This window comes from Delphinapterus leucas, chromosome 18, assembly GCF_059928025.1.
Source record: "Delphinapterus leucas isolate spDelLeu-1000000601 "Yukka" chromosome 18, BTC_Dleu_Yukka2, whole genome shotgun sequence".
Taxonomy (NCBI): Eukaryota; Metazoa; Chordata; class Mammalia; order Artiodactyla; family Monodontidae; genus Delphinapterus; species Delphinapterus leucas.
This window is the reverse complement of record NC_143146.1, coordinates 900,164-1,020,679: the sequence shown is the minus strand read 5'-3', so window position 1 is coordinate 1,020,679 and position 120,516 is coordinate 900,164. Positions and strand designations below refer to the sequence as shown.

Here is a 120,516-nt window from a genome sequence, read left to right as displayed (position 1 = left end):
GATCGCAGATGTAAATTATGGGTTGCAGTAATACTAACTAAAACACATTAAGGTGAAGTAAATTGTATCTAGTCTGAAGTAAATCAATGGAGAAATGATGTAAACGTGCTTATTTTTAGAAACTAGCATTGGTTTTATTCATTTTTAAATCATTCCACATGGTGCCATTCCCTCCGGATCCTTGGGCGGAGTGGGAGGTGTTAGCTGAGGCACCAAGGCCCTCCTGCCTTGCCTGTAACCCTGCACCGTGTCTGTCCGTGTGCCTCTCCCTCCGGCGTTGTTCTGTTTTCTCTTGTATCTCCAGCACCCACAGCAGAGCTGGGACCTCTTAAATTTTGTTGAATGAAACCTATCTGATGTGCTGACATAAAGTTTTCCCTGAAATGTGGAACTAATATCACTCTGTGAGACTGAAGTAATTAATAAAGATGCACACTTCGTGACAAGAGGAAATGCTGTTAGAAAAGCCCTGCTCCTTGGAGAGGTCTAGACTATCAGGACTCCCCAAAGCCATGGGGGCTTACCCCACCAGGCCCACTCTGCTCCAGCCCCGGGATTGGCCTCGTCACCTTTTACTCACCGGTGTCTTCACCCTCACCTCTCTTTGTCCTTATCATCTGTAAACTTGCTCCAGTCTGCCCCCATGGTGAACTCACAGAGCCCTCTCTCAACCCCTGTCCTCTCTCTCCCCTCACCGTGCAGGCTCGCAGAAGGCTCAGAGCCCTTCTAACCCCTGCACCTGGGGCTGCAGACCACCTGCCTCCCAGATACCAGCATTGACCCATCACCATTTCCTCTGGGCCTGTGTGTGGCCCAGCAGAAACTCTTCAGGCCAGAAGGAAGTGGCATGATATATTTAAAGTGATGAAAGGAAAAAACGTACAACTCAGAATACTCTACTTAGTAAGGCTGTTATTCAGATTTGAAGGAGAAATGAAGTTTTGCAGATAATCAAGACATTCTCCAATTTAGATCACATGCTAGGCCACAAAACAAGTCTGCCAAAATTTAAGAAAATTGAAATCATATCAAGCATCTTTTCCAACCACAACAGTATGCGACTAGAAAGCAACCATGAGAATAAAAACTGCAAAAACACAAACACATGGATGCTAAACAACGTGCTACTAAAAAACCAGTGGGTCACTGGAGAAATCAAAAAGGAAATTAAAAAAAAATACCTGAAGACAAATGAAAGTGGAAACACAATGATCCAAAAATCTATGAGATGCCGCAAATGCAGTTCTAAGAGGGAAGTTTAAAGTGATACAAGCCCACCTCTGGAAACAAGAACAATCTCAAATAAACAATCTAACCTTACACCTAAAGGAAGTAGAAAAAAGAGCAAACAAACCCCAGAGCTAGTAGAAGGAAAGAAAAAGAGCAGAAAGAGAGAAGAAAAGATGAAGAAAAGAGAGGAGGCCCAAATAAAATCAGAAATGGAAAAGGAGAAGTTACAACCAACACCACAGAAATACAAAAGATTGTAAGAGATGACTATAAATGATGATACACCAATAAAAAGGACAACCTAGAAGAAATGGATAGATTCCTAGAAATGTACACTCTCCCAAGACTGAATCAGGAAGAAATAGAAAATATGAAAAGACAGATGACCAGTAATGAAATTGAATCAGTAATCAGAAAGCCCACAGGAAACAAAATCCAGGACCAGATGATCTCATGGGTGAATTCTAACAAACATTTAAAGAAGAACACATATTCTTCTGAAACTATTCCAAAATATTGGAGAGAGAGGAACACTTCCAAACTTATTCTGTGAGGCCAGCATCACCCTGATACCAAAACCAGACAATATTCCAAAAAAAGAAAATTACAGGCCAATATCACAGATGAGCATAGATGCAAAATCCTGTACAAAATATTTGCAAATGAATTTGCAAAATCCTGGACAAAATATTTGCAAATGAATTCAACAGCACATTAAGAGGATCATACACCATGATCAAGTGGGGTTTATCCCAGGGGTGCAAGGATGGTTCAATATCTAAATCAATTAATGTGATATACCACATTAACAAATTGAAGAATAAAAAAACCACAAAACATGATCATCTCAATAGATGTAGAAGAAGCTTTCGACAAAATTCAATATCCATTTATGATAAAAACTCTCAACGAAGCGGGTATAGATTGAGCATACCTCAACAGAACAAACACCATATATGACAAGCCCATAGCTAATATTATACTCAACGGTGAAAGCTGGAAGCATTTCTACTAAGATCAGGAACAAGATGCCCACTTTTGTCATTTTTATTCAATGTATTATTGGAAGTACTAGCCACAGCAATCAGACAAGGAAAAGAAATAAAAGGCATCCGAATTGGAAAGGAAGAAGGAAAGCTCTCACTGTTTGCAAATGACATGATACTATATGTAGAAAATCCTAAAGATTCCACCAAAAACCTATTGGAACTAATACACAAATTCACTAAAATGGAAAGATACAAAATTAATATACAGAAATCTGTTGCATTTCTGTACATTAACAGTGAACTACCAGAAAGAGAAATTAAGAAAACAATCCTATTTACAATTACATCAAAAAAAGAATAACATACCTAGGAATTAATCTCACTAAGGAAATAAAAGACCTGTACTTGAAAAACTATAAGACATTGATGAAAGAAATTGAAGACAACACACAAATAGATATTCCATGCTCATAGATTGGAAGAATTAATATTAAAGTAATCATTCTACCCAAGTTAATCTACAGATTAAATGCAATCCCTATCAAAATACCAATGGCATTTTTTTTTTTTTTACAGAACTAGAACAAATGATTCTAAAACTTGTGGAAACATAAAGACTCCAAATAGCCAAAGCAATCTTGAAAAGGAAGAACGAAGCTGAAGGTGTCATGCTCCCTGATTTCAAACTATACTACAAAGCTGCAATAAACAGTATGGTACTGGCACAAAAACAGACACATAGATCAGTGGAACAGCATAGAACCCAGAAATAAACCCATACTTACTTGGTCAATTCATCTGTGACAAAGGAGGAAAGAATATATTATGCAAAGGGGAAAAGACAGCCCCTTCAATAAGTGGTTTTTGGGAAAATTGGAGAGCTACATGCAAAAGAATGAAATTAGAACATTTTCTTACACCATATACAAAAGTAAGCTCAAAATGGACTAAAGACTTAAATGTAAGACCTGAAACCATAAAACTCCCAGAAGAAAACATAAGCAGTACACTCTGCCATTGGTCTCAGCAATAATTTTTTGATCTGTCTCAATGCAAAGGAAACAAAAGAAAAATAAACAAATGGGATTACATGAAAGTTAAGAAAACTATCAACAAAATGAAAAGGTAACCTACTGAATGGGAGAAGACATTTGCAAACAATGTATCCAATAAAGGGTTAATTCCAAAATATACAAAGAACTCATACAACTCAACATCAAAAAAAAAAAAAAAAGAATAAAACAGATTTAAAAATGGGCAGAGTATCTGCATAGACATTTTTCCCAGGAAGACATACAGATGGCCAGCAGGCACTGCTGGTCAACATCACTAACCATCAGGGAAATGCAAATCAAAACCACAAATGAGGTAGCATCTCACACCTGTCAGAATGGCTGTTGTGAAAAAGACTACAAATAACAAACGTTGGTGAGGATGTGGAGAAAAGGGAAGCCTTGTGCACTGTTGGTGGGAGTGTAAATTGGTGTAGCCATTATGGAAAAGAGTATGGAGATTCCTCAAAAAATTAAAAAGGGAACTACCATATGACCCAGCAATTCTACTCTTGGTATGTAACCAAAGAAAACAAAACACTAATTCAAAAAAATACATGCACCCATATGTTCATTGCAGCATTATTTACAGTAGTCAAGATGTGGAAGCACCCTAAGTGCCCATCAATAGATGAATGGATAAAGAAGATGTGTTGTTTTTATATACAATGGAATATTACTCAGCCATAAAAAGAATGAAATCTTGGCCATTAGTGAGAACACAGATGGAACTAGAGGGTATGCTGAGTGAAATATGTCAGAGAAAGACAAATACTGTATGGTCTTACTTATATGTGGACTTTAAAAATGAACAGACATGACAAAACTGAAACAGAGTCATAAATACAGGGAACAAACAGGTTGCCAGAGGGAAGGAGCGTGAGGGAATGAGCGAAATAGGTGATGGAAATTAAGAGGAGCAAACTTCCCATTATAAAGTAAGTGAGTCATGGGGATGAAATGTACAGTGTGGGGAATATAGTCCATAACTATGTAATACCTTTGGTGACAGGTTGTAACTAGACTTATAGTGGTGATCAATTCATAATGCATACAAATACCAAGTCACTATGTTGTGCACCTGGAACTAACATCGTGGCGTTCAATAAGACAACAACCACAACCACAGAACAAAGACTAGCTGCGGCAGGATCCCCAGGAGTGATGAGCACTTAGATCAGAGGGGAAGGTGTGACCATGTAGCATCATACCAGCCCTTAGCAGTCTGGCCAGACTCCCACATGGAAGAGAGAAGCTTTTACCTTGTTGAGGGCACTGATATGCCATCAGCTTTAACATAACCATCTGGGATAGTCTGCATGGATATGTAGGCAAACAGCTAAGGCACGACCTGAGAACGCCTCTACACGCCATGGACCTCAGTAGAGAAAGCACAGACTGGAGTCCAGTGTACAGGTCAGAGCATGCAAGTACCTAACAGATATACTTGTGTGTGTGTATATATTGTTCTATTAATGTGATACATTACATCGATTGATTTTCTTATGTTGAACTATCTTTGCATTCCTGGAGTAAATTCCCCTTGGTCATGGTGTATAAGTTGATGAAAAATATGAATCTACAAATCCAGGAAGCTCAATGAACTCAAAGTAGGGTAAAGTCAAAGAGATCCACACTGAAACACATTATAATCAAACTCAAAAGACAAAGACTGAGAATCTTGAAAGCAATGAGATGTGACTTATCACTTACAAGGGATTCTCAGTAAGATTAATAGCCAGTTTCTCATTAGAAGCCATGGAAGTCAGAAGGCAGTAGAATAACGTATTTGAAGTACTGAAAGAAAAAAAAAAATAACCTGCCAATCAAGAATTCTATATCCAGCAAAACTGTGCTTCAAAAATAAGGGAGAAAGTAAGCTATTCCCAGGTAGACAAAAGCAGTGGGAGTTCATTTCCACTAGACCCATTCTACAAAAGACGCTATAGGGAGTCTTTCAGGTTGAAATGTAAGGACACTAGACAATAACCAGAGGCCATAGGAAGAAGTAAAGACCTACGTGAAGGGTAAATACACAGGCTAATATAAAAGCCAATATTGTTGTATTTTTGATTCTCAACTCCACTTTTTATTTTTCCTACATGACTTAAATGGCAAATGCATAAATATAATTATAAATGTTATTGAAAAAATAATGTATAAATATGTATTAATATGAATTAAATTCCCATATCACAATACATAGATTGGCAGATGGATAAAAAGTAGAATACAACTATATGCTGTCTACAAAAGACTGACTCTCAACCTAAGGACACACAGGTTGAAAGTGAAAGGATGGAAGATTTTACCTGCAATTTGTAACCAAAAGAGAGAAGGGGTAGCTGTACTAATATCACACAAAATAGATTTTAAGTAAAAAATTGTTACAAGAGACGAAGAACATTATATGATTATAATAATGATAATATAATGTCTCTTGTCACTTGTCACAATGATAAAAGGGTAAATTCGCCAAGAAGATATAACAGTTATAAATGTACATATGCTAAACATCAGAGCTTCTAAATATATGAAGCAAACACTGACAGAATTGGAGGAATAGGCAGCATACCATAATACAGGAGATTTTAACACCCCACTTTCGATAGTGGATAGAACACCCAGAAAGAAGGTCAGCACGGAAGCAGCGGACTAGCACGGCGCTATAGAGCACTGCGACCCGACTGACATACGTAGAACACCCCCCCAACAAGAGCAGAATACACATTTTTCTCAAGTGCACGTGGAACATTCACCAGAGTGGGGGCCTTGGAGACGTCGCCTCCACTTTGTGAGATAGCAGTGCGTTAAAGAATACGTCGTACTCGGAGTCTGTTTACTGAGGCGCCCCTAGTTTCTCACCAGCTCAGAAGCGGGGGCAGTCCACTGAAGAATTTTAAGCAGGAAGTGTCATGATCTACTTTCCGTTGTCTGTAGTGAGGGGCGAGGGCAGGTGCACAGAGGTGTGGGTGGTGGTACTGACTGCAGTAGGAGGTGGTGGGTACCTGGAGGTTACTCACCCAGCCTGGGACCGTGGAAGAGGCACAGCTGAGGGGCCCTGCAGGAGCCATGGACAGAGGGGGTTGCAGCCACCAGCCAGTGTGGCCAGGGAGGAAGAGGGTCCAGTGACCGCAGGGCGACAGGTCGGGGTGGGGGAGGGGTGGGAAGAGCCCTCCAGGGACCAGGTGGGGATGGGGCAGGACCAGCCGGTCTTCTTTCCTGGGAGTGCGTCCTCTGTCTTCCTCTGGGGACTGAGCTCCCAGAGCACCCCAGCCCCTGCACGCCGCCCACGGCGCGGGCACGTTTTCAACCCGAGCGTGTCCGGGTGCTGGTCTTGTGCCCTGAACGTCTGTCCGTGTCTCACTGTCATGTTCCTCTGCAACTCGACCGTCAGGAATGCTTGCCCCGACCTCCCTGACCCATCCCGTCTGTCCAGCTGCCCAGCCTGCCCACATCCGCCTTCCCGGTCCTCGCCTGGCGCCTGTGAATTTGGGCCGGGGGCTGCCCCTACCCCTTCCCTCAGCATCCACCGGTACAGCTCTTGGTAGCAAACACTTGCGTTTTGGAGGCTGTTGGTGTCTGAAGCAACTCCCTATAGTGAGGAAATGTGCCCTCATTAACATTGGCAGGAGGCGGGTGCCACGTCCCACCCTGGGAGCCCGAGGGGCACTGCCACCAGGAGCTGGAGAGTAGAGGAGGCACCTGTGCACAGTTCTGACTCTGGATCAGGAGCTCTGGCTGGGTGCCTCCAAAGCCCTTCCAGCCTCCACGGCCCCATCTGTGCACCGGTGCTGCTGGGTGGGCGTCCGTGGGCGCCCAGCTTCCTCGGCCCTTCCTGTTGTTTCTGAGTCCAGACCTCAAGTGACCCCTGACTCTGTGGCCCTTCTCGGTCAGTCCCCAGAGCTGTGCTCTGCAACCTCTCCTCTGCCCACCACGTGCCTTACTTCTCTGAAACACAAATCTCTCTTCATCGTTCAGAACAAACTGATAATTGTCTCCTAACGCCCACTCTGCCCCCTTTTTTTATAGAGCTTGGAATGCTTGGCAGGTAAAGGACCCAGAATGATGACTGCATTTCTAGCATCACTTACAGCCAGGTGTGGCCCCAGCTACGCCAGTAGGACTGATATGGTCTGAATGTTTGCAGCCCCAGTGAGGTGTGAAAGGTGACAGGACATGCCACTCCTTCGGGAGAAGCTCTGGGAACAGGGCAGAGGCTTACCCTTTCACCTGGGAAAGCTACATGCGTAAAGGAACTCTGTCTGTCCCAGGAGGACGTGGGTGAGGAAGTCAGGAGAAATGCGTGTCAGTGAAGGGGACTGGGGTGTAACCTGCACAGGCACCTTACTTGTCTTCTGTGTTTCCCTGTCACCTCCCGCGCACCCTTCTTTCTTTTGTCTTTAGCTGGACGTGGTCTTTAAGCCTGAGTTCTAAGCCACTCTGGGAGTTACTCATCTTCCGCTAGGTGCTCCCCTGTACACACGAGGTACACACGTTCACCTTCGGCTTTTCTCTTGTTGGTCTGTCTAAGGGCCACAGCCTAGAACTTAGCATAGAGGGGAACTTATTTTTCTTCTGCTACAGGCGGTGTTTGGAGGTGGGGGTCTTTAGGGGGTAAGTAGGTCATGGGGCAGAGCCGTACAAATGGGATTAGTGCCCGTGTTAGAAGAGGCCAGGGAGCCAGCTCACCTTGTCTGCCCTGTGAGGGTAAAACGAGGCAGCCGTCTGTGAGCCAGAAAGAGGGTCCCACCAGAACGGCACAGGCTGGCACCCTGATTCTGGACTTCCGGCCTCCGTAACCATGAGAAGTAATTTCTGTTGTTTATAAGCCACCAGTCTGTCGTGTTTGGTTGTAGCTGCCCTGCCTGAGACACAGATGTAAGCAGCTACAGGCATTTTCCAAGATGTGTCCTTTTCTGCATGTGCAGGAACACACACATACTCACACGTGTGCACACGCACGCTCGCACACACACACCTCAGCTGGTCATAGCCCGTCTCAGTGTCACCTTTGCTGTGAAGCACTCGCTGACTGCTGCAGGGGACATAATCGTTCCTCGCTCTGTGCTTCCACAATTCCAGTTTCCAATCATGAAGAGAGCCTTGCCCCCGAACGTTGTATTTGATTTGTGGCAGTCTGTCTCTCCCGTTTGACTCTCAGCAATCCTGTATCTTCTTTCTTTCTTTTTTGGCCGTGCCATGCAGCTTGAGAGATCTTAGTTCCCCAACCAGCGATTGAACTCTTCCCCGCCCCCCGCCCGCAATGGAAGCACGGAATCCTCATCACTGGACCGCCAGGGAATTTCTAATCGTGTCTTATTAATCTGTGCAGTGTCAGCACTCAGATACTACCTAGCACGTGTTCAGGCCTCAGAACTGTTAGGTGGGTGAGGAATGTAGGACAGGTAAAGCTTTTGAAATTGTGGCTTGTCTTCTTATCAGAGAACTATATTTTTATCTACTTATTTCTCAGCTAAAGGAATCTCAGCATTGGAGAGGCTGAGATTACTTGTCCAGGGTCATTTGACTTCCCTTCATCTCAGCTCCATCGTAGCAGGTTGGGCTGTAGGGCCCTTCTCTGAATAAGCAAGCTAAGTGGACAGCAGTGGGGAAATGACCAAAGGCTTTTGGTTCTACACAAAGTGAAGTTTCCTAAAATTGTGCTGTGGGCTCTGGTGCTTTTCCTCCTGGCTGATGGTAATGGATTCTGTCGAGGAAGGAAATGACATAGGAGAGGTGGGCCTCCAAACTTACATTGTCGGATTCCATGGAAAACAACCTGGATGTCATCTTAGACGGAGCAACACCGAGTCACCCAGAAGGAGCACTGGGGTGAATTGCGGAATCAATGGGCAAAGGAATGAAAGGGGCTTGAGTAAATTTGAGTCAAATTGGATGCCGTGATCTTCTAAAATTTGTCAGATCCAAGGGGAGCTCTTCGAAGGACCATGGCTTCAGCCTGTAAGTGGTTGTGCAGGTGTTTAAGGTGCTAAGGACATAGTAATGCCAGAAGGCCGAGGACTGACCCTTCTTCCCAGAGGGGGACTGGGCTTTGACCAGAAATTTTCAAAAGGAGTCGTGATGTAAGGAAGGGAGAAACACAGACGTCTTCATGTGTCTGGGCGGTGGGTGGGGCTCAGAAGTGGTGACCTCCGTGGGGAGAGGACCAGGGGATTTTTCCTGAGGTTTGCAAACAAGTCACCCAATTCACTTACATTTCATGTTACACACAAATAAGTAGAAAAAAATTTTCTAAAGATGCCGTTATTGATATTTGGCCAAAGAAAATGTCACTTGTCCATATGCAGAACCCCGCCCGTAAGTCCCACGAGCCCCTGCCCCCCTCCCTGTCTTCTCACCTCTTGATGTCACCATTGCCATGGTTACCCAAGAAGGTGGAAAACAGAAAACTGCTGGAGAAAAGGCCAGTCACTGAGAAGGGAACCGAAGACAAACTGGATATCCAACAAACAGATTTAGAATTCAGATTTTCAAGGGATTAGAAAACTTTCTCTCTCTTTAAAGGAGAGTTTAATGGGGGTGGGGGAAGGCTTTATATCACACTCCGAGACTCAGCAGAGCAGGTGCCCAAAGAAAGAGGAAGCTTGTGAGAGGTGAGCCGTTTTCCTGGGAAGGACTGGTCACTTCCTTCTAATAAAACACAGAACAGCACCATTTTCCTGTGGTGTCCTGGACGACACAGCAGTGATACAGCCCCTGGGAGGAGGAGCGAATCAGCACTGAACGGAAGCGGCACTACGGGCTGTGCTTCTGTACACCCCCCGACGCAGACTGGACGTGGAGCGATCAGATGAACACGGGCGTGCGGCTCATCACACACCAAGGTTACTGTTCTGCCAGCCTAGGGGTTTTAAGGTGAGGCAGTGGCAAAAAGCCTTTGGATGCTCAACCCCAAATTGTATTCTGTTACCTTTTAACACAGGCACAGGGGCTCTGTGGGGCACCTGACTACAGAGGCAGGGAGGTTCCACGCAAACCAGCCTCGGCAGCCTCAGTGCTGCGGTAGCTCCTGCGAGTTCAGAATGTTTCACTAGTGACTTCCGCGCAGAAATTATGTTGAATATGAGAGCTAGTTATCTGTGTCAATGTGGTTGAATTACTGGAATCTTGACTCTGTAGGGAGAGGTCTAAGAGTCGTACTCTGGTCCAGCGTTTCTTTCTCACTCTGAGCCCCCAGCCCTCACCAAGAGGCTTGCTGCCTGTGCACTTGGGTCCAAGGGCTGGGAGTGGGCTTCCACCTGCTATCTGTGGGTGAAGATTCCAATATAGTAAACAAGAAAGAATTCCTGGGAAAGAACTGTGGGGCTAGTAACACATGACCACTTGAGGAACAGAACGGAGGGCTGTAGGTCCCGACACCATGGGGCCCTGCTGACCATTGGGGAACTGTGTACATTTCACCACAGGGAAGCGAGGTGCTCTGCCTGCAGGAAAGCAGGACTGTCCCTCTGAAGCCTTTTATTCCCCCCTTCTCCTCTCCATCCCTGTTTCTCTAAGAGCAGTGCACTAATCATAAAGAATGGGAAGATTTCTGCTCTTCAAGAAACCAGCGCTAACTAGGGCATTAACAGTTCAAGACTGGAGCGGTGGGACTTCCCTGGTGGCACAGGGGATAGGACTCCGTGCTCCCAATGCGGGGGGCCGGGGTTCGATCCCTGGTCAGGGAACTAGATCCCACACACATGCCGCAGCTGAGTTCACGTGCCCCAACTAAGGAGCCCAGCCGCAACCAAGACCCCGTGCCATCATATAGATTAAAAAAAAAAAAGATTGGAGTGGCTTTGCCAGCTGGTGTGGGCATAATCAGCATAACAGTGGTTAATCGTGAAACGCTACCAGTCCTGGGTGGGGGCAGCGACACCCTAGGTGCAGGGAAGGGGCCTTCTATCCACCCTCCAGTCCTCTGACGAGGCGCTGACATTTGCACTGGCTCCCAGGCCCCGCCCACCCTCTGCTGGGTCTCCGGCAGCCGGCCCCATGCCCTGGCCCTGCCGGTGGTGGGCTACAGGAGGGACAAGTGTCCAGGGCTCAGTATCCGCTAGGTCCAGTCCACCCGGCGATAAGGAGCAAACCCGCACCCTTCTGCCCGGAGGACACGGAATCTGGCCAGAGGCTGGGCGTGGGCGTGGAGGCCACCGGCAGGGCAGGAGCAGGAGAGCACCCTGTGGACAGGGCCCTCCACGCAGCACGCGCACACACCCAGTCTTCTCCGTGCACCTGCACAGGCACACGCCTGGCCTCCTCTCCTTCCTGTGCACGTACACATGCACCCGCCCATACACAACCACGGGCACAAACCCAGCCTGCTTTTCTCCTCTGCGAGCACACATACACGCTGCACACACACTGGAACCCCGCTCCTCCAAGTCAGCACATCTGCACGTGCACGCACACACACACTCGACCCCTGTCCTCCGTGTTCGCATGTATACCTTGCCCCTGGCTGTGCACACACGCACGTGCACACCCATCGCTTGGCCCCCGTGTGCATACACACTGACCTGCACACCTTGCCCCTGTTCCCCGTGTGCCTACACATGCATACACACCCCCAACCCCTGTCCCCCGGGTGCACACACATCCACACACACCAGGCCCCTGTCCCCCGAGTGCACACACACGCACTTGCACCCTGGTCCCTGTCCCCCATGTGCGCACACACGCCCGTGCACCCCCTGCTCCGATCCCCCGGATGCGCACACATGTGCACACATCCCAGCTCCTGTCCCCCGGGTGCGTACACTCGCCCGTGCACCCCCGGCTCCCATCCCCCGTGTGCGCACACGTGCACACATCCCCGGCCCAGCTCCCCCGCGCGCGCACCGCCGCGTCCTGGGCCAGGCCCTCCTCTCCATCCCCGGTCAGCGCGCGCGCACACACGCGGGCACGCGCAGGCGCAGCCCATCCTCTCGGAGCTCGAGCGCGGGCCTCCGGGCGGGAGGGGGAGGGGAGGAGGGGGAGGGGAGGGGGGAGGGGGGAGGAGGAGGAGGAGGGAGCCGAAGGCGCGAAAAGGCGCGCAGGCGCGCTGCGGGAGCCGGGCCGCCGCCCACGTCACCGCGCCGCGCACGTCACGCCGCCCGACGCTCGCAGGGTGAGCCCCGCGCCCCGGCGCCTCGGCAGGGCAGGGACCCCGGCCGAGCGCCGCCGGGACCGCCGCCCTCAGCCCGCCCGCCCGCGTGTGCGCGCCCGGTGTCCGCGCGCCGACCGCCCGCCAGGTGCGGCGGGCCGGGGTCCCGGAGGGGTGCGCGCGCTGAGCGCCCGCGGACCCCGCCGCCCCCCGCCCCCGCGCCGCGTGCGCCGACCCGGTCCCCGCGCGCCGAGGGCCGCCGCGTGGGCGCCCAGGTGACCGGCCCAGCGGGGTCGCGGGCCGGGGTCCCGGGCGGGGCCTGCGGGCGGCCTCCAGGCGGAGCGGCGCGCGCGTCCGCGTCCGCACCCGGCGGGGGTCGGAGCGGGGCGGGTCCGAGCGCGCGGGGTCTGGGGCGCGGGGTCCGGGCGGCGCCGGGCCCACCTGCCCGCCGACTGGCGGTTCCGGCGCGCGGGGGGCGCTCGCGGGTGGCGGCCGCGGCCTAGTGACAGGCCGGAGGCCGGGACCCCGGAAGCCCACCTGTCAGAGTTACCGGTCGGCCGGTGGTCGCGGGTGGGCCGGGAGCGCCCGTGGGGGGCGCGTGTGCGCGGGGCCGCGGTGCCAGGCTTATCCGCGCGGGGTCTTTGTGCGCGTCAGGGAGGCTGGGCGGGCATCCTGGTGGCTGACGGGCTTCCCTGCCTGGGATGACTTTAAAGTCACCAAGGTAGGGGGCATTTCTGGGCTGCGCGCGCTCTGGGGATGGGGTGTGGGGGTTTGGAAAGGAAGGCACCTGCTACCCGGAGGGGCAGTGGGGACAGCGGTGGTGCTGGGGGAACGTTGGTGTTACTTCTTGTTTCATCCTTACTCATTCCTCGTTTTTCCTTCTTCTTACCAGAAAAACCATTTTTCTTCTCTGGAGGGTGAACATTTATAGCATCGATTTCACGGATCTGGTAACATGGCAAAAGATGTAAGTATGTTTGCTTCCTGCTGGACAGACGTTTGCCTAGTGCTATGTTCTTGATAGGTTCCCACTTTGTTTCAGAATGACCACGCATAAGCCACAGAAGAGTTGATTTTCAGGCTTTTAAAGCACATGAAACAAGGTAAAGGTGAAAAGAATAGGAGAAACCCACAGCTTGTGTGGAGCCGTGCGCTGGCCTCTGCCTGGGCTTTGCAGGCCTGAGCACCGGGCGGTATGCTCCGTTAGGAGGCTCAGTCGCAGCCCAATTTCTGGGTCTTTGCCGACGGTTAACTTGTAAATCAATCATGCCTCCGTGGGAGGACACCCTGAGTGCATGAGGGCTGGGCCCGGCCCTGGGCTGCGCCCTGAGCACCTGCTTTGTGTACCTCGTGGGAAGTTAGTTCAGCTTCGACCCATAAAGCGCTAAGCACTGGTTTTGGCAACTCTTTTTCTCAGAAAGAGTGAAATTCGGTGATGAACAAAATGTGGTAAAAAATTCTACTTCAGCTTTGTATTTGTTATGAACCTGCAGGACGTAGTGAATAACTTTTCTTCACATTTTGCAAGAAATAGGCTTTTAGGCCCCCAAATATATTTTATGGGCCGTGTAGCCCTGTACTACCCTTGGTAATAGTTAACTGAAACCCCAGCTCTGTTCTTCAGTGTTTCTCAGAATGTGCTGTTCTGTGAACGTTAGGGAAAAGAGGCCGTGGACTTATTCACTCATTAATTGCACGGAAGTACAGCCCGAGACACAGCTGGAGGCGTAAAATGTGTCTGTATCTGTGGGACCACATAACAGGTGTGAAGTCCTCCCGCCAGCGTGTGTGGACTCGGGTGCCCCTGTGTGGTGTCTGTGGGTATGAGTTTATCATCTCTGTCGGTCGAAGGCCGTGCCTGCTTCTCTGCTACGTTCGCCCCAAGGACGCGGGCCGGGCAGCAGGCGCGCAGTAAGGGCGCTGCGGTGCCAGGGCTGGTGTTTGGGGGCCGAGTTTCTTGCCCTCCTGTGTTAACCCCCGGAGGAGAGCCGTCTTCCTCCTCCGGGGCGTCTGGGGGAAGTAAAGACGGACGGTCACGGCCCCGGGCCCGGCTGCAGGAGGAGGACTGCTTAGCGGCCTCTCCCGATGGTCCCTTCTGGAGACATAGCCCCGCAAAGCGCGGGCAGCCCGGCGGCTGGGTGGAGTGATGCAGAACCATCCGTTGCCACGTGAGTAGGTGACACCGGCCGTGGAGGTCGGTGCCATGGTGATACCGGCCTGAGGAGATGCAGGTGAAGTGGCCTTGCCTGTGCTGAGCTGGGGGCCGTCAAGTGTGCTGGAACCAGGTCTCGCTGGGGCTGGGGGTCGGCGGGCTGGAGGCCACGGCCGGGTCAGGGCTTGGCCCGTGTCCCGCTGCCTGAGTCTTAAGGAGGGTGTGACGTTTGAGCCTGGGAAGCCGACCCTGGCAGCCAGCGGTAACTTAAGCAGTGGGGCCTCAGTGTGGTCTCTCGTGTAAGGTCAAAGCCCCTTGAGTTGAAGGGGGTGGTGGGCTGGGACTCCAACTCGACAGAGCTCTGGGGGCTCCGTGGGGGACTGTTGGGGCTGGAGGGGGCTGGGACGGGGCAGTGTGGGCTGTCCCCCTGCGGGTGGGCCAGTCTCCTGGGCACACCTGGAGCTTCTCTCCACCCCGTCGTAGGTGCGTCGGGCCCAGGGTCCTGCCCCACTGGGCCGAGGACCCCTGCGCGCTGCCGGCCTCGCTCGGGGTTTGGGGTTTGCCAGAGCCGTGACGGTGACGCCGGCGGTGAGGGTGGGGCAGAGTCGGGAGCAAGCGGTGCGTTCCCCCTGAACCCCGGAGGGTGGGGGTGGGGAGGGTGAGGGCACAGGCCAGTGGCGCCTGAGGCCGAGCTGCCTGCCCGCCGTGGGGCGTCTGTGCCTAGTGCACGAAGAGGTGAAGTCTTCGTGTGTTTTTCTAAAAGGCGTCTGGACAAAACACTGTCGTTCCCGCGTTTGACCATTTTCCGGCAATACGTGGAAAGAAGCCTGGTGGCTCGGTGGTTCACCACCACCGTTCCCTTTGGAAAGTGGGTCTCCGCGCCGTCCTTAACTTCCCTGGCCCCTTCTTTGCTCCCGGGACCCTCGGCCCTCGAGTGTGGGACTCACACCAGAGCTCAGGGACTGTCCTTAATGTGCACGTGGCGGTGTTGCCACGATTTCCTGTGACGAGGCCCGTGGGTCAGAGGCGCGCGGGTCGAAGGTGGTGGCGACGCTGTTGGCGGCGCCGTCCTGGGGCTGCCTGTTCCCTCCCCCATGGGGACTTGTCACCCTGGTGAGTGGAAATGCAGTTCATTGGCTATTGATTTATGAAGCTGAGTATCTGTGGGTTTTATTTTGTGCCTCTGGTCCCATGACAGATCCTGATGGGAGGGTTTCCAGTGCCCAGGACGCTCCTGCGGTGAATGTAGGCGTGGAAGGAAATGTGAAAACTGTCACCATCAGAGATGTCTCATTGTACTAAAAATTGCAGTTGTGTGAAGTAGAGTGGATGGCGTCTGACGTTGTGCATGTGTGCCTGTGTGTGTTTCCTGAGCATGTGTGTTTCCTGAGCGTGTGTGTGTAGGGGGCCGAGCGTGTGCATGTGTGCGCGTCTGCATGTGTGTGTGTGCTGAGCGTGTGCGCGTGCTAAATGTGTGGTGCACGCGTGTCCCTGCCTGGGCTGCCTCCCCTTCAGGTCTGTGGCCCTGATGAGTGCTTTGGTGCCATTGGCCTTTGGAAGACTGTGGGTTTAAGATAAAGGGCCTGTGTAGTGGCTGTAGTTGTTCTAGAACTGGACTGGAGGGGCCGCAGGGAGAGAGCCCGTGACTAGCCCCCGCCCCAGCCGTCGGAGTGACCCTCGGAAGGAGGACACGGGGCTGGCGTCCCCACTGGGAGGACCAGTCCTCCTCCAGCGTCACAAAGGTTTGAAAAGAGCAGGTGGGGGGTAGTCAATTCATGAAATCTCAGGCCTGCGCTTTGCGGAGATGTTCCTGGGACCCTCCCCTCCCTGCTTCAGGTTGGGGGCAGAGGGCAGGTGAGCCGCGGTTCGGCCCCAGCAGTCCCGGGAGGGCCTGTGAGTTGCCGTCAGGGCTCGGGGGCCTCACCGTGGAGCTGCTCTGTGGTTGTACTTTGCGTTCCGTGAGTTTATGGAAAAACCCCTGGATTGTGTTATTGAGGGCAGGAGACCGAAGAAACACGCGTGGAATCTAAGCTTGTGAGGGATGCGTAACAAGGCCTGGTTTAATGAGCTTGTCTACAAACACACATCCTGAATGCTGTTTCCCAGGCCTGGGCCTCGGTGATGAGATTCGGGCCGCGGAAGGGGACCTGGGCTGGCGGGACCGGCCGTGTCTCTCAGGCCGTGAGGTGAGGGCCCGCCGGGCGCTGACGGCGCTTCTCTTCCCGCTTGAGACACGAGCGAGAGAGCTCAGCCCGCTCCGGCGAAAGCGGTGAAGCCAACACTGCTGTGCTTGTTTGTCGACGGGCTTTTCCGGTTTCGGAATCACCTTTTTTCTCCCCGGAATGAAGTTGGAGAAACTCTGAGGCCGTGTGAAGAGCAGGGCGCTGTGGCAGGACCAGCAGTGCCGCCCTGGACCCCGCGGCTGCGTCGCACCTGGTGGAAAATGCTGTCTGCCTCCTGGTACAGCCAGGATGCTTTCTCAGCCCTGCTCCTCGGTGAGCGAGTCACCCCGGGGTGCGCTGTGGACCTGGGGCTTGGCACCCAGCCTGACGTGCATTGTGACCCCTCGGGACGTTTTCCGCACACAGTCCCTTGCTGGAAGCCCTTCTCTCTGGTGTTGAGCAAGCCTCGTTTTTCTTCAGCGTAGAACAGGGTGGTTCTTGCTCGGACGCCAGCCCTGGCTTCTCCTCCTGTGGCTCTGTGCTGTTTGTTGAGGGGGTCTAGGCCTCGGGGGGAGCGGGGATGGGCCACAGCCCTGGGTCACTCGTGGCATGAGGGCCAGACCTCTGCAGTGTGGCATCGCGTTGGCCCAAGTGGAGGTGGGACTCAACCCGGCCCCTCTGCTCAGACGGGCACGGCCGGTACGGAGTCTGTCTATGCTGCGCGGGCCTGGACGGGAGCCGGCGGTGGTGGCTCAAGAGTCGTGGCACTATCTGGGCCCGGAGCAGATGTGCTGCACGGATTTCAAGGGTCCAGGGTGAAGTTGGACTTATTTCTCTCAGCCTCTGTTGTTTTTTGTTTGTTTGTTTTGTTTCTGTTTTTGTTTTTTGCAGTACGCGGGCCTCTCACTGTTGTGGCCTCTCCCATTGTGGAGCACAAGCTCCAGACGCACAGGCTCAGTGGCCATGGCTCACGGGCCCAGCCGCTCCGCGGCATGTGGGATCCTCTCGGACCAGGGCACGAACCCGTGTCCCCTGCATCGGCAGGCGGACTCTCAACCACTGCGCTACCAGGGAAGCCCAGCCTCTGTTGTTTGAGCTCAGGACTCTGTCCATCAAGGTCCTGTTTTCACAGGATCCAGATTTTAAGGGGATTCTGGTTTGACAGAGTGAAACCCCTGGGCCTCCCTTGGGCCCTGAAACGCAGCACCTCCTGACACCTGTACCCCGGTGTCCCAACAGATGACTTCGTGTCACCGAGGGCCCAGAGGGACACGGAGCGCTTGCTGGATGATACCCAGGGTGGGATTCTGCCTGTGGACCAGGCCGCGGGCCATGCCGCTCTGCCTCCCTGCCCAGTCACAGGTGACAGACTTACCGGCCCTTCCTGGTCCATCCCACAGAGGACTCGCCACCCCAGGGGTTCTCTGTGGCAGCCGTGAGTTTGTCTTTGCTGGTTGACGTCGCACCAGCAGGCTTTTTGGTCACAAACCTTGGGTTTTCCTTTTAGCAGAAGTTCCGCAAGGAACAAGTGTGAATTACTGAAAAAGTTCAAGGAATGTTTCTCGTGATCGTAAATGCATTGTTAGTTGTGCCAGAGTTGGAAAAGCTCCAGGAAAACGAAAACAAGAGAAAGAAGCCATCTGCCAGCCGGCATCTGAGGGGGATTGTTGGGGGTTTGTAGGTTCTTCCTGTTGGATCTTCACTTAGTTGTACATAACAAAGGTTTTACCCATGTGTGAACGTTCTGTGCGTCCCACGTCTACCCCGTCCACGTCCGTGTGCTGTCGCCGTTTCCCCCAGTCAGGCTTTCTCTTCTCCTGTGTCATCTTTAGCAGCTGTGCGTTTATTTGACACGTTGGGGAATCGTAGGTGGTCACTTACTGAAAAAGTGACCTAAAATGGGAAATAATAAAAAATGATACATTCCTAAACTCATCTTGTAAAATTCAAACACATATCCTTGCCCTCCCGGCCCCCTGGCTGTAGAGCGAAGGCCCTTTCTTGGCGAATGGGTCCAACGATTCACGTTTCTTGCATAAACCATAGCCCGTAAGGCCCAGCTTTGATTTCTGCAGGATGGAGGGAGGACGTAGAGGACGTTTAAAGGTGCTGAATGCGACCTAGATTGTTTGCAGTTTTTTCCACGCGTTTAATAACAAATATAAGCGGCACAAGTGGGCGTTTAGAAGCGAACACAGCCGAGTGGTGGCCTGACACGCGGGTCTTCGGAGGGTCCTGAAGGGGTGGGGCTGGGTTAACTCGGCAGAGCCCCTCTGTTGTGTCCCCCGTGCCCAGGCCCCAGCCGTGGGGATTCTGGTGGCTTCCAGTTCAGTCTTCTCACGTTTGCACAAATCCACAATGATAACCCAGGACGGGTTCCTGGCAGTGTAATTGCGGGTGGACGCTCACACACGTGTGCGCCGTGCCTGAGGCGTCCTCAGATGACTTCCTGGGGCGGGCGTGCTGAGTCGCATCTACTCCCATCAGGTTGTCGGAGCCCATTTTAACCGCCCGTTTTTAGCACCAAGTTTGCTAATTTAAAAACCCACAAACTCTCTCCATTTGATGGGTGAGGTTTTAAATTCATTGTTTTAGTTTGCATTTTTTGATTCAGAGATTGAATATGTTCCTTTTAAGACATCACATTTCTTTGTGAATCGAACGCGTCCCGTGCTGCATCCTCCATTCGGGTGTCGATTTCCTGTTGATTTGCATCCACTCCAGAAACTAAGGATGTTCGTGAAACCATTGTTGTCATTTCACAGCAAAACGTTAAGATTTGGTTCTTCTGTCGTCAGCACGAGTGGCAGATATACCATCATTTCAGGCTACACCATGGAGAACACACCAGAGTTCACACCTGGAAGTTTCATGTTAAGAACAGTAGTTTCCAGGTGTCTGAACGTTCTTCCTTCCCTGTCGTCCCGGTGCAGTGTGACCGAGGCCGGCACGGGTCTGTGTTCCTGCCCCTCTGGGGCCGTGGTCTCGGCCTCAGCTGTTACACGATGGCTTGTCCTCTGCTTCCTGGTCTTGGGGACTTGAGTACCTGGCGTGGGTCTCATCTTTATGTTGTTTCATTTGCATTTCAGAAAAATCAGGGTTTGAGTGAAAATGTCTCATGCTGAATCGATGGCATCTAGATCTGATCAGAGCTCTGGGGGTGAACACCCACTCGTGCAGCCGAGGGCCCCAGGCCACCAGCATCGGGGTGCAGGGAGGACCCTGGCTGCAGTGTGGACGTGCCCGTGGGGTGTGGGCAGCAGGGACTTGTTGGGGGGAAGGGCCTGCTGCACTGGGTCGGGGTTCCCCTTGAGGGGCCGCGGCCGGGCACAGTGGGTAGGAGGGCGGACGAGGGGCAAACCCAGAACAGGCCTTGGGGGCTTTGGGGAAGGGGAGAAGCCCGCCCAGTGGGTCAGCCTTTCTGGTCCTAAAGAACCTGAAATCATGTTCGCCTGGGGGCGACTTGCAGATGGGCGGGGTCCTAGTCTCCGTTGCCTGGCAGAGGCTATAGCCCCTGCAGATCTGCCGCAGAAAGGCCAGAAAGCAGGACGGAAGCAGGTATGTAGAAGCTGTCTCGGAGCCGTGTCACGTTTTCTTAGGGCAGTCTTGCGTTTGCACCTGTTGTGGAGTGAATTCGCTGTTTTTCTGTCCATGATGAGTGAGGCTGGTCAGATTGTGGGTTAGAGGCCGCGTCCTTCTAGGGAGGGTGAGGCCGGGTCTGACGGGAGCCCCAGGACCTGGTGTTGGGGGCTGGGAGTGGGGCGGCACCTGCTCTCTGGTGGGTGGAAGGTGATGGTTTAGACGATCTGCGTGGCGCTGGGAGCAGGTTGGGGGGCGGAGTGGGGGGAAGCGCTCCTTCACACGTGGGTCTCTGGGGGTGCGGGGGGCTCTGATGCCCTACAGGAGGCCCTGAAGCCCTGGCATTTCCGAGCAGGGCGTCAGGGCCCCTAAGGAGGAAGCAGAAGACGCGGGCTGTGCTGTGCCCTGCCTCCCGGTCGTGTGCCCCTCGGGGACAGCAGCCAGCATCCCGGCAGGGGGTCAGGATCTCACTTGAACTCTGCAGCCTCACCCTGGTTCCTGGGCCCGCCTGCGCCCCCCGATCCCTGGAGCCCGCTGGGCCCTGTGAGTGTGACCCCCACTGGTGGCAAGCCCTGGGCCTGGTGCAGGAAGCGTTGGTGCTCGCCGGCCGTCTCCTCTCCAGACCTGTGGCCGATGCTTCCCTGCCTGTGGCTCAGGCCACTCGCTGTGGCCGTGGCTGTGGCTGCCGTGGCTCTGGCCGCCACCTGGTTTCCTCTCCGTGGATACCGGGGGGGTCCCGGGGCGGGGGTCCCGGCCTCAGAGCCGCGGCTTGCAGCCCCCCAACCTCGTGCTTCCTGGATCTTGGGATCCTGGGGCCTCTGGATCCTCTGTTGAGGAAGTGGCGGGAACCTTATGTTTTGCCCAGTTACGGAAGTAGAGGGTTTATTTAAAAATCCACGTAAGAGTCGGAAAGAAAGTTAAGAGTCATCTGAAATCCCAGTCCAGGGTGGCCTTGCTGTTAGATTTTGGGGATTGTTTTGGGAATAACTTACACGTCCATTACACGGCTTTGCGTAAGTGCTCTCAGACGGTCTTTTCCTGCTGTTTTTCTCCACGGGTTTGTCCCGGACGTTTTCTTGTTGGTAAATATGAACGTGGATGATTAGAGGCGGCTTTGTGGGCCACCTCAAATGTGTGCAGGGGTGGAGGGGCCCGCATCCCTGTCACGTCCCGAGTGACTCGGTTCAGGGCTGTCCCGCCGTCCTGCCTCCCCCGGGACTGGTTACACTGCTACTGTCGTGGCATCAGATGTTCCAGGCCGTGTCCCTCGAAGGTGAGAACCCTTTACACCTGAAACTTGTATGATGCTGCACATCAGCTGTACCTCAAAAATAATGCAAATAAGTAAAGAAGAGAAATGCCCCGAATGCTGCACGTTGATTCCCGAGTGTCTCCCCGCTGGTCCTGGACCCGGAGGGGCTCTGCCACTGGGGCCCCGTGGGGTGTTTCACGTGGACGTGGCCCTGGGTCCTCACCCGTTCAGGCAGCCTCCCCTGCACCGCCTTGCGAGCGCCAGGGGCCGGTTTCACCTGTTCTGTGGTGTTTGTGGCAGGAGCTGGACCTGAGGTTCCAGGCACAGCCTCCCGAGCTGTGCTCTCCACCTGGAGTCTTTCTTCACGTGATGGACCTCAGCCCTCGCCCTGGCGCTCCGGCCTCGTTGGTTCATAGTGTCTCCGTGGTGGCCCTTCCGTCCGTGGCAGGTGGCCTCGGTCAGCTCCGTAGCAGGTCACCCAGAGTCTAGGGACCTGGAGAGCAGTGTTGTCACCCGTGGCGTCTGCGGCAGGAGCACGGGACCCAAAGGTGTCCTCGATGGTCCCCGAGGCCCCTGGGGGCCGCTTGTCGCCCTCACATCATGAGAGCGAGTGAGGGGGCCGAGGAGACAGAGGGAGACAGAGACAGAGAGATGGGGAGAGACAGAGACGGACACAAGATGCAGGTGGGAGGGGCGGTGAGCCAGCGGGCAGGCGACTTGGTCCCTTGTGAGCTGCCCTGGCCTTTGCAGGTTTGGCCACCAGGTCAGGCCGTGCTCGGGGGAGGGGACTGGGCAGGCGTGAAGTCCCGCTGGCGGGGGGCCTGGCTCACTCACTGGGTGCGTGTCCCCCGCCGAGGGGGGCAGTGTTCGGGGTCTATGTCCTTTTACGTTAGGGCTGCTCCTGTGACTGCTGTGCTGAAAGGACCTCATATTTCTCTTGTATGCGCGTCGGTGCTGATGTTAAGGAATGCTGTGGACTAGGTTTTCTCATGATTTCCACGAGGGCCAGCGATGATGGATTTTGTCTTTTTCTCGTCACCATGACAGCACTGATGCGCTGGGTGTGCCCGTGTGGCTCGGGAAGTGCCACAGCCTTTCAGGATGAGTCAGGAGGAGGTTACTGAGGTGAAGGTGCGTGCGTGCAAACTGGCTCCCTCAGCGCCCCTCCCTGGTGGGCGGGCCCTGGCCTGTGCGGAATCCTCGAGGTCCAGCGAAGGAGGCCGGGAGGTGAGGCAGAGGCAGACTGGGGGGGAGATGCGGCAGGGCTCAGCCAGGTCACGCCTCCTGGTGGCAGGTGATGAGCTGGGGCCCCACTTTGCATTTCTCAAGCCTGGAGCGTGGTAGTGTCGGCAGTAGGAAGGTTTGCTAGTTTAAGTAAAGTAGTTGTCAGCTTTTCATCTTTCGTTCTTAATTGTTCAGCTCTTTCTAGCAGCATTGTGTGTTTTGGGAACACGTGTTTTACCGTCATTGCTACCGTGAATGGGATAGCTGTGCCTACTGTAATTGAGTAACCGACTTTTTCCGTTAACTACAAACACAAAAGGCTGAATATGGTTTTTCTAAGGAAAATTAAGGTTAGTTATGGCAAACGAGTGCCTTTGTTGTTGGTTTGCATGTAATGGATTTAGCAGCATGGTATTTCCCTAGAGGAAGCCAGGTTTGCACCTTAAATACAAAGATTTTGTCAGAAAGCAAGTCCAGAGCGCTGATGTTCCAATTCATTGCAATTTCAGAAATACGTCTCGAAGGTCAAGCGCCACCTGTGTTTTGATGCTTGTTGTCAGGGCCCCGAGCTCGTAGCCTCTGGGCTGCAAGGCGCGGGGAGAGGCCCTGAGGCCTGCTCCTGAAGCGGGCGTTTTAGAAAAGGCTGCAGCCGAGACTGGGGTGGAGGGTGGCTTGTGGGTGACAATGCCCGCGACCCCTCCACGCGTACCTGGGGTGGACCGGCTCCTCTCCCGAGGTCTGCGCTGTCCGTGGTCTGTCCTGCTCCGGTGCGGTGTCCTGCAGGGCAAGGGCGGTGCAGAGATGCTGTCCCCACACGGAGCCTGGGGCGGGCTAGGGTGTCGGCCTGAGTCGTCTTCAGGCCCGCAGACGACTCTGTCACCTTCCTACAGAGCCGGGCGAGAGGGGCCTTGGGTTCAGGGGTGATGGCGACGTCTGTGTGCAGCGTCTCTGGTAAGTTTAGAAGGTGAGGCGGAGCCGTCTCGGCAGCAGGGTGACCTCGAGGGTCTGCCCTGCTCCAATGCTGTTGCTCTGACGTCTCGAGCTGCTTGACTGTGGCTGCCGCCCGCCCACCCGAGGCCAGTGCCGCTCGCTTAGTCCCTCAGAAAGGACTCCTCTGGGGTCGGGCAACCTGAGAAATTGCTGGGCTGTGACTGCGTGTCGTTGATGGTTTGCGGTCGCGTCACATCCAGGGGTCACGGCCGCGGCTGCCCACGGCCGTGAGGTTTGCCCCCAAAGTGGCGGCCGGATGGTGAACAGCAGTGCTTTGTTATGTTCTGAGGAAACCTGTAACCGGCATCATCTCTGGGTGGGAACAGTGATCCCAAAATTCAGTGGCCGAAAGTAACAACACACATGTATTCTCCCAGCAGCTGGGGAGGGTCGGGTGCGGGTGGCCTTGCCGAGAGGTCTGTCCCTGGGTCTGGCGGCGTCCGAGGGGTGAGGCGGCCACCCCGGGGGGGCCTTGGTGTCCTCGCGGCACCCCGAGCGAGTGGCACAGGAGGAGGGGCGACCCCGCTGTGGGGCCCAGCCGCGGTCCCCACTGGTCCCCGGTGAGGGCGGGAGTCCCCTGAGGCCGGTGCTCGGCTCTGAGGCCCCAGGTCCAGGCTGCTCCTCCAGGCTCAGTGAGGAGGTCCCCGCGGCGCTGGTGCGACATTTGCACATTGCGGTGCTTCAGGTTGTCTGAAGGGAGGATTTCTCAGGTATTTGTTTCCTTCACGTGCAGGTGAGCTTGTGTCTCCTCTGTGATTCTGACACGTTGTGTAGGGAAGTAGAGGGAGTTTGTGCACCTGGGAGCCTGACTGGGTGCAGGCCGCCGTCCACGCAGCCGTCCGTGTGAGGGGACGGGCCCCTCCGGGCCGTTGGGCCTCGGTCGGGTGTTGGGTGTCACAGGCTTCTCGCCCCTGCTGGGAGATCAGGGCTGAGTACCCGGCAGCTCTGGGGGGGTCTCTCTGGAGGCGGCGAAGCCCGATCCATGGCTCTGGGTGGCGTCACCACGGGGGGTCAGCTGGCACCGGTGGGGGGCCCTGCGGCGGCCCAGACGTCCACGAGGGGACCGCTGAGAGCCCAGCGGGAGACGCAGGCGCTGTCGTGGGTTCCGGCCCCGTCTCCGCGTTGGCTCCCCGCTGGAGTGTGGGAGGCTCTGGAGCACCACGCGGTGGGTGCAGGCGGCGTGGCGTCCAGGGTCATGAGGCCGCTTCTGTGCAGTGTCGCCGCGGAGCCGGCTCTGCCCCAGAGCTCATGAGCCGTTTGCCTCGTTTCTCCTACGTTTCCTGGTCCAAGTTCCCCTGGCTTAGGTGGGAGGCTGGGGCTGGCAGAGAAGGGTAGCCCTTTGCCCCACCCTCAGCAGTTTGCAGGATGGGCCGTGCCCGTCGGCTCTGGCCGGGCATCCATTGCAGAGAGCCTGCGGCCGAGGAACGGAGGGCGGGCCCTGCGTCCGGGGTGGGGGGCGAGCGCCCCAACGCAGGGCTTCCTGGGCGTGAGCTGCCGAGCTATCGTGGGTCACGTTGCTGTGGGCCAAGCGTGAGAACCGAGCAGGCCGGGGGCTTCGGGGCCCTGGCCGACGGGGGCAGCGGCATTGTTCGGCGCAGGGGATGCTGGTCCCCAGGGCGGGCCGCCCCTGCGCCCTGCAGGCACTGGCCTCGTCATGGGGGCGGGCAGACCTCCTTGACCGCCAGCTGGCATGTCTGCATCGGGTCTCTGCTCTGCGGCTGCAGCGTCCACGCGGAGTCAGCTCTGGGGGAACAGGACGGGGAACATGGAAGCCGGAGGGAAGGGCGGGGAGCCTGGGGCCCCCTGCCCGGTGCTGCCGTCCAGGTGAGGGGGACCAGCCTCTCTCCTCGCCTCTTTCAGGTGCGTGTCCTTATACGGCCCTTCCTGGCCGTGGCGGGTCTTCGCTCTGGGGCTCTGGGGCTCCAAGCCTGCGTTACTGGGGCGTTTCTGGGACCCGTGAGATGCGGGCTCCCCAGCCGTGATCCGCGGTGGTCCTTGTGGTCAGGCACTTGGTCCTCCCTCTCGTTTTCTTGGGGGGTCAGGAAACGGCCACAGGGCGTTGCTGGGCTCAGCTTGTGGGTGGCCCCTCCCCCGTGGGGCCTGCCTTTGTCTGGGGCCTCAGCAGGTCGGGGGGCTCCCCCGCCTACCTGTGGGGGATGTGCATGCGTTTGAGCGCCTCACGGACGTGCCCGCCCAGCCCCACCTCGGTGCAGGGCTGAGGTGGGCTTCTCCATGGCCGGTCTCGGGGGGCGCTGGGCAGGGTCTCCATTAGCTTTTGTTTTCACACCTGATTGTTGCGGGCACGTGCGAGGTGTGCGTTGCTGTGTATATGGACGTGTGAGCGTGTGGTGTGCATTGGTGCGCGTGTGTGTGCGTCTGTATGTGCACACGCACGCATATCCGTGTCTGGCGGCCAGGTCCGGTCGGGAGAGCTGGATTTCGGGCCCCGCTCTGAGCAGAGCCGCTGGGTCCAGGGTGTGGCTGCAGATACCCCTCCTGACGCTTGGCGGAGCAGAGAAACGCTGGCGGTTCTCAGACGTTGGGAAGCTGCTGCCGCACAGGCCTGGCGCGGGCGGGCAGGGTGGTGCCGTGGCTGGTCTGTGGAGGTCCGGGTCCCCAGCGTGTCTCACCCGAGGCCGTCACTGTGACAGTTCGGGTGGTGCTCCGAGCCCTCCGTGGTCGCACGTGTCGGACACACGTTTCTTTCGTTCAGCGGCCCATCGTCCTGGTGCCCCAAACGCGCTTGACCGTGAGGTGCCGCCCTGTGCCCCTCTGGTCGCCCTGGGACAAGGGGGGCGCTGGGGGGTGTTGGGTGCATCCCGTGGCCGTGAAGGGCAGGGACGGATGCGCCCCAGGCCCACGCCCCCCACGCAGAGATGGTCTGTCCTGATGCTGGGAGCGCGGTGTCCGGCGCTCTGACAGAACCAAAGGTGCTGTTCTCAGGCCAGAGCACCAGTTTGCTTTCCCGGTGGCCCACCCGTGGTTACGCATCGCTGATCCCAAATGTGAAATGCCATGTGACTTAGTTGATAACTAAGGGAAGTGTTGCATGGTGTCCCGAAGGCTGAGCTTCAGAGGCTGACAGGATCATTTTCCCGCTGCTGAGAGCCGATCACGGTGGGTGAGCCAGCACGTGCCCCCGGGCCTCGTGGCTGCGTGGGGACGGCGAGGTCCCTTGAGGTGTGTCGCGAGGTGTGCGAGCGGCGGGTTGCTGGGTGGACTGCCGCTCTCCCCACGCCCGCTCACTGTGTTGTCGTTGCCCCCACAGGCCGGTCTAATTGAAGCCAACGGGGAACTCAAGGTCTTCATCGACCAGAACCTTAGTCCTGGAAAAGGTAAGGGTGCCTGTCTCGGGAAGGCACGTCTCTGGATAAGTGTGTTCAGTGTGGGGTGGGTGTGAGCCCCCTGACATGAAGACCCCTGTCAGCGGTGGGAGCCCCACTTGGGGAGCTGCCTGCCTGGAGCCCCCGAAGGACCGGGGCCAGCGCCCCAGTTTACTTTGGGTAGTAAGTTGCGCGCTATATGCAGAGATTCGGGAAGGGCGTGAGGAAGAGAACACAGCACAGGGCACGGTACTCCTTCCGCCTCAGGGCAGCCACGCTGATGCCCATGAAGCCCACGTCAAACCTGCGGGTGCGTGGCGCCCCCGTGAGAGAGCGGCGTCTCCTCGTCTGCGCTGTGTCCTGAATGAGCCTCAACGTCTGTCTGCACCCTTGGGATTGAGGGGAGGGGGTGGGGCGGGGCGTTGCGGCCCCTCTTCCCAGGGGCCCCAAGCTTTGCAGTTTCCTTCCTGTAGGGACACGGGATGGACGCCTGCTAGTGGGTGTGTTTGAGCCGGTCTCCCAGCTGTGGATTTGCTGGGTCAGAAGGACGCCCACCTCGAGGTGCTGGCCTGTGATGCCTGGTGGACCAGGCCGTGCCGTGCAGGGCCGCAGCTGCAGGGCCTTCCTTCCTCTGATCTGTGTCTGCCTTCGGCGTGCTTGCTGTTGCCTTTCAAATGGGAAAGTTTTCATCAAACAGATAATACGTGTTCACTGAAAAAAAGCGCTGATCGTACCCAAGGGTGCAGTTGAAGACGTAAATGTGTGTTTAAGTGCACGTTTCCTCGGGAGCATCTGACACCTGGTGTCCATGCACGTGGTGTCCTGGGACCTGCGTTGTCCTCTCCCGGCAACATCTGGTGCCACCTTTTGTGGCCCGATGGCAGCTCTGGGCACCTGAGTACCGGCTGCGCGTAGGCCACCATCTTCCACTCCCGGGAGGTGCTGTTTCCCAGGGCGGGTCCCCATCTCACTGGTGAGGGGCGTCCTCTGGGGACGCGGGTCCCTCCGGTTCACGCTGTCCCTCAGCCTGAGGATGGGCTTCTCGGGCAGCAGAGGTGAGACCTTAGTAGTGACGTGCGGCTGGAGGCTTGGTGTCGCTTTACGATTCTTGAGACTCGGAACCTACCCTCCAGACACACACCCGCAGGGTGGACTCAGCTTCCGGTATTGCTGGGAAGCCTGTTGTAGGAGGACGAGGTGCCCCTCCCCACTGTGGCCCCCTGGGGCAGGGCGGGGGCTCAGAGGACGTTCCAGATGGGGACGGTTCTCGGGGAGGTGGAAGGCTGCTCCCCAGGACGTGGTGGGGCGTCGCCCAGGAGTGGCCGGGGTCAGGGCGCCAAGACGGCCAGAGGGTGCCCCAGGCCCGTGGATGCTGCATCTTGACCTATGCGGGAGCTCCCACAGGGCCTGCCCATGAGTGGTGTGTCCACGTGGGCAGGTGTGGCCGCTGTAATGGCCCAGGAGGGCAGCTCCCGCTGATGCCTGAGAACCAAGGAAGCCGCCGGGCTCTTCCAGTGCGAGTGGCCGCCTTGCCCTGACCCTTTTGGCCACGTTAGCCCACAGAGTATTTGTAGCATGGCAGGCAAATAGTAACTCTTCAAACATTAGGTTCTGGAAATTTTTAAACGTTTACTTAAAATTATTCTCAAGAAAACACTAAACCTCACGTTTTCATACTTTAAGGTATCTTAAAACCTATGGATATTAATGATATGGTTACTAATGATAAACCTATGTAATAATTTTAGAATCCTTTTTCTGTTAATGGTTATAACAGATCAGACAGTATATATTCTTAACTCGTTTTTTTTGAAAGGAATTCTCCAGTTCATAATGTTATATTTGAAAATACTTTGGTAGTTCCTTTAAGAAAGGCTTTGTAGTACATTTTATGGCTAAAGCAGTGTTATTTCTAGGGAGCAGATTCCTAGCTTGTGTTATAATTTAACCCTCCCTGTGGCTGAGATGTTTTGCCCCCGCCCCCATAAATGGGTTGTGTGTGGCACCTTTATTAGGAAAATGTGTAAAGCATTCTGATTTCTCTGGCCAGATTAAACCAAAAGGGGAATACCATTCCATGCCCGATGTTGACCAAAAGTAGCAAATCTCAACTGAGTCAACAGTTGTCAGAAACCTGGGAGAGGGTGCTGGGGTGTGTGCGTGCACGTACTCGTGCCACAGAACAGCCGCAGGCCAGCGCTGGGCTGAATCCCGTGACGCAGAAGGTCACCTGGGACCCAGGTTCCCTTGGAGAAGGGGCACCAGGAACACGTAGATATTACATTGTATGTTTGTATAGTTACACATGTTATATGATATTAAAATGGAATCGGCCCAGCCTTAGAGGAAGTCGGCTAGATCTCTCTGTGGGTCAGTTTCAAAAACATCAGAATCAGAGTTGCAGAATGTGTACAGTATGCACTACCTTCTAGATTTAAAGGCCCGCAAACAGCACTCACGTTGTTCGTGGATGCGTGGGCGTGCGTGGGAAGCGTGGAAGACGGAGTGAACGCTCTGAGCGCGGTAGCTGCTGGCCGGGCGGAGTGGGGAGCTTTTCGGCAGAGACAGTGAAATGGCGCTCATGATTCTGTGCGTGCTGTGCACTGGCGTTAAGGCTGCCTGCAAAGTTATTACTTGTATTTGCAGCATACACGCAAGGGGAAGATCCCCGGGGTGGGACAGGCGGCGTGGGTGCGGGTGAGGAGGGGCTGGCCTGGTCCACCCCCGAGTTCTCCCCCCGCCGGGCTGGGCAAAGGCGGGAGCCCGGGTAGCGGCTGGGTGTCGCAGCCGGACCTGCAGACCGGCGGCGAGGTGGCCGCGCAGCCCTCCGTGGATGTGGCCTCCACATAACGACGGACAAATGGGCTTTAAAGGCCAGCGCCGGGAGCCCTGCCGGGCAGCTGCTGTGGGCTTTGACCCGGTAAGCTTCCGCGCTCACGGGTGGTTGAAAACGGAATCATTTGCAAATTGAAAAAGAAGTTATTCTTTTTAGTGAAAGTAACCAATTCCGTATTTTTAAACTTACTAGTCACTCATATGTACGTAAATCTGAACGTGGTATGTTTAATTGCCGAAGTGTACTTTAAATCTCTCAGTGCAAAACAGAATAATTTTGTGTCTTTTAAAAAATGTTTCTCATATCCAAAACAATTTTTTAAATATTTGTTTTTGTTAAGATACAGATCTCTATTTTTAGAGGAATATAAAAAACTCAAAGCAGATAAACCTATTTTGCTTACAGCCAATAGTTTAAATTTTTTTGGTGTTGATTGGTAAAAATATTAATATTCAGTTGAAGGATACATATCTATCTTCGTCAACTTAGGTTAATGGAAATTATTCATTGTTCGTACGTAGCATCAAAATTCATTGTTTACTGCAATTTGAAGAAATTTATTTAAAATGCATGGATTGTGAAGAGTTCAAAAATGAGACCTCGGACCAGACCAGACGGAAGGCCATGTCTCTCCCTCTTGCTGAACCTGGTGGAAGTGAAGGAAAACGCCCTCCGGTGGCAGCCTGGTGCAAGGCTCCCCGCCCGTAGAACCCTAGCCACCCACCCTGCGGGGACCGGAGCCCGTGCGCTTTAGGGGAACCGGGGGGTCCTGTCCACACGGGGCTTTCTCCCTCCCTCAAGTGGGGCTGGAAATCCATGTCTTCTCACCTGAGACCGTCCCGGCCCTTCCAGGACGCTTGTGCACCCAGGCCCGCCTGCCGGTTTCCCCCGAGCACACGAGCCCTCTGGTGTCGGCGGGGCAAGGGGTTCACCGTTGTATCCCTGGGGCCGAGGCTGGTGCTGGGCACACAGCGCTCTCAGCAGGCCCGTGTTGGGGGAGGAAAGTTTCCGTCCTCGCTGAGGTGTTTCCCCAGCTCTGTGTTAGGTTATCTGACTGTTTAAAGAGGTGGCAGCTCCTCACAAGTCACTCTTCCTGGAAACAGAAACGGATTCTACTTCTCGAGGAAGAGCAGATCGTTGGATTTCTACGCCAGGTTGCCAACACACAGAGAAGTGTTGGAATACAAGTTAATTCCAACTGTGAAGTTCTGTAATTGTCTTAGAATTGCAGACTTGAAGAGCCGTTTAGCTTCGGGGCCTGTGGTCCCAGCAGAACATTCTGTCGGTGGCCAGACAGCCCACAGGGGTTGGGTAGGTTGGTGACGGCCTGGGTGCCCTGGAGCCACCGATCCCTGGACGCGAGGGCACAGGGGCGGGTAGGGGTCGTCGTAGGGAGAGTGGCAGCGTGGGTGCAGCCCCCTCAGATTTGGGCATCGGGCTTCGTAGCGTTGCTCGCAGCGGACCGCGGGTCTAACACGGTCGGGGGCAGTCAGGCTGTCTCCCAAGGAGCAGCTTCACCCTGACACTGGTACGTGGAGCCTCAGTTCAGGAAGGGCGTGACCTCTGGTCTCCTTGCGTTGCAGGTGTGGTGTCCTTAGTGGCCGTTCATCCCTCCACAGTAAACACGCTTGGGAAGCAGCTCTTGCCAAAAACGTTTGGACAGTCCAATGTCAACATCGCTCAGCAAGTGGTAAGGCCGGGAGGGTGGTGCACGGTTGGCCCTGTGGCTTCCCTTCCTGGGCCCGCAGGTTTCAGGAGCACGTGGCCAGTGCCATTTGCCCTCCCCCGGCTTGGGCCTTCCTGTGTGTGCCGCTGGACGGCGGGACCCGGCCAGGCCAGGGCAGCTTCCCCGCCGGCCGCGCTGGTCCCGCGTCTGCCCTGATGGTGTTTCCTGGGGTGACGCGTGCTCTTGGGCCCGAGCTGGTGCGGGCTGGCCGCTCCCGGGCCTGGGCCCTCCTCAGGGCGGGCCGATTGCCGGCCCGGGACACGAGACTGGTGTCCGTGCGGGCCTCACGGCGGGCTCAGGGCTCTGCCGGCCGTCAGGTGCTGCAGGGCGCGGGCTTCCCTGCCCATCCTGGCCGATGGGAGGGGGTCAGAGGCGGGCCTGCGCTCCTGGGACTGTGCCAGTCGCCCCTCCTCCAAGTACTCCCACCGGCCCGTCAGCTTCCACCTGTGAGGTTTGGCGGCTCCCTTCCTGAAGGGACTCACAGGCTCCACGGGGCCGTGCGAGGAGGGGAGTTCACTGCCCACTGCCCCGCCAGGCGGTGCCCCGGGCAGCTGTGTGGCCTCTCCCCGTCAGTGAGCTGGGACCACGTTTGCTCAGCAGCATCGCTGTGATTTTTCAAATCCGTGGTGTGTGGGAGTCCTAGGCCTCACTGGGCACGTCACAGATATTCAATAAATGTCCTTTTGATAGAAGTTATAATTCACATCATTTTATTTTATAGGTACTGTGCGTTACGTTATAGCAGAGTCACGCCTGAGAATAGCTTGGTGATTATAGCAACAGTTCTGTTGTTAGTACCAGTTTAAATAGTTGGGAGGAAGCTAACGTGAAGAGTTTTCTGGTGGTGCCTTTCCGACCTGCAGCTTATCCACCTGAAGTTCCACTGCTGACTTGTCCCAAGCCGTCTCGGAGCCCAGCTAGTTGTGGAAATGTGTTCTTCCCAGAATGCCCGTTCTCAGAGTTAAAGCTGGCCTGCCACAGATGCCTGTCCATCTCTACAGACACAGGGCTAAAAGCAGAAGAGCTGGCAGGTTCCCACAGGAGGGAAGTCCATGGAAAATAGTGAAAATAGGGGAGCGAGGGGACAAAACCTGTGGTGTCCTCCGTGGGGCTGTGGGCAGTGGCCCGCCGGCCCAGGGTGTGCTCCCCGCTCACCTGTCCTGTTGTCGAAGGAGGCTGCCCTTGCAGTGAGCACCTGTTGGGCGCCTGCTGTGTGCCTGGTGCTCTGTTCTCCTTGCAGAACAGTGGAACCCACGGGAGGTGTCCTTAGGGGTGGACGGTGGAGTGGGCACTTGTGTACAGTGGGGCAGTGACACCGAGGCTGGGCACCCCTCTTGGGGGCAGCGGCAGCAGCCTGGCCTCTGCCGGCCACGCAGGGCTGGGCCGGCGTCCCGAGCCTGCTCTCCTGAGGACGTAGCGGGCTGAGTGCTGAGAGGTTTCCGAGCCAGAGACCACGGGTTTCGGCTGCACGCGCCTCCCACCGAGACCCGGGGTCCTGTCAGCGCACACCCATGAGACCCTCACCTCTGGGGATTCATCCTCTTTTCCATCCTGTTTCACTTTCCAGAACACTTGCTATTTGATTGCATGTCTTTGGGATGAGAGTGACCTACAGTTTGAAAAACACGGTGACGATGCTTCAGTCACTGGGAACGTGAATTAAAAGAATGAAATTCAGCTGAGCTGTTTTTCTTTCTGTGGTTTTTGCGGATCATTAACATTGACAGGTGACCTGGGCTTAGGGATAATTTGCAACGTGCCAGGTCAGCTGTCCCAGGGCCACGGCAGGTAACCCTTATCCCACTAAGCAGCGGACTAGCGGGAGTGTCCAGCTTAAAATAGCCCGGACACAGCCTGCTCTCCACGCGCCCGGTGCTGGGGACCCAGTGCTGACACGTTCGGCGACATCACCGTGCAGTCACCAGGAAACGGTGCTTCTGAGTGGTTTCCTGGGTCTGGCATGAGATCTTTGGGAAGCTAGGATTTTACGTGGCTGGATGAGGCAGTATCCTTGTGTCCCCGTTAATGTGTGACTGTCGATGGATGGGACCAGAGTTCTGAGCGCTTGGTGTCAGAAGACAGGCCTCCTGTGCAGGGACGGGTGTCTGGATGTCGGGGGTGGCCCCGGTGCCATTGCCTCTCCTCCGCCCTGTGCTGTCTGGGGTGCCCGGGGCTCCCCGCTTGGCTGGGTGGCCTGGCGGGGCACTGCAGCAAGCCTCGCTAGCCCTGCGTTCCTTTTTTCTTCATTTTGGGGCCTCATTTTAGCACCGCTGAAGCATAGCGTTTTATCCTGTCTTGTGTCACTGAAAGGAAAGGAAGTAAAAGAGGAACGTGGGAGTCCCGCTCGGAGTCGTCTCCAGGCCCGGCCAGGCCGCCGGGCGTCCCCGTTGGGTGCCCACGTGACTCTTCTCTGACCTTTGTGGTTAGTAGAGCTCGGCGGCGGCTGTAGGTGGCGAGAAGCGATGAAGCGGCAGCACCGTGTGGAGGAGATTCTGACTGTTGCGAATTGTCTTTTCTGACTGTAGGTAATCGGAACGCCTCAGAGACCTGCAGCGCCCGACACTGTCGTGGTAGGAAGCCCACACACCCCTAACACCCACTTTGTCTCCCAGAACCAGTCTTCAGACCCCTCACCTTGGTCTGCCGGGTGAGCACTTGCCTAGAATTTACCCCCCAGCCTCTGGCTACGTGGCCGACCAGCACGCCAGAGGATCGGGCCCTGGCCAGCGCGTGCCCGGAGTAGACGCGTGGACCGCGCCGCCCTGTGGTTTTGGGGGTGGTGACTCCACTGCGGTTTTGGGGGTGGGCTCTGGCTTCTCAACGCAGCGGTAACTTTCACACTTTGCGCTGTCTGTACCAGAAAGTACCGTTTCTCGAACCCCAAAAAACGTGGCGGGTTTCGCAGCAGCTTCTCCTAAACAGCTAAATGTGGCCGTGGGGACAGCCCTGTGTGACGGCCACACCACCCTGTTCCTTTCCTCCAAAAGCAAAGCGATGTGAAAGCGACTTTACTCAGAGGTCAGCTGTGCAACTTTCCCTAAGAGCAAACAAAAGCAAAGATGTAGAATCGTGTCTGTATTTTTGGTTCTAAAGCAAAAATCATCAGCTCCCACAATTCGTCAGTTGGAAACTTGGGGCGACCGTTTCCTCGCTGTGGTGACTCAGGAAGGTCGGACGCTGGGGCTCCCCGCCGAGGGGAAGCGCTCCAGCCTCAGTGCTGGGCGCCAGCGGCCACGTGGCCATCAGGGTGTCTGCACTGGCTCACGTTTGCCCCCAGATTCCTGTACGTGCTACAGAACTTCCATAACCCCCGATGTCGGTCGACATCTTTTTAAGAAGCAGCGTTGTCTGGCGCCCCGACACACATCGGACGTGTCCTGGGGTCTGCCCTTCGGGTCACGCGCCCCACTTTTCCCGAGAGCTGAAGGTACACGTGTAAGGTCCGGCCACTTAAGTTTGTTCTCCAGCCTTTAAAGGAGGAAGGGGGTCCCTGGACGGGGAGACGGAGCCAGGCTCCCGTCCCTGCTCGGCTGAGCGCAGCCCGCGGGACCCCCTCGAGGCGCCCGCCAGTCCTAGGAGGCGGGTCTGGATCCTGGGCTGGCGCTGTGTGCTGAGGCCACTGCTCTCCTGTTGTGTCTTTGAAGGAAGCGTAGCAGGAAAGGGGAGAAGAACGGCAAGGGGCTGAGGCATTTCTCCATGAAGGTCTGCGAGAAGGTGCAGCGGAAGGGGACCACGTCCTACAACGAGGTGGCGGACGAGCTGGTGGCAGAGTTCAGTGCCGCGGACAACCACATCTTACCGAACGAGTCGGTGAGGGTGTGCGCGGCGGGGCCGGCGGGGCTGGTGTGCGCGGCGGGGCCGGCAGGGCCGTGAGGCTGGCGGGGCGGGACACCCCGGCCCTCTGTCTGTGTCTCAGACGGCCTCAGACATGCAGAGAAGCTCTGAAAGCACTTCCAAAGGTCTCCCGGCCCGCTTGTGTGGTGATGCCCCCGCGTCCCTGGCGCTTCCACAGCGCGCACCGGCTCCGGCCTCGTGTGTCGGCCACCTCCCCGTGGCGACGCCCCCTGCCTGGGCTGGCGGGCCGAGCGGGGCCGTGCGGGGGGCTGCCTCTCGGGGACTGCGGACGGTGCACAGCCTCGAGTGTGTTCGGGTTTGGGGCTGTCTGGAGATCTCCCTCTGTCTCCGCCAGGCTTACGACCAGAAGAACATCAGACGGCGAGTCTACGACGCCCTGAACGTGCTGATGGCCATGAACATCATCTCCAAGGAGAAGAAGGAGATCAAGTGGATCGGTCTGCCCACCAACTCCGCCCAGGAGTGTCAGAACCTAGAGGTATCTCCAGCCCTGCGTCCGCCGCGTGTTCCTAGCAGGCGTCGGTCGTCTGCACCACTGGCGCCTGCTGAGTGTCTTGGGCGGCGGTGGGGGGCAGGTCTCCCCGCGTCCTGAAGCCCCTGATCACGTCCGTGCTTTCCCACTTGACGGTGACCCTCCGGCCGTCTGGGGCCGCGGACACTGGTGGCAGGGCCGTCAGCCCGGTCCGGGGGGGTTGCCGCCAGTGTGGGTGAACTCTGCATCCCAGTTTGTGGGGTTTTCAAAAAGATACCATAGCCGTGTCCAGAAGACGAGGAGATGGAAGAAGCTTGTGTAGTTTTGAGATTTAAGAGAAACTGGCCTGTGCCCGCAGCGTCTGCCACGTTCTAGGTTCTTCTGTTGCCCCACCGTCAGGCCCAGGGCACACGTCTTCGGCGAGGACCTTTCCTTGGTGACCCTGTGTTGCCTTGGATTTTAAAATATGCTGTGAAACCAGTTGTGATGATGCCTTATGTCGATGGCTTGTCTTTGAAGGTGGAGAGACAGAGAAGGCTGGAAAGAATAAAGCAGAAACAGTCGCAACTCCAAGAGCTTATCCTGCAGGTAACGCAGTGCCTGCCGCGGAGGCAGCCTGATTGCTGTTTGGTGGCGTCGGCCCCCCTCCGGGTGTTTGCGTTTTGGACACGTGTTCTCCGCTGGGTGGCTGCCTGGGGCTTGCGTCCCCCGGCTGCTCTGGTCTCTAAGCGGGTGCCGGGCAGGGCCGCTGAGGACGCCCAGGGAGGGTTAGGTGGCCGGTGGCAGCAGGTGTGGGTGCGCGTCAATCGTGCATCTTTTTAGCAAATCGCCTTTAAGAACCTGGTGCAGAGGAACCGCCAGGCGGAGCAGCAGGCCAGCCGGCCGCCCCCCGCCAACTCCGTCATCCACCTGCCTTTCATCATTGTGAACACCAGCAAGAAGACGGTCATCGACTGCAGCATTTCCAACGACAAGTAGGTCATGGTGGGAAGGGCCTTGGCCTCGTGAAGATGCCTGGTCGGGGGGCGGGGGCAGAGAGAAGGTGGCCCGTCTGGTTGATTTGCTGCGGGTCTAGCTTATAGCCACCAAGTACGATCTTTTCAGCGTAATTACCTTGCAGGTGTCCTCCTCCCTTCCCTGAGTGTGCGGCTCCTTGGGAAGGAGGAGTGTTGTCAGGACAGCAGGCGGTGCTCAGGGCCCAGCCTGGGGCGTCCTGGGGCGGCCGGCAGCCCCGGGCTGCGTAGGTGCCGCCCGCGCTCCCTGGTTGCTGGTGCTGAGTTGGTGGGTTGTGTGGCTGAGGGAGGTTTGGGGTGAGTGGGGTGTCCCGCTCGGGGCCCCCGAGCCAGGGGTCCAACTCTGTCGTGGAGACGGCGCTCTTCTGACGGTGACTTTCTCCTCTAGGTTTGAGTACCTGTTTAATTTCGACAACACATTTGAAATCCACGATGACATCGAGGTGCTGAAGCGCATGGGGATGGCCTGTGGGCTGGAGTCCGGGAGTTGCTCCGCCGACGACCTGAAGGTGGCGAGAAGTTTGGTGCCGAAGGCGCTGGAACCCTACGTGACAGGTCCGCTCCGTCCTGGACGGAACGCCCGCCCCCTCTGCTGGGGTTGGCTTGCGCCCGGTGCCCAGAGCAGAGACAAGTGGGACGTGGGACGTGGGACAGTGGCGGGCTGTGGGGTGCCGGTGCGGCAGCAGCAGGACGCCATCTGGCGGGGCCGTGGCCCCTCGGGACGGGGGGGCGGGGGATGGCGACAAGGCCGAGCCGTGTGGTTCATACGGTGCAGGTGTTACGTCAGGATCTCACCTTCCAGGTAGGGCCCCAGGTCTGTGAGGAGCGTGGCAGGCGTGGACCCGACCCCAGGGAGTGGCTTAGTCACTGCAGCAACCCTGGGCCTGCCCCCGATGGCAGGTGTGGGGAGCCTCCTGGGTCCCCGGCGTCCGTTCTTCCGGCTCCTTGGCTGAGCTGGGGGGCTCCCAGCCACCGAGGGGAAGGGCTTTGTGGTGAGAGAGGAGAAGCTGCCCCTGCGCCTCTGGTGTGGATTTACTCCCTGAGCGCTCCCAAGTGGCTCAGAATAAGTGGGCGTCTGGCCTCAGACGTGGCGCCTCCCACCCCCTCTCGATGCAGCAGCTGCCCTGTGGGACCTCCGCTGCCCTCCCCACGGCCCCCGTTCTTGGCGATACAGCTGTGTCCAGGACGGGGATCGACATAGGTCCTTCCTCCCCTTGGGTCCCGCCTCTGTGCTATGGTGACGGTTGCCCTTCCGTGGCTCAGTGGTGGCGTCGTCGGTGGCTGCACTGATTCAAAGAAGTAAAGGGAGGACTTCCGTGCTGTCTTTGCGAGGCTTGGTCCGGTGGCCGGGCCCAGCGAGCGGGCTGCCTTCTGGCTGGTAGCGGGCATGGCGCTGGGCGGCCCGAGGGGCCTCGCCTGGAGAGCCGTCCCGTCTCGGCTCGTGGGCCTGTTTCCTGCGGTCTCTGCTTTGTGAAATTTGCTTTCTTTTCTTTCTCTTTCCAGAAATGGCTCAGGGATCGCTCGGCGGTGTCTTTGTCACGTCGGCAGTTCCAACTGCCAACGGCACGAGGCTCTCTGCCAGGTAACTGCCGTCCCCGGCGGGGCCTGGGGGTGGTGGGGCCACTGTCACCGGCTGCGGGACGCCTGGAGTCGGGGCGCCCAGAGCAGGGCAGACCTCCCCCCACTCCGGATGCCCCCCGAGAGTCACTCAGAGCTCGTCCTTTGTGCAAAGGAGATTTGTTTTTTCTGATTGGTTTCTTTCCTCTAAAGGTTAAAAGTAGTACACAGCTTTTATTTTTTTGAAAAGTACTTCAGTGAAGTGCGGGCAAAGTCCCCTGAACCCCACGGCCGCAGCCTGAGTGACAGAGGCCATTTCTCCATCTCTTCTTTTTCTTTTTAATACACTTGAAGTCACAATACGCATATAAGGTTCCTTTTTTTCAGGTCACCGTGTATTGAGTGTATTTGATATTATCGAAGGAGCTTTATCATTTAAATCAATGTGTATTTGACTTTTGACCTAGCAGTCCCACAGAGCAGAAGTGTCAGACCTCAGGGTTTGTCTTAGTTTTTTGAAGATAAATGTAAAGTAATACCAACGTTAGGTATTGACAAAACGGTGGTTTTATTTTTTATGTAGTATTACGTGTCATACATATTTATATCAATTCTAAATATCAATAAATGTTCCTAAAGTGTAAGTGAAATCAGCAGAGTGTAGGTCCAACAAAATGGAATTGACTAATAAGTCACGTGTGCACACCTTCGAGGGGGCTCTGTGGGCACCATGTCCCCCGGTCCCCGTGCAGCGCTGGCCCGGCAACAGTGCAGCCCTGAGGGAGGGGCGGGGTCGCCCCGTGAGGGCCCCAATGCCCGTGGGGTCTGTGTCGACCTCCGGGGCTGAGGGAGGCCCCAGGGTGTCTGCACCTGTTTGGATTTGGACTGAGGTTGGTTCCGTTTTTAACTTTGAATCTGCCGCTGTGTGTGTAGCCCAGTCTGTAAAATCTGAACGCTGGTTATACCAAGAGGTGGAATTTGGGTATTTCCTAAACGTTCTTCTTTAAGAAATTCTTTTTATTGATTAAATTTCAGAGGCTCACGTCAGGTTTTCTAAAGAGGGAAGCAAAGCCATTACCATCTCAGAAGAGAAACTGACCTTAGTGGTGGATACGCTGTTTTTACAAAGGCCCTTTTTGTTCAGTGAGCTGCCTTCTGGTTGAACGTTTAGGTGGTTCCCAGTTACAAGAAAAGCTGCAACGAGCCGCCTGATGGCTCAGTTTTCCACTCTTCCTGGCTTGGTCTCCAGGCTGGCTTTCCCAGATGTGGGATTACTTTGTCCAAGAGCAGCATCAGTAAATACCAGTGAAAGGTATCAAGATACATGCGTGTGGTTTTCTGATAACGGGAAAACACCTTTATCGTTAGGAATCTGTGCAGCTCTGCCCTGTGGGATTTCTGTGGTGCCACAGGCCTCTCAGGGTCCTGACCTGCGTGGCGGGACAAGAACCCTTTTACTCAGTCATCACCCTCCCCAGCCCCGTGCCGTCTGATTCAAGTGTATCACGGCCGCGTTTCCAGGGTGGTTCTGACCCTTTCATGTCCTGTTATCTTTAAACAGACTCACGGTTTACCAAGTAAGCTCCTCCGTTTTGTGGAGAGCAGTTGAAGGCCGCAGGTTGGGCGCAGAGAGGATGCTGTGAGGCCCCCCCGGGGGTGCCGCTGTGCCTCCGCATGGAGACAGGCCTCCTCCGAGTCTGGAGCCTGGATGACCTGTGTCAAGTTGTAGCCCTAGGTCGGGGTCCCTTCGGGGCCTTCCCTTGCTGTTCAGCTCAGACATGAAGACACTGAATGACTTGTGACGGTGCCTGAGCAAGTTGTAGCTCAGAAGAAACGTCGCCTTCCCTCCCCTCGTGGTGGGCGTGGCCATCTCCCGTTGGTGCCCTGGGACCGTAACTGACCACAGCTGACCCTTCGCGTCTCGTGTGCGCTGTGCTGGGACGCGGGCGGTGGCTGAAGCCGCCGGGGTTCTTTGCCCAGGATTCTGGCTCCTGAAGCCCCTCCATTCTAGGCCAGGGTCTCGCCCGCGGGCCTGTTGATGTTTTGGGCCGGACCACCCTTTGCTGTGGGTGCTGCCTGTGCCTTGTGGGGCACTGGGTTGTGCCCTCGGCCTCAGATGCTAGCCCCGCCCCCCCCCCCCCGCCCCAGTTGTGGCAACCAGAGGTGGTCATGTGTTTCCGGATGAGGCTCCCAGGAGCGTGATGCAAACGCAGGTGGGTTCCAGCGACCCATTTGAAGACGAGGGCGCGGGGCTGGGCAGCCCTGGCTGCTCTAGAGCCCAGCCCCGCAGCTCTGCCCCCTGGGTCCGTGGTCCCCGCCTGGGCCCACCCCAGGGGCCATCGTCAGGCGGCATTCCAAAGAATAAAACCTGCAAGAGCCGTGGGTCCTCGGGGCCGTCCTGGAGGCGCAGGCTGCAGTAAGACGCGCCCGTCACCCCCAGCTTCCTGGCCGGCATGGATGCCAGAGGAGCTGAGGGTGGGGCCTGGGGTGGCATTTCCACAAGCGGGCACACGCACACGCCAGCACACGCTCACTGGGTGCCCCTTTACTCCCCGGCTCCCAGCCTTCAGGGAGGTCAGGGAAGTCACAGGCGGAGGCCTGGGAGGAGAGTCTCGGGGGTTTTCCGGTTGGTGTGCCCGAGTCTCGCTTCCGACATGATGATAAATGGGGAGGACTCGGTGTCGGGGCCCTGCCGGAGGCCCTCGTCCAGTGGTGATGTGTGAAGGGGGCGTGACGGGTGGCGTCAGCCTCGGGGGCGCTGGGCTCTGTGCTGCACGTGGGTGAGGCTTGCCGTTTCGGTTCGTGTAGTTGAGAACACCCGGACCTCCCGGGGATGCCGGCCCGTCTCTGGCGCCGCAGACGCCGCCACTGACACCTCCTGTCCTTGCAGTGACCTGGCCAACGGCGCGGACGGGGCGCTGGCCACGAGCTCCAGCGGGTCGCAGTACAGCGGGTCCCGGGTGGAGACCCCCGTGTCGTACGCTGGGGAGGACGACGACGAGGACGAGGACCTCAACGAGAATGAGGGGGAGGACTGAGCCCTGCCGGCTCCGGGGACACGCCTGGGGAGGAGAACTGCTGTGAACGTGGGTCTTTCTGTTTCTTTTGCCCTCCTCCCAAGAAGAGCTCGCTGAGCCGCTGGGCTCGGCACGCGCCACCGATGAGCAACGCGCCGTTCTCTGCGGGGTCCTGACGAGCTGCGCCGTCTGATGCCGACGCACGGCCTCTCTTGACTCTTCTGGATTTTGTGTTTTCGTTTGCTGTTTTTTAAATTCAGAGTTCATTTCGCCCCTTCACAGTTCTTGCCGAGTTTGCTGGAGACGTTGCGCTCCGTCCGCGCCGAGGGAGATACAGGCCCTGCTGCCCGGCGGGCCCGAGGCAGCCGCCGAGGGGGAGGCACCGCGGAACCGGCAGATGGCGAGGCTCTGCCTCTCGACGTCTTATTACGACCTTACTTCCCTTAAATTATACTGACTGCGTGACTCCATCGGGTTTCTACTTGGGTTTTGCTCTGTGTTGCAGCTAATGAATTGCGAAGCTCTGTTTTCGTTCCTGTGTGTTTGGTTTGGTAGGAGTTTACTGCCACGCGGGTGCAGCTATGGAGACTGTCTGAGAGCTCGGAGTGGTTTATTGCTTATGGTAAAATGTGCCTGATTTCTTACAGGCAGCGTTTGGGAGCTTTTATTATATAGTTGTTTACATACTTCTAAGTCTGTCATTTAAAGACACGTACTGAAACAAATGTTGTATTTGTTTCGTAAGCATCTTCCTGTAATCTATTATAAAGTTGAAATTAAATATAGAGAATGTTTTAACAGTTTTTTAACTCAAAATTTGTCAATCATTTTTAATAGTTCTTTTTTTATAAAAAGAAAAAGGAATTTCAGGACAGGCAGTAGTCTCTTTTAAAACTTATTCACCAAGAACCATTAACTGCACAGTTGCTGTTAGCTGCCTGTTCTAAAATACTTGTCTTTCTATTGGAACACAAACAGACTTTTCTGTAATATTTTGTGGAATAAAGAGACTTTAATTGTTTGACTTGTTTAACTTGGCACTGTTAGTTTTTATTAATAAAGTGCGCATGGGCATTTTAAACAAGTCGTGTGTCCCTCTGATTCGGGATTGCTGTCTGGAGCTCGTTTTCTCCCGTCAGCTGGGCCCTTCTCTGGAGGGAGGAGAGGGTCCAGGCCCAGCAGTGCACACAGGACCCGCCGAGGCCCCCAGCCTGTCCTGCCGCTGCCCGGCGGCGGGGCCGAGGAAGGAGGTCCCGGGGACGCGGCCAGTGGTGGGGAGAGAGTTTGTGCTTTGCCTGGCTTTTAGAAGAAACGTACCCACGGCCTTTAACGTGCGAGTCCTTACAAAACGTGAACTTTGCAAACACACACATCCCCGAAAGGTCACGAAGCGCCCCAGGGAAGCAGGGGGCGGAGGGACTCAGGCTGGATGCCCTCGTGGACACGCCCATGGTGAGAGAGCCAGGCCGAGGGCGTTCCCTGCCTTTCTCCCGGCTCCTTGAAGCAGAGACAGATTTTATGGATTAGACTTTCGGAAAAAGAGTCAGATTGTAAGGTAAGATGGGGCAGCTCAGTGTTTTATTCACGTTGGTCTAAGGCATCCGTGAGTGTTGCGGTGCAAGGTTGCGGCCTTGGGCAGAGTCGTGTCTCCTGAGGGCTGTGGCAGTTCCTCCTTTCTTCCTGACTGTGGCTGACTGAAGTGTCCTGAGGGCTGTGGCTGGAGAGACAGGGGCAGTGTCTCCGGCCGAGTCCCCTGCAGCTGCGCCCCTGCTGCCTCTCCTCCTCCAGGGCACCCGGGCGGGTCTGGCCAAGCTGGGCACCCGGGCGTGGGCATGAGACCCCCGACACCGACCTTCCACCGGTGGTGACGCAGGTGACCGAGCGTCTGCTGGTTCCGTTGCCGCGGGAGCGCCTTGGGCAGGGGACGAGGTTCTGGCACCGTCGCCTCTCCTGCTCTTCCTGGTAGGTGCTCAGCTGCGGCCCAGTCATCCTGGAGCATCACCCGTCAGGGGGTCCAGCCTGCGTCCTTCCACGCCCGCTTCCCTGCGGTGTGGTCTGTGACCTCTAGGGGAGGTGTTCGATTCCAAAGTTCACGTCTTACAAGCTGGTGAGTAGTGGGGTTCTGCAAACCAGGAGGCCTGTGGCTACTTGGGCCGAGTACTGACCCTGGGCGTTGGCTCAGCAGTGGTCCGCGGGGCGTGTAAGCGAGCTCCCGAGAGAGGAACGTCCGAAATCGAACCTAGGCCTCTGACCTCTGACCCCAGAGCCTGTGCCACCCCTCCCCCAAGCGCTGGTTGTTCCGTGTATTCGACAGCAACTTGACAGAAGGTTCTAGCACTTCTTTCCAAGGGGCGCTTTGTGGTCGGCAGGTGGCCAGCTCTGAGGTTCCCTGTCCCCTGCACCCCCCGCGGGGGGGCAGCCCCTCCAGCTGCTGCACCTCAGTTTCCTTCCCTGTGAAATGGGATCAGCAGCCTCGGCCTCCCAGGGCAGCCGAAGGAGGGACCCCGAGGCAGGCAGCCTGCTGTGCTCGGACCCCGTGACGTGCGCCCCACTCCCCACCCCCATCGAGGCCTCGGTGTCTCTTCTGGGGTGGCTGGACCTCTGACCTCCAATGTGTCGTGACATCCCTCAGGTGGCCTGATCTCTGGCCTGACGTGGCACTTCCCAGGTGGCTCAGGGTTTTTGCCGGTGGGGTCGGCAACGCGGAGCAGAGACACCCGTACCCTGGGCCCTGGTGGCCTTCGGGGCTGGGCGGCGGGTCCCCTGTCCCCTGAGCCTCTGCGGGGCTTCTTCCGTGGGGTTAGGACTCTGGGCTGCCAGCTCCGGGTGGGGTGAAAAGTGGGCGATAGGTGAGAGCAGGTTTGTCCTTGGGACAGAATGGGTTTTCTGAATGGCCTGGGGCTGCAGACCGCCCGCCGCCCCCCCCCCCCCGCCCCCGCCGCCCTGGAGGGGAGACTGTGCTCCTAGGAAGGTCACCTCTGGGGTTTGGGCTCCGCTGCGTGGGGACACCCTTACGTCCCAGAACTGTGCGCTCTCGGGGCAGCCCCTCCCACTCCGGTTTGTAATGTCCCCGACTTGCAACTGAAAGTGTTAAAGGGAGAGGTTTTTCAGTTCATTAATTTTAGTTAATTCTTTTTAGTTAATTTAGTTAACTGAATTTGTTAGTCTGAGTTTTTAGTTAATTTTTCCCCCTCATCAGGAGAGACACGACTCTTTTACATAGATTAAGCGTGAATTTAATAAACTTGATTTTTACAGTTTAGGAATTGTGTTTTTTAAAGCCGGCAACCAGAATGCATGAAATCCTAAGTCACGTTTCATATCAACGCACTCCCGGTCTTCATATTAACGTATAGAAAAAATAAATTACAGCAGGAAAGGTGATGTCTGCGCGGAAGAGATGAGTCCTTTTGGGGTCTTGTTAGTTGCACAGCTGCTGCCCTAGGGTCACCGTGTTAGCCCAGCGTTTTTATCGTGGCTACAATTCTACCTAAAAAGTGACAGAGGTTTCACAGGAGTCTGGCTCCGAGAGCTGGGCGCACGGGGGCCTGTCTGGTGCGGAGGTGCCTCGGGTGCCGGGTTTAGCCGGACGCGGCGTCTGCGGTCACCCTGCACCTGGGGGCCAGCCGCCTGGCTCCTCTACTTCTGGATTTTAAGCTTGAACTCCACCTTCCCCTCATAGGGGTCATGGGGGTTGTCGAAGGTCACGTGCTCCGCCAGGATCTTGCACACGATGACAACCTCCCTGTTCACGGGGGCGTTGAGAAGCTTCGCGGCCACCAGCGGGTTGCTGTAGTGGGGCTGAGGTGGATGTGCGTTAGGACCCTCGAGGGCGGCCGGGCGCTTGGCTGGGTGCTCTCACGTCGCCCAAGAGCCGCCCGGGACTCACTGGGACACAAATGTCTCCCTGCTTAGAAACGAGGAAACTTGGCCCGGGGGGCGGGGACAGACAAGTGACAGATTCAACTTCAAGTTACAGTTGATGAAAATTAATATAAAAACAACAGAGGATAAAGCAAGAGATTTGGAGAAAATGATTTTAAATGGATGCGCAGTTGTCTAGGGGCCTTCTAAGGAGGCCCCTGGGAGGTAAAGCATTAGGCGGGATATTTATTCTGTGTGAGAATGACCTGTTTTCAGGTAGTTTTCAGGTATTTGGGAGAACAGGGGTTTGGGAAGCACCCGAAGATTAAGTGGTCCGGCTGGGCTAAGTACGGCCTTGTTTCGTTTTTGCAGGTGAAACATTTAGGGCTTTCCTTCTGCTAGCGATTGCTCAGTTTCGTCTGGTTCCGGAGCAGCTGTGGGGGACAGTGGTGCACACGTACCTGGGCCTTCTTCCCGTAGTAGGGGAAGTAGTGTAGGCTGTAGACGCCTTTGGGTGGGAAGTACTCCACCTGCAGGGCCGGGGCATCCGGGTGCTGGTCCTGCGGGCGAGAGGCCGCTGTGAGAAAGGCCGGATCTGGCGCGCTCGTGTCCGTGCCACGCATGCTTCTGCACGCAGGTCCACGTGTGTGCGTACGTGTGCACCGTGACCACACGTGCAGTTGGCGCTAGATCTAATCTTTATCATCAGCCAAGAATCCATTGAGGGTGTAATTTGTTCGTTTGCAAGACCCCGGGTGACTTTTCAAGCTTGTGTTTTTTTCCATTTTAAACCCTCTTAGGATAAAAAAGGTGACAGAGCTGAGCGTGTGGGAATGAAGGCCCACAAGGCCTGGCGGCTGATCTGCCGAGACTGGGGAAGGACCCACACGCTGCCGTGGGGTTTGCTTCCTCTCACTGTCAGAGCCAGCGACTTGCCCGACGGCTTGAGCTCGTCCGAGGGCAGAGGAAGGGTATTTTGGTGTCTGTGCAGATTCCGGGTCAGCCTACACATGCGTGGTCGAGGAAACTCAAAAAGGAAAAACCAAACAGGACGAACGCTGCGCTCCGGGGAGACTGCAGGCTTTGGGTGGGGCGGGGGCGGGGGGCGGTGGTCACCCCAGTGGGGCACCCGTGCTGACGGCAGAGAGCCCTGGCTGAGGGCGTGATTGTGGAAACAAGCTTTAGAAAATATTCAACGAAGACAAATTTAGTTTTTTCATGTTGTACTTAAAAACATGTTTTGAGAAAAACTGGACTAAATTAATGGCAACTGTTGGCGGCATTTCTGTACACACGCTGCCAGACAACAGTAGCTGTCGGTAACTTGCATATTTTTGTAAATAAGCCAGTAAGAAGGACAAAGCAGCGTAGTAGATGTGCCTTGGTTTTTCCAAATAGCCACAGACATTTTGAAGCACATCAGTGATACACTGTCGCAAATGCTTTTTGAAGCAAAACGGTGACGAGCGTTGTTTTTCTTACCAGGTTGCTTTTTCCAGAGACAGTGTAAACCTTTACTCTCCAGGATCACGTAGCTGTGCCATTTGGCATCTTGCAATACCATATAGAACATTTTTTCTTGATAATTCTTACCGGGTTTTTAATCCCCCGGGATAAAGCCACTCTTAAGTGAAGGTTCCTGCGATTCGCGCCCCTGGCGGCTTGGGCTGACGGGATGATTTTAGGGAAAAGCAGATCAGTGTTTCCCACAGGGCTTCCCTCCTAAACAACACAGCTGTGGCCGGTCACTCACCAGGAAGGTGCAGTCCACCCTGGGGGCCGTGCTGTTGCCGGGGAGAAACTTGACGATCTGGAAGGGAAAGGTTCGGACGTGGCCTCTGTGCCCATCTGTGAGTGCGGAGGACGGGTGCCGGGGAGGCTCTGGGGCCGATGTACCAACTCCTGCTTCAAAGCCGGAAGCTCCACGCTGGGGCCGTGGTCTTGGCCGGCAGGTGGCAGAGCTGGACGGGGGTCTGAGCTTCCCGAGCCCACCTGTGCAGACGGCCCGGCCCCCGGATGCGCCTGCTGGTGCCCAGGGTCCAGTGCAGTGCCCTCCTGGCTCGTGAGGACCACCGCCCTCCCTTGCTGCACACCAGCCAGGCGGCCGGGACCGCAGCCCAGCTGGGCCCTGGGGCCCAGCGCGGTGTGCCAGTGTGTGGCCCCCCGGCCTCTTAGGGAGGAAAATGAAGGGTGCCACGCAGACGCCAGCATGGTGCCAGGTCCTCCCCACCCCGCCGCCAGGTCCCACCCTCCCCGGGGCCCTACCGAGATGTCCCCTCTCCCCGCAGCGTGGACGTGCCTCCCGTGGTTGGCTGTGTTCTCACGGTCAGCCTCCCTCTGCGCCTGTCCTCAGACGGTTCCCAGGTGCCCTCCCCGCGCTGACCGCGGCCCGACTTCTTCCAGCCGCCGTGCTCACAGGGCTGCCCCAGGCTCTGCGGCTCGGGGGGTGGCGGACGCCACGGTCAAGTGGGTGGCGGGTCTGGATGGCGGCTCCCAGGTGTGTCTGAGGGAAGGCACGCTCGCGGCCAGCACACGTGCAGGAGAGGCGGGGGCCCGGTTCCCTTCTCACCTCCGATCCCCTCACTCACCCTGTTCATCTTGATAATGAAACACGGCTTTCCTTCCTCAAAGCCGAAGGTGGGGTCCGGCCGGCCCGAGCAGTTTTGCAGCATGTCTGCTGTGAACTTGCAGGAGAACTTGGTGTGGTTCGGGGCCAGGAAGCTCTCCTGGAAGAAGTACTTCTCGGACGTGCAATTGATGTTGGCCTCCTGGGCCGCGGGTGAGTAGCCTGGGGGACAGGCACACCTGCGGCCCTGCCCGAGCTGTGGCCCCCCTCTGCCCCCCACCCCCTGGGGGGTTCCTGAGATGAGGAAAGAACGGAGACTGCAGTGCATTCTGCACTCTACCTTCCAGGAAGTGGTGCAGGGCCTGCGTTAGTCCTGTCCAGGTCCTGTTGTCAGACACGTTGTAGGAGATGTCCAGGCCTTTCTCCCCGTAGACATCTGGCCTCAAGGTCACCCCTGGAAAAAGGACGTGACACCTTGGCATTTGGTTGTACATCAGGTCGTTTGCCGTTTGGTTGGCCCCAGCCTGGGGGAGGCCGTGCCTGGGACGCTTCGGGGCCAGGCCTTCTAGGGTCCCCCTGCCCCTGGCAGCCAGCAGGGCCCGGAATGCTGCCCATCGGCCGGGGGGCCGCGCCGTCCCACGAGGCCTGGCCAGGGCCTGCGGGTCCCTCCCACAGGAGGCCTGCCTGCCTGCCAGCCTCTGGGTTTGGGGCACATTCTATCACAGTGTGTTCTCAAGTTTGTAATCTATTACGTTCTGTTCTGAAATGACATAGAAATCCTCCATGTTTTGTCCGTTGGTTGATTCAAAAAATTGACCCGCAGTTGTCATGATGATTTGCAGAGGATCCGCCGGGTGCTGACCCAGCTCAGCGCTGCTGTGGGATGTTCTCGGGTTAGTGTCTTCCTCAGAAACAGTTAAGGACGCAGGGGTGACAGACACTCTGAGTAGCTGGGCTGGAAGAAGCTTTCCTTCCTTCGTTTCTCCCCCGGCCCTTTGCTTTTGCTTTTTGCAGGCACCGCAGGTTAGCTGGCTGCGTGGGGAAGTCTTGGTCCGAACACCCTCCCCAGGATCTGGGAGTCTCGTCACCAGCGACTTCCTGCTCTTTGGCGCTGGCCCAGTCCCCTCGTCTCACGGGCCACCTTGCACTTAGACGAAACTCGCGCTCTGGACCTAATTTGCTGCTGGGGAGGCGAGGCCTCCACAGGAGAGCAGCCTCAGTGCCGGTGACGCCACACGGGCACCGAGCGCCCCTCGCCCCCCTTCCTGATCCCCTGGTGACCGTCCTCCCCGACATCCTCCCCGAGGGGCTGTGTCCCAACCCGGCAGCCCAGGGCAGAGCAGGGCCCGACGCCCGGTACCTGGTGACTTGAGCTGGTCCTGGTAGTCGGGAGTGTACGGGTCGACCGTGCACATCAGCACGTAGATGCACAGGGCGAAGATGCCGGTCATGACCACGTAGAAGGCCACGTAGTAGAGGCTGATCCACACTGCGGGAAGAGGCGGGTCAGACGCGGAGACAGCTGCTTGGTTGCGGGGAGCGCGCGTGCAGCTCACCAAACGCGTCACCTCTCAGGGTGAGCATTGCACTGGTGTCGGGTACGTTCACGCGCGGCGCTGGGCACCCGTCCCACTATCTGGTTCCAGACCATTCTCATCACCCCGATAACCCTGCACCCCTTAACTTAAAAGCCTTTTTAAAAATTATAGTTTTAGGAACATAGCTTTAAAACCGCTCTTCTCAAATCCGAGGCTGAGCCTTTGGGGCTGATCCTCAGCTGCTCTCAGGTGCCTGTTGTCGGCGGGTGTCGGGGCTGCGGGGGGGCCTTTGGAATCACCCAGTGGGGGAGGAGAGGCCGGCCAGGGCCTGCGTCTGGGCACTGAGCCCGCCAGCCCCACGCGGCTGCTGCTGGTCCCCTGCCCTCCCCTGGCGCCCCTGCCCTGCCGCACGGACCCCAGCGGGACAGCGTCCGGCCCAGCATCTGGCCCGTGTCCGGGTTCCAGCAGTAGTGCCGGAACTCCTCCATCCTCTGGCTGCATGACTTCTTCTCCTGCAGTGCCGCCATCACCCCGCTCCTGCCAAGGGACACTTGGGGGAGGACGTCCCCTTGGGTTTTATGGTCTCCCCCTCAGAGGTCAAGGGCACTGCGGCTCTGGGTTCCGGGGCGAGCCCAGCAGGGTGTTATCGCTGCTCGGCCGTCAAGCACCAACGCCCGGGCAGGCCTGGCAGGTTCCACTGCCATCAGGTGCCCCTCCACCCCCTCCCTGGGCAAATCAGGGTGGCTCACTCCTCCTCTCGGGTGCCCTTGGCCCAGAGCCTTATCTGCTCTGATTATGAGCAAGGAGGCCTGCCAGGTGCTCAGCTCTGCCCACTCGCACCTCCTTGGGGAGGGAGGTGTGAAGAGAGCGGTCTGCACGAGGGGGGGCCTGGACCCTGACGCTCAGCCGCGGCCGAGATGCTCCCTGCTCTGCGCTGATTGCAGCAGGCGCCCGAGGCCATGTTGAGGCGATGGCTGGGACCCCGGCGGGGTTGGGGGGTCAGTCCCCCTGTCAGTCCTGGTGCTGGAGAGCCAAGCCTGCCGGTGCCCAGGGCTGCCGGACGTGGGGCCGCAGGGGCTCCCGTCGCTCTTGAGCTGAGCTTCGGTGACGAACGTGGTGTCCTCTGAGAGCCAGTGTTGGGGCCCTGTAGGACTTTGTGTCCACGGAGGAATTCACAGCCGTACAATCTAGAAGTGTTTTCGGAACCGAATGCACATCGGTCCCCGGGCGAGTTGCTGAAATGCAGATTCTGACCCCGCGGGGACCCAGTGGACCTGGGAGCTCCCGTGGGCCTTGCTTGTGGCTGCAGGACTGTGGCAGTGTCTCGGCAGGGGACGCTCAGCCTGGCAGCACGTCCAACCCACCTGGGGCACCTTGAAAACCTGAGACACCTGTGCTACCCCCGAGTTTCTGAGGGAGCTGACCTGCCGGGCGGCCTGAGCGTCTGGACAGCTACAAGCCCCCGGACCTCCTGATGCGTGGCCAGAACCAAGCAGCCTTGGCGGTCTACATAGCTGGGGCCCATCTCTGAGATTAGGAGGAAAGCACAGCACCGGGCAAACAGGATGTGGCACCAAGGCGTCTTTACAAGTATCTAAGTCAGGACCCGACTGAAAGGGTGGGGATTGTAAACAAAGAGCTGGGTGTCCATCCATTGTCACTTTCCCTCTGAGGGACCCACGTAGGCAAATTGGAAGTGTTCTTCGGGGATAAAGATAGTGAAAAGCCCTCTAGCCATTATGTTTATTTTCTTTAGGATGATTTAGAGTTTGTCAGCAAAACGAACATCCTAAAATTCAGATGGAATCGCAGCATTTTAGCCTGGACTCATAGTTTATTAATGGACCAGTCCTAGGCATTTTCCTTCACACTGTTCCCCTTCACAGCTTTGAAACTTCAGGGCGGTAAAAACACAGAGTGTGGCCTTAGGCTGCGGTCTCACTGTCCACAGCCTGTGGGTCTGGGACGCCTGCGCCGAGGCCTGAAGACACAGGGTAGGAACTGCTGTGCAGAGAATCGGTGCCGCCCTGTCTGGAAAGGACGAGCACAGCATGAATTCTTCCTGGAAGTCTTTGAACGAAACCCTCCACACTTAGTCTCTGAATTCCCAGAAGCATGAACGTGTGTGCTGAGCTGCACACGCGTTGTCATGATGACCTTCCTGGGACACGTGCCCGTGGGGAGGGGAGGCCTGGGGCGGGGTGGGGGGCACTGGGCAATAGGCAACGTGGGACGGACGCCCCAAAGAGAGCGAGCTCCGGGCGATGTGGGAGCTCACCCTTCCTATGCGGGGGGCTCGACTCCCACCCACCCCCCGCAGCAAGGGACCGGAGCCCACCCCTCCACAGCTGCCGTGGGGTCAGCGGAAGCCCGCGAACGCCGAAGGACTGGATGATAGGAAGATTCCCAGCTTTCGACGGATAATCACTCATCAGAGCGAGAACCAGGAAGATCTCCAAATGAAGTGAAAACAAGATGATCAGTAAACGCCAGACTGAGGTGACAGATTCTGAAATCATCTGACAGGTTGTAAAATGCTTCAGCCAGCAATGGTGATTGTGCTTGAAACAAATGGAAAAACAGAAGTAGAAAGTTTAAGGAAAGAAATAGAAGACATAAAGAAGAACCAAATGGAAATTTTAGATTCAAAAAATACAATAACCAAAATAAAAAGCTCAAAGAATGGATTCAGCAGCAGAAGGGAAGGGACAGAGGAAAGAATCACTGACATGGAAGAAAAAACGATAGAAATTTCCGGATTTGAACAATAGAGAGAAAGTAGAACCAGAAAAAAAGCGCCCAGCCTCAGTGACCCAGGGGCCGTAGGAAAGGCCTAACATCTGTGTCACTGGAGTCCTGCAAGGAGAGAAGAAAGAGTGGGGCTGAGGCATAAACCTTCAGACTCAAGAAGCTGAGAGAACCCCAAACAAGATACCCCCCCAAATCCGTGCCAAGTCGCATCAAGATTAAACTTTGAATATCCAAGACAGACACAAAAATTCCCTAGAAAGCATTTGCAATTGCTCAAAACAAAAAGGAATATTTAGGTGTTGATCTAATAAAACATGTGTAAGACTTGTATGCCGAAAACTACATAATGGTGATGAAACAAAAGTCTCAGTAACTAGAGACACACATTGTGTTCGTAGGTTGGAAGATTCAACACAGTAAAGACGTCAGTACTCCCCAAACTGCTACACTGTTTCAACACAATTTCTATCAAAATCCAAGCAGGATTTTCTTTTTTGTATCTATAGGCAAGACTATTCTAAAATTTATTTAGAAAGGCTAAGGAACTAGAATAAATATTTTCTTCTTTATTTGGAATACTTTTTTGAAAATATTTCTTAAAAAGAAAAATAAGGTAAGAAGACTCAGTCTACTCAATTTCAAGGCTCATTATATAGCCACAGTCATCAAGACAGTGTGGTGTTGGTGGAGGGACAGACACAGTGAACAATGAAACAGAACAGAAAACTCGGAAGTAGACTCACAAATGTGCCCAACTGATTTTGACAAAGGTGCCAAAGAAATTCAATGATGCAAAGACGGCCTTTTCAACACATGGAGGTGGAACAACTGGACATCCATGAACCCTGACCTAAGCCTCACACCTTGCAAAAAAGTTAACTCAAAATGGTCATGGATTTAAATGTAAAAGTATAAAAATTTTGGAAAAATACATGGGAGAAAATCTTCAAGAACTAGGGTTAGGCAGAGAGTTCTTAGGCCTGACACCAGAAGCACAATCCATAAAAGAGAAAATTGAAAAATTGCACCTCCAACTCAACAGCAAAAAAGCAAGCCGTCCAGTTAGAACGTGGCCAAAAGACATGATGGGATACTTCACCGAAGAGGATTCACAGATGACAAACACATGGGAAAATGCTCAATATCATTAGCCAGTAGGGAAATGCAAATTAAAAACACAATGGGGTACCACCTATCACAAGAGCTAAAATAAAAAATAGTGACAACTCCAAGTGTTGGTGAGGATGCTGAGAAACTGGATCACTCGTGTGTTCCTGGCGGGAATATAAAATGGTAGCGCCATCTGGAAAAGAGTTTGCCAGTTTCTTAAAAAATTGAACATGCAAACACCATACAACTCAGCACATATGCTCTTGGGCATTAATCCCAGAGAAATTGAAATTTATGTCTGCACGAATGTCTGTATGTTTTTAGCAGCTTTATTCATGATAGCCCAAACTGGAATCAACCTAGATGTCCTTCAACAAGCGAATGGTTAAACCAACCGTGGTCCATTCACACCATGGAATACTACTGAGCAGGGAACCTACAGGTGCGTGTAACCGCCTGGGTGAACCCAGGGAGTCATGCTGAGAGAAAAGAGCGAATCCCCAAAGTGACACACTGCGTGATCCCACTTATAAAGCATTCTTGAAATGACAACTTTATGGAAATGGAGAACAGATTAGTGGTTGACAGGGTTCAGGACAGGGTTTGGGGTGGGAGGGAGGCAGGTGTCTATAAAGGGGGACCGTGTGGTGTCGGGGGTTCCTGAGCGTTTGCTGTGTTGGCATCGGTATCTGCGCTGCGATCCTGAGCTACAGTTTGGGGAGATGCTACTACTGGGGGATTGGGTGAGGGGTGCAGGTGTCTCTGGGTTATTTCCTATAACTGCATGTGAATCTACAATTACTCTAAATAAAAACTTTAAAAAAAGGGCCCAGTGAGTTTGGGAAGCTCTGCGTACTTGGCCCCTCTTAGAGAGCCAAGTTCACTCTTCAATCTCTGAGTCCCGTGATCGGAAACATGTTTAACGCCGTTTATCTGAATGCTTCCCACTTCCCCAGGAGGTCGTTCAGCTCAGCGTTAATCCAGTGGGAGTTGCCGTCCTCAGACACCGCCTCTCGCAGGGGTTCCTGATCTGGGTGCCAGACCCACTCCAGGCCCACTGAAGCAGATCTTTATTTCTCCAGGCGATTTGTGTCCCCGGCACTGCTGGGAGGCGCTGTCTGGGGACACACGGTGAGAGACACCGTAGAAGGGGCTCCAGTCTACAACACGCCTTGGAGCTGGAGCCGCCGACCCGTCTGAACACTGACGGGTTAAAGAAAAGGCAGGAAGGGTTTGAAGAGGTCAGCTCAAGGTCGCCTGCTAGTAAGTGCCAGGCTGGACGCACCAACCCACCTGCTCAGCTGCAAGCTCTTGTTTCTGCTTTCCCGACTGCTACACAGAGTCCGCCTGTCTCCTCATACCCACTGGCAGAATCTCACTGCCCTCTCGACCCTCTCCTCCCCGCGTGGAGTTGGTTACCTGGCCTCTTCTGGCTGGGGTGTTCTTCATTTCTGTGGCCCTTCTCTTCCTCCCCTCTCTAAACTGTAACCAACCCCCATCACTTCCTTGTCATTCTTTCCCATACATGTACCAAGCACCTACTGTGTACTAGAACAAGGCAGACAAGGCCATACCCAGGTGTGCCCCAGGTGTGTCCCAAGTGTCCTCCAGCTGTGTCCCAGCTGTGCCCCAAGTATGTCCCAGGTGTGTCTCAGGTGTGCCCCAGGTATGTCTCAGGTACCCCCCAGGTGTGCCTCAGGTGTGTCCCAGCTGTGCCCCCAGCTATGTCCCAGGTGTGTCTTAGGTGTTCCCCCGGTGTGTCTCAGGTGAGCCCCAGGTATGTCTCAGGTGTCCCCAGGTGTGTCTCAGGTGTGCCCCTGGTGTGTCCCAAGTGTCCTCCAGCTGTGTCCCAGCTGTCTCAGGTGTGTCCCAACTGTGCCCCAGGTATGTCCCAGGTATGTCTCAGGTATCCCCCAGGTGTACCTCAGGTGTGTCCCAGGTGTCCTCCAGCTGTGTCCCAGCTGTGCCCCAGCTATGTCCCAGGTGTGTCTTAGGTGTGCCCCCGGTGAGTCTCAGGTGAGCCCCAGGTGTGTCCGAGGTGTCCCTCCGGTGTGCCCCAGGTATGTCCCAGGTATGTCTCAGGTGTCCCCCAGGTGTGTCTCAGGTGTGCCCCTGGTGTGTCCCTGGCCTCTTCATTCCCTTCTCTCTCCTGCCTCTCTCTGTGTGGGACCTCAGCCTGGGTATAGCTGGGGTCTCCTGCATCCCCGTCCTAATTTCACCTGAACCTTTCTCTTGGCGTTTCTCCTTCACCAGCCAGCACAGCCCAGGTGAGGGCAGGGGGCTGATGTGAAGCTGATCCCTCGGCAAGGGCCGGGGTTACCTCAGGTCATCAGAGCCACCAGCATGACACAGCTGCTGTCGGTGTCAGGTCAGGACAAATGTTGGTCCTCACATAGTGGCCAGCGCCCTGGCCCGGGGTCTCAGCCGTGGGCGCCCAGAAAGCCTCTTCCTAAGCCCCTGTCATGAGCCGGTTTGACCCCCACCCGCGGGTTTTCTACAGAAAAAATGACACACACTGGGGAAAACACCAGCTATCCTTGTGAATTCACGTTTCTCCTGGGCTCCCTCCCTCCACCTGGGCCCCGTGTCCCCACCAGGAAACAGGCGGAGGGTCCAGCTCATCTGCTTGGGCCAGCGGGCCAGACGGGGAGGCTCGGGGCTCCTGTGTGCTGGGCCTGGGGCCAGGTGTGTCCTTCCCCGTGGGAAGGAGCGGGGCAGGGTGGCCCGTCTAATCCGTCTGCGAGCGGCTTAGGGATTGTCTTTTTCTGGCACCTGCTCCCGCCCTGCGCGTCCTCCACTCCAGCCGGGATTTCGCCTGAGCTGGGTCGGCGGGCTTCCTGGGGCTCCCGGTGCCCGGCCATCCTCCTGTCCCCAGAGGGTGGGAACGGGCCGGAGGCCAAGGGCAGTGGGTTAGGCCGGCTTGGGACGTGGGAGCCGGACGCGGAGGGAGGCCGGCGCCGGGATGGATTTCGGGTCCCTGGAGACGGTGGTGGCCAACTCGGCCTTCATTGCTGCCCGGGCCAGCTTCGACGCGAGCAGCGGCCCAACCTCCCGGGACAGGAAGTACTTGGCCCGGCTCAAGCTGCCCCCGCTGTCCAAGTGCGGGGCGCTCCAGGCGAGCCTGGACCTGGGCTTCGAGAACGTGTGCTCAGAGCAGCCCATCGGCAAGCGGCTCTTCCAGCAGTTCCTGCAGGCCCACGAGCAGCACGTGCCGGCCCTGGAGCTCTGGAGGGACATCGAGGTCTACAACACCGCCGGTGACGACCTCCGGCCGCAGAAGGCCCAGGCCATCCGGGCCGAGTACCTGGACCCCCAGGCCAAGCTCTTCTGCGGCTTCCTGGACAAGGAGATGGTGGCGCAGGTCCGGGAGGGGCCGGCGGGGGCCGGGGACGGGCTCTTCCAGCCCCTCCTGCAGGCCACCCTGGCGCACCTGAGCCAGGCCCCCTTCCAGCAGTACCTGGACAGCCTGTACTTCCAGCGCTTCCTGCAGTGGAAGTGGTTGGAGGCCCAGCCCGTGGGCGAGGACTGGTTCCTGGACTTCAGGGTCCTGGGGCGGGGAGGCTTTGGGGAGGTGTCTGCCTGTCAGATGAAGGCCACCGGGAAGATGTACGCGTGCAAAAAGCTGAACAAGAAGCGGCTGAAGAAGAGGAAGGGGTACAAGGTGGGCCGCCGAGGCATTCCGGGGAGCGGGTAGGGGCTGGGGCGTCCTGGGCCGGCTCACCCTGTGGTGGGCGCTCCCGCCGTGCGGCCCTGGGCGGGGTCAGTGCCCCGCGCCCCCTCATCGAGTCCGCCTGTCTGCCTGGTGACCAAGCCCCTGGCTCAGAGCGGCAGGCGCCGGTGGCACTCGGACGCTCTGCTTGTCCAGCCGCTCTAAACCACCAGCCTCGGTGCCCGGGACGTCCCTCCTGGCAGAGCGGCCTCTGCGTGGCTGGCGTGGGTCCTGTGCCACATGGCACCACGCTTCTCGGCTTGTCACCAGTGCCACGCAGTGCAGCAGCCGGTGTCAGGGAGGCTGCTGGGATGAGTCTCCAGATTCTTTACTCTGACTTTCTGGAACTTTCCCTGGCTTGTGCTGGGAGGAGGCTGCAGGGCGAGTCTCCCCGGGGCTGGTGTGGGGAGGCCCCAAGGTGCCCGCTTGCAGCGCTGTCCGGGCCGGGCGTTGGGGGCGGTGGAAGTATCTGCTCTGAGCGGCGCCCACTCTCCATCCGGCCTCAGGCCCCGTTCGGGCGGGGTCAGCCAAAGCTGCTTAACCTCCAGCCGCGCATCTGCCTGCGCGGGCTCCCTTCCCATTCCCGCTGCACAGGACAGATCACACTGGGGGCAAACAGCAGCTACCCCCGAGCACCCCACCCGGGGCCCCTCGATGGTGCTCTGCCTGACGGCCTCTGCGGGCAGCAGGAACCCTCGGGGCCATCTACCTGCAATTTGAATCCAACTGTTAGGGTATTAAGCCTCTCTTCTCCCGAGTTCAGGAAACTTACCAAACTTTTGCAAAGTAAAATCCACCTAAAATCTTCCCACGCAGTGGGTAGAAAGGGCTTCTCAACATCAAGAACTCCTCCTTCAACAGGGCTCTTTCTCCTTACGCAGCACAGCTTTCAAAAACACATTAAATGGACTTCATGGGGTCTTAAAATCAATATAGAAAATGAACAGGGATGCGGGGTGGCTTGAAAAGGTGCTGTTCAGAGGCCTGGATGGGAGGAGAAGGGCTGGGATTGCAGCAGGAAGAGCTGGAAGGGAAGGTCAGTGCCGACAGGCTGCCTGGGGACCTGCCGGGACCCTCAGCCACATTTCTAAGGCTGGTTGGCAGGAGCCCCCTTGCTGGCGGCCCTAGGAACCCCGGAGTCCTCTGCACGTGATGGGTTCCCAGGCCCTATCTTGTCTCTGTGAAACGGGGCATGTGAGGCATGTCTCTAAGTTATTTGCAATTGCTCTGTACAGCCACTTTTTTTTTTTTTTTTTTTTTTTTTTGTGGTTCGCGGCCTCTCACTGCTGTGGCCTCTCCCGTTGCGGAGCACAGGCTCCGGATGTGCAGGCTCAGCGGCCATGGCTCATGGGCCTAGCCGCTCCGCGGCATGTGGGATCTTCCCGGACCGGGGCGCGAACCCGCGTCCCCTGCATCGGCAGGCGGACTCTCAACCACTGCGCCACCGGGGAAGCCCTGTTTCCGTTTTATCGTGACATTTTCTGGTTTGTGGAGCTTGGCCGTTTTTGGCAATATCACTTTCCCGCCTAACCCTGGGCGCTCACCCTGCTTTCCAGGGCGCAATGGTGGAGAAGAAGATTCTCGCCAAAGTCCACAGCAGGTTCATCGTGTCTCTGGCCTACGCCTTCGAAACCAAAACCGACCTCTGTCTGGTGATGACCGTCATGAATGGAGGCGACATAAGGTCAGCGCCCGCCTCTCGGCTGTGGGATCGGGACGGGAGGGCTCACGCGGCCGAGTGCGCAGAGGGGCTCCTTCCCACGTGCTGAGGACGTGGTGGTAAAGACAAGCCCTGCCCCCATCTCAGTCCTCCTCTTTGCCTTCGGATTGCGGGTCCTCGAAACGACGTGTCCTCAGTCCCAGTGAAGTGCAGGAACCCTGGGCGAGGCGGTCAAGCTCTCTGGTCATGGGTCCGTCCTGCGGGCCTCGGGTTCAGGCGGACGGCAGGGTGAGCAGGGAGGGCAGCAGGGTGTGAGGAGCTGCGAATCGAGTGCTAGTTGGACGGTGGATAAAGGGGCGGGAGGGGCCTCAAGGGGGGCGAGGGCCGCGCTTTAAGAGGGATGGCAAACAAAGACAAGCTTCGTCAACGATGCACTCTGGGGGTGGTGGCAGAGCGGAAGCACTGTGCGGCCGACTTCGGGAACCGTGGCTTGGCCACCCACCGCAGGGAGAACCAGAGGGCGTCGTCGCCGTTACGGGGCCTGGGTTTGCCGGAGACCTGAGGGCCCGGCCCTGGGCTCCCGGGAGAAGTTGGACCACTGGCTCTCAGAGGGGAAAAGACCCACTTGCCAGCTGGGCAACACGGCCGCCCTTGCCCCAGCGTGCTGGTCTGTAAAGCGGGGATAGAGGTGAAATACTGGCCTTCCGAGGTTGCTGTGGAGACTTAGCTGACACACCTGAGACACTTAGGCGACTCGCACGGCCCTCACACAAGGGGGCCGTCGCTGTGCCTCCGTTCTCGGGCCTGGGTTCGCCTGCACCGGAACTCTGCCGGTGGGCTTGTTGGCCCCACTTTCCAGGTGAGGCTCTGAGGCCCTGACTGAGCCACCTGTGCAAGTTCACGGAGGAGGAGCGAAGGGTCTGGAAAGCGCAAATAGCACGAGCTGGAGAGCGGAGAGATCGTGACGCTTTGCTCGCCTGCCCTGCCCGGCGCTGCGCTGGGCCGCGATGCTGTGCTGTTACAGCGTGCTGCGCTATACACGCTGCTGTGTCCCCCTGCACTGTATATACTACACCGTATCGATAGTACTACACGGCCCTGCACCACGCTGCCCCGCGCTATACACGCTGCTGTGTCCCCCTGCACTGTATATACTACACCGTATCGATAGTACTACACGGCCCTGCACCACGCTGCCCCGCGCTACCCCGTCCTATACTGCACTGCACGCGTGGCACACTGTACGTGGCACTGCCCCACACTGTACTACAGGACACTGTAGTAAAAGGTACACGTAGCATAACAGGCATTCATGCTGTCGCTCCGGTGGACGTGAGGGTTTCTCTCTTGTTTTCTTCGAGATTACTGGCCTGACTCCCCTCTCCCTGGTTGTTCTCTAGTTTAAATACCTTGCTTGTTAGGTTTTGCGTCTCTGTACAATGTGACAGGGAAACGGGAGATAGGAGAGTCCGGGAGGCCGGGGGGAGTCCTCCGAGGGCCCAGCGGGGAGTCTGCGTGTCTCTGGGGAAACGGCCCACATGCCTCCTGGGCTCTGGGTCAGCCGCTCACTTTGGATGGGGCTTGGGCTGGCCCCGTGGCCCGCCTTCGCCTCCCTCTGCCTGGCTCCTTCACTGGTGGCTGTAAGGTGGCTTTGGGGCCTGTTTCCCTGTTCCCTCCCGCGGGCTGGAGCAGGGGAGGTGGGGTGGGGAGAGCTGCCCTGCCTTTCCCCTGTAACAGCTGTGCTGAGGGGCTGTGAGGACACAGACACCGGCGGCCGGCGGTCCAGGCTCCGCCGCGGGCCCCTAAGGCTGGACGCCGAGGCTGAAATGACGGACGCTTTGCCGACACAACGTGGGATTTGGAGGCCTCAACGCTTTCCCGAGATTTTACTTCCCGTCAAAACCGTGGGCACGCGGCTCCTGGTTGTGCCAGAGAAGCACAGGCTCCACGCGGTCTGCCCCCAGGTACCACATCTACAACGTGGACGAGGAGAACCCCGGCTTCCCGGAGGCGCGCGCCATCTTCTACACGGCCCAGATCATCAGTGGTCTAGAGCACCTGCACCAGCGGGGAATCATCTACCGAGACCTCAAGCCCGAGAACGTGCTCCTGGACGACGACGGTGAGGCGGCCCCCTCGCGGCCTCCCCTCGCCCTGCTCACCTCTGTAGCCTGATTGGGCGTCGGTAGGGGAGGGACCCGCTCTGATAAATGCTCGTTACAGTTTTACGGCACCAAGACACGTCTCAAGTTTGTTTACTGTTCGTTCAGCCATTTTGCGACCGCATGGCATTATCCCCGAGTGGAGATTATTAACGGACTTTGGTGAAATCTGGTGCATGACTAGGCGCCAGGGCAGCAGGGACTTAGTCCAGGAGGCCGGTGTGTGTGGAACTATTAGTAAACAGCTAACGGTTATGGCCGAGTCCCCACTCGATCCCTTTGTTTGCTGTCTTCGTGAGGAGTCAAACTGGGATTCTCATCAGGAAATAACCCCCAAGACTGAGGTTCCCATAAGTCCCTTTAGAGCCCCCCTTCCCTCCCCATCACAGGTCAGACGGACACACTGGTGCCCCAAAGGCTGTTGCTACAGAGCTCGGGGAAGACAGAGCCATGAGGAGGCTGGCTTTAGGGGGATTATGCCCCGGATTCCAGTTGCGAGCGCTGCTGGGACCCTCGGGCCCTCCGCAGCCTGAGCGGGGAGCAGCGGCCCCTGCGTGTGTGCGCCCTGCTTGTGCACGTGTGTGTGTCCAGGAGCCCCAGGGGCCTTTGTTTGCGGAGCCGCGTGTGACCTGACCCCGTGTTTGTTCTCCAGGCAACATCCGAATTTCTGACCTTGGGCTGGCCGTGGAGTTGAAGGAAGGGCAGACCAAGACCAAGGGCTATGCGGGGACGCCAGGTGAGGGCCTGAGAGCCGGGGTGAGGGCAGCCGCTATGGGGGCGAAGGGGACGAGGCCCGGGGTCCTGGGGTCCCGCGGCCTGGGGTGGGCGTCACGGTGAGGGCTGGGGCTTGTCAGGAAGATGCTCCCTCATCCGTCCCCTCTCAGGGTGAGACTGCGGGACTGGCACCCACGCAGGGACGACCCCCGACCCCCTGAACAATCACTCCTTGTTTGCCACGCGTGCCCTCTGTGATGGAAGCTCCCCAGCGCCGGCCACGGGCAGAGCCTGGGGGTCTGCACCGAGGGAAGCAGCACAGAGGCAGCGTGGGTGGGACAGGGCCTGGCAGGTGCTCAGCTGTGAGGTGGCCCCTGGACCATGCGTGTGTCTGTGTGCGTGACTGTGCACGTGTGCGTGTGTGTCTGTGTGCATGTGCGTGCGTGGCGCCTCCTGTCCCCACCCCATCTCCTCTCACCCCCAGGCAGGTGGGCGCAGAGAAGAGGCATCCGAGCGGGAGGTGGGGGCGGGGAGCTTCGGTGCTCACCGCAGGGGCCTGGGGTGATAGACAGGCTCATGCTCACACACGGCGCAGCGGGCGCTCCGAGCGCTCTGCCCTCCTGATGGCCCGGGTTTTCTGTAGGACTTCTCAGCAGATCTGCTTCTTCCGTGTGTGTCCGGCTTCGGGGACAAAGAGCTGCTCCCGGGACTTGGGCCGTTCGGGTCCTGCTTTGTCCCCGAGGCCCCCATCCTGCGCTTTGGGCTCCTTTGGGGGTTGTGCCTGTTGCCACAGCGGGTCTGCCTCATCTGCGGCTTTATTTAGGAAGAGGTCCCGTCGTGAATTTTCCGGATCCTCTGAGGTTCCTCTCCAGGGCGTGAGCGTGTGAGCGAAATGCCGCTCGCCTATTCCCGGCGGATCAGGTCCAGGGTCGGAGTCGGTGGACCTGGGGTGTCACCGGCCCTGCTTGCACGACGCCCCACCGGCCGCTAGGGGGCGCCCAGACTTTGCCGCGGCCGCCGAGCGGCTCTGAGCCCTGGACGGCGTGGCTCTGCCCGCGGGCTGTGCTGACCTGTGCGTTTGGGGTCAGGCGGGCGCGGGGGCCTCAAGCAGTGGCAGCGGAGGCTGGGGTCGGTGTGAGTTAGAAGGTGGGGCGTCCAGCGAAGGCTCGGGGAGCCCTCCGTACCCTCTGCCCTGGACCCCTGCTCCCTCCGGCCCAGGTCCCCAGAGCAGAGCCTCCGCCCCTGGTTCAGCCGCAGTCCACCCAAAGGGGCACTCGCTGTGCCAGCACCGCGGGGCTCGGGGCGGGGGGAGGAGGAACTGGCGCCTAGACTGACGCTGCGTGCACTCACCCATTGCGCGCTCGTGCCGTCTTTCCCGCGAAGGAGATTCATTATCGCCACGTGAGACGCCGCGAGGCAGACGTGTCATTGGGTCCCAGCGGGTGGAGCAGACGGGAGGGGCCAGCGGGCTGTTCGCCGCAGGGATGTTGCGTCTCTGTGGTCGGTGGGCCCTCCTCTCGGCCCGTTTTCATGGAGAAGTTGTGGTTGGTGGAACGTGTCTTTCTCCAGAGTCTGGGCCGTCTGGCCAGCACTGTAATCCCTGAAAAGACGCTGTGTTCAGGGCCAGGGGGTTCTTTGGAACTTGGCTCCTGTAACCTCCGGGGGAATGTCCTGTGGCCACAGCAGCGTGGCCCGTGTTATCCAGCCATGTCCCTCCTGGGAACTTGCCGCGAACGCAGGTAAACGCTGAAGGACCAGGCGGTGCTGGAGACAAAAGGACATGCTCAACTTTGCCTTTGGGGGGATGCCTAGTCATCTGAGCACAGAAGCCACCCTGGCGCCTAGCCTCAACGGCCTACTCGGCCCCGGGGGAGTGGACCACGGGCCCCAGGTGCTGCCCGTCTACCCTTCCCATGCCCTGGGCTGGCCTCTGCACGGGGCACAAAGGGACGGAAGCCAGAGCTGGCTCTCAGGGTGTCCCCTTCAGCCTGCAGGGCCCAGCACGTGGCCCCGACTCCCCAGAAGTGGAGTGCACGGGCCACTGGGCGTCCAAACCGCTCTTAGGAGGGTCGGGGCTTCAGCCTCTCCTTTTGTGCCCTTTCGGGTCTGAGCGCCTGCCTCTGACCACAGGTCCTGCGTGAGCCTCAGACACTGGCTCTGTCCGCCATGGGCACCACAGTGGGGGTGAGATCCACCCTGGGTGGAGGGGGCTCCAGCCAGGGATAGCTGTACCCAAGGGGACACTCACAACCGGGGGAGCGCTCCCTAGTGGGTGGGCGCGGGGCAGCCCCGCATGTCCTGGCGCGAGGACCCTGCTGGGTTCTGGGGAGATGGGAGGTGCGAGCCCGTGTGCTGGTCTCCGAGTCGCACTGTGCTCCTGTCGCAGGCTTCATGGCCCCGGAGCTCTTGCGGGGTGAGGAGTACGACTTTGCCGTGGATTACTTCTCCCTGGGGGTCACGCTGTACGAGATGATCGCGGCCAGAGGCCCCTTCCGAGCCCGCGGAGAGAAGGTAGGAGGTGACCAGCCGTGTCCCTGCAGCTGAGCTGGCATCAGCTCCGTGTGTGTGTGTGTGTGTGTGTGTGTGTGTCATAGGAGCAGTGTCCCCGCAGGACCTGGTGACCCTCCTTGTTGGGGTCACAGGAGCAGTGTCCCCCAGCTGACCTGGTGACCTTCTTTTCGGGGAGCACTAGGCTTCTCATGGTACACACGGCGACCTCATCTCCTGGGTCTCCGTGTGCCAAGGAGCCTGTCAGGAGGAGAGGAGCCCGGACCCCCCCCAGCCCCGCCCCCACGAGCAGCGCTGCTCTGGGGGGCGTGGCTCACCCACTGGCGGCCTCCCTGCCCTTCCCGGAGGCCAAGGCGCTCGCCTCCCCGGATGCTGAGCTACAGGCCCTGCTGCAGGCACGGCAGCTTCCCTGGACGTCCTGGGGGCAGTGGGCACCGGGGGTGGCTGTGCTGGGGCCCTGCCTCCCGTGCCCCCTGCTTCCTGTCCGCGTGGCGGCCCCGCGTCTCCCCCGGGGGGTTTGCCAGCCCAGCGGAACCGCGAATAGGTGTCGTTCAGAGCCGCCAGCACTGTTCACAAAAGGAGCAAAGCAGCCTCTTCCCCGGACCCCATGCTGACTCTGCTCGGAGCTAAGGCTGTCTGTGGGGCTGAGGAGGGAGGCCTGGGGTGAACCGTACTTTAGACGTGGCCCTCGGCCTGCCTGGGGGTCGCAGCCATGAGTTTCTTCCGCTGGACCTCCCCGAGGGCCCCCGCCCAGTCCCCGCTGCTCTCCTGAGATAGTCGTGGGGACGGTCTGGTCTCCAGTCCCCCGAGAGTGAGAGCCCCTCTGCTGACTAACGCGTAGGGTCGCTCTGTGCGTGCGCACCTCTGCCTCAGACTCCCGCAACGGGTCTCTCCCCGACCTCAGCTCAGACGAGCAGAGTAAAGCAACACAGTGTGGGGTCCACATTGGCCGCAGGCCACCACAGGAGCTCCACCTCAGAGCCCTGGCTGAGCCCACAGCCCTGAAAGGATCCCTGTTTTCTGGTGAAAATGAGCAGGAGACGCTTTCATGAGAAAGTGAACCGTCATAGTCTGTCCATCGTGGTCCATCTGTGGTCCCTCCATTCCATGGTCCATCCATGGTCCCTCCATTCCATGGTCCATCCGTGGTCCAGTCATGGTCCATCCGTGGTCCCTCCATTCCATGGTCCGTCCGTGACCCCTTCATGCTATGGCCCATCTCTGGGTCATGCATTCTGGGGTCCATCTTCAGTGCATCTGTGGTCCCTCCATTCTGTGGTCCACCCGAGGTCCCTGTGTTCGATGGGAAGGAGCCTCGGGTACACCCGTGACACGGACAGGTCTCAAACCCCCCACTATGAATAAAAGAATCTGGCCCCGGAAGAGTGACTCTGGACGATCCCACTTCCGTGAACCTTTAGGACGTTTCAGGAAGGGCAAATATGACCGACACGGAGAGGACATGGGCAGCGTTTGGTTGAGGTGGGGCTGGAGACTTCCGGCTGATTGTCGGGGAGCTCCCTGGGGATGGAGCCACTGGAAGTGAATTTTGTGGGCTGGAAGTCGTGCTCGGGAAAGCTGGTCTGCACTAAGGCTCCATGGGCCCAGGGGGCGTCTGCCTTCGGTGGACCTCTGCCACCTTGCCGGGCAAGCTGGGGGCGATGGTTGTGGGAGTGCAAGGTGTCCACCTTCAGGGTCTCACGCCCTGACCAGCGATACTGAGCCCTTAAGTGCTAACACGCGGGAGGGTGGCGTCAGGCACCCCCGAGAGCAGGGCCGGCCGGGCCCGCGGAGCTGCCGTGTCCGGAGCTGCCGTGGCAGCTGGGGCGATGCGGGTGGGCCTGGCCGGGGTGTGACGTGGGTGTCAGGGGTGTGACGTGGGCTGACGGTGCTGTGTCCGCCGTGCAGGTGGAGAACAAGGAACTGAAGCAGCGGGTCCTGGAGGAGGTGGTCACCTACCCCGACAAGTTCAGCCAGGCCTGCAAGGACTTCTGCGAGGCACTGCTGCAGAAGGACCCCAAGAGGCGCCTGGGGTTCAGGGGCAGCTCCTGTGATGGGCTCCGCGCCAGCCCCCTCTTCAGAGACATCAGCTGGCGGCAACTGGAGGCCGGTACTGTCCGCGTGTGGGAGCTGGGGCTGGGGGCTCCTGGGCGACCCTCGCTGGCCGCCCCGTCCCATTGGCGTCCAGCAGCTTAGCGTGAGGTCGGGGGGCGGGCGGCCTGGGCGAACCCCACCCCTGGAGCATCCTCTGCCCCCGATGACACCACCGTCCCTCTTCCCTGCTCATCCCAGCGCGCCCAGGACTGGATGTTCACGGGGTGGGTCTCCTGGGGACCCGAGGAGGCGGCGAGGGTTGGATGGGGTGTGCGGGAAACACCTGTGAGCTGAAGATCTGAACCCGCTGTCAGGCGGTTCCTTGAAGGAGCCTGCGATCCAAGTCGAGGCGGGATTTCTCCAGCCGTCGTTCGTTCCACCAGAGTCTGCTGTCATGTCTCGTGCAAGCTAGTGTGTGCGAGTGTGTGTGTACACGCGTGTCTGCGGGAGAGAAGCGTGGCACCCGCCACACCCACCAGAACCCACACCCAGGAAGTGCGAGCCTGTGACCTCACGGCCCGACGCCCCAGTAGGAGAAGTTTCTTTGGTGGGGAAGGGTCAGGGCAGTGGCAGCCCCGGCTGATCTGAAGGTGCCGGGTGCCAGGGAGAGCTGCCCAGACCAGCCCCAGGCCCGGGGAGATCAGGCAGCCCAAGCGAGCGGTCAGGACCCGGGAAGCCGGAGCCGGATTGAGTCCCGAGGCCACAGGGTCTGTGCTGAGGAGGGATCGGGTGAAGGCACAGGGAGTTCAGTTCTGAGCATGTTGTGATCGAGGTGTAGACCCGCAGACGGGGAGGCCGGCACTGGGGCTGGGGGGTCTGCAGAGACGGTGGGCACAGCGGCATCGGGGGCAGTGCAGCCAAGGGCCCGCCGACCCTCATGACGGGGCTTCTGGGCGGGGCGGAGGGGGCGCAGATGGGGGCTGGGTTCTGGCGACGTGTGTCCAGACCGGACTCTGAGTCTCCAGCCTGGCTCAGCGCCCTGTGGCGGGTGTCGCTCTCCTTGTCACCTCCAGGGCCGCATGAGGGGCAGCGGCCCTGCTGGCTGAGTGCGGCCGCCTCCTCCCGCTGGCTGGCCCTTCACGCCCCGTGTCTTCCGTCCTCTCACAGGGATGCTGACCCCCCCCTTCGTCCCAGACTCCAGGACTGTCTACGCAAAGAACATCCAGGATGTGGGTGCCTTTTCCACAGTCAGGGGTGTGGCCTTTGACAAAGAGGACACAGAATTCTTCCAGGAATTCGCCACTGGCACCTGCCCCATCCCCTGGCAGGAGGAGATGATCGAGAAGGGCATCTTTGGGGACCTGAACGTGTGGCGGCCTGACGGGCAGATGCCCGACGACATGAAGGGGATCTCCGTGCAGGAGGCGGCCTCCTCGTCCAAGTCGGGGTTGTGTCTGGTTTGCTAGACCAGCTGCAGCGCCTCATGGGTCAGCTGAGCCCCTCCCGCCAGGCCGCCGCATGGCTGTGGCCCGGCGCTCAGCACAGGCAGGACAGAGGAGGCCAGTACAGCCCGGCCTCCCGCGCAGGGTCAGGAGTGCCAGCAGTAGACGATAGCCTACCTCTTTTGCACCCTTTCACTCAAAAAGGATCCAGTGGTCCCAGGACGGAATGCACCAGCGACGTGTGGCTCTCCAGGCCCTGGAGCAGACGTGCAGGCTGGCGGCGGCTTGGGTGGCGAGAGTGAAGACTCCGTTCGGGTTCCCTGGCACCTCAGCTGCAGCTTCGCAGGCCCTGCCTTCTCTGGGCTGGTTCAGAGGTCGGCAAACCCTGGCCTGTGGGCTTGCGGGCTCCGCTGAGAGGCCCGGACTGTGCGCCGACCCGGTTTCCCTTAGCGCCCAGCTCCTGGCCCCACCCCTAGCCGTCGGGTCACTGCTGGGGCTGAGCTGGTCCCCGCCCACACGTTGGGGATGCCATCTGCACGTCTGCTGGTGCTGAGTCTCCAGCGGGGTCCCCTTGCCGGCCGGGGCCTGGGCGTCCAGGAGGAGGGGAAGGGCCAGGGGCCTGGGGGTGACGCTGACCGCGGCAGTCACCCCCTTGGCTTCTCCTCATCCTGAGACCATCGCCAGTTGATGACAACTGGACACAAGCTGCCCACCCCCGGCAGACAGGACGGGCCAGCGGCTGTCTCCCCGCACCCAGCACCTGCTTCCCACCCCGACTCTGCCTCTTGTCCTGCAAGGCCTGGCCCTCTCCTGGCCTCCCTCCTGGGGCCAGGAGAGGGGCTGGTGTTGCTGCGTGGGGTTTGCTGCCTGACGGCCGGGAGCAGTCCCCTCCCTTTCTTGAGCGCCTCTGCCCTCAGAGTGTCACGCTGAGTGTGGCTAGCACCCCTGCCATCTGCTCCCCCGGCAGCCTCGGGAGAGGAGCGACCCTGAGGGGCACGACCTTGGAGGCTGCGGCTCAGCCACCTGGGACCAGTGGCCCCGCTGGCCTGGAGCCACTGCAGGAGGCTGGCCCCGGGCTGTTGTGGCTCAGACAGCCGTCAGGTGTAAGAGGCCGGCTTGTTGGTGGGGATGTTTCAAGTGTATCTTCGGGTCCCTTGTGCACCGAGGGCATTAAAGCCCCTCTCCTGGTGAATAAACCTGCAGGACGACCCTCTCTCCTGTGCGCTGCACCCACAATGTCCTGGAAGAGCCCTGAAGAGCCGTCCCGTGCTTTTGGTCTGTGACCTGAAACTGCCACGTGAGCATCGCCTGGGAGGCTAAGATGGGGGCCCACGGCCAAGGGAGGCCGGGCTGTCGGCAGGATCAATCGCTGTGTCGGCCCTGACGCCGGTTTTGTGTCCTAGGATGAGACACGTGGATTATCTAATAGCTGTAAATCTCACCTCACTACATTCAGGTGCAAGACACACCCCTTCTGGTCTTTCTAAACCCATTTAATCTGCTCTAGGTCCCCATGGCCCTGAGCAGAGTGATTTAAACCTCAGGGGGTGGGTGTGGCCTGGCCTTTGGCCGCCGTCCCAGTGCCTGCCCGGGGCCCACGGCGCCTGAAGTGCAGCCCCTCCTGTGGGACCAGCAGCCCCGGCGGGGACCCCTCTGCTTTCATCTTATGCCTGGACGGCCCGAGGAGACACAGGGCGTGGATACAGTTGAATTTCAGATGAACAACAAGTAACTTTTTTCGTGCGTGGGACATACTTAACGCTAAAACCTGATTCAACGTTTCTGGCTAAATCTGGCACAGCTGTTGCAGGTGCTTTACCCAACCTACGAATGAGTGGTTATTCCACGAACTAGCAGGTCTGCGGGGACATAATCACAAAAGCAAGTTACGTGTGACTTCCGCTGTCTCGCTCTCGTGGTCTGCTCAGGGGTGCCCCCCGCTCCCCAGTAAAACTCAAGCCAGCCTCATGTAGTTGCACACAGGCAGCAAAAGTCGTGGAGTCACTTCACTTTTATTTTAAAACACTTTGAAACTTAAATTTTCACATAGAAACAAAGGAATCGGCAACGCCCACACTGTGATATGGACACCGCTGCACAGGTGCAGGAGCCTGGATGCGCCGGTGTCCCGCTGGTCAACCCCGACCCAGAGGCGCCCTGCGGCCACCGTGGGGAGCAACCAAAGCACTAACGTAAAATGCCCCACCGGGAGGACTGCCACCCCAGCCACCCCAGCCGCTCCAGTCTTCCCAGCTGGGCTGGAGGGACGTCTCCACCCTCCCGTCCAGCCGCAGCCTTGGGGCCTGGGGGCAAGGCCGGGAGGCCGGAGGGTGCACAGGGCAGTTCCCGGCTGCTGGGTTCATGCTTATGGTGACTCTTCATTGTGGGGTTTCTTCATGGGCCTTCGGGGGCCTCTGCTGTGGGATGTCTCGGGTGCAGACCCCCTGACCGGGCACACTCTGAGGGGTCTCGCTGTCACTCCAGCTGTTCCCCGGCTCCCCTGGGCAAGGGAAACGCCATCCAGGCTGGATAACGGGGCTGCCCGGGCGTTCCCCCAGGCCAGAGCTGGGGGGCCCTCTGTGGAGAAGCCTTCGTCCCTGGGCCCTTTCATCCTCCGAGCACAAGCCTCGGGATCCCCGAGGGGTGCTGGGCTCAGGCACTTGGCCCTCGCCGTCGTTCCCATGCCACGAGCCAGAGGAGATCCCACCTTTCCATCCTGGTGTGTTCCAACGTGAACTGTGGTGAGGATGTGGGCCCCCCACAAGCGCATATTTCCTTATGGAGAATCTGCAAACACCTTCACCGCGACTTTTCCTTTGTAAAAGACAAAAAATGCAATTTCCATCCAAGTAGAAAAGGGTAAAAATAAAAGTTTAAAAACACGGCAGACTCTCTAGATTGTGATATGGTCCTGGTGCGCACTCTCCTTCAAAATCACATACACACATTGCTGAGCCATAAAAAGAAGCGAAACTGGGTTTATTCGTAGTGAGGTGGATGGACCTAGAGTCTGTCATACAGAGTGAAATAAGTCAGAAAGAGAAAACCAAATACCATATGCTAACACATACATATGGAATCTAAGAAAAAAGGTCATGAAGAACCTAGGGGTAAGACGGGAATAAAGACACAGACCTACTAGAGAATGGACTTGAGGATATGGGGAGGGGGAAGGGTAAGCTGTGACTAAGTGAGAGAGTGGCATGGACATATATACACTACCAAACGTAAGGTAGATAGCTAGTGGGAAGCAGCCGCATGGCACAGGGAGACCAGCTCGCTGCTTTGTGACCACCTAGAGGGGTGGGATAGGGAGGGTGGATGCGAGACGCAAGAGGGAGGGGCTGTGGGAACATATGTATACGTATAGCTGATTCACTTTGTTATACAGCAGGAACTAACACAGCATTGTAAAGCAATTATACTCCAAAAAAGATGTTAAAAAAATCACATACACACGTGTGCAGATGCATGTGGACACGTGCACACATGTACACACACAACACACACGTACACATAGACACACACGTACGTGACACATGCACACACACACATACACATGCTCTGTCCCCATCTCCCTCCAGATTCAGAGAGCTGCTGGCACAGCCCTGCGGCCCCTGCGTCTGCACCTCTGCTCTGCTCCCCGTCTGGGCGGGTCCCGTGTGGCTTCCTTCTGCTGCTCCTGGTAGCCCGTCAGGCCCTGCTGTCTATACATATAAACCCCTTTCTTCCACTTGTTTGAGTGGAGCTGCAGCCTGGGAGAGGCAGCCCCATGGGTTTTCCGGGGTGATTCAAGCGATACGGGCTGATTCTGATCAACACAATAACTAACTAAATATAACTGCAAATATCATTACCCAACCCGAGCTCAGCAAAGGCTGAGGTCACCTCCTCTTATTTCACGATGGGCCCAGCCCCTCCTGCAAGTGTTTAGACACACAAGTGGGCCCCAAGTGAAAATACAGCGTCCACGTTACAGGCATTTTGCCGGCTAAGAGAAGAAGAGTTTGAGAGGCCATGGGATTAAAATAACCATGAGATAGGCTCCCAGGCTTTACCCAGACAATTTCAAATGAAGGTAAGAAGGCTTGATCTGATTTTGTGGAAACCAAACCTCAGTCCCTCAGTGACGGTAGAACACTGTTTTTCCAGGTTCACGCTCCTTACGTCCAGACAAAGGGCCGAGGGGAGAAAGCTTATGAAGGTCCAGGGCCTTGGAGTGTGACGACGGGGGTGGCCAGCCTGGGCGCTCCCAGCCCTGTGGGTCCTGGACGCTCAGGGCGCCGCCTTTCCCCGACACACCAGAATTGGTAAGGGCGCGGGTGCTAGGCCAGGCCTGTGAGGGGCAAGGCCTCACTCTCAGGGCGACGGCTTGCACGTCCCAGGAGACGGCAGGCAAGCTGTGGTAGCCAATCCAAGGCCGGGAAGGCTCCCCCTTCCTCACCGGGGAGTCAGCCGGTGGGGGGCTTCCCGCTTCCCGTGGGGACTGAGAGCCTGGAAAGGTGAGCCTCCCTGCTTGGGCTCACTAGAGGGGCAGGGAGATCATGGTTACAGGCCTCCCGCGAAGCCCCAGGAGTGTTTGCAACTTACACCGTTTGTGTCCCTGAGAACATCTCCCGTCTGGCTGGCCGCCTCGCCGGGCACAGGCAGGCGGGGCCCTGAGTCTCCCCGGCCTCCGGTCTGCATTATTCATTCCCGGCTCATCGCAGGGTATTCGGTTACCGCAGGGCCCCTAAGCCCGAGACCAGACTCTCACGCGCTCCCACAATGGACAGGGGTCCTGCCTGCGCAGGGGCCCAGGGGCCCTGGATCTGGACCCCGCCTGGCCTGTGGCTGACAGAGGAGCTTCCTGGATGGTTCCTAGGGGTCTTTTAATCCCTCTCTTTTTAGGGCTGGTCCTGGTTTCAGAGCCTGCTGACCCCTATCTGCTCACACAGGTTGGGGAGAAGGGTCCTCCACCTGGGTCTCCTCGAGGGGGCCGGGCCGGGAGGACCCCGTGGAGAGGGGTGCGTCCAGCTGGGGCCCCCGCCTGGGTCGGAGCAGGTGCTGAGAGGGGTGTGGGCCATGCTCGTTCAGTCTCCATCCGCAAAGTGTTCCTGGGCGCCTGCCGTGAGTGGGACGTGGTTCTAAGCAGGGAACAAAAGAAGGGCCGTGATGAATTCAGTTTCATAACAGGACTGAGTGAGCGCCAGGGTCACCCTGCCCACCACCCGCGCCTGCACGGGATCGAGGGCTGAGCCTCCCTTCTTGGGCAGCTGGTCATGTACTTTTATGTCACCCTGATCGTAATTTAAGAAACTAAGTTCTAGACTCCTCTCCCTCTCCCCTGTTCCAGCTGGAGCCTGTGAGATTCATCCTTGGAGGAGGGAGGCCGGGCAGGGTGGATGGGCGGAAATCCCTGGGGCACTTCCCGTCTCTGCTTTCTCCAAAGCCTAAGCCAGGTAACTGGGAGGCAGTGACCGGAGGGCGAGGGGAGGTGGGCCGGCACCCGGCCAGCCTTGGCTGCCAGCCACCAAAGGCCATCTGAGCTTGGCGGGGGGGCCCCCGGGGGCAGGCCGTAAGGATCGACGGCCAGATGTGCCCACACCCTCACCTGCCACTGTGACAGAGTGGAGCCCCGACGGGAGCAGGGGGCCAGCCAGGTGTGTGTGCACCTGTGCCGTGCGGGGCCTGCGAGGACGTCAGGCTGACGGGGCCTGTGGAAAGATGAGTCCTTCTTCTCGCAGTGTGGGGCCGAGCCAGCCCCTCCCGTCAGCTCCTCCGTGCTGGACGGGTCTCCAGGGGCAGCTGGGGTCACGCTGGACCTCGTGCTGGGAAGAGTCCCTCTCTGCCCGGGCGTGAGGAGGATGCAGGGAGACCCTACAGTGCAGAATCCTCAGATTCACGGTGATTGCTTGCCCTCCCGCCAGCCCTGCTCCTGGGCCCCTGAAAGCCTGCCCCCCGACTTAGCTACCCCCGCAGGCAGCCGGACACAACACCGTGCGCACCCCCCCCACCCCCAGCATCCCCTCGGCCTGAAAGCCTGCTTCCCATTCCTGTTGCTCAGGGACCACCCAGGCACCTCAGACGTTCGTTTCCCTCCAGAGGCCCTGGTTCGAGTGTCCAGGCCCCAGGATTATTAATGGCCCCTAGGGGGTCCCGATGCAAGGCAGGGTCACGAGCAGGTCACCGGGGAGGCCTGGATCTCCGCAGGGGCCGGGTCGCGTCCCCGGGACCCCTGCTCCTTCTCTGGCACGGTGACTGCTCTCGCCGGTGCTACTATCACCGTCTGCTTTATAACACAGTGTGCGCTTTATTTCTCCTGCTTCGCACTTTTACAGCCCTTGAAGGGCAGGTCTGTATGACTTGTCTTCACGGCTCTCCTCGTATCTTGCATATAGAGGAAATTCAACAAATGTTGACTGCACGAACGAAAGATTAAATTAAGTGTCCGTAGTGAAGTAAATACGTGCTTTCCCACTTGGAGAATGTGATTACGCCTTGATATCGAACTGACCTGGTTCGTATCTTATCTCAGCCACTGACCAGCTACTTCAATTCAGAAAAATTATTTAAATTCTCAGTGCCTCAGTTTCCTCATCTGTGAAATGGGTAGAACATTGTACCGATTAACAAAGGCAGACGTGAGCAGCGGTGATCACAGGGAGAGGCGTCTGATAGGTGTTCGACCAGCGTCAGCCCCATCTCCACCTGCCCCGCCCATCTGAAGGGTGAATCCAGGTCAACTCAGGACCTCTGGGTGAGACCCTCTGAGGGGATGTGGCTGTTTCTGGGGGGAGTGGGGACTTGAGTTCAGGTGAGGGAAGTGGAGGCAGGGGACTAAGTATACTTCAAACATATTACACTGAGCAGGAAGGAACTTGGCACTAGGGTTCATAACTGTTTTAATCAATTATCTTCTTAACGTCAGTAATAATTGGTCCAGACCCTCTGCTTGTCCTCAGACCAATAGAAGACAGATTTCCTCATCGTCTCATAATTGCCTCTGCAAGAACTAAATTACATTACGTTTTAAAAATACCCTGATCCCCGACTACGGCTCCCTGCAGAGTTGGGCTGGATGCAGGCGTCCTCAGGCCTTCGTGGGGGGATCAGGTGTCAGTCGCTGTCAGCCTCAGAGCCAGTGCCTCCTACACTGTGGTTGTGCTGCTTGGTCTCCTGGCGGGGGTGCCTGGGGCTGAGTTCTAAAAATGTCTGTGCCAGGTCCACACGCACGCTTTGGAGGAGGCCCGGGTCTGCTCTAGTCACGTCGAGTAGCCTCCTGGGCCTCAGTTTCCTCACCTGGGCAGGGGGAGCTCGTGGTGGGGGGGGCACACTAACACCTGCCATGCTTTTCTCACGATCCCCTGCTCACGGAGCCCTGAAAGGATTCCCAAAAACCTGCCCAGCTCCAGTTGGCATCTAAAATCTTCTGCGGTCAATGTGTTAGTTGGAAAAAGGTATCATTTCTGGCAACACATGCACATTTTTTAAGGATATTTTCAGCGCACCTTTGGAACGACACACAGGTCCAGCCCACCCAGCTGCCCTCGGGGTGCGGCCGCGAGCTCGGCCACGCACGGCCACGGCCGGGTGACCCTGCTGAGCAGCTAGGCTGGCAGGGCCGAGTGTGGACAGAGCACTTGGACCCCGTGTGGCTCCTTCCCAACACACACGGGGCTCCGGTCGGCAGAGTCGGGTCTGGTTTTCAAAGCAGCCAACCGAATCAGACTTGCTTGCTGTCAGAAAATGTTATGAGTTACCCTTCACTTCCAGCAAATGGACGAATAGACGCCTCCACGGCAACCGCTCACTGCGCGATTGTCTTCTACACCCTCCTGGGCGATGCGCGACGGGCGCGTCTCCTGTGAGCTCGCGGAGGTGTTTCCTACTGCTGCTGCTCTCTGGTCGTGGTTTCCATCATCGCTTCTGTTTGGGCCCCGGAGGGTCATCCGCACTGGGGACTCTGCACCCCTGGGGGCCTCGTGGGGGAGGGGAGTGATTTTCCCTCCACCCTGAGTTCTCGGCTCAGACCCCCACACAGAAGGCAGAGTAACAAGAGAAAAGCAGCTTAGCACACAGCTTGGGGAGCGACTCCCGGGAAAACGGCGGATTCAGACACACAGGGCAGGGGAGCAGGTGCGGCTTCCAAGGGCATCGGGTACGGGAGGGAAGGCAAGGGGTGAGGCCCGCAGATGCCGCTGGGCCGTCTCTCGACCGGTGAGAGTCGGTCTCGGTAAAGGAGAATTTATTTCCTGTTTTTAGGCAGAAGGGGGAACTTTTCCTGCTCCTTCAGAGCCTTCAGCTCCAAATAATTTTTATGTCAAAGACGCACATACTTCGGGGCGACATGTTCTGGTTTCCTTCAGCCTTTCGTGTTGAAGGTGGGCTGGGGAAGGAGATGCAGCAGCCCCGAGGCCTGTTCCCAGCGGGATCTGCTTATCCCCCCCCCGCCCCCCAGACGGAGGCTCTGCTTTAGAGCCCTTAAGCCTCACACGTGCCACTGTGTATTGTGTTTAAAACAACACAACTTATTCTCGTGCAATTCTGGGGCCAGAAGTCCAAACTCGGGCTCGCTGGGCTGCAGTCAAGGTGTTTAGGGGGCACCGCTGTGTGTCTGCACGGTCTGGGGTTGGTGTGACCACGTCTCACCGCCTGCTCTACACCACAGTCACGTCTCCCTGGATCCTAACCGCCTTGCCGGCCTCCTGGCTCCCATCCTGCTGCACTACAACCCCTCTCAGTGACCCTTCTGACGTGGGCTCCCCTGGGGCCCTGGCGTCGCCGGTGAGACCTCCTGCCGCCCACTGCATGCCAGGCCTGCCCCTGCTCTGCCCAGGGGCTCCTTCCCAGGCAGCCGAGCGGCCCCACCTCACGCCCTCTGGGCGGGCGGGACGTCTCCTCTGGTGACCAGTGACCTGAGCCCTCCTCTCCGAGTCGCACTTTCCCTCCTGCCGCAGCAGGTGTGGCCGTCTCAGCACCCCCCCACCCCTGACCTCCTGCATTTTCCTCGGTGATTATATTTATTGGCCACTGTCTCTTCTCCGAAGGGTGCCCGCTGCACCAGGACCTCTGTCCATCGGCCCTTCCCGAGTGCGGGGCACAGTGTCTAGCATGTGGGGTGGGTGCCCAATGCAGCCCGCGGTGGGGCCGCTGTGAGCGAATGGTACTGCTTTCCACGCCTGGTATACTCACCTCGACGCCACGAACCGCGGTTTTGCTCCACGCTGTGTTTGAGTTTTTCCTGCTGGTGCGGGAAGCCTAACCACGTAGTGAACCACTGGATACGTAAATCTATCCCTCGTCCTGGTGTTCGTTGCCGTTACACACAGAGCTGTGTAGCATATTTTGTGTGCAAACCTCACACGTCAGGGTTTTTCTGCCTCAGTGGAACCCCTTCAGAATGACTGGGGCTCCTAACAATTACTTCACTGTCAGACATTCTGATTGGACCCGTCTGGGTTGGCTCAGGACTGCAGTAATTTTTATTTATTTATTTATTTATTTATTTTTCTTTGCGGTACGCGGGCCTCTCACTGCCGCGGCCTCTCCCGTTGTGGAGCACAGGCTCCGGACGTGCAGGCTCAGCGGCCATGGCTCACGGGCCCAGCCGCTCCGCGGCACGTGGGATCTTCCCAGACCGGGGCACGAACCCGTATCCCCTGAATCGGCAGGCGGACTCTCAACCACTGCGCCACCAGGGAAGGCCGACAGCAGTAATTTTTGAAAAGAAGGTCTTTAGCTGATTCTCAGGGCAGCTGGGCCTGGAACCACAGGTCTTGGGCTTGTCCTTAAGCAGGGAATTGCTGGCTTGTAGGGACCCATCTTCGACTTTCCCAAACACTGCTGTCAAAGTGGTCACAGCGGGCGTAACCCCACCAGCAGCGCACGCGGGTTCCTTCCCCCAGATCCTCAATACTATTACCGTCCCAGCCTTAAAGGTTTGCCTGTGCCAAGTCCGGGGCGGGGCGGGGCGGGGGTGGTGGTGGTGGTGGTGGGTGGGAACTGGCTCTCAGTCCCCGGCTGCATCGCCTTCCCTTCCCTGGTGCTTTGCGCTCCGGGAAAACCGGGAGGGGGCAGGGGGGCGGGGCGAGGGGCGGGGCGCAGGTAGGAGGCGAGCGGACAGACGCTGACCGGAGGGGCGGTGCTCGGGCATCTGGTCCTCGCGGCCACCGCGCCCCACGGTCGCTGTCGCAGCGGGAGAACAAGCAGCCCCTCCCCCCCGGAGCAGCCCCCGGGATGCAGCCGCTCCCGCCGCCGGTGCCCGGGCCCCTGGCCCTGCTGGACACGACAGGTGAGCGCACAGGTGAGCCAGGCTCCGGTCTTCCGGCGCCCGAGCTCCGCCGGGGCCCCTGGACGCGGGCACAGGCCCTCGCCCTCCGCTTTTTCCTGAGTGTCCAGACTTTGCGCCTGTCTCTCCCCGTCTCGTTCTCCGCTGTCCTTTACTACGAACAATAGACGACGATCCGTATAAACCTTACAACGCACTCCTTTGCCATCTCTTCCACCCCATTTCAGGCTCCAAAAATTTCTAAGAAAAGGTCATTTAGTGGGGCCAGGTGGCTTCTTCCTGCTTGAAAGTGACCAAGGCCCTTAGGGCATTCTTGGCGCGGCTGTCCGCCTCATCCGCGCCCTCCCCAGGCTTCTCCCCCATAAATTCACGGAATCTCGAATTCGCGGATTTCCCACCAAGCCCGATGCAGCCAAAGCCAGGCGGCGGGACACAGGAAGCCGGAGCCTTTGTCTCCCTACCGGGAAGTGGCCGGGAGGGGAGTAAAGGGGGTGTTTTCCTGACGGGGAGGCCGGGAAGCCTTCAAGAAAAGAGAAGGTAGTTCCACGGCGAGCGGGGCTCTGACGGACGGGCGGAGGGGTGGTGATGCCTCGGGGTCAGGCTGCCGCTTCACAGGGGGTCCAGTGGAGAACGCAGGGGTTTACCTCCCAGCCCTGTGTGCAGTGGCTTTGCAAAGTCTCTTTTAAAAAACCAGATTAGTGATGTTGCTTGATTTTTAAATGATAATCAAGGCATCTGGCTTCTTCCTGAAAGAAACAATTCTATACCCACCGCTCTCTAAAGCCAAATGCTCTGTGACAGACTGAGCTGCACGTGTTCCATCCTCCTGGAAAACAGTTACTTATTATAATGACAACTAGTTGTTATGACTAGTTATTAACTACTTACAATTATTACCATCATTATATTAGAATGACTTGATTTCAAAAATAGCATTTTTGACTTAGAATTTTCTTCTGAGGAGGAACTTTAAATTTAAAAAATACTGAGAGTTGGTTTTTTATTTAAAAATACTAAACAGGAGTGTAACTGGGATGGGATTATGGGTATTTTCTACCTTACGTGTCTGCACTCATGCCCTTGGGGGATGTGTTCTGTGTAAAAGAAAAATAAAAGGGGAATTGTTGGCTCAGGGCACGTCCTTGTGCCTTTGTCTGTTTCCCCCGACGGTTGCTTAGCCCCCACGGCTGCTGTCGAGATGAAATGATTAAATGAGCTCATTCTTCTTTCTGGGAGGCCCGGCCCTCCTGACAAGGAGGGGGTGACAAGGTGACTGCCCCCACCCCGGTCTTTGTGACGCCCCCTTCCCAGCTCCACTAAATGGAGAAGGTGTGGAGGGGGGCAGCCCCTAGGTCTGCTCCATCCTTGCACCTGGTCGTGGAGCCACAGAGGCTGGGAGGAGGCTGGGAGAGGAGGCTGGGAGGAGGCTGGGGGGAGGCTGGGAGGGGAGGCTGGGAGGGGAGGCTGCGGGGAGGCTGGGAGGGGAGGCTGGGGGGAGGCTGGGGGAGGCTGGGAGGGGAGGCTGGGGGGAGGCTGGGAGGGGATGCTGGGAGGAGGCTGGGAGGGGAGGCTGGGAGGGGAGGCTGGGGGGAGGCTGGGAGGGGAGGCTGGGGGGAGGCTGGGGGGAGGCTGGGAGGGGAGGCTGGGAGGGGAGGCTGGGAGGGGAGGCTGGGGGGAGGCTGGGAGGGGAGGCTGGGAGGGGAGGCTGGGGGGAGGTTGGGAGGGGAGGCTCGGGGGAGGCTGGGAGGGGAGGCTGGGGGGAGACTGGGAGGGGATGCTGGGAGGGGAGGCTGGGGGGAGGCTGGGGGGAGGCTGGGAAGGGAGGTGGCAAGTGCAGGGAGCTGGTGGGGCTCCTGGGGAGCGACATTCTGCACAGGCTGGAGTCAGGAGAACAGTGAGCAGGCAGGTGAGATGCAGATTTGGCCTCAGGCCCACAGCCCCAGACGCCCTCCCTCCGCTCCCAGGTGGAGAGCACCGGGTAGGAGTAAGTGCTGATTCACCTTAACGTTAGCACCACCCATGACCACACGTCCATTATGCGCATAGAAACGCATCTGGAATTTCACGGATGTTCTCTCACTGCATCCTTATCACAATGAAGAGGCAGGCAAGCAGGGGGTTGTCATACCCCCCACCCCACCCCCGCGCTTTGCAGATCAGGAAACCGAAGTTCCCTCATTCATTCAGCATGAGGAGATACAGGCTGGGGGACCCGGCATCAAGCAAGATCCGCACGGCCCCTGCTCTCAGGGTCCTCCCTCTGCAGGGCTCGGAAAGGGCGGGGGTCCGTGCGCGTTCACTCAGCAGGTCTGGCAGCCCCACGACAGCTCGGGCAGCGTTCGTGTAAGTTGCCACCAGTGCTATAAGCCTAATAGTAGAGATTTTAACTAGGAGTCAGGGCATCGCCTTAAGGATGCTTCAGTTGTAACAACACGCACAGTAGGACTCCTGCTAATGGGACAGGAAGGTCGAGGGAACAATTCAGGGAATTCTGTTTTTTACCTTCAGCGTGGACCCCCTTTTCTCCGAAACTTGACCTAAAAATGCATATGTCTTACGGCAATTAGAAGGATACCCTACCTCCTTTTCTCGAGGTTATTTCTCATTGTCTTATTTTTTATGCAAAACCCTCTATTTATAAAGACTTTTGAAGGTTGGGACTCCTCTCTTTGTCACCCCTGTTGTACCTGGAATCAAAATATTCCAGTCTGTGTCATTGGGATGAGGTCGCTCAGAAGCATCCCTTTCCCACCTGCCTGTCTCTCCAGACCTCACAGTAAACTCGGAACCCGCAGTACGAATCGTGACAAGGAGGACAGCCTGCATCTTGTGATCTTTGTCATGGAGAAGTTTCAGAGGGAAAGTCATACAGGGAAAGCCTGGTGAAGTCATACTGAAAATGGCTCCTAGGAAGCTTTACACGGTCCCAAAAGAGATGTTTGACGTGACCTGTCAGAATGTCACTAACGGACTTGACAAGGTCCCAGCAAAGCTGTTTGTCTGGTGGGGCCCCTCAGGTCCCCGCTCATCACGCGACCGCCCTAAAGGGACAAGTCAAAGCGGAGCCAAGAACCTTCGGAACCAGAATATCCCCGCAGGGGGTCCTCCAGACGGGCCCACAGGAGCTAAGAGACAAGGCCCAGGGGCCGGAACTGTGGTTTGAAGCAGTTGCTGGGGCCTCAGTTAGTTATTCTGAGCAGAAATAAATGCGTAACGCATTAAATTAGGGAAAACAGCAAGAAGTCCTCTGAGGAGGAGGGCATTTGATAATTTTCTCAAATACTTAGTCCCAGAAAATTTAGTTTCAAGAGGCTTCTTGCTCTTAAAAGACATTTTACAGCGGAGATGGGGACGGAATCTCGGGAAGAACAGTTGAGGAGATCTGATAAGGAGGCGGTGCTGCCTTGGGTCCATCTGCAGGGGCTCGGGGGCTGGCGGGGTGGGCGGCGCACGGGAAGGGTGACCCCTAGGGGCGGGTGGGCGGGCAGAGGCTGCAATGCCACCCCCCACGACTGCTGGACGGCCCTGGCGTGAGTGTCTCATCAACTTCCATGGTAGCAGCTTCACTAACTTCCAAAACATAGAAGAAGGTGGTTTTCAACTTTTGTGTCCATTTTTTCCCAATGTACCCGCCTTTCTAAAGTTAATCACCCAGAGCAGAATGTCGCCCGAGGGGAGCCTTCTTTTTTCCTCTCACGCACTCATTTTCGAAGTGGCTTTGCCATTTCTGTCCCGTTTCCCTACAGACACCCCAGATCGGCTGTAACCACTGATCTTTCTGACTCTGGGGCAAACCAACTTGTACTTGTATCCTCGGTTTCAGGCTCTAAATACATGCAAGGGAAAAATAAGTGATTGCTGTCTGCATGCACACGACTTTGCAAGTAAGATGCCGTGAATAATAGTGAACAAGAGAAAAGCCCACCAAGGGGACCCCAGGGCCGCTGGGTCCCAAAGGTGTAAATCGTCTCCTAGCACTTGTGGCTGTGCTTCTGTAGACACTCCTATAGATGGTTCACCCTCAACAGTTCTTATATATTTGCAGTAAAAAGTACGAGAAAACAGCAATGAAAGAGCAGGTGAAGGGAGGTGAGGGCCTCGCAGGAAATGAAGTGACCTTCCCGAGAGCTGCGCCCTCACCAGACCAGTGGGGAGAAGCGGCGTTCCCGGGCTGGCCAAGCGATTCTGAGTGAGCACGTTGACTCAGAGTTGAGTGTAATCTATTTCTGAGTGCGTGACAATCCCTTTCTTGGGTGGCGTGACCTTGACCTGCCGTTAAACTTTGCTGACGAGACTGCGGACGGGCGTGTAAATCTTCAAAGGCACAGTCTGGGCCGGGGGCCCGGGGTCATCTGAGACAGTGGTTGAGATCAAATGAGCAGCCGCTTCCCCACCAAACACACACACGTCAATTTAAAAAACTTCGGTGTGGGAAGAAGCACCACGATTTTCTCTCATCCTGTTTTGTTTTGGAGTCACAGGGATGAAGACGGTTAACCTTCCAACAAACGAAACACACCAGCATGGCTGTGTTCAGTGCGGGGTCTCGTCCCGCCCTCTGCCCGGCCTGTGTCTCTGCCTCCGTTGTGCGGTTGCTGATGGCTACGTAGGAACAGGCGTATCTGAGATCGAATTGCTGTAATAACGATTACAATTACGGTTATTGTAAGTGAGGCTTCCCTGCCTTCCCTGAGACACACGAGAGGAAGAACGGTTCACACAAAATCCAGGAGTCAAGGCCTGAGGGAGGAAGGCACCAGTGATGGAAGGTTTCCTTTCTTGGGTTCTGCGACAGTTAAAATTAGCTTTGGCTACAGATACCAGGACATCCACAATAGTGGTTTATGGTCTAGAGATTTAATTCTGTTACCTAATCAAAGTTTGGAGGTGGACAACCCAGGGCTGTCTTTCTGCTCTGCCTCTTTGTGTGTGACTTCTATTGTCAAGGTTCCCTCATGGTGCAAAATGGCTGCAGGGGCTCCACCTTTATGTTCACATTCCAGGCAGCGGGAAGGATGAAGGGGAGAAAGGCAAAGGGACTGGCTCCTTTAAGAGATTTCCTGTAGGTTCCACCCAACATTCCTTGTTGAGATGGAGATTATTTGCTGAGAACATAATCACCCAGCTGGAGCAGAGGCTGGAAAATGCCATCTTTCAGCTGGCGTGTTTCCACATCCAATAATTGGGGCCTGTTGACAAGGGGAGAGGGTAATGGACGTGCAGGTGGGCAGCGGCGGGCTCTGCACAATTTTATAATTTCTTTCCACCCCTTCCCATTTGATCACTCGCGTGTTTGGCGCTGAGCCAGGTACAGGAGTGGAAGAACACAGGATGCCTGCCCTCCGGGGAACGGCTCGGTGTGGACACGGGGGCACAAGTGCACCCATGGAGCAGCGTGGACGTGCTGGCCATCGCAGAGAGACGCGTGCCCCCTCTCTGTGTGGGACCTGCTCGGCCTGGTCCAGGGCAGGGTGCAGAGGTCCTCTGCGCAGTCTTGGAGTAGGGCAGGGTCCAGGGTCACGGACTTGGCAAGGCCCAGGGGTGCTTGTTAATGCAGGTAACGTGCTCAGTAAGACCAGGCGCGGAGCAGATGCTCCTTAAGTGGCCAGCGTGACTGCTGCCGTGTGGGGTGAAGCCAGGACGGAGGCCGTCGGGGGACTTGGAACCCGGGGAGGGCTCAGCCACCCCCTGACGTTTACTGAGAAGCTGCTGTGCGCGGGCACTGTCTCAGGTGGCAGGGACGCAGCGGGGAACGAGGCAGGACCCCCGCCCACTCTCACGGGGCTCGTCATCCAGACGTGTGGGTGGTGACAGTGCCTGGAAACCCCTGGGTGCGGTGGGGGCCACAGGGGAGGGTGGCCATGCAGGGGTACCGGCGGGGTCTGGGTGCCCTGTAGGAGACGACGGTGAGTCCTCAGGGTGGGCAGAGGGGTGGCGAGGGGTCCCGCTCTGAGCACGGGGATGGATGGGGAAGAATCAGGCGGTGGTGGTCCCTGGGGAGCGCGTCCCAGGCTCCTGCCAGCGAGCAGCGGGGCTGCAGCAGAGAGCCAGGCTGACCCGGGATGCGCTCGAGGTCCTGGGCCCCCTTCCCCAAGCCCAGCCCCTTACCAGCTGGCTCCTTGTTTGTCCTCCCCCAGAAGGGTTTGCGAGAAGAAAGAAGACTTCCCTGTGGTTTGTGGGGTCTCTGCTGGTGGTGTCCACCTCCATCCTGACCGTCGGCCTCGCTGCCACCACCAGGATGGAGAACGTGACCATGGGCGGCTACTACCCTGGGATCATTGTGAGTGGCGCGGTCCCTGGGGTCTGCCGGTCGGGGGGCCTGGGGGCCGTGGGGACACAGATATCCGTATGCTGCTGACACGCTCCACCCCAGCCCCCCGAGGTGGAGGTTTAGGGCAATTATCCTGCATGCTCAGGTGGCCCCGTGGGGCACAGGGTCCTGAGAGGTGGGGGAGGGGAAGGAGAGGGGTCGGAGGCAAGAGGTGCGACGGGCCCTGGCCCAGAGTCTCCCCAGAGAACCAGCCCTGTGTCGCCTGGACTTTAGCCCCATGAGACCAAGCTAAGCAAACCACCCCTCGGAAACTGGACTCAGCTTTAAAAGATGCCACGAAACCTGGATAGAAGGTGCGTTCGTGGGACCGCATGGGATCAGCAGGAAAACGAGCTGACGTGGTCCTCACCTCTGCTTCTGGGCAATAACCCCACGAGGTAAACCCACAGCCCAGCCAGACCTGGCAACAGCGGCCCCCAAATCCAGAATCCTCCAGACTTCTGAACTGTGGAATTGTGTCCATTTGTTGGCAGTAAAATTTGCTCCAAGCGTCTGCATCGCACTCAGGGAGCGTCTGTGAAATTGCTTTTTATCAGATACGATGCCCTGCAAATGCACCAGAGCCCTGAGGGGCTGTGTCACAAAGTGCTAAACCAAGATTTTAACAAATGAATCTTATTTAATCTCATTACTCTCACTAGAGGTATTATGCAGGTTAGTCATGATGTTGATAACATTTTAACAAGGATGAAAATATTTTACAAGTATTCATTTTCTCTTTATATTTTTCTTTATTTTTAGATTTTATCTGTGCTTTATAAATCTACATTATCTTCCTGTGTATACTTTCTGAGTAAACCTACATAAATAGTGTCTGTGCAGGTAGTATTCTCAGTGAGCTTCCATGAGACTCTGCTTCCCGGCCCGTGTCCTGGACGGGAGGGGAGCCAGGGATGTGGAGGCTGGCGGCTGTGAGGACGCATCCCCCAGGTGACCGGCAGAGAAGGTCAATCTTGAGTAGGATTTTGCAGTGTTCTCTACGCTTCACTGGTTCAGGATTTCACCTGGAGGTCACCTTCAGAACATCCTGGGTGTGTTCAGAGCCTCGCTCTGTAGAGAACCTGACTCCTGGGCGAGAACCAGAGTGAAATTGGCTTCAGCTCAACGGTTCTGAAAGCAAACAGTGGACATAACAGATGAGGTTTGCTCAAAGAAAATGTGGATAAAAGTCACTGCTGTGGACGCATGGCATCCGACCTTGAGACTTATAGCAAGGGCGGGTCTCAGGAAGAAACTGGGTGAGAAGGTGTAAACACCTCAACATTTTGGAAAGAGGAATTTTTTCAAATCCAAAAAAATGCAACTTAGTGAGACTTAATAGATATATTTTAATACATTTATGTTGGAGTGAGATTGTGATATTTTGAAGAAAATGCTCATCTTTCCTCACTCCTTGAGAATTCTTAAATTATTGGTGAAAACTACATCTGTGCATTCACGTCCGTCTCCATAGATATAATACTTGCAGGTAAAGACATCCTTGGACATAAATAGGTCTCATTTTTAGTGCATTAAATCTGGCACCATGGTTAGAGATGCCACAGCTGTGTGAGTCAGTCACGCGGCTGTCCCCAGGCTGCTGCCTCTGCCTCGCACGGTCACTCAGAATCCGACGGGCCGGGCAGAGCTGAGGGTCACCCACTGGGTGGGCTCCAGTGCGGGGTCTCGGGGCGGCCCTGTGCCTCTGAGAGGGGCTTGTCACCGGCTGCTTTGAGCGGTGCCTCCCCTGGCGTTGCTGGAGCTCTGTTCTTCAGGCTGAGGGAAAGCTTAGGAATTCTTCCCAGGCGGGTGTTGGGGGATGAGGCCGCCGGCACCCCTGGGCACACTCGGGTGATGTGAGATGAGCACAGTCGTGGTGTTTCTCCAATGTCCCAGCGTCACCTGCACCCAGGCCGAGAGCTGAGGCCGAGGAACAGGTGGGCTGGCTCTCAGGAGCCCCTGGGCGCCCCTCCTGCCTGGGCTGGAGCCCCCATCCCACCTCGTCTGCCTGCTCACCTGAGTCAAAAGCTCATTTCTAAGGGGTGTCAGCCGTGTGCGTGTCAGAAACACCCTTGGTTCCAGCTTCCTATGATACTCCCTGAGGGGTCAGCCGTCCTCCCACGACGGCCCAGGAGAAGCTCTCAGATGGGCCTCTCCCTGACCACCAGGCGTGGAGGACGGGTCACCACGAGGAAGTTCTCCTGTCTGGGTGGGGGGCACGAGACACTCATTTCCCGGAATCGAGAGTTAAACTGACGTAGGAGTTAAAACATTTGAACACGGAAGATGAGACAGGTCTGTTTCAGCAGCTTCTATCCCGATCACTGGCTTCGATGGATCCCGAGAAGCCCACCCCAACGGGCATGAACCTACCTGCCGCTTAATGCTTCGGGCTCTGTGAGGGGGGGATGGCTGGACTTGCTTTTTGATAGGATGTCCTGAGGTGGGTGGTCACTGTTCCCTGTGGGCATTAGGCTGCCAGGCGTGTAACCCGAGCACTTTCTCCCTTGTTTTTCTTTGGTGTCAGCTGGGCTTCGGATCTTTCTTAGGAATTATTGGCATCAACCTGGTGGAGAATAGAAAGCAAATGGTAAGAATGTGCATTGTTTCTTTCAAATGTGGTTCGTGGGGCTGTATGCCGGCGGGGGGTGGGGAGTGCTGCCCCTATAGCTGTGGGTGTCCCTGGGAAAGCCCCTGCCCCAATCCAGCACCCCCAGGGTCAGTGCCTAGCTTCCCAGGCTGTGGACTGTACACCCCAGGACTCAGGGTTGAGTGGGTGCCATTCACATCTTAGGCTAAGTGAGCATCACCCCTGGGATTGTAGGGTACATTCTACAACCTCATGTGGTGTCTTAGCAGCTAAGGTTGGGCCACGGGAAGAAAAGTTTAGGGGATGGGGTGGGTTGGGAATGTTGGTATTTAGTTTAAATCATGGTGTATAAGGTTCAGGCAAAAACACGCGTGTATGAACGTCTGCCCTTGAGTCAGGGAGCCTGGCATCTCCTCCTACGTCTGGGGTGAGACGATGGCTCTCCCAGACTGAGGAGAGAGAAGGGGTCAGTGGAAAACCAGGAGAACCGTGGTTCAGAGGTCTTTGCAGAGGGCATGTCTACAACTGTTTGTCTGTGGGACGTATGAGTGCCAACTGTGATCAGTCAGGTTACAAACCTGACTTTTATTGATCATTTCAATTTGGAATCTGTCGTGTTGATGCAGTGCTTTGGGGAAGAGAGCTATGAGAATAGTTAATTCTTAGTGAATTCAAAATAGTTAATTTTGCCAAATCATTGTGCCAGCCAGCGTTGACTTTTGAGAGGGTTCAGGGAGGATGCGGTTGGACCATATGCTCTTTCTGTCTCATCTCCAAATCATCGTAACAGACTGTGCCGGCGTGTCCGCCTCTACCTGCACCGGCCATCATCCTGAGGTATCACCAGGATCACAGTGGCTGCCCTGGGCTTTCACGGGTGTGTGAAGGTGTGGAGAAGGTGGAGACTTGCACACAGCTGGCGGGAATGTGAAGTGATGCAGCCACTTTGAAAAGCAGCGTGGCAGCTCCTCAAAATGTTTCACGTAGACTTACCGTAGAGGAAAGCGTGTGCTGTCGTCTGCTTCTAGTCTGGCCCTTCTGTTGGGTGTGAAGTGGGGTCTCCTCGTGGATTTGTGTTTCCTCGATGACTAAAGATGTTGAGCCTCTTTACATGTGCTGATTGGCTTTTTGTATATCTGTTTCCGGTTGTCGTTGAGAAATGTCTATTCAAGTCCTTTGCCCATTTTTAAATCGGGTTACTTGCCTTTTTATTGTTGAGTTGTCAGAGTCCTTTATATATTCTAGATACAAGTCCCTTATCTGATATATGATTTGCAAGGATTTTAGCCCATCCCGTGGATTGTCTTTTCACCTTCTTGGTGGTGTCCTTTGAGGCACAAAAGTTTTCAATTTTAATGAAGCCCGATTTATCTAGTTTTTCTTTTGTTGCTCGTGATTTTGGTGCCATTTCTAAGAATCTCATGCCAACTCCAAGGTCATGAAGATTACCCTTATGTTTTCTAAGAGTTTTATCACTTACATTGAAGTCTTTGGTCCATTTTGAGTTGATTTTGTATGTGGTGTGAGATAGGGGTCCACATTCAAGCTCTTGCATATGGCTACCCAGTGGTCCTGGCACCATTCGGTGAAGAGACTGTCCTTTTTTCCGTTGGATGGCCTTGAGACCCTAATTGATAATCACTTGGCCATAGATGTGTGTGTTTAGTTTTAGACTCTCAAGTCTGTTCTGTGATCTGTGAGCTTCTGATAGAAATTGTGTTGAATCTGTAGATCAGTTGAGGGAGTGTCGCCCCATGAACTTGGGGATGTTTTCCATCTCTTTAGATCTTCTTTCAACAATGTTTTGTCATTTTAAGAGTTGAAGTTTTGCACTTCTTTTGTTAAATTTATTCCTAAGTATTTTATCCTTTTGGAGGCTATCGTGAATGGAATTGTTTTCTTAACTTCATTTTTGGATTGTTCATTGCAAATGTATAAAAATACAATTGAGGGGCTTCCCTGGTGGCGCAGTGGTTGAGAGTCCGCCTGCCCATGCAGGGGACGCGGGTTCGTGCCCCGGTCCGGGAAGATCCCACATGCCCCGGAGCGGTTGGACCCGTGAGCCATGGCCGCTGAGCCTGCGCGTCCGGAGCCTGTGCTCTGCAACGGGAGAGGCCACAGCAGTGAGAGGCCCGCGTACCGCAAAAAAAAACCCAAAATATAATTGATTTTTGCATGTTGCTCTTATATCCTGCAACCCTGTTGGTCTCACTCATTAGTTCTAAGTTTTTTAGTGGATTCCTGAGGATTGTCCGTCTATGAGGTCATGTCACCTACAAATAGAGATAGTGTAACTTCTTCCTTTCCAAAATAGTTGCTGGAGTTCTATTTCTTTGGCTTTGGCAAAAGAAATGTGGGCCTTGGAGTGGGAGGATAAAAATCCAGAACTGACCCTAGCCCCCAGACAGGGTCCAGCCTCCCAGGAAGCCACCCTGAACCCCAGGCAAGACGGGGCCACCAGGTTCCATAGACCAGAGCTTTCTGCCTGAGGTTGCGTGTGTTGCCCGTAGAATCTCATTTCGGCCCTTTCAGGAAAGCATTCCTCCAGAATTACCTTGTACAATAAACACGTGTTTCACTATCTAACATTTAAGTTAATGTTCGTGAGAGCCGAAACCTGTGTCGACCATTAGCATGTCTGTCATCCTGACTGTCGTGAGCCTCAGTTTCTTCACATTCAGGATTGTTGAGCATCTGAGTCAACGCACGCGAGAACATGCTGCCGCGCTGGTCCGTAACGGGTGTTCGGAGACTAGTAGCCGTTGTTACTTATTGTATTGAAGCACGGAGGTCAGTCAAAACATTCAAGTTGTAGCAAAGGAAACAATAGGAAGCTGAGAAAACGTCAGCTGGAGACAGTGCTTGTTTCAGATGCATCTAGGTTTGTAAGAACGCTCTCTTTTCCCTTGCTTTCTCTTCATTTTAAGTTTTTGCAATAGAAAAATTTAAATATATGCAGAAGTGGACAGAATAGTATAATAAACCCTCTGTATCCATCTCCCAACTTCATCCAATGTCGACTCATGACCGATCTTGAGTGGTATTTTGAAGCAAGTCCCAGACATGGTATCATTTTGTCTGTAAACATTTTACTCTGCTCAAGCTAAGGGGTGGAATCTAATCATTACAAATGGCTCGTCCACGATCTCTATCCATTATGGCATTAGTCTCCAGTGATGTCCAAAGAATGCCCTCAGCGGAGTCAGCTTTTGATATTTTCCCATTGACGAATGAGTTCTTGCTTTCTCCTTGCCCAGACATCAGAGTCCCTGATTTCACCAACAGCTCTGCAGTCTAGCTTGGTCCCCACGGCCGGGGATGGAGAAGTTAAGGGCTTAAAGCAGCTTGTTAACTGCCGCCTCTGCCCACCCCCAGCCTTATGTACGTGCATGCGCACACACACAGACACACGCACGCACGCACACAAGAGACACACACGGACACACAGAGACACACACAGACACACATATACACACACGCGCGCGCGCACGCACACAAGAGACACACACATGGACACACAGACACACACAGAGATACACACACAGACGCATACACTGGAATCTTCCCGGAACATAGTTTAAAACCCCCTGAACTAGAAGGACCGATGGGACGTCACTTAGCGGTAGAAGCGCGTTTCCTACAGAGGATTAGGGTATCGGCCTCCGTCTGCTGGGCTTCTGCTCCTTCGAGTGTTGTGCTAGGGGGTCCTGGCTGTGCCCTCCGGCACCCCCTGCTCCAGGTCTTGACATCACAGGAGTCTCCTCGGCCCTTCACCTTCCCGTGTAGAAGCCAAGCTGGCCTCTGCTCCGCCAGGACTGAGCTGGGCGGGGCTGAGACAGCAAGGCCTCGAGGGCTGGGCAGGCAGACAATGGGGTGCTGGGGGATCTTAGGGCCATCGGGGAGGAAGCCTGCGAGGTCCACGGTGACCCATGTGGAGGCTGTGCAGGGGGGGCTGGGCTTTCCCCGTGAGGGCCCACTAGTGATGGGGTTCCTGGCAGGCAGGGGCGGGAGGGTGGTGACCAGGTTCACACGCTGTCCCACCTCCAACCCCGTGCTCCACCAAAGGGCCTGCACACCCATCCAGTTCTTTCTTCAACGAATGCTTCCTGGAACAGCTGCACGGTGCTGAGCTGGGGGCTGGGGCTGGGGGGTGGGGGAGACCCTGAACTCATGGGGCTTCGACCTGTACATGCAGCTGGGGGCCCCTTGGGGCAGACAGGGGAGAGGCAGTGAAGGCAGAGAAGAGCTGGAAGGTCTATCCCCAGGCCGGGACAGGAAGGTGGATGCTCTTGGCAGATAAGGCTGAGAACCAAACAAGGCGTGTCAATTCTGTTAATAGTTTCAAAGAACCAACTTGCAGTTACCTCAATTCCCTTTGCTGCTTTTCTGCTCTGTTTCTTTTATCTCTGCTTAAGCCTTTCCTAGTGCCTTGCTTCTGCTGGTTCTGGGTTAAGTTTGCTCTTCTCTTCTAGTTCTCTAAGGTGTTACCGCCTTCTCCTCAGTGTGTGTGTTCACAGCTCTCACTTTCCCTCGGTCCTGGTTTAGCCGCGTCACCTCTTGCCTGGACCCTGTGGTCGGGGCTAATTGCTCCCCTCCACTTTCTACCTTCATCTGGCTCCAGGCAGCCTCCTTCTTATCACATCCTTATCTGTTTGGTGTTTGTTTTTGAAAATCACTTTCCCCTGCTGGAATGTAGTAAACTCTGTGGGCCCAGCGGAGATTTGAAGATGACCTTCCCCCACTGAGTAACAGCTGCCCTTCTCCCAGAAGAGACCCTGACAGGACAAGGAGACACAGTCCCAACCCTAATCTAGTGCCTTCCTTAGTTGCTAGAGTCACAGACAGACCCTGCCTGCAACATCTGTCGGGCCCGGCAGCCCTCGTGTTAGAGAGGGGCCTTCGGGGCGTGAGCGGGTCCTGGTGCTAACGTTGTTAAACCACTAGGCTGCTCGAGGGGCAGCGAGGCCTGGAAAGGACGTGGCGGCTGTGACCGAAACCAGGACACGCAGGCCTCGGCCAAGGGGCAGCTGCTCGTCCTGGCTGGTTTCCTACTTCCAGCCCGAAGCGCTGGAGGAGAGAACTTCCAATGTCTTTCCCAGCGCCGTCAACTGGGCCCTGGTGGTTCCCGGGCAGTAGCACGCGTGCGGTCACCCCAGAGCCAAGTTTACCACGTGTGAGGTGGTGCTAGCTCTGGCTTTTACTTCTTCCAGGGCAGTGGGAGGAAGGGCAGCCGAGCAGAGTCAGCTGAAGGTTGATGAGGACGTTCAAGTCGTGGGGACGTGTGCAAACAGAGTCAGAACACGTTTACACACCCAGCTATGGGCAGCTCTGTGTGCTAGGAGACACTTTGCAAGTTGTGTGCTGTCTGTGGAGACCTGGATGAAATCTGGTGGAGGTGTGATGTGAGCGTCTCTCGGCCGAGACTGTGACCGAGCCACAGTTGGGGCGGACCCGGCCAGTGGCCAGCGTGGAGCAGGGCGTCCTCTGAGGCGTTGAGTCGGTGCGTGGAAGACTCACCAGGGCAGCGGGTCCGACGATGGCTTTGCTCACCCGCTGGTGGTGAGAGAAGCAACAGGGCCTCAGGGGCCACTTCTGGGAGCGTCTCAGGCGGCTGCAGTTCTTAGTGGACTTCCTGAACCAGCACCCGTGCTGGAGCACACAGGGCTGGGCAGACACCTACTTCTGACGAGGTCCCGGTGACCAGGCTAGCCGCAGACCCACTGGTCCTAGGAGACCCGTCGCTGGGGACAGCTCCACTCCTTAGGGACACTGGCAGTGGCCCTGAGGGAGGTGGGGAGGGGGAACGGTGCCATCCCAGGGGTGTCAGGCCGCAGGCTGCGTGGCTGTCTGCAGGAGCAGGTATCCCGGACCGAGTGCACGGCTGGACCCGGTGCCAGCCCAGCGTCTGGGACAAAGCAGGTGCTGGGGAACACTTGCTGGGGGAGCAGTTTGTCCCTCCCATTGCTTTTGTGCCAGAAAGTTGTCCTCCCTTCCTGAGGTCACAACTACTTGGGGGTCTGGGAGGGGCCGGGGCTGCGTCTGAACTTGACTGTAGCTGTGGCCTCTCCGTAAGGCTGGGGTGGGAGTTCCAGGTCAGAACCGGTACTTTCCCTCCCTATGCGGCTGGGGTGTCAGGATGAGATGGGTGCCCCATGCTGAAGGACGTGGAGCTCCAAAGCGATGTTGTTCAGGTTGCGTCTCTGTGTTGGGCCCCTCTGGCCGGAAGCTCTGCCCAGCTTCCTTCCTGTCGGGCTACGGCATCCAGGGCCCTCGCGGTCAGTCACAGGAGCTGCCCTGCTCTCCGGCCGATGCTAAGACGAGACGGGGCGGCCTCGCGCTCCAGCCTCTACGAAGCATGAACCGTGGGCTGAGCGTCTCTGTGCGAAGGGCGCGAGCCCGGGGCGGCTGGAAGGTCCGGGGAGGAAGCGGGAGGACGTGGCAGGCAGAGCAGACGCAGGCCTTTCATTCGCTGGAGACGCGGGCCTGCCTGGCTCCCAGGACAGCGGAAAAGTGCCTTCTGAGTCTTTTATGTGTTTTCCTGTAGTTTGTCACAAGGCAGTTACAAGCCTGGGAAGGCTCGGTTCGGTGTGGTTTCTGCAGTGATTTTTCCCACCACTCTTTAGCCAGCCGCGTTGCATTTGTGTGCAGTAACTTCACGGAAAGGGACCACGCGGTCTTCCTCCCCCAAAATGAGGGAGGGTCTGCCCCTGGCCTCCCTGCTCGGCATCAAGGCCCTGCTGGGGTGGGACCCCCCCTCGTGTCTCAGGGCAGCTCCTGCCTCGTAGACCTAGAGCACCTGGGCGGAACGTGGGTCTGACCGGGGCTCCGCAGAGCCCCAAGGCGAGGTCGCTGCCACTGTTCAGATACAGGCAGGGTTCTCTGCATGGCTCCCCGCAGGGGGTCCCCAAGGTCCCTTTTGATCAATTCTCCGTTACTGTCAGAAGTGTCACATGGGGGGAAGGGCCCACGGCAGCAGCCGGGCTTGTCACACCTGCATCCACACAGCACCTTCAGGGCGTGGATCCGGCGCATGGAGAGGTCAGCCGCACGGCTCCTTCTCCGGATGGGGACACAGGACCAAAGGGGTCAGCAGGGCAGAGACCCCCACAAGGCTGGGCGACAGCTCTGACGTGAGGTGTCAGGGGACAGGTTTCACTTGGAAGCAGCATGTGGGGCTGGGCCTCAGGCCTGTGGGCTGCGAGGAGGGAGCCCGGCCACCCTCCCTCTTGGGACAGCCTTGTGTGGCCCTCCCGCCCATTCCGTACCTTGAGTAGCCACTAGGAGCCTCACGTCAAAACGGAAATCAAAGTTGCAGTCTGTCAAACCAGCCCACGTTTCATGCCAATCCCTGTGCTTTGTTGAAGAAACAAATCCCTCAGGCTGACGAGGGTGGGAGGGTGAGGCCGTGCAGGTCAGTAACCCCAGAGCCTGACTCGGCCACGGAGAAAGAGGCAACCAAGGAACGCGGGTGGTGGGAGGCAGCTTCTGGCCGTGTTCTCCAGGCTGGAGGCAGACGACCTGCATGCGCGCGTCGTGCTCTAGCTCGCAGCTTGTTGCTCACAAGGTCTGGGCTGGAAATCCCGGTTACTTTACACACCTTCTAGGACGGAGTGAATGCACTGACGCGTGGCTCGTGGCTGCCACGGGGGTCCTGCCGTGGTTGGCAGGGTGGACACTTGGTGTCGCCAGTGGCAGGACGTACAGGAATTTTGGTACCACTTTTGCTGTCTGTTTTGGTAAACCTGAAATTGTTCCCCGAGAGAGAGAAAAAGATTTAAAGAAATCGCCAACAGATGTAAGAACAGGCTCACAGCCTTGATAGTAACAGAGAAATGCACATGGAGTGGCAGCGAGGCTTTTTCTGCCGTCAGATGGCAGAACCGAGAAACGAGCAGCGAGCCCTGTGTCCTTTGGGACATCAGGGGGTGGGTGTCTGGCCGTGGGCCGTGGGAGCGAAACACATGCCCCCTCAGATTCTGACGTGCAGAGACCCCCTACCTTGTCCTGCTGGCAAGTGTAGCTCCATGTGTGTTCCAGGAGATGGTCCTGCAGAAACACGCATGTGTGAGCCCAGACTTTTATGTAGAATGTAATTAGGGTCTTTGTAGCAGAGTCTGTAAAAGCAAGAGATTGCAAACTGTTTAAATACGCTGGGAGGCCCACCATTACCCACAAGGCCGTGTGTGGGGACCACAGCTCCCCATCCAAGAGCTCCTGCCTCTGACCCTGTGAAATAAACAAGGCAACCAGGACGGGTCTTGCTTAGTGGGATCCGGCCTGGGGCGCCGCCCCGGCCGTTGTGGAGGGTTTCTGGAGAGGCCGTGGTGGGAAGTGAGGACCCTGCAGAGCAACTTCGGGGGTCGGGGCAGGGGGCCTCGAGTGGGTGGGCGCTCGGGGAAGATTTCTGATGAGACTGAGCCTCTCCTGTCTCTGCTTCCAGCTGGTGGCAGCCATCGTGTTCATCAGCTTCGGCGTGGTGGCCGCCTTCTGCTGCGCCATCGTGGACGGCGTGTTCGCTGCACGGCACATCGTGAGTTCTTCCCAATCTCCCTCATTCTGTTCTCAGTTGCTCTGTGGGTTTAAGAAATATTCAGAAGTTCAACTTCCTCTTGCAGGACGCAGCTCGGTGACCTTCACAGTCTGACGAATACAGATTGTGCTGGCCAATCGCAGTCTTTTCTCCTGTCCCTCCCCTCGTTTCCTCCAAAACTGACCCAACATGCACCCCCTACCTCAGCCATCACATCATTAGAACCAAAGTCCTCAACTTCCCACCAACACTCCTCAGGCCCCTCTTTAATCAGTAAGATGAAAGATGTCCCAGAGCCAGTGCCCCACGACTTCCCAGGCTTTTTGCTCAAATACGTGTGTTGGGACCTCCTCACTGGACGCTGTGCCCATGAGGTCCCTCTGCCTCTGTCATCCTAACGGTGGGGAAGCCGGGGGAGGACACGCCACGTCAGACACTCGTGCTTTGGAACCGTGGGGCGGTGGCCAGGACCTGCTCAGAAGGAAGGGCCGGGCGCTGCTGCTCTGTCCACCAACCCTGACCTGGCGCCCCGTCCGGGCCGGGAAGGACCCACTGGCATTTCTCTGCGGCCCCAACGGGTCCTGTGTCAGGTGGGAATGCAACACGAGCTCAGGGCTTTACGTGCGCTCGTTCACGTCAATTAACACTGAACTCTGAGTGGTTTTATGCTTATGAAGTTTCTTAGGTTATAAAAAGTGCCGGCCCTGGTGGTAACGTTAGGCTAAGCTTTACAGTTGCTCTTCTTGGGACTATTCGGTCAGTTTGAAATTATTTCCAAATAAAAGGCTTACAGAGTGCTGGCCCTGGGAATCCTTACCGATTCCTCTCCAGGAGAGGCGAAGGGCCAAGGAAGGCGCAGTTTCACCCTCCCAGTCAGGTTTTACAACTAAAACCAGTCAGGTTTTACAACTAAAGTACGGTTGATTCCCGCAGCCTCCCTCGAGCCTCAGGTGTGACGAGCACCCCCTGTCCGGGGTGTAGGGTGTGGAGCTCAGTCCCCACGTCCCTGTGCTTTTCTTTCTTTCTTCCTTAGATGGGTTTTCAGCTTTCTCTAGCTGCATGTGGCCAGTGTGCCCAGGATCGGCTGTCCCGCCAAAGCTGGCCTGCCAGTCAGGGACTTGGAAGTGAACAGAGGGGCTGAGTTTCCAGGTTGAAAACACATAGCCTGAAGCTGCAGGGAGATGGCTGTGGTTGAACTATGGAGAATCAATTAAAAATGCCCTTTTCTGGGCTTCCCTGGTGGCGCAGTGGTTGAGAGTCCGCCTGCCGATGCAGGGGACACGGGTTCGTGCCCCAGTCCGGGAGGATCCCACATGCCGCGGAGCGGCTGGGCCCGTGAGCCATGGCCGCTGAGCCTGCGCGTCTGGAGCCTGTGCTCCGCAACCGGAGAGGCCACATCAGTGAGAGGCCCGCATACTGCAAACAAAATAAATAAATAAAAAAAATAAAGCCCTTTTCTGCAGCTTGTAACTGGCTATCGGCACTTCCCGAGATTACAGCTTTAAGATGCCAACAGCTGGGGTAGAAAAATGTGTGGAGGACGACCCCCACGTTGTCCTCACCCCCAGGGCAGGTGAGCTGTCATCCAGCCCACTGTGGACGTGTCGGGTGTGATGGGGTCCAGCAGGCTGGCACCCACCAGGCCTGGGAAGACTTCAGGAACATCCACGACGACCCCGATCCTCAGGGGCCTGTGAGCCTGTGCCCGCCGGTGTGTTGCCCTTCTGGTCGATTCCAGCCTCTGGGCTCAGCCTCTGTCTGGACCAGGCCCTCCTTTCTGCCTGTAACCAACCGAGCAGAGGGGAATGAGGTCCCGCGTCTGGGAGGCAGCCTCAGGGAGCCCCACCTTCCTGGGGGCAACAGAGGTGGGGTCTCGGCCTTGCGGGCGGCTTTCTCGGGCCTCAGCACCCTCAGCCCTCCCTTCAAACGCACTGGCTTCCCGGGTGGAAGAGCCTCCCCGGCCCTCTGTAGGAGCGAGACCGGCCCTGCCTTGTTTCAGGGCTGCACAGGACGCCTGGAGTGGCCCCCTTCCCAGCTCCAGAGCCAGGAGGCCCTCCCGGGTGCCCTTACGGTTTGGCGCCATCTGCCCTATGAATGTCGGGGACAGACCCACGGATGGATAGTTGGATGGGCACATAGGTGAATGTACGCTCCGGTGGTTGGTGAGTGGATGGGTGCATGGAGGGAGGGGGATGGATGGATAGAAGGATGGATACATAGATGAGTAAGTGATCAGGTGGATGGTTGGCTGGTTGGATGGATGAGTGAATTAGGCTGAAACCCACCTTGCTCCCTCCCTCGTGGAAAAATTGCTGTGCTTTGAGGGAAAGAGGCAGGAGCCAGGGGGTCTCCTTGTTGAGACTTGTACGGGAGCACGACCACCTCCCTCAGCTGCCCTGTGTTGACCGATGGAGGGAGCTGTGTCCCCTGGTCGGCAGGGATGGGGTGCCTGCTTCCCTGCTTCCTGGCTGCAGGAGCCCAGCTGCTCTGGGATGAGCCCTGGTACTTCCTGCTCTTTGTACTCCTCCTGGGAGGGGTCCGTTGGCCTTGGCCTCTCTCCTTTGGGCTCAGAGCCTGCGGCGACAGATCTGAAATCACCTCCGGTCCCTCCTGATATGGGGGTAAAGCTGTCCCATTCCATCTGTGGTTCTTGGTCTCTAGGAGCCCAGGCCCCTCACCGCAGGAAGGTGCCAGTTTTACTCCAGTGGGGTCGGCTACCTGCACGACGCCTACCAGACGGAGGTGAGTGCAGCGCTGGTCCCGCTTGTTAACCTGTGTCCCTGGTCCAGATCTGACGTTCTGTCCCCAGCACGCCCTCACGTCGTGCTCACCACGCCCGGTGAGGTGCTTCACTCCAGAGTCACAGCTGCCGACTGCCTGTGGTGCAGCCCCGAGTCCACCGGCCCCGTCTGTGCGGCTTTCACGATGAGCTTTTTATTGATGTAATTAGTGCACTAAAATCTAGGATGCTACGTTTACACTGGCCCCAAACTCGCCGGCTGTCCCTGGGCCGAGGATGTCTGCAGGGTGATTTCACTTCTGTTTCTAAGAGTGGCCTGCATCTCCTCTTGGACCATCCCAGGTGGCTGCATGGCTCCCTCTGTCCTGCCGTCTCACTCAGCTCTGTGTAGATTTATCGGTTTAACTAAACATGGCCTCTGACACTGTGCACAAATGTCAGGAAGGAGGCACGCAGGGCGGGCAGCAGACGCCGTGGCTGAGGCCGCGTGGCTGGCGGCGGGGGAGAAGGGGCCTCTGCTACTGCCCCTCAACAGGGGGCGGCACACGTCTTCTCCAAAGGCCAGGCCTGTGCTGCTGGAGGGAGCCCTGGGGACTCGTCCTCTTCAGCGGGGTCACCGGGCCCCCCACGCCCTCGTGCTGCTCAGTCCTTCCTTCCTGCTCACCGCAGTGTGTTCCGTGCGGTACTGGGGTCACAGAGGTGACACCTCCCAGGAGGGAGGGATGCCTCCCAGCAGGGGGCACCTTGGGTCAGGATCAGGGTTAGGTCTCGCGACCTCCAGCTCGCCGTCCTGTGGCTCCAACCTTCCCATGTGCTGGCTGCCAGGCTCAGAGCCCGGCGTTGCCCTGACTGCTCCCCTGCCCCCCTCGCTGTCCCTCGGTTCTCACCTGTCGGGCCGTCTGCCCAGCCCCCTTGCAGGCCTGAGTAACACGGGCTCACTTCCATGGCTCCCAGCAGCCTGTCTCTGGTCTCTGCCCTATCGGGACTGTTTTCCCAGATTAATCTTTCTAGGACCCCTGCTCAAGCCCTCCCACTCCTGATGTGGATGGCTTTCGGGAGTTATCCACAGAACCCTGAAAGAAAGGCTACAAGCCCAAGGGTGGCTTGAGGTGCCGCTAAAGGGGCCGGGGCCTCAGGGAGGCCCCAAGGACCTCTGGGGTCAGGCCCTGCCCCTGACCTGCCCCCGACCTGCCCCCGACCTGCCCCCGACCTGCCCCGGGTGCTTGGCCTCTCAGGCGACCCCAAGCCTGCTCGAATGTCTGTCCTCACTCGTGCACGGCCCTCCCTCCAAGTCCTTCTCCCTAGGGTCCCCGTCCTCTCTCTGCAGCTGGGTGGTCTCTGTCCCACTTACCTTCCACACGGGGGTGGTTACAAAGCGCCGGGGCAAGGAGGGGAGGCCTCCGTGTGACCTGGGGAAGGGCTGGCTTGGTCAGACTGGGCGGCCGGGAGCTGTCCTCTGGGAGGTCAGGAAGGGGCTCCCACCTGAGGGGTGCCCACCTGCAGGCTCCTGGGGACCCCCCGCCCCTCACCTCGTCCAGCAAGCTTTGGCCTGGTCCTCTACCTCTCCCTGCAGGGGGTCCCTGTGGCCCCCCCAGCCCTGCTGCACCTGGACTGGGTGGAGGAAGGGGCAGGTCAACATGGGCTCAGGGGAGGCAGCTGCCTGGCTCGTGGGGCAGAGGGGTGGGTCCTTACACCCAGGGAGGCCCCTGCCCGCTGCGGCCTGAGGACAGGGGCACCTGACCGGACTCTCTGCTCACAGGTCACCTGCCACTCCCTGAACGGTAGATGCCAACTGAAGGTGAAGAGTAACACCTGTTACTGCTGCGACCTCTATGACTGCCACAGGTGAGCAGGGGGAGCCCGACAGCCGCGAGCCCCACGTCCCCGGACTTACCCGCCCCGCTCTGCATCCCCGTCCTTGCACGCTGCACCCATATCTCATTCAGCCCTCACACATCCTGTGAGGCCGGGGCATGGGCTCCGTTCCACAGATGAGAGGACTGAGGCTCAGGGCTGCCGGGAGGTGGGGGGCAGGGGAGGCCTCCCGGGGAGCCCTGTCCTGCTGTGGGCTGTGACCGGCACAGGTGACCAGTTTCTTCCTCCCCGGGCGCTGGTTCCCTCAGGGCCTCCACCCGGAAGGCTGGGACCCTGTCTCTGCCTGCTGGTCTCTCCGGTCTGGGGACGGGGACCACGGTTTGCCCTGTGTCCTCCCCCGTCCCATGGGGCCCAGAAGGCCGCTCTATTCAGTCTGTCCAGCTTCTCACCTGTCGTCTGGACCAGTGCAAGGTCCCAGCTCCTTGGGAAGCAGAACCCTCCCCACATCGTCTTTTAAATTTTGTGTTAATAGCTTGAATACCTACATTAAAGCCAACAGGGAGTTTAGTGTTGCTTCTTGGAGACCCCTCCCTGAATTGTTGAAGACCCCAGGGGTGTAGGCTGCAACACCCTTCCCCCAGAGCAGGAATTCACCCCATTTCCAACCCGAGGCTGTGGTCCAGAGCCTGCACAGACCACGACCACGGGGCCCAGGCCACGGGCCCAAGACGGACCCCCTCCGAGGTTCACCCCTCTGTGCTCCCTGCCAGGGCGGCCAGCAGCCGCTAAGCCCTGCTGGCTCCGAGGGTGACCGGGCCGGGGCTCTGTCTGCCGGGGCCCCTGTTTGGGGCAGGCTGTCCTGCTCAGAGACCTGGGCCCCCTCCCAGGTGGATTCTGGGCTCCCTGGGACAGCCCTTCCCCCAGGGCCTCCCTCCGCCACCTGAGGGCCTGGGCCCTCCCAGCAGAGCCCCCGGCCCATCAGTACGCGGAGCGTCTGCCCCGCTGGCTCAGGCGGCGAGGTGGCCCCCCTGCAGCCGTGGGTGACGCTGAGCCCCTCCCCGCACAGCACCGAGCACCCGCCCACCTACTACGAGTTCGTGGGCGTCCGCGGCTGCCAGGACGTGCTCCACCTATATCGGCTGCTCTGGGCCTCGGCGGCCCTGAACGTCCTAGGCCTGTTCCTGGGCGTCGTCACCGCGGCCGTCCTGGGGGCCTTCAAGGACATGGTGAGTAGCGCCCGCCGCGCACTGGGCAGACTCAGCGATGGGGACGTGGGCTCGTGGAGGCGGCAGCCGTGCTGACCGCAGCCTGGGGGCACTTCAGTCCCTCCGCCCCGAGGCTCGCGCCACCTGAGCCGGTCCAGGGAGCGCGAGTTCAGCGGCAGAGAGGGGCACCGAACCTGGCGCCTGACGGCTGCGTCCATCCCTTGGTGGCCCGCTGAGCACGGAACCCCAGCGCCTCCAATCCGGTAGATCTGGGGCTCAGGCCCGGCTTCCCGAAGTCAGGTGACTCCAAAGTGAGCCCCCGAGAACGTGCTTCAGCATCTGGGCGGCCCTGGGCAGGGACTGCACTGCAGGGCCCGTGCCTGAGGCCACCCTGCAAGTCTCTCCGTGGGCAGCGTCCTCTCCAGGGGACCGGCTGTTCCAAGCCGTGTTCTCGCGCGGGGCCCAGATGGCACCTCCCGCGACCTGACACTTCATCCGTGGAGGTGCCGCACGGGAGGCCACAGCCGCCCACAGACCAGCAGCCACCCATCCATCGCCTGGTTTTAACGAGGAGACAGTGCAAATGCACGTGCAAACAACCCCTGCAGGCCAGACCCCATCCACAGCCCACACTGCCGAGGGGTGGCTTGTTACCTCTGCCCCAGAGACTGTGGCCCTTGGCCGCATTTCTCAGCCTCACCTGGAGCCTCCCGAGATCAGTGACATGTTTCTTGGAGGTTTCCTGACCCCAGACAAAGCCCGAGATACCACGGGAGACCCTGGCGACCCCCTGCCCCACTCCCACTCTGCGTGGTGCAGACGCCGGGCCCAGCTCCTGCTCGGTCGCAAGGTGTCTTTCCGTGTGCACACAACAAGCATCCCGTCCTTCAAGGACGAGGGCCGCCTGCCCCCGGGACGCCTGGGGTCTGCAGGGCCCATAGTGCGGTCTGGGGGGTCCCTCGGGCCGCCTGGGGTCTGCAGGGCCCACAGTGCGGTCTGGGGGGGTCCCTCGGGCCGCCTGCCCCCGGGACACCTGGGGTCTGCAGGGCCCACAGTGCGGTCTGGGGGGTCCCTCGGTGGGGCTTTTCGTGCTGTGGCCAGGTCGGAGTTTTCTCTCTTGGCAGATTCTCAAGGAGAGCGAGGTTAGACTCAATGGCTACACAGAGTGTCTTGTTCGGGTCCTGCCCCTGGGAGCCCGGGTGGAGTCTGCTGGCTGTCCCCAGGGATGGCCGTTAGCCCGGTGGCTTTTCCAGAAGAGGGCCCTGTGCTCATGAGTTTATAATAAAACTGCTGGAGCTTCTCTCGGGAATGTAGCAACGCCCCAGAAAGGCCGCTTGTCACGCGGGACACAGAGTTCCGTGTCAGCCCTGCTCTGGACAGCTTCCTCTCTCACACCCAGAGCTCAGGGGTGTTGTAAGAAGCGAGCAAGGTGATTCCTTAAATGTTACACCTACGAGTAGATGCTCTTGTAAGTTCATGGATCTTATAATTTAGGAATTATCTTAAGGAACGAAGACACGTCACTAACCACCCGAAGCTCTGGGCACTCAGGGCTCCGTCCCGTGGGGTGCTGGGTGGGCGGGCGGGCAGAGCGTGGAGTCTCGGGTCTACAGAGGGTCTCCCGAGGTGGGGTTGCCCTGGCAACGTGGCCACGCTTACAGCCCGGCCTGGCTGAGGAAGGGTCTGCGTTGGCCTCAGGTATGAGAGCTGCAGGTGGACAGTCCTCCTGGCCCAGCTGGGGTCTCCTTGCCGTCATGGGAGGCTCGGAGGTGAGAGGGTGCACGAGGGGTCAGGGCAAGACCAGGCAGTGCAGGCACCTAGCGTCCCCCGCAGAGTGGCCATAGTCAGAGTGAGGCCACCTCTGGGAGACCCCTACACCTCCACCCCATCCTCCCCAGGCCCCGAAATGCTGAGCCAGGCCAGGCAGCTCCTCTCCAGCCCATGACGCCGTCTGGACCCTCGACCCACGACCCTCACCAGCCCCCTCAGCCTGGATCCCCTTAGCCAGGCCTCAGGCCCGAAACGCTCTCCGCAGCCCTGGGGTCCAGCTCCGGTGGTACCGGGCCATGTCGGGGCGCACACAGTCGGCCCTCAGCTGTGCTTGTTCGTGAATAAGGCATCAAGGCATCGAGGTGGCTGGGCTTGGGCCCCGTCTTGAGCTTTCCGTCCTCTCTCCCTGCTTTCAAGCTGTTTCACTCCTCGGAGTTAATCTGACTCGCCGCGCAGACCAGAGCTCCTGGTAGGAAAGGACGGAGCACTGAGCCTGCGGCATGAAGGAAGCGCGACGGGCCTCCTCCTTCCTGGGCTGCCTGCATCCCGAGGGCAGGGGCGGCGAGGCAGCTCTGGGGGGCTCGCTGCCCTCCCCCCTCCTCAGGACCCTGCTCTGGCACCTCCGGGGCTTTTGATGAGTTCTCAGATGCTCCGTCTGTGCTGCTGCCCATGCTGTCGCAGCCCCTCCCGGCTCTGCAGGGCCTGCCCCGTGGGTGTCAGGCGGAATCTAGGTTCTGGGCTCTTAGGGAAGGATGCACCTCTGGTCTGGGAACCCCCAAGCCCCCCATCGGGAGCGGCTGGCCTGCCGCTGGAGAGGGGTCCGTCCTACGGCCCGTCCTCTCTGGGGGCGGGTGAGAGGTCAAGAATCAGGGCCCACGTTCTGTTTTCCTTTGGGGAACCAGAGCCTCCCATGAGCTAAGGAAGCTGGAGTTGGAGGAGTTTGGGAAGCTCTGGTCTTGGCTGTGCTTCTCTAGAAATCCCTGTGGCCAGAGCCCTACCCTGGCCTATGCCACCTGGAGCCCCTGTGGGGAGAGGGCCCTGCTGACTAGAGCCGGGGGCATCTTTGGAATCAGCGCCCCTCGGGGATGCCCATGACACACGCTCCTGGAGCAGACAGATGGGGTTTCCTCACTTTTCCAAAAAAAACCCAAGAGAGCCTGGGCCTAGCTGGGCCTCTCGGCGGATCCCGGGACAAACAGGAAAAGGAAAAGCAAGAAGAAACCCAGTTTTTGGGCTTTAGTTCTGGTCGGAGAGAGGTTGGTGGGAGGACTCGGAATCTTTCACTTGGGGACTCCGCCTTCCTGAGCGGCTGCCGGACGGGGCTCCCCAGAGCAGGGCTCGGCTGACATGTCTCCATCCTTTGCGGCAGGTCCCGCTGTCCCAGCTGGCCTACGGCCCGTCCACAGCACCTCAGGCCCTCTACAACCCCGCCCAGCAGATCCTGGCCTCCACGGGCTTCTGCCCGGTGACCCCGGCTGTCCCCACCTGCTCGTCGTACCCGCTGCCCCTCCAGGTAGGCCGAGCGTCCCCGGGCCGGACGGTGCTCACGTCCCAGGCAGCTGTCATCCAGGGAGTGCAGCTCGGGTGGGACACAGGGGTGGGGGGCTTGGGTTGAAGGAAAAGGGGGCGGGGGGTCTACGGCTCCCCCTGCCGATTTAGACAATGGGGTGATGCAGCTGGTGTGGACCAGCAAAGGGGGTGGGATGACTGAGGGATATGGCGGGGCACCCCAGGCCCCGCGCAGGACGTTCGGCATCCCCAGGGGCATCTGGGGCATCCTTTGCTCCGTGTGGCCCTGGTGACCCAGCCAGCCACGCCTTTCGGGGCCTTGAGATTTTCTGACCCCTGACCAGGTCCCACACGAGTTGGCTGCAGTTTCCTGGCCAGAGCAGCTGGGGATGTGCCAGCTGCCGGGCCCCTGTGACAGGGCAGCGTCACTGAGTAGGGCCGAGGGCTTGCCGGCGCTCACGAAAGCAGCAGGTGCACAGGCCTCACCCTAGTACAACTCTGGTGGCCTTGGGGCTGCTGTGGAAGGGGGCACGCGGGGGTGAAGCCTGTTCATAGAGCAGCGTCCCACCCGACCAGCTGCCACTGTGGTGACCAGGACGTCCCCAGATGTTGCCCTGTGTCCTCGGGGGGCAGAGGTGAGCACCTCTGGCCCAGACAGCCTGTCGGCCTCTGTTTTGGCGGGGGCGGGGCAGTGGCCTTGGCACGTTCTCTGGTCTGTGTCAATGACAGCAGCCCCTGAGCGGTTCTGGGAAGTTCGCGGGGTCAAGGTACCAGAGGGGCTGCGTCTGTGTGCGTGGGCAGGTGGGGTGCTGAGAGCCCGGCCGTTTGCTGTGAGGTCACACATCTTCACCTGCTGCCTGGGGTCCCAGCGCTCGAGGAGTGATGTTGACGGGGCCTGAGAACTTTCAGGGCCAGCGGCTGTTTAGGACAGGTGTATGTATCCACCAGCTCAGGGACAGAGGCGGCGGCCAGACTTGAGGAGGGGCTGAGGGGAGCGTGGTGCCCGTCTCCGCGGCCCCTTATGACTCAGAGGAACCCGCAGACTCGGCCCGGCTGGCCGCCCGGGGCTGTGGCACAAGTCCGGCCAGCGAGGTCCACGGTGGCCTCCCCAGGCCCGACAGCTCGTGGGGCTGGAAGCGGGTGTGGGGTCTCTGGGCCCCGGGGCGCAGCGGGTGTGGCGAGCTGAGAAAGCCTGCAGCCTCGTCCTGCCCGGGGCAGGCCCGCTGGGCGGGGATTCAGGGGCCGCTCTACCTCCCCGTGGAGGCGCAAGTCCTTCCTCTCTGCGCCTGGCTCCTTCCGCTTGCCGTGAATGTGAAGCTGGCGGCTGTGCGCCCAGGGCTCCGGGGTCCTTGGAATTCCCAGAGGAGGCTGTGCCACAGCGGCCTGGCCTGAGGGCGGTGCCACGTCTGTCTCCGAGGAGTGGTGGCCCACGGGCTGTGCCATGGGAGGCCTCCTCCTGCCGATGAGGGGCAACCCCTTAGCCGCCCCACCAGTCCCGAGCAGGCGCCCTGGCCGCACGGGGACCCGCAGGCTGAGTCCTGAGTCAGGGAGGGGCCTGGCTCGAGAGTCCTCCCATTTCTAAGACATGAAAAGGAATTACCCAAGCGTCAGGAGATGAGCTGGCTGCCAGTAACCCACGGTGGCGTCACTTCTCACGGCGGGTACGTCAGCTTCCCCGACACCCAGGTGGCCATCCTTGGCGGCCCTCGTCTTCCCTGGGAGCGTCACCTGCATCCCACCTCTGGGCCGTCCTCCCTGGTCCCCATCACGGGAAGGACCACGTCATCTGGGCGTGGCCTGTGTCCTGGGCTGTGCTCTGCCTCTCATCTGCTTAGTTTGCTGAACCCAGAACGTGAGACCACAGCTGGAGGGAGGGCCGGACCCATGGCTGGTTGGCCACCTGTGGTCTCAAACACCAGCTTGGAAATGCACGGACGCTGAGGAATGGGCGTGCTCCGCGGGCCGCTGTCTCCCGTCCTCCCAGCGTCCACCGCGAGGCCCCACAGTCACGCCCGCACACGGGGACTCCAGGCAGCTCTGGGGCGTGGCTAGGGGGCAGAGGCGATCCCCGCAGGGCCCTTCCTCCTGGCTGAGCCCCGGCGTTTGGCTGGTTTGGCACCAGCCTCCCGCAAGCTTGGCCGCAGGGAGGACCCGGGGAGGACAGCACCTCATCCGGTGCCTGCTGCTCTGGGTCCTGACCTGAGGCACTGGCAGGTGTCCTGCTTCTGTTCCCCCAGGAGACAGGGCTGCAGGGTGCGGGCGCGGTCTCCCCTCCTTACCGCTGGTGCTGGAGAACACATGGCTCTCTTCCGGTGTCGTACTCCAGCCTCATCCACCTTCGGGCCTCTGGCTCGTCACAAACAGCAGATGCTCCCAATTCTCCCTCCCACGGGAGGCCTGGGCTCCCTCTACAAGGGCCTAACAGCTTTTATCACCGGCACATGTAGGAGCGTAATTACATACACGTCAATAATCAGATTTCCAGGAGATGGCAAATCAGTGATGCTGTGTCTCGTCGGGAGGGAAACGACAGATTGATGTTTCTGACTCCGTTCCCATCGGAGGAGGACAGGGATATTGCAAGTGTCCTGTCCAGTCATTAGCAGTGGAAAACACTGCCGCATAATAGAAGGAGTGAGCCGCTCTTGGGGCTGTCTGGAGCAGCTGGTCAAACGAACAATCGCCTTTGGGCTTCCCTGGTGGTGCAGTGGTTGAGAGTCCGCCTGCCGATGCAGGGGACACGGGTTCGTGCCCCGGTCCGGGAAGATCCCACATGCCGCAGAGCGGCTGGGCCCGTGAGCCATGGCCGCTGAGTCTGCGCGTCCGGAGCCTGTGCTCCGCAACGGGAGAGGCCATGACAGTGAGAGGCCCGCATACCGCAAAAAAAAAACAAAAACAAAAAAAACACTCGCCTTCGAAGAAAACCCACCTTCCTTATTCCCAGGGCCACCTGGTCAGGAAGTGCAGGAACAAGGACACGCCAAGGATTAACTCACATCCTGTAACTAAGGACCTCGCATCCTGTAACTAAGGACCTCGCATCCTGTAACTAAGGACCTTGCATCCTGTAACTAAGAGGCTTTTTGTCTGCCCCCCGATGGGATTGCCTGTGTGGACAGAGGCTAGTTTCCTCCGTGGTTCCTGGTGGTTTGCTCTGTGGTCTGTGGTGGTTTTCTCTGTGGTCCGTGGTGGTTTTCTCTGTGGTCCGTGGTGGTTTTCTCTGTGGTCCGTGGTGGTTTTCTCTGTGGTCTGTGGTGGTTTACCCTGTGATTCTTGGTGGTTTTCTCTGTGGTTTACCCTGTAATCCTTGCTGGTTTGCCATGTATTTCCAGCTGGCTCCTCTGTGGTTCCCACTGGTTTATTCCATGGTCAGTGTGGTTTACTCCCTGGTTCTCTCAGCTGCTCATTTCTGGTAAAGAACTGACCACACACATGCCTGGTGGGAGCTGGGGACCCACAGATCTGAGGGATGTTCTCTAGAGGTTTCATTTGTCCCCTGAGGTCAGAAAGAAGTGTGAGTTTGAGAGAAAGAAAGCAATGGAGGTGGGCAAGGGCCCAGGGCCCTTGGATCCCTAGAGCCCTTGGATCCCTAGAGCCCTGGCTTGTGAGGAAATTCTCTCTCAAAGCCCGAGGTCTGGGGTTCCTCCAGGGGGAGGGGGCAGGCAGGCTAGCATCCCTGGGCCCTGGGCACCTGCTGAGCAGAGAGCAAGGAACCACCTGGCCCCACCGAAGACGAGAGCCTGCATACACTCGCCTGTGTCCCATCACAGAAGGGGTTGCTTGCTTTATTTAATGTTGGTTTTAAGCAGGCATTTTTAACCTCTAGAAGTTAAAAAAAAAAAAAAAAGAAATTTAAGAGGTTGTTGGCGGGTGGAGGAAAACTGGAAATTTTATTAATTTAAAGTCTGTGGCATGCCCCAACATTCTCTTTGCAGAATCACTTTTTGCATCTATGTGTATTAGTGTGGGTTCTCCAGAGAAACAGAACCAATAGCATGTGTGCACATAGTAGACACAGGTAGAGATATATTTATAGAAAGAGATGATACAGATATAGATATATAGAGGGAGAGAGCCCAAAATCTGCAGTGCAGTCCGCAGGCTAGAGATCCCAGGAAGACAGATTTTGCAGTTTGAGTCTGGTCAGTTTGGAGGCAGAATTCCCTCTCCCTCAGGAACCTCCGTCTTTTTCTCTTCAACTGATTGGACGAGGCCCACCCACACCAGAGAGGGTGATCTGCTGGTCTACATGTTCATCACGGCTACCAAACACCCTCAAAATGACATCCAGACAGTTTGAGCAAACATCTGGGCACCGTAGTCTAGCCAAGTTGATGCATAAAATTCACCATCACACTATGTGGAAAATGTTGATGTTCTTGTTTTTTTCTGTAAAATATGAAGTGTTGAGTAAACCCAGGGCCCCAGATGAGCTGGGCAGCCTCTTCCTTAGACAGCGTTTGCACGTCCGTGCATCCCAGTGTCAGGTGGTCACCAGCCACCCTCCTGAATGTCACCAGCCACCCTCCTGAATGTCAAGACCTGAATGTCAATGTGCCCACAGGCGAGAAGGGGGCCCAGTAGGGCTGAATCGGGGCCTCCCTGCGGCCCCCTGGGAATGCATGCTGTTCAGGGAGCGGTTCCCACCAGGAGGGCCTGGGTCTGGGGGTTCGGGCCAGGGTGGGCTCTGAGGGGCGCCAGTGGCACTGGGCATGTCCCTGGGCTTCCATCGGCTGAGGAGGCTTTTTCTGTTTGGTTGCAGCCCCCTGGTGGCTTCCCGGCCTCACCTGGCTCCGACCTCTCTCTGTCCGAGGATGTACAGTCTCCGTCCCATCCCGGCTCCAGCTGCCGGCCCCCCCCGAATGCCCCCCCCATCTTCGCCCTCACCCACTTCCTCCCCGGGGAGAAGCCTCCCCCCTACGCACCGTGATGCAGAGGGTGGAGACTGAAAACTAGTTTTTGGCTTGTTAGAAAACAGAGCAGCTTCTACGAACCCTGCTTCTGTGGCCAACCTCCTGGAGATGCCCGAGCCCTCCTCCCCTCCCTGGGCACATCCGGGCAAGGAGAGGCCGGACCGTGGCGGGGAGCCCTGGTGGCTGAGGCCACCTCACCCTGTGTGAAGCCACACACCAAGACGTGCTAAAATGCCTGCCGGAGCCGCCTTGCTCTGGTGACATCACTTACAAAACAGTTTCATTTTCCTCCTAATTCGTTAGCACTATTATGATCAAGGGGACTGCAGCAGGTGCCCCCGTGTGAGGACCACTTTCGAGGAAACGCACTGTGTTTGTATTTATATGTGTGTCCCCGGCGAGGGCAGGGTCACCACCCTCAGCGCTGCACTCCTGGTCCCCATGCACTCGAGTGAAAACTTGTCCCAGCTCAAATATAAATGCTGTTTCCAAGGCCTGCAAGTGGTCTGAGGTCTGCGTGTGCTCTGTTCCAATCGCGTCCCGCAGCTGCGTGTGTCCTGTGTACGGTGTCCAGGCCCCCGACTGTCAGCCTTCGTGGAGAATCCAGGCGAGCCTGGTCTGTTCTGTGGGACACCCTGTGTGGGCCCCCGCCCGCAGAGCAGGCGCCCCTAAGATGCAGCCTCTCTGCTGAGAGACCCCTGGAGGGGGGGGCCCTCTGTGGCCCAGCAGCCACGGCCTGGGTGAAGCCATGCCCAGAACAGACCAATGGCTACTGACCAGGGCCCCACATGCACCTGCCCACTGCCAGACACACCTGAGGAAGCAGGTGAGCGTGGCCTTGGAGCCAATCAAATCCTGGTCGAGAGACAGACCAGAGTCTGTCTCAGAGTTACAGAGTTACAGTCATGGATGTTTGAGGAAAAGAGATGGCGGAGGAGGGACAGGAGGGAGGAGAGGTGAGGGGAAGGGAGAAGGGACGGAGGAGAGAGGGAGGGAGGCAAGTGGTTGAGTCTAAACAAGGCGTGGCCTCCTCTCCCGCTGCCGGCTGGGAACGCAATTCTGTCCAACAGACAGAATACTCCCAGCCCTCACATCCAGAAACACTTCTCACTACATTTTCTGAGCATGTGGACCGTTTCTTTAGAGAGGAGGACACGCGTGGATGCGTCTGGCCCCTTGGCCTAGGGAAGGCTATTTGTCACAGACGAGGCAGGAAGGACCTGGTCACTGGTCAGAGCATGTAGATTGTTTTGGTCCCTGCAGCGCCCCCCGCCCCCCGCCAGTACCGCAACGAGGGGAGTCACAGAATTCTTGGCTTCCCGGCACATGAAAGCGATGTTTACACCGTCCTGCAGTCTGTTGCCAGTAGCATATGGCTAAAGAAACAACCCACGATCTTAAGTAAAAACACTTCATTCCTAAAAAATACCAAAAACAGTAGGGGCTTCCCTGGTGGCGCAGCGGTTGAGAGTCCTCCTGCCGATGCGGGGGACACGGGTTCGTGCCCCGGTCCGGGAAGATCCCACATGCTGCGGACTGGCTGGGCCCGTGAGCCATGGCCGCTGAGCCTGCGCGTCTGGAGCCTGCGCTCCGCAACGGGAGAGGCCACCACAGTGAGAGGCCCGCGTACCGCAAAAAAACCCCAAAAAAACCCCAAACAGTGACAAGAGTAACATCAAAGATCACTGGTCACGAATCACCATGCAAATATAATAATAATGAAAGAGTCTGAAATATCATGAGAATTATGAAAATGTGACACAGAGACACGAAGTGAGCATACACTCCTGGGAAAATGTGCTAACAGACTTGTTTCGCACAGGGCTGCCCCAGACCTTAATTTGTAAAAAAAAAAGCAGTATTTGTAAAGCGAGATGTGACTGTGTTTTGTTAAACGTGGGCTCGCAAGCCCAGTGTTTCCAGGCTGGCCTGATCCGATGGGCCCAGCGTGGCCCTGGCCTCTGTGGCCTCCGTGGCCAGGACGTGGCCCCACCTCCTGTTGTCCCGGAACTTCAGCTCCAAAAGCCACGAGCACAGCGAGGTCACTCCTCGTCGATTTGGAATTTTAGGTCAAACTCTTAAGTGGCCAATCCTCCCTAATTGTTTGACTTGCTTTGGGCATATCGTAAAAAATAACAAAACTAGCAGAATTTAGGAGGAGTAATTCCATTGGCTGCGATGGAGCCCGTGGCCACACTGAGAAGCAGCGTGAAGTTAGTTTTTGAAGCATCCTTTGTCTCCCTTTTAGCCCGATTTTGACCCGATGGGCTTGCTGTCCCTCCACCTGTCCGCCCCGTCACCAGACTCACTAGTCTGGGTCCCAGTTCCTCACGGCTTTGCTCGGTAGCCTCTGCGGCTAAGCTCTCCCTTTCGGGGCTTCGCCATCACAGTGGCAGGCATTTGGGGCCTGGGGGGGTGCCTAGCGTGACCACAGGACCAGTGTCCCTGTGCCCAAAGCCAGCTCTTGCAGGACGAGTCCCACTCAGCTGTGCGACTTGGGGAGACCATCTTTCACCAAAGAAACCTAGTTTGAATGTCACGTAAAACAATGGTGTATGAAAGGAGAATTCACGCGACTGACTGTGCTCCCTGCCGGGATCGTGCGGGGAACAGGGAAGACGGTTCTTATTTCTGAGGCTCGTTAGACCCAGATGGGTCTTGTTTTGCATAAGGAGGACCCTCTACAGCCCACTCGAGACCTCAGCTCTGCTAGAGGCCCAGCAGGCATCCCTGCGGCCTGGGTGTCAGGCAGGGGCAGGAAGGGGCGCCCCGGGCGGCAGCTGGAGCCGGGTAACAGGACGAGCTCCTGCACACTCCCCCTAAACACAGGCGGTCCTCTTCACAAAGGCAAAGAGGCAAACTCATTACTTTACAAAAGTTATGTGTATCAATGTAGGGCCTTTCCATAAAATCTAAGAACTTAAGAGTCACTGAGATGTTTACTTATGCTGAGAATTATGTTAGGATGTTAGTGCACAGATCACAAACCATCAGGGACCAGAGTGGGGTGAGACCAGATCCTGGCTTCCCCGCTTCCAGCCTGCCTGCCGGTGCGGCAAAGCCTAGGCCTGGCTTCAGGCTCATCCAGGTGAAATCCACCAAGAGCTCCCTGTGTGGGCGCTTGACGCCAAACCTGCCGTCCCAGCCTCGTCACCTCATCACCCGTTCATTTTGCTGCATCCGATAAGGTCCTGCCAGTCCCGTTTCTCCCTCGCGACGTCTGTTGGGAGATGCGAGCTCACTGGCACAGATTTTGTCAACGTTTACTGGGGACACCTGCGTGGACCCTACAGGCACTTAGGGTTCCGCGTGTGAGGCGCCCAGCCCGGCCTGGTCGGGGCCAGCGCCTGCCCATCTGGCCGCCCTTCCCTGCATGCCCACCCCGAATGCATCAAAAGATGACACAAGCCAAGCCGCGCAGTATTGGATGGACAAGCGTCCCTTCCAGCCAGGGAAACCTCAGCCTAGTCTGATGGGTTCTAGGAGGGATTTTTCCTTCTCCGGGTGACTTTCCAGTGGATCCTTGGTTTTATGTTCTTGGTGTTTTCGGTTCAGTGGGCAAAGACACGTGACATTGAAATGCCCGCAGCCGTGTTGCTTGGGAACGACCTCTGGCAGCAGGGCCGTGGTTCTGACCGTGGGCTTTGCCCTCTGCCCACAGCCAGGTCAGCCCCCCTATCGCAGCATGGAAATACCTTCACTTGTTTTATTCTTTCCACCTTTGTTGCTCCTAGAAATGTCGGTCAAGGTGGAGATACTGTCTGATCACAGGAGCCTCTGCGGCCCCTGGGCTAGAGCCCCTGGGGGGAGGACGTGCCCTCCCCTGTGTCCGTGCTGGCTCTGCTGCTGCTCCGTGGGGCTTCGGCGTCCTGCCCTTCAGGGGGCATTTAACCCAGTGCAAACCGTACCAGGCAAAAGCAGGAGAGGAGAAAGGAACTGGGGCTGGGACTTGAACGGGGCGTAGGGGCTGAGCCCCAGAGCTGCTCGTGTGGGCACTCGGCTCGGAGCTACCAGCGGGAGGGGGCTCCACGCTTGACCAGAACCCCTGCCTCCACAAGGCTGGACCGTGCTCAGGAACAAGGAGGAAATCCTCTTTCCTCCACGTCTCTGGCGCCCCCTACGGTTTCTGCACTCAGATGCGAGCCCTGGGACGGGGGCGTCCTGGAGACAGAAGCCCCTCGTCCAGCAAAGGCTCGAGGTGCCCGGCCTCCGCTTTCCTCACGTGACGGCAGGGCTCGAGGCTGCTGTCCGCTCGGTCCAAGGAGGGGAAACCAGACGCGGCCAGCAGGCATGAAGGGCCGACTGCACGCCCAACCCGCACCCCGGCCCACTGACCCGCCTGGGGTCCCGCAGCAAGTCCCTCTTCTGCCCAGAGTTTAAGAACCGTAGCGTCCAACCGAGCCAGGGGTCTGTGGTCCCAGACGTCGGTCCCCTCGGTGGCTCCGGACCCACAAGCGCCCGGGCGGGGAGGGAGTGAAGCCACAGCCCCTGGTCCCAGCAGGCCCGTGGCTGCCTTTGGAGCAAGCGGCAGGGAAGCCGGTCGCGGGCCTGGACGCGGGATGACCTTCGACCTCCGAGCACAACCCAGGGTGGGGTCTGCAGGGCCTAAGGGTTTCCCCGGACCGTCCACACCCGCGTGGCCCAACCCAGACTGTCTGCCCTGCCAGGTCGTTTCATCTCGCTGAGAGCCGGGAGTTGATAAAAAATATTAGACTCCAAGGCCAACAATTTTGCTCTTGCACACAAAAACGTCTTTATCCCTCAGCCCAGCCACAAAGAATGTGAACAATTCAATTCCCAGACTGGTGGTGGCTTCCAGGCACCCCCATCCCCAGTCCCCAGGACCCCCCAAGTCCGGCTGGCCTCAGTGTGCTCTGGGCGCTGTTCCCTGGGGACCCCTCTCTGTCATGCCCTCCCCACAGCAGAACCCGGCCAGGCTCCGCCTGCGTCCTGACGTGTGTGAGACCCGGCCCTGCAGCTCTGACGGGCACCACCACGGGGTGGGGCTTGGTGGGGCCTCTCCCCTGGCCCCTCCCTCTGCTGAGCGCCCCGCCTCTTCCTCAATCACAGCCTGAGGCTGGTGCCCGGGACCTGGCTGGAGGCTAGCTGGGCGGAGGGGGTGAGGGAGGCTGCGGATGGGAGCAGGGCTCCCTGCTGCCGTGGTGGAATGTTCTGGAACTGACAGTGGTGGTGTTGCACAGCCCTGTGAAGGTGCTGAAACCCGCTGAACTGCACACTGTTAAGAGGGTGAACGTTATGGTGTGTTAGTGGATCTCATTGGAAAAGCACTCAGGGCAGGGCCGGGCGATAGTACGTGCGTGGTTAACAAGAATGACCTTCAGCAACAGTCTGGTCTGGTCCGAGCAGCCTGCGGCCACCCGCGCTGCCCCCCCCCCAACTCCTGGCTTCTCAGTCCTTCTGCAGCCCGATTCCGCCACCTCTGGGTGTAGGGAGAGAACACAAAGCTGGTGGGAGCACAGGTGCCCCCTGGATGAAGGGAACGTGCCCAGCCGAGCATCGTCCAGCCCAGACGACAGGAGCAGGGGCAGGCCTCGCGCTGTCAGCGGCTCTTGGGTGGCACCATTACATGCCTACTTCCGTTTCCCATTTGCTAAAACTTTTTAGTTATGAAATTTAATACACCTGCAGAAAGCCTGCTGGAGACCAAGGTGTAACGTGGTGACTATTTGCAAAGCGAGGCAGTCACCTGGCCCCGGGGTTGGCCTTCCCTCCGCCCGGGGCCCACTCTCCCACTGTTCTGTCCTCTGTAGGGACAGGTGCCCAGCCTCTGCTGAGCTTCCTGCTTGTGAGATGCACGTGTGGGGTTCTGTTGCTGAGCCCAGGACCCGTGACTGCCCCTTTGGCTGTGGGAGGGCCTCGGCTGATCTCGGGGTCCCTGTGTGTATGCGGGGCCCCTGGCTTGGATTTGGGGCACATGGCAGACTTTGACTTTGGAGGACGACGCCCGGCCAGCGTCCGTGGGGTTGGCCCAGCACAGTCTCAGCTGCGGACCTGGCGTCCTGTTGCTCCAGCCCACCAAGATCTGGTCCTGTGCGATCCGAGAACCTTTCACAGCTGTGGGTGCGGGGGATACTCCTTGTAAGTTTCTTCTCGTGGTGTCTGTGACCCCATTTCCTCCTTGTTAATGAAGCGGGGCCCTTTGGACAGACAAATTGACCGCTGGTGTTTCCTGTTCCGTGCAGCGCCCGCCTGGTCTTCTGCCCATTCTTCTGTTGGGTCGTTACTTTCTCTCACTGATTTGCAGGAAGAACTCGTTCTCCCTTCTGGGTTAACCCACGTTAGCGGGTTCATGTGGTTCCCAGTATCTTCTGTTCTGAGCTGGTCTCGTCACCCTCTTTATGGTACCTTGGTGAACAGATGTTCTTGGTGTACCTACTGATGGATATGCTTGTTTATTTTTAATAGACTTTATTTTTTATAGCAGGTTTAGATTCACAGCAAAATGGAGAGGAAGGGACACAGAGTTCCCACAGGCCCCCTGTCCCACGCAGGTGCAGCCTCCCCCACCATCACCATCCCCCACCCGAGGGGCCGTCCGTTACCATCCATGAACCTACACTGACAGGTCTCCGTCACCCAGAGTCCGTCGTCTATATTCGGGGTCACTCAGTGTTGTACATTGTGTGGATTTGGACAAATGTTTAACGTCCTGTGTCCACCATTGCTGTCTCATATGGATCACCTTCACTGCCCTAAAAACCCCCCATGCTCCACACTCTCATGCCTCCTCCCCTAACCCTTGTTAACCGCTGGTCTTTTTATTGTACTATCTCCATTGTTTTGTCTTTTCCAGAGTGTCACATAGCTGGAATCATACACTATGTAGCCTTTTCAGATTGGCTTCTTTCACTGAGCAAATATGCATTTAAGTTTCTTCTATGTCTTTTCATGACTGGATAGCTCATTCTTTTTATCACTGACTAATGGTCCGTCATCTGAGTGTAGCACAGTTTGTTTATCCATTCACCTACTGAAGGGCACCTTAGTTGCTTCCAAGTTTTGGTAATTATGAATAAAGTTGCTATAAACGTTTGTGTGTACATTTTTATGTGGACATTAGTTTTCAGTGCCTTTGGGGAAGTACCCTGGAGCACGATTGCTGGATCACGTGGCGAGAGTATGTTTAGTTTTGTAAGAAACTGTCTCCCATGGTGGCTACGCCATCCTGCGTTCCCACCAGCAGTGCTGAGAGCTCCTGCCGTCCCACGTCCTCACCAGCACTTGGTGTTGTCTGTGTTCAGGATTCTGGCTGTTCTAATAGGTGTGCTGTGGCCTCTTACTATTGTTTTAATTTGCGTTCGCCCTGATGACATATGACATATGAGCACGTTTTCATGTGCTTATTTGCTATCTGTGTATCTTTGGCGAGCTGTCTGTTAAGGTCTTTGATCCATTTTTTAATTAGGTTGTTTATTTTCTTATAGTTGAGTTTTAAGGGTTCTTTGTATATTTGGGGTAACAGTGCTTCATCAGATATGTCTTCTGCAAATTTCTTCTTCATCTGTGGCTCGTTTTTTCATCCCCTTGATGGTGTCTTTGCGGAGCAGAAAGTTTTCATTTTAATGAAGCCCAACTTATCCATTATTTCTTTCATGGATTTTGCCTTTGGTGTTGTATCTAAAAGTTATCCCAAATCCAAGGCCATCTAGACTTTCTCCTGTGCCGTCTTCTAGGAGTTTTATAGTTTTGTGTTTTACTTTAGATCTGTGATCCATTTTGAGTTGACTTTGTGAAGGGTGTGAGGTCTGTGTCTAGACTCGTTTATTTGCACGTAGAGTCCAGGTGTTCCAGCCTTATTTGTGAGGAGACTGTCTTTGCTCCATTGTGTTACCTTTGATCCTTTGTTGAAGATCAGGTGGCTCTATTTTTGTGGGTCTGTTTCTGGGCTCTCTGTTCTGTTCATTTATCTCTTTGTTTATTCTTTTGGCAACACCAGGCTGTACTGACCGCTGGAGCTTCATAGCAAGACTTGAAGTCAGGTAGCTTCCTCCAACTTTGTTTTCTTGAAGTTCTTAATTTTAATGCAGCCCAATTTTTAAATATTTTTCTTTATCATGAGAGCATTTTGTTTTATTTTCTATTTTAAAGCAATATTTCTTTACCCTAGTTCATGAAAATACTCTTCTATCATAGGGGTCAGCAAAGTTTCTCTGTGAAGGAACAGATAGTACATGGTTCAGGTTTTGAGGGTCTGTAGCTGTGAAGCTACCGCTCAGCCCTGCCATTGTAGCAGGAGAGAAGCTGTAGAGAATCATAATTTAACGGGTGTGACCGTGTGTCAATAAAGTTTTATTAACAAGAACAGGGGTGCCTCACCTTAGGCCCACAGCCTACAGTTTTACATTATCTTCTAAATGCTTTATAGATTACCTTTAGATTTAAATATATACTCTACATAGAGTTAATTTTTTGTGTCATATGAGCTGGGGTCAAATTTCCTATTTCTTTAATGCAGAGATTTCAACAGGGATGATTTGCTCCAGGGGACGTGTGGCAGTGTCTGAAGATGTTTTGACTGTCTCAAGTGTGTGTGTCTATGTGTGTGTATTTGGGGGAGTACTGGCAGCAAGGCCGGAGGTTGCAGGCATGCCGCCAAATACCCTAAGGGCACAGAACGGCCCTTCACACAAAAAGCCGTTATCAATCAATCGATAGTATCTGAAAAACAAACAAAAGAATGAAATACAAACAAATATTACAGCTCTTCTATTTAAAACAAAAAAAGCAAAACTCGGAGATCAATGCAGACCACAAGTGTCAGCAGCATAATCCACCCGAGTTCCTCCTTCCTGGCGCACAGTCAGACCCATCCCGGCTCCATCTCCGTGGCGCACAGTCAGACCCATCCCGGCTCCATCTCCGTGGCGCACAGTCAGACCCATCCCGGCTCCATCTCCGTGGCGCACAGTCAGACCCATCCCGGCTCCATCTCCGTGGCGCACAGTCAGACCCATCCCGGCTCCATCTCCGTGGCGCACAGTCAGACCCATCCCGGCTCCATCTCCGTGGCGCACAGTCAGACCCATCCCGGCTCCATCTCCGTGGCGCACAGTCAGACCCATCCCGGCTCCATCTCCGTGGCGCACAGTCAGACCCATCCCGGCTCCATCTCCGTGGCACATAGTCAGAAGACATGCAACTCTCTGTCTGCCCCAGCCTCGTGTGCAGTCTGGCCTGGACTGGGTAGCAGTAAGGACGCCAATCTGGCCAGTACAGCTGGGGAATGTCTTGCAGATTTTGGCTCTTCACTGGCCATAAACTTTTTCTTGGCAGTAGTTAGAATAACCCCTGGCGCCCAGTGGAAGTCTATGGAAACCGCAGTAGGAAACAGATGTGGCCCTCACTCTCCCCAGAGAGAAGATGAACCCAAGGTGGTCAGAAAGCCCCTGAGAGCTGGCCTCGGCTCCGTGTGTCTCTGAGGCCAGAGTTTCCAGTCCCAGAGCTCAGCATGTGTCTTGTCTGCTCTCTGGCCATCCTGGCCTTTGTGAGCGTGTGGGGGCTGGCCTGGGGAGCATTCCGTAAGAACATTCCAGAGCCGCCTCCGGAGCGGACAAAAACCAGAGAGGATGGCGGGAATGCTGTGGTGACTGGGCTGAGAGCAGGCCCCAGGGTGGCTTTGGGCTCCTGGGGCCACATGGGGCCAGAGGGTGGGCAGCAGGGGCTCTCCTGGGGTCGTGGGCGGGACTGCGTGCCCCCCATTTCTCAGAGTGGTGCTCAGCGGCTCTGGGAGACCATGGGCGGCAGGTGAGACCCCTGCTCCCTGAGCTGATGGCACCCGTGCCTGGTCCTCCTGGTCAACATCAGAGTCCCCAGGAACTGGGCTCTCAAGCCCCCAACGGACAGTGTAAGGCACGTCCTACAGCTCCAGGCTGCAGCCTGACCAGTTCAGCCCACCAGGCCAGCCCCCAACCCGGAGCTGGCACAGGGGCCTGGGCTGGGGTCCACTTAGGCTGTGAGCCAGACCACACGTCCACTCCAGTCACGGATGGAGGAGAGGGCTCCACGGTGCTCTGGGAAGAGGCTGGCTGGAGGCGGACTTTTCACGAGGACCAGGGCTCGCCGAGTCCCCTGACTGACCTCCCTGCCAGCCCTTCTGTGCAAATCACTTGAAGAACTCTCGGGCTAGTTTCCTGAAGTCCTGAGTCAGCAGAACTCTCACCCACAGCCCAGTGAGGTTCAGGGACGCCTGGAGGAGTGCACCGTGCCCACGGCTGGCCTGGTAGAGGAGGGGCCCAGACACATACATGCATGCTCGTGCACACACACAGTCTGACACACACACACACACACAGACACACAGCTTGAGGCAGGCCGGGGAGCAGACAAGTGGGTTCAGGCTGGCAGGAGGACATGGGTGGCCCTGGGAGGGGCTGACCCCGGCTGCACGTGCCAGCCCTGCTGGGCCCTGGGGCCCGAGCGCCTCTGCCTCTGGGGTCCTGGCCGTCACCTTGTACCTTCGGGCCTCAGTCTGGTCGTCTTAGGTGAGCTTGGCCCACGGGTCCCGCCTGATGGGCATCTGTGGTTGCTAACCCCTCCCGTGTCATGGAGACCCCGTCCCTTCCAGGGCACGCCAGCTGCCGCTGCCCACGGTCCCTGGGGTCACTCCACTTGCCAGTCCCGCCAGCCAGGGGCCCCTACTGCCCTCCTGGAGGCCAAACCCTCTCCTCCAGGATCGAGAGGGAGCTTCTCCTCCTGAGGTCCCATGGCCACTCTGCGTCCCACGGGCTCCGCACGTGGCTGGGCTGGGGTCTTCGGCCCCCGCCCTTCCTTTCACCCCTGCTTGTCTCTGGGTCAGGTTGTGACTGTAAACTCACGTTCAGCAGCGGGGTTGGGGGAGGCGGGCGGGTGCAGAGACCCCGAAGCCGCTTTGAGGGATTAAAGCCATGAAGCTGAAATGGGGCCGTGGGACCCTGGGCTGCCTGCCTGAGAACACACTTCAGGGTTTAGTATTTAAAAAAACAGAATCTCAGTCTTGGGGTGGAGGGAAGCCCCACCGGATGCCGGAAGCTCCCGAGACCCTCTGCTGCGACAGCGCCCACAGCCCCGGACATGTCCGCAGCATCTGCAAACGCCGGGCTTGCTCTCCCCCGAGACCTGGGCTGGCACCGTGGTGTTGTTACTGCCCCCCATGCTCCTGCAGCCAGAGCGAAAGGCCCGTGCGCTCGACCCCCGGCAGACCCGGCTCGCTCTACAACGAGCAGGTGCCTTCCGGCACCGCGCACGGCCTCCCGAAACGAGAAGGTGGGAGAACCGAGGCTGCGGTTT

General features: G+C 57.4%; 4 protein-coding genes across 15 annotated transcripts; 3 read left to right on the top strand and 1 right to left on the bottom strand.

The window, feature by feature from the left end:
- Positions 1-12,365: 12,365 nt before the first annotated feature.
- TFDP1 (transcription factor Dp-1) lies at positions 12,366-54,638 on the top strand. 12 transcript variants are annotated; one of them, XM_089899310.1, is made up of 13 exons: positions 12,366-12,386; positions 13,255-13,465; positions 26,990-27,056; positions 31,464-31,570; positions 33,917-34,028; positions 34,132-34,253; positions 35,251-35,416; positions 35,796-35,939; positions 36,453-36,521; positions 36,756-36,907; positions 37,335-37,501; positions 38,450-38,528; positions 41,803-42,549. In XM_089899310.1, exons 4-13 carry the CDS (start codon positions 31,548-31,550, stop codon positions 41,975-41,977), a joined length of 1,209 nt encoding a protein of 402 aa, XP_089755436.1. In that variant the 5' UTR covers positions 12,366-12,386; positions 13,255-13,465; positions 26,990-27,056; positions 31,464-31,547; the 3' UTR covers positions 41,978-42,549. The 12 variants fall into 12 exon arrangements, with proteins under 12 accessions (XP_089755436.1, XP_089755435.1, XP_089755442.1 ...); XM_089899309.1 differs by lacking the exon at positions 12,366-12,386 and adding an exon at positions 12,393-12,510; XM_089899311.1 differs by lacking the exon at positions 12,366-12,386 and adding an exon at positions 12,593-12,637.
- On the bottom strand, positions 44,862-50,037 carry ATP4B (ATPase H+/K+ transporting subunit beta). The gene is made up of 7 exons (XM_022576661.2): positions 49,904-50,037; positions 49,311-49,439; positions 48,291-48,404; positions 47,973-48,172; positions 47,138-47,194; positions 45,846-45,944; positions 44,862-45,321 (listed from the first exon to the last, which is right to left on the bottom strand). The coding sequence occupies exons 1-7, from the start codon at positions 50,013-50,015 to the stop codon at positions 45,160-45,162; spliced, it is 873 nt and encodes a 290-aa protein (XP_022432369.1). The 5' UTR covers positions 50,016-50,037; the 3' UTR covers positions 44,862-45,159.
- An 808-nt stretch (positions 54,639-55,446) lies between the features above and the next one.
- Positions 55,447-71,388, top strand: GRK1 (G protein-coupled receptor kinase 1). Its single transcript, XM_030762589.2, has 7 exons — positions 55,447-57,010; positions 58,615-58,742; positions 60,683-60,840; positions 61,533-61,616; positions 63,981-64,105; positions 66,011-66,212; positions 67,304-71,388. Exons 1-7 carry the CDS (start codon positions 56,312-56,314, stop codon positions 67,600-67,602), a joined length of 1,695 nt encoding a protein of 564 aa, XP_030618449.2. The 5' UTR covers positions 55,447-56,311; the 3' UTR covers positions 67,603-71,388.
- Positions 71,389-77,796: 6,408 nt separating this feature from the next.
- Positions 77,797-109,719, top strand: TMEM255B (transmembrane protein 255B). The gene is made up of 9 exons (XM_089899307.1): positions 77,797-77,863; positions 83,986-84,128; positions 86,686-86,748; positions 95,189-95,278; positions 97,940-98,020; positions 99,778-99,863; positions 100,900-101,059; positions 104,178-104,321; positions 109,080-109,719. Exons 1-9 carry the CDS (start codon positions 77,797-77,799, stop codon positions 109,245-109,247), a joined length of 1,002 nt encoding a protein of 333 aa, XP_089755433.1. The 3' UTR covers positions 109,248-109,719.
- The last annotated feature ends 10,797 nt before the right edge of the window (positions 109,720-120,516 follow it).

What these genes read in the sequence shown, in the direction of transcription:
- TFDP1 (XM_089899308.1), top strand. An exon ending in GAACCTTAGTCCTGGAAAAG is followed by an intron (nt 27,057 to 31,463) that starts GTAAGGGTGCCT and finishes CTTGCGTTGCAG; the next exon opens with GTGTGGTGTCCTTAGTGGCC. An exon ending in TGCAGCATTTCCAACGACAA is followed by an intron (nt 36,908 to 37,334) that starts GTAGGTCATGGT and finishes TTTCTCCTCTAG; the next exon opens with GTTTGAGTACCTGTTTAATT.
- ATP4B (XM_022576661.2), bottom strand. Translation starts at nt 50,015, where the DNA reads ATGGCGGCACTGCAGGAGAAGAAGTCATGCAGCCAGAGGATGGAGGAG. An exon ending in CCTGCACCACTTCCTGGAAG is followed by an intron (nt 48,173 to 48,290) that starts GTAGAGTGCAGA and finishes CCTGTCCCCCAG; the next exon opens with GCTACTCACCCGCGGCCCAG. An exon ending in ACTACGGGAAGAAGGCCCAG is followed by an intron (nt 45,322 to 45,845) that starts GTACGTGTGCAC and finishes CATCCACCTCAG; the next exon opens with CCCCACTACAGCAACCCGCT.
- GRK1 (XM_030762589.2), top strand. Translation starts at nt 56,312, where the DNA reads ATGGATTTCGGGTCCCTGGAGACGGTGGTGGCCAACTCGGCCTTCATT. An exon ending in AGAAGAGGAAGGGGTACAAG is followed by an intron (nt 57,011 to 58,614) that starts GTGGGCCGCCGA and finishes CCTGCTTTCCAG; the next exon opens with GGCGCAATGGTGGAGAAGAA. An exon ending in ATGAATGGAGGCGACATAAG is followed by an intron (nt 58,743 to 60,682) that starts GTCAGCGCCCGC and finishes GTCTGCCCCCAG; the next exon opens with GTACCACATCTACAACGTGG.
- TMEM255B (XM_089899307.1), top strand. Translation starts at nt 77,797, where the DNA reads ATGCAGCCGCTCCCGCCGCCGGTGCCCGGGCCCCTGGCCCTGCTGGAC. An exon ending in TGTTCGCTGCACGGCACATC is followed by an intron (nt 95,279 to 97,939) that starts GTGAGTTCTTCC and finishes CTTGGTCTCTAG; the next exon opens with GAGCCCAGGCCCCTCACCGC. An exon ending in GACCTCTATGACTGCCACAG is followed by an intron (nt 99,864 to 100,899) that starts GTGAGCAGGGGG and finishes CTCCCCGCACAG; the next exon opens with CACCGAGCACCCGCCCACCT.